General features: G+C 38.5%; 1 protein-coding gene and 2 non-coding genes across 3 annotated transcripts; 2 read left to right on the top strand and 1 right to left on the bottom strand.

Moving 5' to 3' along the window:
- Positions 1-73,773: 73,773 nt before the first annotated feature.
- On the bottom strand, positions 73,774-121,008 carry CGA (glycoprotein hormones, alpha polypeptide). The gene is made up of 4 exons (XM_066361334.1): positions 120,933-121,008; positions 77,657-77,763; positions 74,756-74,940; positions 73,774-74,105 (listed from the first exon to the last, which is right to left on the bottom strand). The coding sequence occupies exons 2-4, from the start codon at positions 77,754-77,756 to the stop codon at positions 74,028-74,030; spliced, it is 363 nt and encodes a 120-aa protein (XP_066217431.1). The 5' UTR covers positions 77,757-77,763; positions 120,933-121,008; the 3' UTR covers positions 73,774-74,027.
- TRNAD-AUC (transfer RNA aspartic acid (anticodon AUC)) lies at positions 91,723-91,798 on the top strand. Its single transcript has one exon. It is a non-coding gene; the product is annotated as a tRNA-Asp (tRNA).
- A 6,391-nt stretch (positions 121,009-127,399) lies between the features above and the next one.
- Positions 127,400-127,563, top strand: LOC136390007 (U1 spliceosomal RNA). Its single transcript, XR_010748538.1, has one exon. It is a non-coding gene; the product is annotated as a U1 spliceosomal RNA (small nuclear RNA).
- The last annotated feature ends 16,616 nt before the right edge of the window (positions 127,564-144,179 follow it).

Below are 144,179 nucleotides of genomic sequence, written 5' to 3'. Positions count from 1 at the left end.
CCCTGTTTGAGACGCCAGTACTGGACAAGTCGTACCGGAGGTGAGGACGACAGAGATGCAGAGACCTGACCCCAGAAACCAGGCTCAGTGACGCAAATCCACTTTATTCAGGAAGCAAACTAGCTTATATACACAGGTTCAGCCTATAGGATGTTACAGCATGTCCTTCATAGCCAATGGCTGAAAAGATCAGGGAGCTGTGTGGTTGGTGCTGAGTCACTTCCTTATAGCAGACGAGCTCCCTTCCTGGGTGTGCCTAGCAGGGTTCCAGGAGCTGGAGTATTCTCACAGCATTGCATCAGCCACAGCTGTTAGGAATGCGCTCTGTGTTCCACCCACAGCCAATAACAAAGAAGAACCTGTATATATTTCCTGTATAAATCAAACCAACCAAAAAGAAAATCTGGTGTTCAGTTTACTCATTTAACCAATAGTGCTAGCTGCTATTGATCCTTCTCACCCCTTTAAATTAAAACTTGAATGAAGTCATGGAACCTTCTGATGTGCTGTTTTTTTCTAGTGTAAACATTAGCAGATTAAAAGTAAACCCCAGAGGTAAAATTTCAATCACCTCTATTAACTAATAAATTAAGACTACTTGGTTTGTATACTTAGTAGGAGAATTCTTGGACATAAGTGATGCCCTTGTAGACATGGTAGATGCTTTGGTTTTAATTGGTAGCAATATATACCCCTATTAGCATTGCTGCCATTATCTACTTCAGATAACAATATGGCCTCCTCTACCTAATAAACTTCAGTTTACAAACTCTGATAATTATATACAAGGTAAGGTCCAGAGCGAGGTCTAACAATTGTGCTGGTTACCAGCACAAGGCATTTTAGTTTCAACTACCACATTGGTCTTAGTCTCCTAATGTAGATTTGCTGTGTTTGCTTAGTGTTTACGTTCTTCTACACACAACAAATTTTAACTGCATTATAGGCAGTATTTGCAAAAGAAGTGAGATCTTCAGAAAAGTTAGTGAAAAGAAGCATTGACCACAACAGAAATACAAGTAAAAGTAATTTTTAAAATTAGAAGTGCTCAGAAAATGACAACATTGTATATAACAATGTGATCACATTTTTTTAGTTTTCAAGGGCCACCACATGTTACATATAAAAAAGTACTCTGCCCAAATGATCAACTATAATCAGCAAGAAATAAGGAAATATGAATAAAGAGATGGAAAATGTCTGGTCATTATATCGTGTTTGGGAATATGTATGGGCATGTCTATTTATCCAATAGAAAACATTAATGGAATTTTGTAGTGGAGACAGGGAGGATAAATCCTAAAATAAATAAGAAAGACAGTACCTCTTAATTAAGAATTGTGCCACCCAAAATACCAAAATTTTGAGAAACCTGCTGAGAAACTCAGGAGTGTCAAGATCAACATGAGATGCTCAGAAACCTAATGTTAATTCAGGTGTCATCTAGGGACTACTTGAGAACTTAGGCCCTGGCCAGTTGGCTCAGTGGATAGAGTGTTGGCCTGTCCAGGTTCAATTCCCAGTCAGGACACACAAGAGAAGCGACCATCTGCTTCTCTTCCCTTCCCTCTCCCACTTCTCTTCCTCTTCTCCTCATGCATCCAGTGGCTCAATTGGTTCCAGGGTGGTCCCGGACACTTAGGATAGCTCGGTTGGTCCAAGCACATCAGCCTCAGGTACTAAAAATAGCTCAGCTAATTGAGCATTGGGTGGAGCATTGGTCAGGGTGCATATGGGAGTCTGTCTCACTATCTCCCCTCCTCTCACTAAAAGGAAAACAGAAAAAGTAGGGAGAGGAAGAGAGAACTTAAAATCAGAGCATCATGAAAGTGCTGTTTATGTTGTTTCAGGATAGTGGTCAGTAAGCTTACTGGAAGCTCTTAAAACCCAAAGTAAAGGGTGATACAGAGTGGCATTCAATTTCTATGATTTGTGTCTGTTGAATTTAATTGAAATGAGTATACTGATTACAGACTTCAAGAAATTTAGGAGCAACCTGACCTGTGGTGGCGCAGTGGATAAAGTGTCGACCTGGAAATGCTGAGGTCGCTGGTTCAAAACCCTGGGCTTGCCTGGTCAAGGCACATATGGGAGTTGATGCTTCCAGCTCCTCCCCCCTTCTCTCTCTCTCTGTCTCTCTCTCCTCTCTAAAAAAAAAAAGAAAAAGAAATTTAGGAGCAGAACTATGTGGTATGTAAGGTAGGTATCTTCTCATATGGAATTGGAGTTCTCAAATATTTAAAATCTTATAAGGCAACCCAAAGTCAGCAGAAGAAAGGTAATGGTAAAAATTAGAGCAGAAATAAATGAAATAGGAAACAAAGAACTATAGAAAAAACTAACACAACAAAGAGCTGGTTCTTTGAAAAGATCAATAAAATTGACAACTCACTGGCTACACTCACTAAGGAAAAAAGAGGGAAAACTGCTATAAACAAAATACCAAATAAAAGAGGAAAAATCACCACAGACATCATAAGTATACAAAGGATCATAGTAGAATATTATGAAAGATTATATGCCACCAAATTCAACAACCTAGAGGAAATGGATAAATTCCTAAAACTATACAATCTTCCTAGACCTGTGATGGCAAACCTTTTTATAAAAACTGCCTACTTTTGCAGTGCAGGTCAACCTGGTCCCTCCTGCCCACTAATGGGAATTCCAGCTTTCATGGTGGGCCAATCGTGGCGCCTTTTGGTTGCTCCACTACCACCCACCATGAAAGCTAGAATGCCCACTAGTGGGTGGAAGGGACTGGGTTGACCAGCACTGCAAAAGTGGGTGGTTTTTATAAAAAGGTTCACCATCACAGTCCTAGACTGTGTCACAAAGAAGTGGAAAGCCTAAATAGACTTATAAGCAGAGAGAAAATAAAAACAACTATCAAAAAAAAAAATCTCCCCAAAAACAAAATTCCAGACCAGATGGCTACACTAGTGAATTCTACCAAACATTTAAAAAAGGTTTGGTACTTATCTTTCTCAAAGGATAAGTCCTCCAAAAAATAAAAGAAGAAGCAGTACTTTCTAACACATTCTATGAGGCCAACAACCGGGCGAGGAGAACACACACACAGACATACAAACAAAAACTAGAGACCAATATCTCTACTAAATACAGATGCAAAAATCCTAAACAAAATATTAGCAAATCAAATACAACATCACATTAAAAAAATACATCATGATCAAGTGGGATTCATACCAGGAGCACAAGGATGGTTCAATATATAGAAATTGATTAATGTAATATAGCACATCAACAAAACAAAGAAAAAAACCATATCATCCTATCAATAGATGCAGAAAGAGCATTTGATAAGATACAACATATCTTTATGTTTAAAATACTCAATAAAACTTGAATAGAAACAAAGTATCTCAACATAATAAAGGCTATATAAGATGAACCATCCCCTAATATCATACTAAATGGTGAAAAAGTGAAGGATTTTCCTCTAAAATCAGAAACAACACAGGGCTACCCACTCTCTTCACTCTTATTCAAGTTTTAGCTGGAGTGATCAGATAAAAGAAAGAAATAAAAGACATCTATATTGGGAAAGAAGTAAAGGTATCACTTTTTGCAGGTGACATGATCCTGTATATAGTAAACCCCAGACTCCACCAAAAAACTATTAGAAACAATAAACCAATACAGTAAAGTCGCAGGATACAAAATCAATATACAAAAGTCTACTGCTTTTCTATATGCTTACAATGAAACTTTGGAAAATGAACTCAAAAAGACAATTACTTTTACAACTGCAAAAATAGATAAATAAATGAAATACCTAGAAATAAACTTAACAAAGGAGTGAAAGATCTATACACTGAAAATTACAAAACATTATTGAAAGAAATTAAAAAAGACACATTAAGATAAAAAAAATATTTCATGTCTATGGATTGGAAGAATCAACATCTTTAAAATGGCCATATTTTCCACAACAATATACAAATTTAATGCAATCCCCATCAAAATCCAAACATCATTTTTTAAAGAAATAGAACAAAAAATTACCAGGTTTGTATGGAACCATAAGAAATCTTATATAGCCAAAGCAATCTTAAGAAAAAAGAATAGAGCTGGAGGAATCACACTACCAAACTTCAAATTATACTATAGAGCCATAATAATCAAAACAGCATGGTATTGTCAGAAAAACAGACATACAGACCAATGACACAGAATTGAAAGTCCAAAAATAAAACCACACATCTATGAACAAATAATCTTGACAAAAGAACCAAAAACACACAATGGAGGGGGAAAAATCCTCTTCAATAAATGATGCTGGAAAAATTGAAAAGCCACATGCAAAAGAATAAAACTTGACTACAGTTTGTCCCTATGCACAAAAATTAATTCAAAATGAATCAAAGACCTAAATATAAGATGTGAAACAATAAATTACATAGAAGAAAACATAGGTACTAAGTTCATAGACCTCGCCCATAGAGAACAATTTATGAACTTGACCACAAAGGCAAGAGAAGTAAAGGCAAAAATAAATGAATCACACTATATCAAACTAAACAACTTCTGCACAAGAAAAGAAATTGGTAACAAAACAAATAGGCAGCCAACTAAATGGAAGATGATATTTGCAAACAACAGCTCTGATAAGGGATTAATATCCAAAATATATAAATAATTCACAAAGCTCACAACAAACAAGCAAACAATCCAATTAAAAATGGGGTGAGGACCTACACAGACACTTCTCCCAAGAGTACAAAGAAATGGCCAACTGATATATGAAAAATCTCATCTTCACTAGCTATTCAAGAACTGCAAATCAAAACTACAATGAGATATCACCTCACACCCATTAGGTTGGCTATTATCAACAAGACAAATAATAGTAAGTGTTGGAGAGGCTGTGGGGGAAAAGGAACTCTCATTCATTGCTGGTGAAATTGCAAATTAATACAACCATTATGGTAGAAAGTATAGCAGTTCCTGAAAAAATTAAGAATAGACCTACCTTATGACCCAGCAATCCCTCTACTGGATATCTACCCCCAAAACTCGAAAACATTGGTACATAAAGACATGTGCATGCCCATGTTCATTGCAGCATTATCATAGTGGCCAAGACGTGGAACAACCAAAGTGTCCTTTGATAGACAATTGGATAAAAAAAGTTGTAATAAATATATACATTGGAATACTACTCAGCTATAAGAAATAATGACATATTGCCATTTACAACAACATAGATGGACCTTGAGAACATTATACTGAGTGAAATAAGTAAATCAGATAAAGCTAAAAACAGTATGATTTCACACATAAGTGGGATATAATACTGAGACTTATGGACATTGGTAAGAATGCAGTGGTTACCAGGGGGAAGAGGATGTGGGTGAGGCAGACAGGGGAGGCAGTAGGGGAAAGGGTGTAAAGAGGGACAAATATATGGTGATGGAAAATGATGTGACTTTGGGTGATGGGTATACAACATAACAGTTCAAATGTTATAGAAATGTTTACCTAAAACCTATGTACTCTTATTTATCAATGTCACCCTGTTGAAGATAATTTTCTAAATAAAACTATTAAAAAATAAAACAAAATTTTGTAAATATAGAGGGGCATCATGGCAATGATGACACAAAAGAAACAGGAATGGGAGTAGAAAAATAGTATCAGCAGAGTTTTAGGTAGTGAGAAAACATTGATTGCCCACCTACTATGAATTTGAGTAGAAAATTTTTCATTGAAAAAGAAAAAGAGGTAAGAGAACAAGAATATGGAGAAAACAATAGAACAATAACAAGAAGAGAAGTTGGGAGATAATATTGGTGGTGATTTTGGATCTACAAACCCAAGGTGAGCATGTGCCATGAGTGTGGCATTATATCAGGCTTCTCCATATGGAAGAAATGGGAGGAGGGGGGGCAGATAATCCAGGTGAAAAACTAGGAGACCCAGATATTCAGAGAAAATTTATAGAAAGCTGATTATATTTATTTTCTGTTTAGATAAAACAGCATTTTAGAAGGAATTATAACTACTGTCTCTGCTTAAGTGGGTGAGGAGAAAGGAGGTGCAGGAGGGCATCTTGCACATGTGGGGAAATGAAGGTGACAGCAGAAACAGTGAGGAATAGAGCAGGGGTCCCCAAACTTTTTTCACAAGGGGCCAGTTCACTGTCCCTCAGACCATTGGAGGGCCAGACTATAAAAAAAACCTATGAACAAATCCCTATGCACACTGCACATATCTTATTTTAAAGTAAAAAAAAAAAAAACGGGAACAAATACAATATTTAAAATAAAGAACAAGTAAATTTAAATCAACAAACTGACCAGTATTCCATTGGGAACTATGCTCCTCTCGCTGACCACCAATGAAAGAGGTGCCCCTTCCGGAAGTGCTGCGGGGGCCGGATAAATGGCCTCAGGGGGCCGCATGCGGGCCATAGTTTGGGGACCCCTGGAATAGAGGAAAATGGACAGTTCTTCAAAGAAAATGTATGAACAACATGGACACAAGAAATAAGGTCATATGGACTTGTTTTTCCTCTTTGTATAGTATGAAACAGCCATACATCAAGGGATAATTTTTAAAAAGCTAATTTGAAGACATCCAAAGGAGTGTTTTTCAGAGTTCTCTAAGGAAAATTTAGACATACGCAGTTTAATATGAATAAGCAGACCAGTGACCCCAAGTGGTTCTGGTTCGTGGTTAAGCACTCAGTTTAACAAGGGATTGGTAAATGAATAAATCAATTACTCAGGTAAGTGATCAAGCCTGAGTTACAAGTTGGGTGAGGAGAAAAACTTGACAACATAAGAGAGTATTTATGTAAGAAAGGTGCTAATAAAATATGTATCCAGAGGTATGAAGCACTTATATGAAAAGCTGAGGCTGCAAGCTAACTATGAGCCATCCTTTCTTTCTGTACTTTGGGGGAGGAGCAGAGAAAAGGTGTTTTATAGAAAACACTAAGAACAAACATAATGCAAATGGAATCAATACATAAACCTTTGAGGCAGCATGCAGTTTTTTTTATAAATTTTTATTAATTTTAATGGGGTGACATCAATAAATCAGGGTACATATGTTCAAAGAAAACATGTCCAGGTTATCTTGTCATTCAATTATGTTGCATACCCATCACCCAAAATCAGATTGTCCTCCGTCACCTTCTATCTAGTTTTCTTTGTGCCCCTTCTCCTCCCCCTTCCCCTCTCCCTCCCTCTCCTCCTCCCCCTCCCAACCACCACACTCTTGTCCATGTCTCTTAGTCTCATTTTTAGCAGCATGCAGTTTTTAACCTGACTACTTCTTATTATCAGTTTCTCAGTAATGAGAAACTAAGGCCTGACTTTCTTTTCTAATCACACACATGTACAGAGAAACAAAAACAATGTATTCACCAACAGTAAGGAAAGAAGAGATGATATGAGCCCAGGAAAGCAAAGGAGGATATGAAGATATCAGCTTCATTGGTGATACTTAGGAGAAATCATAATCAGAGTTTCCAAAATATATCTGTACTGAAGAGATCGTGTCTTAAAATGGCTGCCTTCCCACAGACTCCTTCTAAATAGGTTACAGTGCAGCCCCTGCTGAGAAAAGCAGCTCTAGGTGGTTTTTTCCCTTTTAATTAAATTTATTGGGGCAACACTGGCTAATAAAATTATAACAAAATTATACAGATTTCAGGTGTACGGTTTTATAATACCTCATCCGTACACTGTATTGTGTGTTCACCACCCCCAGTCAAGTCTCCCTCCACCGTCATTCATGCCTCTGTGCCCTCCTCCACCTCCTCCTACCTGTTCTCCCCCCTCTAGGAGGTTCTTTAAGCATACTCTACCATGGAGCCCCATGTGACACCATGTCACACACACACACACTCCCTTCTCTCTGCAGCTGTATGGTTGGGGCAGTTGGACACATGGCCCAAGAAGAGTCAGATCTATAAACTGGTCAAGTGCCATGAGATGGTCTGGTTACAAAAGCTCCCCCCAAACAGAAGGTGATTAGTTACAATGATGACATTCTTACCACTCAAGAATTTGAACAAAAAATACATGAAAAGACATTTCACTGTCCATGGAAGCAGAAGTAGAAAAGTAAGCAAAGTAAGACTGAAACAAAAAGAGCAGCCCATTCGGGTCCATGGCAAAGCAGAAGAAAGAAGCTCAGGTCCTGCCGCTGAGAAACTAGCAATGTCACCTGTCCTCTGGAGCTGCCTCTTACAATCACACATGGCCTTCTGTGTGGGAGCATAGTTCCCAAAGGATGCTCCTGATCCTTGAGGTTAGGATAAGAATGTTCCAGAAACTCATTTCTCTGTTATTTCAACAGTTGCCACTCAGCCAGCCACCACCATTTGAAGTAATCTGCGCTCTTTCTTCCAAGCAAAGGAGCCCTGACACACAGAGCCCTCATGTCTGAGCGATGAGCTCTGCAATAGGCACACTGGCTCCGTTTGAACAGTAAGTGCAGTTGGGCCAGATTCAAGTGTTTTCATTTCCACTGACCTTTCTATGTGGAAATGTACATAGTTCCCATTAGTCCCTGATACCCTTTTGTTCCCTTCATGAAACTGAATTTCTCCATTTAGTTTTTACTCCATGGATTTCAATTCTATCTATTATAAGGTTTTTTGTTGTTGCTGCTGTTTTAGAGGTTGCTGTTATTTGTTTTTCTGAGAGTGGAAAGGAGGAGGAAAAGCATGGTGGGAGTGACGGGGCAGAGAGATCAAAGTACTGTCTCGTAGTTTGTTCAGGATGCTACAGTAAAATTACCATAGACTGATTGGCTTATAAGCAACAGAAGTTTATTTCTCACAGTTCTGGAGGCTAGAAATCTGGAATCAGGTGGCCAGCTTGGTCTGGTTCCACGGAGAGTCTTTTCTGATTTTCAGAGCACTGACTTCTCCTTGAATCCTCACAAGCAAGCAGGTTTTCTTGTGAATCTTAAAAGAGAACTAATCTCATTCATGAGAACTCCCACCTCATGACTTTATCTAATTGTAATTACCTCCCAAAGGCCACATCTACCAATACCATTGCATTGGGAGGAGATGGCTTTGATATATGATGTTGGGAAGATGCAACATTCAGTCCATGACAAACACTAACAAGCATCTCTAAATGGTTTGTGGACCAGGCTTTTCCAGTTCCACTTGCATCCTCTATGGGTATTTTGAGGGCTTTGAGGAACAGAGTCATGACATTAACAACCGCTAAGCACTCTGCCAAGCTTAGCTCAGTCACAACCATCCTGGGGGATAGAATTGCCTCCTTTAATCTTATAAAAAGTTATAGATCTAAATATACTCCAGAAAATGAGCATATTTCCAGTAAGATGAGCTTTTTCTCAATAAAAACAAACAAAAAAATTACTAAAATCCAGTGGGAAAGGGTGGTGGCTGGGGGGAATTTACAAAAAATTTTGAACATAAACTTCATTTAATGAACAAACATTTCTTAACATCAGTGTGTCAAGCTTTGCAACATATTGTGTTGTGAGAGAGACAGACCCAGCCCTTAAGAAAAATATGGTCTTTGAGAGAGAAAGCCAAGTAAACAAGTAAATGATTGCAGTAGAGTGTGATGCATTGCATAACAGATTTACATACAATGTGCTATGTAAGTACCAAAGAAGAAATACCAGCTCTGTGGGCAACAGGGAGAGGAGCCTTCACTGAAAATTTGAACTAGAACATGATATAAGAGTTCACTAGTCTGACAATTTATTCAGATAAACAACATGAACAAAGATCTAGAGATGCACAGATCCAAATGGTGTTCAGGGAATGAGAAGTCACCTGTAGTGGCCAGAATGTGGAGTAGGAAAGAGAATGGTGGGAGCAGAGACTGGCCAGGCAAGCATGTCCATGAAGGAGAACATGACCGGTTTGGAAAGCATCCTTGAGTGAAAAAGGATAGATGAAGGAAGACCAGGTAGACAGGGGTTGGAATAAGCCAGAAAGTGAGAAGGAGAGTCTGTACAAAAGAAGAAAAGGAAAGTAATTGGAAAGAGATGGTGGAGACATTTTAGATTTTAAAGATAACATTGCAGGGCAGACATATCAGTGGATTTAACTGGAATATGATATTTTTCAATTAAAAGAGAGCAAGATTTCAGACTGTCAGGGGAAACATGGAGTAATTTTAGCAGCAGATCATAAACTCATAATTTGAGAATATAGTAGACTAGAGTAAGAGTCACATTCTTTAACAAATAAACCAACGTATTTTCTATGTAGGAGACTGCCTACCCTGACTTAATCACAGTCAACTGGACAGATAAATCTCTCCTAGGAAATAACAATAGGATCAGAGGTGTTAATTTCATGCTTCATTTGTCTCCATTGTTAACAATATACTCTTTCATTGAGGCCTTCTAAACACATGAATTACATAACAACTCAATTAAGCAAACAACCCTTACTCCAGCAGATATTCATTCATTTATCATTCAACAAAGATTTACTAAGAACCTACTATCTGCCAGGAAGTATGCTAGGTTCTAGATATTCAACAGTGAACTCGTGTTGGTCAAATAACTTTTTAAATATGATATATGTTTGCTCACTTATAGTTTGCATTGGATGTGGGGGATAGGCTGTAAGCAGGCAGGGTGGTTATAGCCTAAGGCTTAGTTTTAAGACTAAGCTTTTCCCCACATGATTGCATGATGTAGGGTGATGCACTCTCATGAGGAATCCCATTATATCTCAGATAAGTGACTTTGTATCAGAGACTTCCTTGTTTGTATGTTGGATTAAAGGTTTTGATTTCTACACTATAAAGTGGGGCAAACCAGGAGCTTGCTCTCTCGGTTCCTGAGATTAGCATTAGAGGAGAGAGCAGAGAGGAAAGCAGAGAGAGGCCACGTGAAGGAGGCCAGAAGAAGCAGCCAAGATGTTGGAGTGTTGAAGGAGAAGCCAGTTTGTGCAGAGAGAAGGAGATGGGGAACAGAGGTGAATAAGTCTGGTGAGCTAGAAACCTTTGATTCTAGGAAACTTGTTTAAGTCAGTAGCTTTGTGAGCACTGAATAAGTGGGTTTTGGAGCCCAGTGTGCATTTTTACTTGCCTGCCAGGTGCAAGCTAGGATTAAAGATGATGGCCCATCAGTTCTTGGCTCCATTGTTTCATTACCGTTCGTCCAAATCTAATGCGAACCTGCATGGGCCAGGTGGCTGTGATAGTGGCCGTGGCTACTGGCTTTACAACTATAAAAGGTATATGTCTAATAAAAGAGAGTAAGTCTAATAAAAGAGATAATTTAAGTAGCATTTTCAGTACACTGTGGTAAAAGGCAGTAAAGGGTGGTATTTCTCATACTTTTTATTTGATAGGTCTGGGAGTAAAATCTGACATTGTGCATTTCTAACATATTCTTAGCTGATGTTGATGTTCCTGGCCTAGGGAACACACTCTGCATAACATAAGATCAAGTAACTCAGTCTAGGGAATAGTCATCCAAACTTATTTAAAGAGAAATTAGGACTTAATTCTGGTAGAAAAGAATACTGAACATTGAGTAAGACAAACTAGATTTAAATATCTATTCCAAAATTATTCAGGAAAGGTTGTTTAATCTCTTAGAGCCTCAGTTTCTCCAAATAGGGGTGAGAATATTTACTTCTCAGGTTGCTGATAGATAAAATGACTACTCAGCTGCCATCCCAAGAACAATGCAGGCCCAAAGGAGGAGGAAGGGCTTGAAACAGAACATTTCCATCCCCCACTGTGAGGTTGTAGTTAATTTGTTTGCTATTCTCTCTCTTAATGGTTTCCTGGCCTTTACTTTGAAATGTAGTCAAAAGTTTACCTTTGTAGGAATGCCAGGTAAAGCTTACATTGGAGAGGAACCTGACAATTATGGGAGTTTAAATCACAATAGTTGTTTGTGAAAGCTAGTAATAGGCCCAGAGGCTCCAAGACCTGGCTGTTTCTGGAAGATACCTGACTCCAACTGTCTCTAAGATTTACCAAGGACACCAGATAGGACCACGCTGATTAGGCCTGTGCTATATCAGAAAAGAACTTGCAAAGGAGGTGTTTCTGCAGCTAAAAAGCCCCACTTCCTACTTATAAAGTCAATGACCAAAGCCATAAACCAAGATATGCTAATCCACTCTTAACCCCTATATCTAACACTCTTCCTGGGGCTGACACCCTTTGTTGGTCTCAGCCTACTTGCATCCTGACATTTTTAAAATAAATTTTCCTTCTGGAACACACTAGCCTTGTGTTCTGGTTTGGCTCACAGTTTCTGCCTTTCAGTTGTGAGACTAAAATGACATAATATTCAAAAATATGATTTAGTGAATGGTAAAACGGGGGGTGAGGTGAGGAGAAGATTGGAGGAAATAGGAAATGAAATTTAAAAATCTCTAAAACTGCATAAGATAATGCAAGGCAATAAAGGTTCTATTTTGGTAAATGATACTAAGAAGTCAGACAATGTCCAGAAACTGTATGGAGCTTTTAATACAAGTTTGATTGAGTGAGCCCCCCAGTGGCTGGTAGATAGAAAATATCTAAATTCTCTTGTTTACAGAGGTGTTCCCAGAGGATGAATAAAGACTCATTGCCACATTATGATATATCTAGAAAAAGACTGTGGAGAGTATTTTTTTCATCTCTGTTGGTCAAATAAGTTTGTAAATATGATATATATGTTTGCTTGCTTATAGTTTGCATTGGGTGTGGGGTACAGGCTGTAAGCAGGCAGGGTCCTTATAGCCTAAGGCTTAGTTTTAAGACTAAGCTTTTCCAAACACCCTTGACTGTTGTATGATATGGGGTGATGCACTCTCATGAGGAATCCCATTATGCCTCAGATAAGTGACTTTGTGTCAGAGACTTCTGTTGGGCAGATAAAATGTATTATGCTCACTTTGTTAAAGAGGCCGTTGCCCAGGTGGTATTAATGTGTGTTGGGGTGGGCTAAAGGCAGGCAGAATCCTTGTAGCCTGGGGCTTGGTTTTGGGATTAAGCCTTTCCTACCCTTTTTGGTGTAAGGTGGTACAATCCTATCATGCCTCAGAGAAGTGACTTTGTATTAAGAGACTTCCCTATTATGTATATTGGATTAAGGGTTTGGATTTCTACACTATAAAATGGGAACGGAGCGGGAGTTTGGCTCTTGGTTCCTGAGGTTAGCATGAGAGAGTGGAGAGAGTAGAGCCAGCAGCTAAAGGAGGCCACGTGGAGGAGGCCAGGAGAAGCAGCCAAGATGGCGGAGTGCTGAGTGAGATGCCAGTTTGTGTAGAGTTTGTATCTGGGATAAGGAAGGAGATGGGGAACTGAGGAGAATAAGTCTGGTGAGCTAGAAACCTTTGATTCTAGGAAACTCGGATAAGTCAGTGGCTTTGTGAGCACTGAGTGTGACTGGGTTTTGGAGCCCAGTGTGTATTTTTACTTGCCCGCCGGGTGCAAGGTAGGATTAAAGGCTATGGCCCACCAGTTTTTGGCTCCGTTGTTTCTTTACCGACTGTCCGAATCCAATGCGAACCTGCATGGGCTGGGCTGCTGTGATAGTGGCCCTGGCCCTGATTACTGGCTTTACAGTGTCAGAGACTTCCATGTCTGTATATTGAATTAAAAGTTTTTATTTCTATACTACAAAATGGGGCAGAGGAGCCCATACTGGAGGAGAGCAGAGAAAGGCCACATGGAGGAGAGGAGAAGTATCAAATAGTGGAGTGCTGAAGGAGAAGCCAGTTTGTGCAGAGTTTGTGCAGAGAGAAGGAGATGGGAAACTGTTGGGCAGGTAAAATATATTATGCTCACTTTGTTAAAGATGGCACTGCCCACGTGGATGCCCATCACCCAGGTGATGGTATTGGTTGCCCTTCTTGCTTGGGATGGACATGATTATATTAATGTGTGTTGGAGGCGGGCTGTGGGCAGGCAGGATCCTTATAGCCTGGGGCTTGGTTTTGGGACTAAGCCTTTCCCACCCTTTTTGATGCGGGGTGGTGCACCCTCATGAGGAATCCCATTATGTCTCAGATAAGTGACTTTGTATCAGAGACTTCCTTGGTTGTATATTGAATTAAAGGTTTTGGCTCACCAGTTTTTGGCTCCATTGTTTCATTACTGTCTGTCCGAATCTAATGCAAACCTGCACAGGCCAGGGGGCTGTGATGGTGGCCGCGGCTACTGGCTTTACAGGAACAGAGGTGAATAAAGCTGGTGAGGTAGAAAACTTTGATTCTAGGAAACTTGGATAAGTCAGTGGCTTTGGAAGCCATAAATAGAAAGGAAGTGTTTTCCACTGTGTGTATTTCTTGCTCGCTGGGTGCAAGCTAGGATTAAAGGTAATGGCCCACCAGTTCTTGGCTCCATTGTTTCATTGCCGTCTGTCCGAATCTAATGCAAACCTGCATGGGCCAGGTGGCTGTGATGGTGGCTGTGCTTACTGGCCATACAATCTCCCAGTTAGTTTATGCCGAGAAAGAAGCCAGTTTAAACATGGGAATAAAACAATTTATTGGAGCATTTGCAAACAGATGGGCTGAGACTCTAGTGGCATCAGTTCCAAGTGTTTGGGGATTCAAGCCTTTATAAGGTTAGTAAACAAGGCTAGCCAAGTGGTTAGCTTTGTCCTGGAGCTAGAAGGTTAGACTTGATGGGGACCCCTGGGGTGAGTTAACCGTGACTGGGAGTCTGGAGTGGGTGATGATTGATCACTAAGCAACAGAATGTTTAGATATGTGATGAGAGGAGGGTTAGGGAGGGGAACTGCCCTAGAGCTAAATTACTTAAAGTTGTTCCTGGATAATTGAGGTTTTGATAAGAGGCCCTGGACTGGAACCTAACACTCCCACATTGTAAGAGATGAGAAAACTAAGACACTAAGAGGCTATGTATACATAATTAGAAAGTTAAATATCACACTATTTATTTTGAAATTTAACACCTTATATTTTTCCTAAGAATGTTAAAATACAACAATCTATTTTAACATAAGTAAAAGCTACTCCTTATTTTTAAAATATATAACTAAGGCAGGTATACAATTACTGAGCTCCAAAATTATCATTCAGTAATGTTACCCTGCTTCTTCAAACACATTTACATCATAAAACTATTTTATTTTAGTACAGATATTTTAGTTGAAATTCTTCTGCAATTACAACACCAATATTTCTATCTTGTTAAAACCTGTACTTGTGACTATTCCTTGATGCCCTCTACTGGCCATAATGTTATTATCCACTGTGCAATATAAATTATATCTATGTGGTCTACTCATTGTTGGGCAGATAAAATGTATTATGCTCACTTTGTTAAAGATTACGCTGCCCACGAGGAGGCCGTCGCCCAGGTGATATTAATGTGTGTTGGGGTGGGCTAAAGGCAGGCAGAATCCTTGTAGCCTGGGGCTTGATTTTGGGATTAAGCCTTTCCTACCCTTTTGGATGTGGGGTGGTACAATCCAATCATGCCTCAGAGAAGTGACTTTGTATTAGAGACTTCCCTATTTTGTATATTGGATTAAAGGTTGTGAAGCTACACTATAAAATAGGGGTAGAACGGGAGCTTGCCCTCTTGGTTCCTGAGATTTTCAGCAGAGGAGAGAGTAGAGCCAGCAGTGGGAGGAGGCCACGTGGAGGAGGCCAGGAAAAGCAGCCAAGATGGCGGAGTGCTGAGTGAGATGCCAGTTTGTGCAGTTTGTATCTGGGATAATGTAAAGCCAGTAGGCAGGGCCAGGGCCACTATCACAGCAGCCTTCTGGCCCATGCAGGTTCACATTGGATTCGGACAGTCGGTAAAGAAACCATGGAGCCAAAAACTGGTGGGCCATAGCCTTTAATCCTAGCTTGCACCCGGCAGGCAAGTAAAAAATACACACTGGGCTCCAAAACCCATTCACATTCAGTGCTCACAAAGCCACTGACTTATCCGAGTTTCCTAGAATCAAAGGTTTCTAGCTCACCAGCCTTATTCTCCTCAATTCCCCATTTCCTTCCTTATCCCAGATACAAACTCTGTACAAACTGGCATCTCACTCAGCTCTCCGCCATCTTGGCTGCTTTTCCTGGCCTCCTCCACGTGGCCTCCTCCCGCTGCTGGCTCTACTCTCTCCTCTGCTGAAAATCTCAGGAACCAAGAGGGCAAGCTCTCGTTTTGCCCCCATTTTATAGTATAGAAATCCAAACCCTTAATCCAATATACATAATAGGGAGGTCTCTAATACAAAGACACTTCTGAGGCATGATTGGATTGTACCGCCCCACATCAAAAAGGGTGGGAAAGGCTTAATCCCAAAACCAAACCCCAGGCTCCAACAATCCTGCCTGCCCCCAACACACATTAATATTACCTGGGCGACGGCCTCCTTGTGTCATCTTTAACAAAGTGAGCATAATACATTTTATCTGCCCAACAGATAAGTAAGGAGATGGGGAACTGAGGAGAATAAGGCTGGTGAGCTAGAAACCTTTGATTCTAGGAAACTCAGATAAGTCAGTAGCTTTGTGAGCACTGAATGTGAATGGGTTTTGGAGCCCAGTGTGTATTTTTACTTGCCCGCCGAGTGCAAGCTAGAATTAAAGACTATGGCCCATCAGCTTTTGGCTCCGTTGTTTCTTTGCCGACTGTCCGAATCCAATGCGAACCTGCATGGGCCAGGAGGCTGCTGTGATGGTGGCTCTGGCGTTGGCTTCTGGCTTTACACTCATCTACTTCATAATATGGCTGAACACTAGAAAGAGTGATTTGGGGATAAAACAATAAATAAAATGATAAAGAAATTTACAAAATTAAAGAATGCATTAAAAACATTTAAGGAATAAAATAAACCCAAAAAAATTATTACAGTGATAAATATTTGGAATGTCAAACAATTATGATATCAAATAGTTTAATATTTGATCTGAAAAATATAATAACTAGGCTGTGAATTTTGTTATTAACTTAAAATATTCTAACTGCACCAGATTCTATAAGAATGGCCTATTAAATAATATATTACTGAATTTGACACAGAAAAATAGAATTGTTAAAATTAAATTATCAAATTTGAGAGATGCTATGTTTAGAAGTATAAGCAATAAAAAAACATGAGTGAATTCACTAACCATTCAGATAGTCTTGGGACTAAAATAAACCTAACTAAAATGTATTCTTGGAGACCCAGAGAAATGGCAGCATGAGAGATACTTCTGATCTCTCTCCTTAAAATTTTAACAAATTGAATAATTATAACACGGCAAAGAAACCCTAGCTGGGCTCAAAGCCATGCTTAAAAGATCCATGCAATGAATGGACTGAAGATGAAATGGGCTGAGAAGGGGGCAAAAGATAAAATACATTCATGGTAGGCTTAGAAAGAAAAGAAAACAGAGGAATTATTTTTCTTCTCTCTCCTTGCTGGACTCAGGAAGAGAATTTTATTCTGATCCAGGAGAGGCAGATAGACTGGGAGACAGAGGGAAAGAGCTAAACTAAGGTGGGCACAATCAGACACAGGGTTACCAAGAACTACCCATGTCACTTGACTTGAGATCAACTTGTGAGGGCCCACACTCTGCCTACAGTGCTTGCTCCATCAGTGAGCACAGAGTCCAAAGTGTCTGGCTCTTGTGATGGGGTGTGAGCTCCATCAGTGTGTGCTGGGTGGTGCCCAGCTCTTGCAGGAAGGCACGAGCTCCATAGGTGGGTGCTTAACTCCAAATCAGCTGATGTAGCACTGCATACTTGCCACAGCTGGGCCAGTGTTCTACCAGCTGCCCACACTCTGTGCAGTATCGAGAAAACAAAAGTGCACATCCCCTGCCTCCCAGATTCCACCTCCCTCCCCAAGTGGTATAAAGAGAAATGGTGGCAAGCCCTCCATAGCTGACTCTCTGGGGCTACTTTCTCCCATAGGAGATGGAAGTGCTCCACAACTGAGCCCCCTAGTATGCTGAGAGGAGGGAAGGAATGAGGGAAGGCCTGAGACTGCCACTGCTAAAGCCTCAAAGTCAGTCACAAAGCAGCCCACACCATATGCCCCATCCACCAATGTGACTGTAGCCCTGCCTACATCACTAGACATTAGAAGTCTGCCCAAGAATTTCACAGAGCTAAAACTTATAGTATAGAAACAGCTAGTGGAAAAAACAATTGCTTTTTGTTAGGATTCTTAACAATACCACTGTCAAATGGAATCATGGAAAAAGGAATCATACATCATGGAAGCACAAGACAGAGACATAGTTCAGATAGATAATGAAAAATCTTCAGGAAAGAAAATCTCAATTACATGGAAACCTTGGAGTTAAATGACAAAGAATTCAAAATTGAAATTCTAAATAATCTCAATGAGATACAAGAAAACACGAATAGACAATTTAATGAGCTCAAAAATCAAATAAATGAACAAAAAGATACTTCACCAAGGAGGCTGAAACTTTAAATAAGAACCAAATAGAGATAAAGAACTCAATACATAAACTTAAAAATTAGGTAACAAGTTTGGCTAGTAGAACAGGCCAGATTAAAGAGAAAATCAGTGACATCAAAGACAGACAACTAGAGACACTACAGAGAGAAGAAGAGAAAAACTCATGAATTTAAAAAATGAGAGAGCTCTACAAAAACTCTCTGACTCCATCAGAAAGAGCAGTATAAAAATAATAGGTATATCAGAAGAAGAAGAGAGGGAAAAGGCAATGAAAAACCTATTTAAACAAATAATTGATGAGAACTTTCCAAGCCTGTGGGAAGAATTAGAACCTCGAATCTAAGAAGCAAACAGAACACCGAGTTACCTCAACCCAAACAGATCTACTCCAAGTCACATAAAAATGAAATTGTCACAAATCAATGACAAAGAAAGAATTCTCATGGCAGCTAGAATAATGAAGAATATAATATATAAGGGAAAACCCTTTAGGTTATCATCAGACTTCTCAGCAGAAACTCTACAAGCCAGAAGAGAGAATACCCAAACATTCAAAGTACTGAAAGAGAGTAGTTACCAATCAAGAATACTATATACATCAAAGTTATTCTTCAAACATGAAGAAAAAATAAAAACTTTTACAGAAATACAGAAGCTGAGGGAATTTATCATCAGAAAACCCCCACTGCAAGAAATACTCAAGGGGGTTATTCAACCAGATACAAAGAACAAGAAAAAACAAAACTGTAAGTAAAAACTCCAAAATCACAATAAAAAAGGATAATCTGTGACAACAATAACATAAAATGGGAGAGGATAAAGATTAGCAGTAGCAAAGGAGGACAGAGTGCAGAAGCAATCATGAGATAATAGACTCTTGTAAATGTGATAATTTTTTTTAATAACCTAAAGCTAACCACCCACAAAAATGCCACTATTGATACATGTAGCTTAAAAAGGAAGAAACAGGAGAAAGAAGTATAGAATACTCCAGACAAAAACAACTGACAGAAACACAGAAGAGAAGAACCAAACCACACAGACATCAGAAAATAGTACATAAAATGGCTATAAGAAACTCTCAGTTGTCAATAATTACCCTAACTGTCAATGGACTGAACTCACCAATAAAGAAACACAGAGTATCAGATTGAATCAAAAAGGAAAACTCAACTATATCCTGCCTTCAAGAGATACATCTAAGCTGCAAGGACAAAAGTAGGCTTAAAGTGAAAGGTTAGAAAAAGATTTTTCAAGCAAATAATATCCAGAGAAAAGCAGGTGTAGCCATACTCATATCTGACAATGCTGACATCAAGACAATAAAAGTAACCAGAGACAAATATGGTCATTTCATAATGACAAAGGGGATATTGTACCAAAAAGACATAACACTTCTTAATATATATGCACCAAATCAGGGAACACCAAAATATATAAGACATCTACTAACTGATCTAAAAATAGATACTGACAAAAATATATTTATACTTGGAGATCTCAATACACCATTGACTGCTCTAGCTAGATCATCCAAACAAAATTAATAAAAAAATATTGGCCTTAAATGACATACTAGACCAAATAGACATTTACAAAGCATTTTATCCCAGGACTTCAAACTACACATTTTTCTCCAGTGTAGATGGAACATTCTCAAGAATAGATCATATGTTGGGTCACAAAACTAACATCAACAAATTCAGGAAGATTGATTGATACCAAGTGTATTTTATATCCATAAGGCTTTAAAATTAGATTTCAACTGCAAAAAAGAAGAAAAGAAAACCATAAAAATGTGGAAATTAAACAACATACTTCTAAAAAATGACTGGGTTAAAGAAGAAATAAAAGCAGAGATCAATATATAAATACAGACTAACAAAAATGATAATATGACATATCAAAATTTCTGGGATGCAGCAAAAGCAGTAATAAGAGGAAAGTTTATATCATTACAGACTTATATCAAGAAACAAAAAAGATCCCCAATAAACAATTTAACATCACATATCAAGGAACTAGAAAAAGAAGAACAAAGGCCACCCAAAATCAGCAGAAGAAAGGAAATAGTAAAAATTAGAGCAGAAATAAATGAAACAGAGAACAGAAAAACTATAAAACTATTAATATAAAAAAGAGCTGGTTCTTTAAAAAGATCAATAAAATTGATAAACCACTGGCTACATTCACTAAGAAAAAAAAGAGAAAAAACTCATATAAACAAAATTTAAAATGAAAGTGGAGAAATTACCACAGATATCATAGACATACAAAAGATTATTATAGAATACTATGAAAAATTATATGGCAACAAATTCAACAATTTAGAAGAAATGTATAAATTTCTAGAACTATACAATCTTCCTAGACTGAGTCATACAGAAGGGGAAAACCTAAATAGACCCATAAGCAGGGAAGAAATAAAGACAACTATCAAAAACATCCCCCAAAAATAAAAGTTTAGAGCCAGATGGCTGCATTAGTGAATTTTACCAAACATTCATTGAAGAGTTGGTTCCTATTTTTCTCAAAGTCTTCCAAAAAATAGAATAAGAAGCAATACTTCCTAACACATTTTATGAGGACAACCTAACCCTCATACCAAAACCTGGCAAGGACAACACAAAAAAAGAAAACTACAGACCAATATCTCTAATGCAGTGGTTCTCAAACTTTTTGAAGTTGGGGTGTATTTAAAATTCTACAAATAATTGTAGGCATGCTATATACAAATTTCTAAGAAATATGTTATCATAATTAAGTTTAATATTAAAATATATATATAAAGTCCAACCATGCTTTTATGGTAATTAAACAATAAATATGACAAAATTTAAATTTATTCTGACATTAAAAAACATTTTTATGTTATATTCTTTGAGTTATGCTTTTTAGAATTCATAAAAAAGAGGGGTTAAAAAATTAAAAAGCTGACAAAAAAGATATTTTATATATATATATAGATACATTTTTAGTAAGATTTAGTAAATTCAGCAGGTCCCAGCACAAATGTGTTAAGTTTTTTCATTCTTGTGTTTATGAGAAACATGAGCCTGATGTGTCCTAGAGATTTCCTCAATGTTTGGGCAAAAATTTGAAAGGCAAACTCTCATTTCCTCATCAGTACATTGAAGAATTCCTCTCTTTTTACTCTTAATTGTATTGAGTGCAGAAAACTCCCACCAAACATATCATCTTAACTTGACACCAAACAAAAGATAGAAGAAACTTGCTGGGGAACATGTGGGGTAGTGTAAACAATCCAGCACCAAAGCTTAACAACCTATTGCAACCTAATCAGGCAAGTGAGGTGGAGCGTTGGCCAGACTGTCAGCTTACAGCCAATTCTCCACACCTCTGTCCCCAAAAATCTAAACTCCAAAAACCCTGTTGGATTTTTGGTTCCCAACAGACATATTTTCTGGAATAGCATAGGGTGCACCTGGAAATCTTCTAGGGCACACCAGTGCGCCCTGGTGTACACTTTGAGAACCACTGCTTTAATGAATACAGATGCAAAAAATCTCAACAAAATACTAGCAAATCAAATCCCTCTACTGGGTATATACCCCAAAAACTCAGAAACATTGATACGTAAAGACACATACAGCCCCATGTTCATTGCAGCATTGTTCACAGTGGCCAGGACATGGAAACAACCAAAAAGCCCGTCAATAGATGACTAGATTAAGAAGATGTGGCACATATACACTATGGAATACTACTCAGCCATAAGAAATGATGACATCGGATCATTTACAGCAAAATGGTGGGATCTTGATAACATTATATGAAGTGAAATAAGTAAATCAGAAAAAAACAGAAACTGCATTATTCCATACGTAGGTGGGACATAAAAGTGAAACTAAGATACATTAATAAGAGTGTGGTGGTTACAGTGGGAGTGGGGAGAGGGGAAGGGGAGGGGGAGGGGCACAAAGAGAACTAGATAGAAGGTGACAGAGGACAATCTGACTTTGGGTGATGGGTATGCAACATAAGTGAATGACAAGATAATCTGGAGTTGTTATCTTTGAATATATGTATCCTGATTTATTGATGTCGCCCCATTAAAAATAAAATTATTAAAAAAAATAAAAAAATAAAAATAAAAAAAATACTAGCAAATCAAATACAACACATTAAAAAATAATACATCACGATCAAGTGGGATTCATTCCAGCACCATAAACATTGTTCAACATACAAAAGTTGATTAATATTATACACCATATCAACAACAACAAAAAAAAATCATATGATTCTATCATCAGATGCAGAGAAGGCATTTGATAAGGTGTTGTATCTTATTGATACAACAGAATAGAAGGAAAGCATCTCAACATAATAAAGGCCATAAATAACAAACCATCAGCTAATATCATACTAAATGGTGAAAACTGAAAGGTTTTCCTCTAAAATTAGGAACAAAACAGGGTTGCCCACTCTCTCTATTCCTATTCAACATAATGCTGGAAGATTTAGCCAGAGCAATTAGACAAAAGAAATAAATAAAAGGCATTCAGATCAGAAAAGAAGAAGTAAAGGTTTTACTTTTTGCAGATGACAAGATCCTGTATATAGAAAACCCCAGAAACCCCACAGAAAGACTTACAGAAACAATAAATCAATACAGTAAGGTCACAACATACAAAATCAATATACAGAAATATATTGCTTTTATATATGCAAACAATGAAACTTCATAAAATGAACTAAAAAAAAATAATTCCTTTTACAGTTGCAACAAAAAAATAAAATAAAATACCTGAGGATAAACAAAACAAAGAATGTAAAGGATCTATACACTGAAAACTGCAAAGCATTGTTAAAGGAAATTGAAAAAGATACAATGAAATGGAAAAAATATTCCATGTTCATGGATTGAAAGAATCAACATAGTTAAAATAGCCATACTACCCAAAACAATATACAAATTTAATGCAATTGCCATCAAAATTCCAATATCATTTTTAAAAAAATAGAACAAAAAAATTACCAGGTTTGTATGGGAACCATAGAAAACCTTGAATAACCAAAGCACTGCTGAGAAAAAAGAACAAAGCCGAAGGTATCACACTACATGACTTCAAATTATACTAGAGCCACGACAATCAAAACAGCATGGTACTGACAGAAAAATAGACACACAGACTAATGGAACAGAATTGAGAGCCCAGAAATAAAACTACATATCATCTTCAACAAAAGAGTCTAAAATATACAATAGAGAAAAGAAAGCCTCTTCAATAAATGCTGCTAGGAAAGTTGGAAAGTCACATGCAAAAGAATAAACTTGAGTACAGTTTATTCCCCTGCACAAAAGTCAATTCAAAATGGATCAAAGACCTAATCATAAGATCTGAAACAATAAATTACATAGAAGAAAACATAAGCACTAAACTCATGGACCTTGCCCATAGAGAACAATTTATGAATTTGACCACAAAGGCAAGTTAAGTCAAGGCAAAAATAAATGAAAGGGACTATATCAAAATAAAAAGCTTCTGCACAGAAAAAGAAACTAAAAACAAAACAAATAGCCAACGAAATGGGAGATATTTGCAAACAACAGTTCTGATAAGAGGTTAATATCCAAAGAACTCATAAAGCTCAGCAATGAAAAAGCAAGCAAACCAATTAAAAAATGGGGAGAGGACATAAACAGATACATTGCTCAAGAAGACATACAAACAGCCCACAGATATATGAAAAGATGCTCATCTTCACTAGCTATTTGAGAAATGCAAATTAAAACTACAATGAGATACCAGCTCACACCTGTCAGACTAGCTATTATCAACAAGACAGGTAATAACAAGTGTTGGAGAGGCTGTGGAGTAAAGGGAACCTTCATTCACTGCTGGTGGGAATGCAAATTAGTACAATCATTATGGAAGAAAGCATGGTAGTTCTTTTAAAAATTGAGAAAAGAACTACCTTATGATCCAGCAATCCCTCTGCTGAGTATCTAACCCAAAAACTCAGAAACATTTGTACGTAAAGATACATGCACCCCCATGTTCATCACAGCATTATTCACAGTGGCCAAGACAAGGAAACAATCAAAGTGTCCTTCATTAGAGGACTGGATAAAGAAGATGTGGTACATATATACTATGGAATACTATTCAGCCATAAGAAATGATGACATCGGATCATTTACAACAACATGGACGGACCTTGAGAAGATTATACTGAATGAAATAAGTAAATAAGAAAAAGCTAAGAACTGTATGATTTCACACAAAGCTGAGACTCATGGACATAGATAAGAGTACAGTGGTAACCAAGGGGAGGGAGATGTAGAGGAAAGGGCTTGGGGGAAGTGTGTAAAGAAGGACAAATACAAGGTGATGGAAAATAATTTGGCTTTAGGTTATAGATATACAACACAATTCACTATTTAAATGATGGAGTGATGTTTGCCTGAAATCTCTATATTTATTGATCAATGTTACCCAGTTAAAATTAATTTTCTAAATTACAAAAAAGAATTTAGAACTCAAATTATTCCTTTTACCTTCAATAATCTTATTTCCTGAATTGTGAATAAATTTGGTGATAGTAACATACAGTAAAATCCTTTAAGAAAATGTATTCTTTGTCCCCATACAGTATTATACATACGAATATGCCCACAGGCACTCAGGTGCTCACACATGCACACCCTGCACAGTGTAAAATTATACTTTCAACCCAAAGAAAAATCACAACCCCTAAAATAAACCAAATTATGGTCAGTTAAAACCTCCACACTTAGGCCCTGGCCGGTTGGCTCAGCGGTAGAGCGTCGGCCTGGCGTGCGGGGGACCCGGGTTTGATTCCCGGCCAGGGCACATAGGAGAAGCGCCCATTTGCTTCTCCACCCCCCCCCTCCTTCCTCTCTGTCTCTCTCTTCCCCTCCGGCAGCCAAGGCTCCATTGGAGCAAAGATGGCCTGGGCGCTGGGGATGGCTCCTTGGCCTCTGCCCCAGGCGCTAAAGTGGCTCTGGTCAGGGCAGAGCGATGCCCCGGAGGGGCAGAGCATCGCCCCCTGGTGGGCAGAGCGTCACCCCTGGTGGGCGTGCCGGGTGGATCCCGGTTGGGCGCATGTGGGAGTCTGTCTGACTGTCTCTCCCTGTTTCCAGCTTCAGAAATTAGAAAAGAAAAAAGAAAAAGAAAAAAGAAAAAAAAAACCTCCACACTTAGTTGAGTACACCAAGATGCCCATCCAAGATCCTATCATTTCTTAGGTGCTACACACAATCAGGACACAGGACTCCAACACTCATGGGAACACCCACCTTGGTGCCCTCACAGTCTCAGCAAATTCAGCTATTGAAGACTGGTACATGTCCTACTTCCCCTTCAAACAGAAGTATCTACTTCCATTTCAGAAGTCTATTCTAATTGCCTTGAAGGTCCTCAAACTTTAATAGAGCCTCTCTTAGGCTGTGGTCTCCAGGTGCCAGTGTTGCTGGAAATTTCTTCATTGACCTCCGACCCACAAAGACAGACTACATGCCCAACCATTACAACTGTTCTTACTTCTTTTCTTGATACCACAGAAATTACAAAGTCTAAATATACAACTAATACTTTATAGCAAGGAGCACACCCAGTGCACAGATCTTGGTTTCTAATATTCTCTAATAAAGAGATTGCTGATTCTAGAGCTGGATCAGGGAACATATAAGATGAACCTAAAGCATGTTATAGTTCTACAAAACAAAGATGTTTTCAAAAAACACAGTGATGGGAGTATGTCAAAGGAATACAGAAGCCAACTGAGAGTTCTCAATAGCCAAAACTGGAAAATTTTTAGCAACAATACAAATAACATAGTATTAAATTATAGCCCAAAGTTTAAAATAAATATCCCTGAGTCCATAATGCTATAAATAATTGAATAAATAAGTAAATGAGGTAGAATAGAAAAACTGCCATACAGAATTTCGAAGTCTATGTGCATAGTGCCCAAAAAAAGATGGAGCATAACTCTCTATCACTTAAGTGTGAACAGGGTACAGTGACTTTTTTCCAAAAAGTACAGTGTGGAAAAGGGAACAAAGCAGTAACTGTACCAGTGGAGAAATCTGACAAACATTCTCCCAGCCAGGTAATCAAGGTTAACATCAACAGTGACAAGTCATAATGATAACATGTACCCTTAATATGATGTGATGAGAATAGCATTTTACCTCTGTGGTCTTTCTCCCAGAACCTATATCCCCAGTCTAATCAGGAGAGATCCAAATTTAGTAACATTCTACAAAATAGCTGAACAATATTCCTCAAACCTGTCAAAGTAAACAAAAACGAAGTCTGAGAGACTGTCACATTTATGAAGGGCCTAAGGAGACATGATAGATGAAATGTAACATGGTATTTGAATAGAATCCTGAGACAGGAAAAGAAAACATTAAGTTAAAAGTTAAGGAAATCTGTTTGCCCTGGCCGGTTGGCTCAGTGGTAGAGCGTCGGCCTGGCGTGCAGGAGTCCCAGGTTCGATTTCTGGCCAGGGCACACAGGAGAGGCGCCCATCTGCTTCTCCACCCCTCCCCCTCTCCTTCCTCTCTGTCTCTCTCTTCCCCTCCCGCAGCCAAGGCTCCATTGGAGCAAAGTTGGCCCAGGCGCTGAGGATGACTCTGTGGCTTCTGCCTCAGGCGCTAGAATGGCTCTGGTTGCAACAGAGCAATGCCCCAGATGGGCAGAGCATCGCCCCCTGGTGGGCATGCAGGATGGATCCTGGTCGGGCGCATGTGAGAGTGGAGTCTGTCTGACTGCTTCCCCATTTCCAACTTCAGAAAAATTTAAAAAAAAAAGAAGAAAAGTTAAGGAAATCTGAATAAAACATTGACTTTAGTTCATGTATTATTAGCATCATATGCATTATATATACATTAGTTGTGACAAATGTTTCATACTTCTATAAAATAGTAGTAGCAATAGAAGAAACAGGAAATAGTACATGAGAACTATCTGGACTGTCTTTGCAACTTTTCTGTGAATCTAAAACTATTTTAAAATATAATTTTGTTTAAAAGAATTTTGAAAACTCTACTACTGTTCTACTGTTACTTATAAAATTTTGCTGTATTTCATTCACTCACTTATGTAATTGTAAGCCCAATTAAGAATTTAATTATCTTAGATGTGACACTAAATAAGCCCAAAATCAAATGCTGTACCATTGATGTGGATGCTTTGCCAAGTTATACTTTCTTATAGGTTCCCTGTAGGTTGGCACTTGATGTACATATCTTATAAGAGGTCTCAGACTAGGTACCTAAGATAATGTATAATGTAGTAATTTTCTATGCTTTATTGTCCCCAGTATCATGTTTTGCAATACCTACAATTATAAAAACATACACTGTATTTTTCTGTTCTGCTTTTCTATCTTGATTTTAAGTTGTTGTAACTTATATTTAGATTTCATTTGAATTAATCTTATGTCATTTCCCTCCCCTTCTCAATTCCATTCATTCATCTTATAAAAGAATATTAAATAAGTGGAATATTTCTTAATCTCAGCTGAAACAAAGAGGTGTCTCATATTCCTACATTCTAAAGAAATGTGTCAAATATACACACAGGACTGGCTAAGCAGCATCCAAAAAAATAAAAACTACAATTCTTAGCACATTGTCAACCTCTAGTCTAGGATGTTGAAAAGAAAGCTAAGAGGTTACTTATTGGTGAGGTCTTTGAACAGAATTCTCAGTTATGCATTCCTACCCCAACCTCCATTAGAGGAATGTCAAAGGACAAAGCTTTCAGAGAACAAATGACTCAGAGAGAATGCTGGGGTTTGCTGGGAAGACCATGGGTGGACAATAAGGAAGGGCTCCCAGGGGAATGTTTACTTAGTCAGCCTGGTGCAGCCATGAGAAAGTTTAACCTCTGTCCTATGGGCTTGGAGAATACAGATTCTGAGGCCTGTTCTGATCTGGAAAATTTTAAGGTTAGAGGCTGGATGGAGTGGCTTTTGACTTTAGAGGCAGGAGAAAATGCAAGAAGGCTGCACTTGCACCCACAGTGGGACAAGGAGCAGCATGCCTCCAAAGGGCTAAAGTGGGCACAGCAGAGGATAGTCAGGCTTGAGGGACTTCTGAGGGACCCTGCCCCCAGAGGACTGCTGGAAAGTGAAAGGCAGAAACCGCAGGCCAACCAAAAACAGAAGGCTAGTGTGTTCAAAAGAAAAATTTATTTTAAAAAATACCTGGGTGCAGGCGGGCTAAGACCAGCAAAAGATGTCAGCCCTAAGAGAGCATTAGATATAGGGGCTAGGGACCGATTTATATCCTGGTTTATGGCCTTGGTGACTGACTTGATGAGTAGGAGGTGGGGAGTTCACCTGCAGAAACACTTCCTCTGCAAGTTTTTTTCTGATGTAGCACAGGCCTAATCAATGGGGTCCTATCTGGTGTCCTTGGTAAATCTTCAACAGCTGGGGTCAGGTATCTCCCAGAAACAGCCGGGTCCTGGCGCCCCTGGGAATTATCTGTAAAATTTCTCTTACAGACTCTCTGTTTTAGTGGGGGATGAGAATTTTCTGTTTTGAGCCCTTCTTCTTCCTTTGGGCCTGCATTGTTCTCAGGATGGTAGCTGAGTAGCCATTTTATCTATCAGAGAGATGAGGTAATACTCACAGAAATAGACTGCATAGCACAGCCATGAGCAGGCATTGGAGGGGTCAGCCCGGGAACACCAAGCCAACTTCAGGGAATGGGTAAAGGCTCTGGACAGGGAGGGGAAAGGGTGTCTGAAAAATCCATAAAATGCTCCATGTGAGGGAAAATAACAGCATTTGGGCCTAAACGACACAGAAAGCACCAATTCCAGGTTACAGTTGGACAAGGCAAGGCCAAATTGCTTCTATTCCGAATGACCAGAACTGATCTTGAAACTACAGTAATTATCCTACTAAAATACATTTTTAAAAAACTGTAAACAAGATGTCTTAATAGATTCTGCTTGAATTAACAGATTTTTTTCCATGACAAAGAGATTAAAAACAGGTAACATTCTAGAAGGAGTGGAGGCATTATTGTTGTTGTTGTTGTTATTATTATTATTATTATTATTATACATCCAGTGGCAAAAATAAAGTTTCTGGCAGACCAATTTTAACTTTAGAATCACACAAATGGATTTGTAAGGGAATGGAAAACCTAAAAGAATTCTAGGATACTTAGTTGAGAATATCACATTTCAAAATCATATTGATTCTGCCTGGAAACAAACTTTCATGCAAATACAAATTGTAACACAGCTTTGTTCAAGATAAAGAACTTGTTGGCATAGTATCAAATAATGCCCATCAGCCAAATGGAAATCTACTTGCTACACAAATGGATGTGTCAGTCCCTGCTACTGTCAAGAAATCAGCCACTCAGCAACTTCAATTAGAGCCCATGAATCAATACTGTTTCTAGAAGCATAACTGCTCCCATCAGCACAAAAGTGCAGATTTCCTCAGGGAGATTATCTCATGAATTTCTCACCCATGACCAAAATTTATAATAGTCTTTGCCAAGGTATTGTGAAGAAATTGTCCCCTGACACCTGAGAGCTGTATGCACATGACAAAATCAGAGATCTGGGACCTCAAGTTCTTTAAAGTAATTTGAATAGAAACCTAATAGCAACCTTAGATACTGCCCAGGCCTACAACTCAGTATGAATAACAAGGCAGATTAAGCAGCTGTACGCCATGGCCCACATGCCCTAATGTTCTTCATTTTGAGAGTCACTGCCTGTATTAATTTGTTAGAGGACAAGGCATAATAGTTCTCTCATCCAAGGGGGATATGTCCCAAGACCCCCAGTGGATGCCTGAGACCACAGATAACGCCAAGCCCTATATATAATATGCTTTTTCCTTATACATACATACCTGTGATAAAGTTTAAACTACTCTTGCACTTTGTGGCCATTATTAAGTAAAATAAGTGTTACTGGCCCTGGCCGGTTGGCTCAGCAGTAGAGTGTCGGCCTGGCGTGCGGGGGACCCAGGTTCGATTCCTGGCCAGGGCACATAGGAGAAGCGCCCATTTGCTTCTCCACCCCCGCCCCCTCCTTCCTCTCTGTCTCTCTCTTCCCCTCCCGCAGCCAAGGCTCCATTGGAGCAAAGATGGCCCGGGCACTGGGGATGGCTCCTTGGCCTCTGCCCCAGGCGCTAGAGTGGCTCTGGTCACGGCAGAGCGACGCCCCCTGGTGGGCGTGCCGGGTGGATCCCGGTTGGGCGCATGCGGGAGTCTGTCTGACTGTCTCTCCCCATTTCCAGCTTCAGAAAAATACAAAAAATAAATAAATAAATAAATAAATAAATAAATAAATAAATAAATAAATAAAATAAAATAAAATAAGTGTTACTTGAACACAAGCACAGCCAAACCGGGGCAGTCACCACTGAGAGTGAGTGGAACGAATCTTGAAATTCAGAGAACAACAACTCTATAAAAATGAAAAGGAAAATCAGCCTTTCTTCCAGGAGGTAGGAATTGAGGTGAAACTATAGGAGGTAGGAATTCTCAAAATGTAAGTGACTAAGAAACTGGGACCTTAAATCCTGGCTATTGGAGTCCTAAGCAAGGGAGGCATCTGTCATTTATAGATTCTGCTTTGTGAGAATTCTCTCCAATATGTGAGGTTCTAAGGCACCAAGGTCAGAAGGGGCAAGCCAGGGGTCAGACTGCCATGGGATGCCCGGGGACCACAAGAAGAGTGGTTTGATGGAAGTAGGGGGCTTTACTGGGGAGAAATGGGAGCCAGTCATGGGTACATAAACAGAGCTGGATTAAGGAGAGCCTGGACTATGCAAATGAGGATCTTGGGTGGGATTCTATATATAAGAAACTCAGAAATGTTTGAAAAAATGTTTTTTAAGATTAGAACACTGACTTCAGTTATTTTACTAAAGATAGGCAGTGAGTGCTTGAAGGGAGAGACTGCCAAGCTGCTTTTATGACCAGATAAAGGTAATTAGAAACCAATTTATTACTTACATAGCAATGGCAGAAGTTAAAATTTACTCTCTGTTTGTCCCCCAGTTCCTCTGCAACCTTGTTAATACTTGCAAGTGCCTCAGTAATTCCTTCTGCCTATGCGGTACAAGTGGAAGGTTCAGATTCTTCAGTCATACAGCACCAATTTCAAATTAGTGGAATCTGAATCAATAAAGCATTATTTATATTCGATAGTTATCTTAGATTTCTGAAGAGCTAGAGAACAGAATTAAATTCTGAGTTTCCATCTCAGTCAGTCTTAGCATTAATTGGGGTTCTGTTATTGCAAAAAGGGTAGTGTTTTAGCCCTGGCCAGACAGCTCAGTTGATTAGAGCATAGTCCCAAAGTACAGAGGTTGCTTGTTCAATCCCTGCTCAGGGCACATAGGAACAGATCAATATTCCTGTCCCTCTCTCACACATACACTAAAATGAATAAGTTTAAAAAAACTTTTTTTAAGAAAAGATAGTTTTATAGACTGAATCAGGCCCCGTTCCTTGCCCCCCAAATAAAATTATATGTTGATATCTTTACTCCAGTGTGACTATATTTGGAGACAGGGATGTTAGGAAAGTAATTAAGGTTAAATATGATCACAAGAATGAGTCTCTAATCTGATATGATTAGTGTCTTCTTAAGGAAAGGAAGAACTACCTAAGAGCTCCTTCAGTGCGAGTGCAGAGGAAAGGTCATTGAGGACACATTGAGAGGGGGCCATCTACACGCCAGGGAGAGAAATCTCAACAGATATAAATTTTCTAACATTTTGATCTTGGACTGCTGGCCTCCAGAACTGTGAGAAAATAAATTTCTGTTGTTTAAGCCACAATATTCTCCCCTTATCTGTAATTTCATTTTCCAAGGTTTTCGTTACTTTGGGTCAACTGCATTTTGATAATATAAAATTAAAAATCCCAGAAATAAAATATTTGTAAGATTAAAATTGTGCACTGTTCTGAGTAGTGTGATGAAATCTCATTCCTACTCTGTCCCACTGGAATGTGAATCATCCCTTTGTTCAGCTTATCCATCTTGTATCCTGCCTGTCCACTAGTCACTTAGTAGCCATCTGAGTTAACTAGCATGACTTTCTAGTTAGCAGGTCCTGAAATGAACCGTGAATTCCTTGAAGTCAGGCAACATTCACTTTTACTGTTTTTTAAACACCCATAGAGTTCAACAAAGTGTGGAAATATAATTTGATAAATATTTTTCTGTTCAAAGTGGCTTGAGTTCAAACCTTTTACTACTTCAAATCAATCTTCTCAACTAATGCTAATTATCGAGGCTAGGCTGTATTTTATTCATGCTTTACATCACAAACCAATTCTGGACCAACAGTGTGTGATAGCAAGAAGACACATGAAAATTGACAAATTCTTTGAAAGAGTTGGAAAGAATCACTGAGCAGCAGTCAAATAAAGAGTCACTTAGGAAAGTTTTACTGTAGAAAAGAAAGCTTTTACTTGAAATACTAAGTGGAGAAACAATTTAACTTGAGTTTATGCACATCAGTGCTAATTAGATGATAAGAACAAAATTAATCTCTTTACTTAAAATTTAAAAATTCAAAAGTTTTAAATTTTTCTGAAATACTAAAGCAAAGTTTTGGGTAGAGTGGGCTGAGGTAGGATGGAAGTAGGGTAATGATTAAATATTTTTTCAATTGAATCTTATCATCTAAAAGCAGTTTTTGCCTCTCTCCAAAAATGAGCTACAGATGTCACATTTTGGCCACAGATTAATATTAGGCAGTGATGAAAAACAATGGAGTAAAGAGAGTCTCTTTAATAAATGATGTTGGGAAAATTGGACAGGTACATGCAAAAAAGTGAAACTAGACTACCAACTTACACCATTCACAAAAATAAACTCAAAATGGATAAAAGACGTAAATGTAAGTCACAAAATCATAAAAATCTTGGAAGAAAACATCGGCAATAAACTCTTTGATATCTCTCATAACAATATTTTTGCTGATATATTTCCATGCATAACTGAAATTAAGGAAAAAATATACAAATATAACTATATCAAACTAAAAAGCTTTTGCACAGCAAAAGACACCATTAACAAAATAAAAAGGCAACCCACACAAGGGGAGAACATATTCACCAATATGTCTGATTAGAGGTTAATATCCAAAATTTATAAAGAACTTCTAAAACTCAACACCAGGAAGGTAAACAATCAATTAAAAAATGGACAAAGGCACTGAATAGACACTTCTCCAATGAGGACATATAGATGGCCAATAGGCATATAAAAAATTATCAATATCACTAATCATTAGAGAAATGCAAATTAAAACTACAGTAAGATACCACCTCACACATGTCAGAATGGCTCTCATTAACAAATCAACACACAAGTAAGTGCTGGTGAGGGTGTGGAGAAAAGGGAACCCTCCTGCACTGCTGGTGGGAATGAAGACTTGTGCAGCCACTGTGGAAAACAGTATGGCGTTGCCTCAAAAAATTAAAAATGAAACTGCCTTTTGACCCAGCTATCCCACTTTTAGGAATATATCCTAAGAACCACAAAACATTAATTCAAAAGAAGCTATGCACCTTCATGTTTATTGCAGCATTGTTTACAATAACCAAGATTTGGAAACAACCTAAGTGTCCATCAGTGGACAAGTGAATAAAAAAGCAGTGGTACATATATACACTGGAATACTACACAGCCATGAAAAAGGAGAAAAGCTTAGCTTTTGCAATGGCATAGATAGATCTGGAGATTAGTATGCTAAGTGAAATAAGCCAGGCAGAGAAAGATAGATATCATATGATATCACTTAAATGTGGAATCTAATGAACACGGTGAACTGAGGAACGGAATAGAGACAGAGGCAAGGTCACAAGGAGTGGAGGGACAGCTGTTAAAGGGAAGGGGGATGAGGGGACAGGATCAGAGAAGATGAAAGGATCAGCCAAATTACATATACATAACACATATATACAGATAACAGGACAGCAAATCCAGAGGGAAGGGGGAAAGAGAATTAGAGGGAGGGGGCAAAGGGGATGTAATGGGGGGCACATTGTTGGAGGGTGAGGGTGTTATATTCAGTGGGACACTTGAATCCATGTTAACACAATAAATTAAAATTTTTAATTAAAAAAGAAAGAAAAACATAAATATATATAATATACATTATATATATATATATATATATATATGATGCAGCTGTGCAGTAGCAGTAGGCAAGTCAATTAGATATGGAAAGTTTCTAACTGCAAGCCAGTCATTTGAGTTTTTTCAAACACTAGAAGCTTGATATAAAAAGAGTTGACATGCCCTGGCTGGATGGCTTGCTTGATTGGAACATCGTCCCAAAGCACAGAGGTTGCTGGTTCTGTTGCCAGTCAGGGCACACACAGGAGCAGATAGAGGTTCCTGTCTCTGTCTGTCTGTCTGTCTGTCTCTCTCTCTCTCTCTCTGTAAGACGAATAAAGTAAACATTAAAAAAAAATAAAGAGTTGACAGCCTCAAGTTGGACAGGCCTAAATCTTTATATTAAAACAATAACAATTTTTCTTGTGCACTGGATGAAGAATCTTTACTGAGAAAAGAATAGAGGAAATATTTAAGGGCATACACTTAATAAAGTGAAAAATGGGTTCCTTCCTCCCCATTGCATAATGATTAAATACCATTTAATTGCTCATTACATCCTGAGAGAGAACAGACTGAGATTAATTTTATGATTATTAGAAATTGATACTGATGCTTGCAAAAGGAAATTGTTGAAAATTATGTTGTGGCTTTTCTACACACCCTAACTTCCTGTTCCTTCAGTAGTGGCCTGGGTGCTATATGATCACAGCTTGAGTTTGCATTGTAAAATTAAGTAACCTAATGAACTTTTTTTATAAGAGAAAAGTTTTCAGAGCTAAGGAAAAGGGAAGGCCAGGTCTGTTCAACTTGGGATTTCTGTGGTTTCCTACTACATAAATGTGAACTCAATCTCTCCAGACACTTACCAAGTAATGAATAATAACAGAAAAACATCTCTGTTGGGTATGAATTTCTGGTAGATATGAATTTATTTCGAGAAATAAAACCTCTTCCAAATTTTTTATCACTGTTGATACTGTATTGTTTTCTTCATGCCTAATCTCACTTAACTTTCACAAACAACCCTGGTAGATAGATGAGAAAATTGAGATTAAGGAGCTAAGACAGCTTGTTCATCATCACACAGTTTATAAATAATTCAGACAGGATTTGGACCAAACAAGCATTTTGCCAATGACATGTTCTTAACCAGTACAAAAGAACTAACAATGGGGAAACTAGAAGACCATCTGTTTTGTGGCTTTAACTCACATTGAACTAGCGTGCTTGATCCATAAAAAAAGACTAAAAACAGTTGATCTGCACTACAAATAAACTCATTCACTATATTAGACCTAACGCCTAGTGATAGTTCCCTTAGGCAGCCTTAGTCACTAAGCTTCCACACACACCTAATCAATGGAACCATATGTCAGCTGGCTATATTGCATGTGAAAAGTAAAGTGCCCAGGAACAAACAGAAGAAATAATATGTTGTTTCTAGGAACAAGGAAGAGATTATTGATCATGGGACATGAGAATTCACTCAGGTGCTTTGCTGTAGTTGAGTGGGCGAGAGGAAGGAAAAAAACACAGCTCCTGTGAAGAGATGGATATTCTCCACACTTTGGACAAGCTAGATTTATGAGCATATATTTGTGCCATAGAGTTTGCCACCCAGCAACCACACAAAACCATCAACACTTGCCTAGTAACTGCTCATAATAACTTAATTCTTCTGTTTTCAAAGCAAATAACAAGAGGCGCAAACGGAAAACATAGGGAATTGACAGAAATTGAAGGAAGGTGGAATCTTTGCCAATGCTGGACTTAGCATTCTGGCAAAGCTTACTCTAATTAGACAAGATCCTGTCAATAGGGTATTTTCCAAGAGTATTTTGAATATCCTATTATTTTTAATAATTATAGATTATAAGTTAATTAAACAAATGCCGGGGTCCAGCCCCGGGGGGGATCCAGGGGTCCCACAGGAGGAGACGGCGTCGACGAAAATCGAGTGAGAGAGCCGAATTCTTTTCTTTCTCTTTATTCTCTAGTTAGCATTTACTGCCAGGCATCTCTGCCAATGGCTGGTCTAACTTTACTTTTTATGCACACACACTAAGTTACAATCACATGGTATTTTGAATACATCATTGTTTTAGTTTCACTATGGTTACATATTTCCAGATAACAGTTAATTCATATCTATAAGCTACAAGTCAGGTGGTAAGTTATTCAAAGTACAGTTATACAATAACTTGAATAGTAATAACAATATCGGTACAAACTTCTAAAAGATTAGTATTAATTAATAACTCTATTTTACTGTTGTAGTGAGTCAAGGGCGCAGAGAGAGATAGCAGACCAAATCATCAAGGACTAGCAAAGGACCACCGCTTGCTCAGGCAAATAGCCTTGAGTTCATGTAGTGTCCTAATTCTTTTTTCACAAGACTACAAAAGGCTTGCTATTTAAGAAACTAACATAGCATTAAGAGTAACTTTTACTTAAAGATACATAGAGTGCACCTGCAAGATAGCTTAGTAGCAACATAATATCAGAAGGCATTAATTGCTATTGCTGCTATGAATCCCACCACATTCCTCTCCTTATTCTTGGAAAATATAAAAATCTTATGAGAATGTTTTACTGAGAAAAGCCCAGCAACTGCCTTCAGTCACAAAACAAGTCTTTTAACAAAACATTCTTTACTAGCCAGCTGCACTCCTATCCAAGGCCACGCAACAGGCCACTCCACTACACTTTACCTAAGATTCTAATGTCTAGTTAAACTCTATTCATTTACTATATTCATACACTAGTTAAGTTCTAACTTTATTCTTTCTAACATGATTAATAAGAAGAAATTCTCCTACAAACTTAACCCTTTATGAGGGATATCATAGCCAGCCTCTTATGTTTATGAGCCCAGTTCAAGGGGCTTACAGGCTCTTCTGTGGAACTTACACCTTCTGTCTCATTTCCAAAGAAATTACTACAAATCTACAGGGAAAGCATGGTACTATTATCCCTGTGCTACAAATAATAGCATACACCCAGAAAAGGGGGGTTATAAGGCCAGATTAATTCAAAAAGGTCAAAGGGGGAAGTATCATTATGCCTTTCCTTTGCGGTGACTTTGTCACCCCGCAGCCATTGGTCTTCACTGCAGTGACTTTGTCAATCAGCAGTTTTTGATCTTCTTCTGCTGTGACCTTGTCAGCCAGCAGTTGTTGGTCTTCTCCTGCTGTGACCTTGTCAGCCAGCAGTTGTGGGTCTTCTCCTGCTGTGACCTTGTCAGCCAGCAGTCGTCGATTGGCTCCCAACAAACAAATAAATTTAAATCTGTGGAATTCCATACAAGGTCTTCATGACAATACCCTACCAGTGGTCGGCAAACTCATTAGTCAACAGAGCCAAATATCAACAGTACAACGATTGAAATTTCTTTTGAGAGCCAAATTTTTAAACTTAAAATATATAGGTAGGTACCACACGTGGTATTTTGTGGAAGAGCCACATTCAAGGGGCCAAAGAACTGCATGTGGCTCACAAGCCGCAGTTTGCCAACCAGGGCTAGCCCATCCACTCCCCCCAACATCCTTCACTAGCTCCTCTTCTTCACTTACCTTCCTTCTCTCTCCCTGTTTTTTTGGCTTCCACTGTCATGTCTATGGAGTTCACCCTGAATCTGTATCACCAAACTCAAATTTCCCTCTTAAAACTCTGGACAGTTTTTTCCTATCATTGTTTTTGACATCTTAATTTATTGATATATTTATCCACTTATTTTCCAAGTCATAAAATGGCCTAGACTAGTCTTGTTGCTGTCCTTTAAAAATGCCAGGCACATTTCCACCTCTAGGCCTTTGCATCTGTCATTTCCTCTGCCTGGAACACTATTTCCTTTTATATGCATGTCTCATGTCCTTGACTCCTTCGCATCTTTCTCTAATGTCAATGAGATCCTCCTGACCATGGTCTCTGAAACTGCAACACTCACTGTATTCCCTATTTCCTTTCCCTGCCCTACACTTCTCCATCACACTTACCACTTGTAAAATATATGTTTTACTTAGTTATTTTATTTATTGTCTATCTCTCCATGCAAGCTCCTGAGGAAATGATATTTGTCTGTTTTGTTCAACTCTACACTCCTGGCACCTAAAATAAAATCGGTACAAAATAGCCATCCAATTATTACCTTTTGAATGGAATAAAGGAAGGAGTGAATGAATTATTGCCCCTCTGGCACCTCATATAAAACTTTCTATCTTCCACAAATCTGTTCTTCCTCCTTCCCATACTTGCTAGCATGTGCTTCCTCCCACTCATTCAGACCAAAAATTTCCATTTCTTTGGCCCTGGCCAGTTGGTAGAGCATCAGCCTGGCGTGCAGGAGTTCTGGGTTTGATTCCCGGCCAGGGCACACAGGAGACATGCCCATCTGCCTCTCCACCCCTCCCCCTCTCCTCCCTCTCTGTCTCTCTCTTCCCCTCCCACAGCCAAGGCTCCACTAGAGCAAAGTTGGCCCGAGCGCTGAGGACAGCTCCATGGCCTCTGCCTCAGGTGCTAGAATGGCTCTGGTTGCAACAGAGCAATGGCCCAGATGGGCAGAGCATCTCCCCCTGGTGGGCATGCCGGGTGGATCCCAGTCCGGCGCATGCGGGAGTCTGTCTGACTGCCTCCCCGTTTCCAACTTCAGAAAAATACAAAAAAAAAATTCCATTTCTTCCAACAAACCTTCTTTTTTTCCCTTTGTCAACTGTCAAATTATTTTAAGTCAATTCAAAATCCCACTTACCCACCTCTTCCTACCTATTCCACTTCGATTTTCCCAAGCCTGGCCCAGGGTCTCATCGCCTCCCATAGTTGTCACAGAGACTGCTGTGTAACTTTAAGCCTTACTTGCCTCCACCTTCAGTCTCATCTCTATTCTTCAATTCATTCCAAAGACTGACCTAGACTCAGGTTCCTAAAATATATGAGTCAAATAATATTATACCCCTGTTTTACATCCTGAGCACAGAATTCAAGGCTGTCCATGACCTGATCTCAAACAACCCTGCAGTTGTTGCCTGTCCACATGCTCTGTATCTAGACACATTGGACCACTCCCCATGTCCCAAAGCCATGGAGTTCTAACTATGATTCCAAGCTCTGTTTGTGTTGTTCCCTGAGCACACAGGCCAGTTCAGCTGTCACTGCTTCTGAAAGTGTTCCGGTTCTCTCACTCTCCTTCATCTCCCCCCCCCCACCCCACTTTGTTAATACTTCTATTTTAGAATTTATCCATTTAATTTAAATGTTAGGTGTTTGCCTCTCACCACAAACCAGAATCTCCTTAAGAATTGGCTGTGGGCATAATTTATTTTTATAGACAATAGGTGCTAAGGAAATAGGTATGGTTACTGAATGAAATGTGAGTACATACTGAAAGTCCCATGTAGAATGAACAGATAGAATTCTCAAACAGGATTCAGAAAAGAGACACTGGTTTAATTACGGCACAATTTGAGCTAATTTCTACTCATCATTCAGATCAGATTATAAAATCACTTTTTAAAAGGCCTACTGTTGGTTCAATGGATAGAGCAGGGGTAGTCAACCTTTCTATACCTACCACCCACTTTTGTATCTCTGTTAGTAGTAAAATTTTCTAACTGCCCACTGGTCCCACAGTCATGGTGATTTATAAAGTAGGGAAGTAACTTTACTTTATAAAATTTATAAAGCAGAGTTACAGCAAGTTAAAGCATATAATAATAATTACTTACCAAGTACTTTATGTCAGATTTTTGCTAAGTTTGGCAGAATAAATCTTTAAAAACAACTTACAATAGTTAAATCTATCTTTTTATTTATACCTTGATTGCTCTGCTACCGCCCACCATGAAAGCTGGAATGCCTACTAGTGGGCGGTAGGGACCAGGTTGACTACCACTGGGATAGAGCGATAGCCCAGCCTGCAGACATCACGGGTTCGATCCCCAGTCAGGGCACACATGAGAAGCAACCATCTGTTTCTCTTTCCCTCGCTTTCCCACTTCTCTCACTTCTGTCTCTGTCTTTTCCTCTTTTGCAGCCAGTGGCTCAGGTAGTTCCAGCATCAGCCTGGGTCACTGAGGATACTTTGGTTGATTCGAGTCTTGGCCCCAGATGAGAGTTGCCAGGTGGATCCCAGTCGGGGCACATGTGGGAGTCTTCCCTCCTCTCACTTAAAAAAAAAAAGGCCTACTGCATGTCCCCAGCAAATCAGCATAGCCTATACAGGGGGTCCTTGGCTTAAGACAGTCTCAACATATGACATTTTAAGTTTATGATGCTTCACTCCTATAAAAAAATTAAGACTGAACGAACTTAAATGGTGTGTGGAAAAAACTGTGTCCCCAGTTTGTGTATAACTTCTATGGTTTTGAGGAGTCAGTGGAGGCTGTAACAGAGAAGGTTGGTGTCATGAGTAAACAGCTTAATTTAGATTTGGAGGCTGAGGATGTCACAGAGCTACTGGCATCACATGGAGAGGAGCTGTCTACTGAGGACCTCATTCAGCTGGAGAAGCAGCTGATTGAAGAGGAAGAGATAGAAACCCCAGAACCCAAGAGATTTACTACCAAGGGTTTGGCAGAAGATTTTTCTATAATAGAGGATGGGTTGGCAAGTTTTCAGGCTGAGGACCCCAGGGATGACAAATTCAGTAATGTCTACAGAGCTATTATGGATGCCTTGCAATGCTATAGGCATATTTTGGAAGAGAAGAAGTCATCAACCTTCTAGACTAGCCTGAAATAACTCTTTAAGAAGTTAGAGAGGCCTGCAACAAATCCTGTACCCTCTACATCAGCTGCTTTTCAAGGTGAAACACCTGTATGTAGTACAGGTAGAATCATCTCCAGCGTCTCCTGCATGTTCCTTAGGCAATCCTGATTCACCTGACCCAGTGTCTCCAGCACCTTCTGCAGGTTCTCCTGCGTCTCCAGCTTCCTCCTCCCAATAGATCTCTTTCTCCCACCTCGCAATGCCCCTTCCAGTGTGCAAGCCAACCACAGGAATAAAGGGGAGGAAGTTTTTTTACTCAATTTTTTGCCATTTTTTCTGTTACTACAGTTCAGTGTACAGCACAGTATATTTATGTCCTTTTCCTTTCTCTGTGGCTTAGTTGTGTTTTTATGTTCTAGATTATGATTTTACAACTGTGTTAGGATAGGTAAGTGACTTAGGCTAAGCTATGTTTCAACTTACACCAAAATTTGGGTTACGTCACTGTCGTAGGAACAGAACTGTGTCTTAACTCGAGGACCCGCTGTACTTTATTCACAGTATTGTTCTGGATTACATAAAACAGATGAGTTCCCCCAGTCCCACACCCAGTATCACACCTACCCACTCCCAGTTCTGGGCTGGGTGACTACCAAGCTATGAAATAAAATTGTTACTCATATAAGTAAATCAAAATGAAGAAGCAGAAAATTAGTGGCAGGAGAGAAAAGGATGTGGGAGGGACAATTTTATATTGTCCAGCTTATTTTGTTTTATCACATTTGATTTGATTTGATTTCGCCCTTACAAATAAATACACAGCTGTGACTGCATCAACATACTTTAATTTTACCTTAATGTTTTTCTTCTTTGCTTAGATCCTGTCCCTCATCTACTCCCCTTTTTGCCTTTGGCATCCCACGTTAATAATTTAGCTCACTGTAATTGTCTTCTCTCATATAAGCATATGAGAAACCTATCAATCACATACACACATAGGAGTTTGTAATAGATTGTTTTATAAAAACTGGATTACTTTATACACTCCTTGGCATCTTGCTTTTTTTTACTCAAGTTACCTCATGAAAATCCCTTCAAATCAACTGAAATAGGTAGATATAATACATTCTTCATAATAGCTGCATAAAATTCCACAATCTGGCTATTGCATGATGGGTATGCACTATGATTCTAGATTTTCTCTGCTAATAAACCATGTAACAATAAACATGATTGCACACATATTTTACATAGTGGTGTTTTTATTCATAAGGCATAAACACTATGGAGTGAAATTTCTGGGTTTGAGTGTATGTATTTATATGTATTGTGCTTATAATATTTATCATTTTATATTTGTAATTTTAATATTGTTGCCAGAAGTTACATTACCAAAAGGTTACAACAATGCATATTTTTACCTTCAGTGAATGATAGAACCCTTTGCCATGTGTCTCTACAAGCAATAGGTATTAGTGGGCTTTTTGATTTTCATCTGTCTGAGTAATAAAATGTCATCTTAATGTGTTAACTTTTTTTTTAGGTGAGAGGAAGGGAGATAGTGAAACTCCCGCATGCACCCTGACCAGGATCCACCTGGCCACCACATCTGGGACCAATGCTCCAACCAACCAAGCTATTTTTAGGATAACCAACAAGCTATGCTCAGCACCTGAGGCCAGTGCTTGAACCAATTGGGCCACTGGCTGCGGGAGGAGAAGTGGGAGTGAAGGGGGAGGAGGAGGGGAAGAGAAGCAGATGGCCACTTCTCCTGTGTGTCCTGACAGAGAATCGAAACTGAGATGTGCAGTGTTCATTTTAATTTGCATCTTTGGCTCACTAGTGAGTTTGAGAATCTTCTCATGTTCGCTACCCATTTGAATTTTCTCATCTGTGAATTGTTTCTTCATGCTTTTAATTATATCTCTATTGTGGTCTTTTGGCAACTTTTTTTAATTTATAAGATTATAAATATTAAAGTATTATAAATATTAACCATCTGTCTGCTCTCTGTATTCCAAATATTTTTGAAGGCTTTCATCCACATTTTAACTTAGTTTATAATATCTTTGCCATATTTATATATTCAAATATTCTATCTTTAACAGTTTCTAGCTTTCCAATCATGGGGAAGATGTCTCCAACCCCTAGATTTTTCAGTCACCTAAATTTTCTTGCAAGATATTAATATTTTTACATTAAATTTTTAATCCATTTGAAATTTTTTGTTTTGATTTACAATGAAGTTAAAAGTGGAAGTGCAATATTATTTTTCATATTAATAGCCAGTTGTATCAGCACCATTTATTAAATAATTCATCTTTTCTCACTGAATTGATATAACTACCAGCACAGAGAACTGAGAAAAAGTAGTTGGTGAGATAGGAGAAAAACCAGAAGAATGTCATATATTGGAAGCCAAATGAAGAAGTGGTTCTAAAAAGAGGAATGATCAACTATTAAATGCTACTGATAAAATAAAGACTTAGAATTGCCCAGTGAATATTCACTATAGACATCACTGGAGACCTCAAGAAAAGCCTTGGTCATGTGAATGCTGTTGAGGGAAGGCTAAAAAATACAAATACTGCAGACTTGTGCATAGCATCTGAAATAGTAAGTGATAAATTCATTTAAATTAAAGTTATATTTATACTTGGATTGTTAACTATGAGTATATCAGTTTTTAATTATCAATTAGCAAGATATTTTTAAAAAGGCATTTTCATCTTATATTGAACAGTTACTGGTTCTTGGTAGATGTTTGTTGAATAAGTAGGTCTGAATTTCACATCTTAACACTTCCTGGCAAGAGCTATCCTTATTGAATCAACATACTAACAATATGACAGGAGTCAAGAACACCAATGGACCCTTAAACTAACAAATTATTTTTTACAATGGTACTTACAAGATTTCAGTTGATGACTACGCTAAATGATGAAGTAGGATAATACTAATTCTAGTCCAGAACCCTAACTCCCACTTAAATAATGTTTGCAAGTTCCTGGTTGGGGCGGGGATAATATATGTCATTTATGACAGATGGCACTACTGTAAAACATTTGAATAAAAGAACTAGCTGTTCTTTAAAACTCAGTTTTCATAACTGATTTATATGTTTTAAAAAAGAGTAGCAGAAGGAATAACTTAGGGAAATGATGTACTCCAAATATACCAGGTTTTGCTAGAAAGTGTCTTCATGTAAGAATTGCATGCTAGATGGAAATCAAATATGAAAGAAAAAAATGCAGAAGAAAACATTGTCAGAGATAATGTTCATAGTTCCCCTCCAGTGAATTCTGTGAACAGAGAAACAATTGTGGATTCCCTTGGAGTATTTTATGCCTTAACATTTATAAAGGGTGTATATTCCTTTTTCAAAAAGTAGAATTAAATTAGATTCCTCAATGCTTCACCAGTCTTGCTTCATGTACAGTTCTTTGATTACACATTTAAACACCTCTAAATTTCAATGGGTAAATGTTCTCACCCATTTAGACAAAGCATGTCAGAATGAAATTTCACATGCAATACATTAGCTAGAAACTCATATAGAGTATGTGTGAATTCTATGACTAAGGTGAGAATACAATCAAGGTGATATAGCTTAATCCTTAAGAAAATTAAGAAATGTGATAAATGAGGATGAAACGAAGCTATCATTTATTATTATTTGTTTGAATAGGCTCTCTATTCCCTTCTCTCTCTGTTCTTCTACTCATAATACCATTATTCTTGTATTGCTCTTTCTGATTGAGTCATACAATTCTTATAGAGCTCTCTCATTTTTTTTTTATTTTGTGGTCTCTCTCCTCTTCTCTCTGTAGCCTCTCTCATTGACTGTCTTTGATGTCACTGATTCTTTCCTGTATCTGGCTTGTTTTATTAGCTGAACTTGCAATCTCAGTCTTCAATTCACATGTTGCATTTTTTATCTCTGTTTTTAAAGTCTCAGTCTTTTTGGTGAGGTATTCATCTTGTTCATTAATTTGTTTCCTGAGCTCATTAAGTTGCCTATTGGTGTCTTCTCACATCTCATTGAGTTTTTCAGAACTTCAATTTTAAATTCTCTATCATTAAACTCCAAAGCCTCCATGTGATTGAGATATTTTGGGTGATTTTTCATTTTCCTTCTGAAATATATCTCTATATTGTGTAGCCATGGTATTTGATTTCTCCTTCCTTGATGGCATTTGTGAGTGGTATTATTAAGAACCCTAACAATAGAACAACTACAAAAATTGAAAAAAAAATTTTAATATCATAAATATAAAAAACAATTAAAATTATGACAAATAAAGAAGAAAAACCACAGGAAAAAATTATCAAAAGCAAACAAAAAATAAAAAACAAAACACCCACAAAAATAATAAAAATATAAAAAATTTTAAAAATGAAATTCAAAAATGAAAAAGAGAAGGAATAAGAGGTAAAAAGGAATAAAGGGGAGAAAAAAGGAAAAATAAATTTCAGTTTTGAGAAGTTTATTCCAGTAGGTGTCACTATTACAGTTTTTACTTCTGTGAGGTTCCTGGGCTGTCTACTGACTTGTTGCTGTTGCAATGATGTAAGCGGGGCCACAGTCACATTTGTGGGTGGGGTGTGTTGTGAGGGCTTTACGGTTTCAGCTTTATAGCTTCAGCTTTCCTGCTTTATGGCTCTAACAATGGCATTTTCAGGCTTCTGGGTGCTCCTTCCTACATCTCAACAGATCTGGGAAGCGTACTTAGAGCACCTCTGTTCTTCAAGGGAGGGAACAGCTCTAGAGACCTCTGTGTAGTTTGTCTCTGCCCCTCTCTGTACTACAAGGTGAGGGAGGCAGAATCTGGTGCGCTGAGTGGCCATACTTCAGTTTTCTGTCTCTACCATGTCCGGGCTGCAGGAAGACCCCGAGAACACTGGCTGTGACCCCACATTCTGACGACTTTGGTTTATCTCACCCTCGGCCCCTCTGTCTCACCGCTCCTCCCAGCAGAAGGAGACCCACTTCCCAAGTTTCCCTCTTTGCACTCCTCAGACAAAATCCAGAAAGCCTGAGCTTCCCTTCTTCCCAAAGTTCAGTGAGAAAAAAAAAAAAATCCCAGTCACTGCAGGTTTGTCTCCTCTCCTCTCCAAAGCATGCCATGATTGCATTTTATCTTCCACCTTCCCTTTCATCCTGTCCCACCTTTAGTCCATTTGGTGTACGAATCTTTAAGGCATGCCTATGGGTCCAACTGGGGTTCTGTCTGCATTATAATTGTTCAATTTGTTGAAACTTCAAGAGGAGAGATCAAGAGTATCTCACACCACCATTACTCTGACATTATCTCCAACAACTTTCAAATACAGTCGTCCCTCGCCATATTGCAGTTCACTTTTTGCAGTCTCGCTGTATTGTGGATTTTTAAATTGTATATGTCGCAAGATTTTGCTGTATATAGGTATATTTATATATTTATTATTTTAATTATTTTTGCAGTAAAATAAGCATTTTCTAGCCTAAAAGTTGAAAACTATATAAAAACTATATAAAGATATTAATTAAAACATATCAAAAATATTAAATCAAGATAAAACACATAGTGTACAGCAGATGAGTAGACAAAGATTCGCATGTATGGATACTGCACCACCTAATGAAGCACCTGATGAAGTGGTGCCTTCAGAAGAGCTGTAATGCTCTTCTTGGCTGTGCAGTACATTCATCTCATGATTATCACTTTCATCATCATCAGTACTCTCACAGCTAATTCATCATCATCATCATCATTCAAGTTGTAGTACAGGGGTCCCCAAACTTTTTACACAGGGGGCCAGTTCACTGTCCCTCAGACCATTGGAGAGCCGGACTATAAAAAAAACTATGAACAAATTCCTATGCACACTGCACATATCTTATTTTAAAGTAAAAAAACCAAAACGGGAACAAATACAATATTTAAAATAAAGAACAAGTAAATTTAAATCAACAAACTGACCAGTATTTCAATGGGAACTATGCTCCTCTCACTGACCACCAATGAAAGAGGTGCCCCTTCCAGAAGTGCGGCAGGGGCCGGATAAATGGCCTCAGGGGGCCGCATGTGGCCCGCGGGCTGTAGTTTGGGGACCCCTGTTGTAGTATATTCACTGGTAAGTACTCATATAGACTTTTATATGTTGTTAGAATTATGTAGGGGGTTTTTTGGTGTTTTTTTTTTGTATTTTTCTGAAGCTGGAAACGGGGAGGCAGTCAGACAGACTCCCGCATGTGCCCGACCAGGATCCACCCGGCACGCCCACCAGGGGGTGATGCTCTGCCCATCCGGAGCGTCGCTCTGTCGCGACCAGAGCCACTCTAGCGCCTGGGGCAGAGGCCAAGGAGCCATCCCCAGCGCCGCGGCCATCTTTGCTCCAATGGAGCCTCGGCTGCAGGAGGGGAAGAGAGAGACAGAGAGGAAGGAGAGGGGGAAGGGTGGAGAAGTAGATGGGCGCTTCTCCTGTGTGTCCTGGCCGGGAATCGAACCTGGTACTTCTGCACGCCAGGCCGACGCTCTACCACTGAGCCAACTGGCCAGGGCCAGAATTATGTAGGTTTAAAAGTGTAGCAAGTGTTTAAGAGCATAGGAAGTGTTTATAAGAGTGCGGGAAGGGTTTATAAAACCTGAAAATATATATAAATAATAAAATAAATATAAGGTCGCTACTTGACGGATTTTTGCAGATCGCAGGGGGTTCTGAAACCTAACCCCCGTGATAGACAAGGGACCACTGTATACAATAGAGTATTATTAACTATAGTCATTATACTATATATTACAGCCCTAGGAGTTATTTACTCTATAATTGGAGGTTTACCCCTTTTGGCCACCTTCACCCAAGTCACCCACCTCTAGCAACTACCAATCTGCTCTTTGTGTATCTATGAATTTTTCTTAATATCTCACATATAAATGAGATCATACCTTATTTGTCTTTCTCTGTCTGACTTTTTTTGTTTTTTTATTTGTTTGTTTTGTGACAGACAGAGAGAGAGAGACAGATAGGACAGACAGACAGGAAGGGAGACAGATGAGAAGCATCAATTCTTTGTTGTGGCACTTTAGTTGTTCATTGATTGCTTTCTCATATGTGCCTTGGTGGGGAGCAGGTGGCTACAGCAGAGCGAATGACCCCTTGCTCAAGCCAGCGACCTTGTGCTCAAGCTATCAACCATGGGGTCATATCTATGATCCCACACTCAAGCTAGCAACACCATGCTCAAGCTGGCAACCCATGCTCAAGCCAGATGAGCCCACGCTCATGCCAGTGACCTTGGGGTTTCAAACCTGGGTCCTCTGCATCCCACTCTGATGCTCTATCCACTGTGCTACCACCTGGTCAAGCTCTGTCTGACTTATTTTACTTACCATAATGCCCTCAAGTTATATTCATATTGTTGCAAAGGGCAGGATTTTCTTCCTCTTATAGCTGAATAATATATCATTGTATCTACTATATACCACATTTTCTTTATTCATTCATCCTTTGGCAGACACTAAGGTTTCCCTGTCTTGGCTATTCTATTATAAATGATGTTACAGTGGATATGCAGGTGCAAATATCTTTTTTGAGTTAGTGTTTTTATTTCCTTTGGATAAATACCCAGAAGTAGAATTACTAGATAACATGGTAGATCTACTTTTAATTTGCTGAGGAATCTTTACGCTGTTTTTTATTGCGGCTGCACCAATTCACGTTCCCACCAACAGTGCAAAGTATACTACTGACATGTTATTCTACTCAGTTTTTAGCTAATAGATCAGACAAGTATTGTTTTAAAATATGTTTCTCAAACAACTAATAATAATAATGATAAATTTAATATACACATGTACTTATTCTGAAAGTTTGGAAAGTTTACATATGTCAGTATGAAAATGTCAATAGTTAATTTTATTCTTTTCCTTTCTATTTAACTTTATTTCTATTTTTTTCTAATGAAGATGAATTACTTGTATAATATTTAAGGGTTAAGTTTGTAGAAATGTTCATGCATAGAACAGAAATGGTTGCTAGCCAAATTTTGCCTGCATCAACTGAAAAATTAATTTAAAAGTGTTCCCATCCAGTATTCCCATGTTACACATGAAAAGACTAAAGTAATGCTGACCTGTGTGGTAGTGCAGTGGATAAAGTGTCGACTTTGAATACTGGGTTCGAAACCCTGGGTTTATCTGGCCAAGGCACATATAAGAAGCAACTACTACAGTTAATACTTCCCGCTCCTTTCTCCCCCTTTCTCTCTCTCTCTCTCTCTCTCTCTCTCTCTCTCCCTCTCTCCTCGCTAAATTCAATAAATAAAAAATGTTTTAAAAAAGACTGCGGTAGAGTGCAGTTATGTTTATTTAGCTAGTTATAATCAGAGTGCATAGATCATGCCACTAATGGTTCTCAAACTTGACTGATGGAAAGGATAATAAAAATACTTGACTGGACTCTATCCCAGATTAAGTGAATTAGAATCAGAACTTCTGTGAACCAGAAGGTCCAGGTTCTCCACACTGCCTCTAAAGAACCTAAGAAAAATAAAGAGGAATGAGGGGACCATTGCATTAAAAACAAAATCAACAGAAACTTAAATACCTATATATAAACTAGAAAGCCCGGCGGTCATACGAAATGACCGCTGTTCTAGATATTATAAATTGTAATGAAAATGATTTGTGCAAAGGTGTCTGCTAATTCAAACTGAATTACCCAGGGCAGGCGGCAAGGACGCCCCTTTGCTTAGTGCCCCATGGGGTTTCCCCCTTCTACTTGCTTAATTGCTTAAAGTAGAGTGCAATGAAGGAAACCACTGGCGGTACATTTCTTAAGAGCCACAGCTAGCTCAATAAATAAAGGTGATTTAAATAATAAAATATTAATTCACATGTCAAAGATCTCTTTGTACACAACATTTCAATTAGTGGAACTACAATGTTTTTGTACTTGCAACATTGAGAAAATCCTTTCTTGCCACAGTCAAATCGATTAGTTTCTAACTTGAAGTTTAAGGACTGACAGTGTCCACATTTAATATTCATGTCACCAGAGGAATGCTCAAAAATTAAAGTTTCTCCGTTTGAAACTGTTTTAATCCTTTTTGCGTTTCAGTCAGCATTACTCTGTCGTTTTTTTGCATTTCTCTCCTGCCTTTGTTCAAGGGACTCATTTTGTCAAGACAGGCTTTTTTGTCTTTCATCTGAGGCAAGCCTTGTTTCTCTATGCTCATCAGTCTCATGTTGCCGAGAAATACGCATTTGCTCTGCGACTGAAGCAAGCCTTGTCTTTCTCTGCTCAGTGGTTTCTTTTTGTCGAGAAAGCTGTTTTTGTGCAGCTTTAGCTCCTTTTCTCTCCTCTTCAGTGCTGTATTTTCTAGGAGGCATTCTTAAAAGAAATTACGTTAAGACGTAGTTTTTATGTAAAACAGATGATTGCCAATGCAAACAAATGTTCACCTTCCCCCTGACACGCTCAATTTGCGTTCAGCCTTAAATTGTTTCAAAAGCAGATGATTGCCAATGCAAACAAATGTTCACCTTCCCCCTGACCCGCTCAATTTGTGTTCAGCCGTGGCAAATTCACCCCATTGGCTAGTACAGTTACGCAAGCAACCAATAAGCTATCGAAGACAAACAGACACTTAAGCCGTATATAATAAAGATTTCCCTTTCTTAAACATATACTTTTTGTATATGTGTGATCCAGATCATTTCAAAATACATCTTGGCAATAGAGATACTCTATCTATCTTTTACACTAGGGTACAATTGCTCCTTCTTTGCATTCTTTATATAAATTCACATTTCAGATTCTGCAAAGTATAATAAGAATAACTAAAATGTATTGAAGATTTACTAGGTATTACATACTGGTCTACATATTTTACTCAGTTAGTCATCTCATTCCTATGAGGTAAGTATTACTGTTATTTCTGTTTTACAATAAAACAGTGGATCTTAGAAAAGTTAGATAACTTTGCCTATAGTTAGCAAGCAGTTTAAGTGGGCAAACCTGGAGTTGAACTCAACCAAGCTCCAGAGTCTGTGCCCTCAAGCTCCACATCTCTGAGTAAATAAAGTGTTTAAAACTTAGTCAAGTCCAAAGAGTTAACTTGGATGCTGATTTCTACAGAATGAATCAATAGCTGGGCTTCAGAGGAAGAGGGAAAAACAGAAGACATAGGAAAGACAACTGTGCAAGTAGTACCTGAAGAAGAAACTAAGTTGTTTAAGTGGTTCCCCGAGGTAAAGTGTCTAAGCTTTAAGGTGTGGTTATCAAGTCATCTTTTAACTGCCCAACTGACTTCTTACTTTCTTCATGTCTGTGCTCAGAAAAGCTGAGGTTACCTGAGAGCATCCGCTGTATAGGAGGAGTGTCATCGTATGTTGACTGTTACTTAATACTACATGTATTTAAAATAAAAGGGGAATTGTTCCTGGGTTCCACTGTCTATCAATAAACAAACAAGAATAACAGACCTACATTCTGTAACTATCTTAGTCTTAGTTTCCTCTTCAGCGAAATCAGGTCTTTTTTCTCCAGAGGGATTTAGAGAGATCTTTAATGCAATATAAAACACCTGCTACAGAATATTCAATATGTTTCTTTATCTTTCAACACTATTATTATGACTATAAGAGCAATTATAATTATTGTTAACATGGTATCTAGCATTTATGGATAACTTTTAATTTCTATTCCTTCAAACTCAAGGTACAAGAATAACCCTTTTGAAACTTTAGTACATGGGACTTAATAGAGTCAAAGTTGAACAAGGGCATTTCAAACCCTCCCCATTCCCTATGCCTGCCCTGGGCTCACTCCTTGTAAGTTAAACTCATATTGTCCAAAATGTCAGCTCCCCTAGAAGTCCTTGTAGTTTGAAAATAATTTACCTAAAGGCAAAAAAAAATTTACACAGCCCAATAGCCCCTATGATATCATTAAATTAGAACAAATTATAATGAATTTCTTGACTTATTTATTCACTTATATGTTGAATATTTATTCATCATCTAGTATGTGTCAGGAAGTGAGCTAGTTGTTTGATACATAATTATGAATAAAACAAAGTTCCTATTCATAAAAAAAGTTTAATCTAAATGAAGATGCACATCACTTTAATACAATACAGTTATTACAATAGAATAATAGAGAAAGAAAAAGAATGATATAACACCACAGAGGAAGGGCACAATGCCCAATGTAAGAAACTCAGGAGAGGCTTTCCAGAGAAACTGGAATCCATGCCAGGGCCTGAAGGATAAGCAAGAGTTAGCAAGAGAAGTGGAAGCAAAAGTGAGAATATTCAAATATTCTAAGCAGCAAGAATAGTCTGTACAAAGGTCCAGAAGCAAATGACAGCAGAAGCCAGCTTTAGAGCATGTGATCTGTCCACAGGACCCCATGCTCAGAAGCCACCTACACTTGTTTAATATTCTGTACTCACTACCTTCAAATTCTTAAATTTTTTTTCTTTCAACGTGTCTTTTGTTAAAGTGCAATAGGTGCTTACTTCGGCAGCACATATACTAAAATTGGAACAACACAAAAAAGACTAGCATGGCCCCAGGGCTAATTGATTTAATAGGACAATTGAGAGCCTGCCTGAGCAGCAGGGATGCTCACACACAAGTGTCCACCACCCCTTGCTGCTCCATTTGCCTATACTGCTTGTCTGACAGCACAAAGTTCCCGCGGATCCACAGTATGTGGAAGTTTAGTGAGACTAAACACAAATACAAAATAAATGTTACATCTTTAATAGAGTGAGCGGGCTCTGACAGCCTCATGAGGCTACATTTCCTGTTATAATCAGAACTTGCTTCCACAACGGAAAGGAGGCAACGGTGTTCTGAGAAACATCAGTGACCAAGAACCCCTATGATATCTGCTTACTGTTGCTTCTCTGTTTTAGTCAACCACTCAAGCAAAAAATGGTCACTTAGGAAGAAAACAAACCTAAGTATCTCATGGTTCTTTTCATTTCAGTCCCTCCTTTCTTACTCATCAGTAAATGAAGATAGGAAGTAGAAGTATTGGTAGAATTGTGTTTCCAAAAGTGAAAGAAAAACCGTTTAGTTTGTTTTTTGTGAAATGTTTCCACTGTACTAAAGGGAAGCAAACATATGTGCCTGAGTGAAGCACAAAATACAAATTGTGTGATTTCAGTGATCCAACGTACAAGATAAATGCTCTTACACTTGAAAACCGGCATTGCACAACACAAAATGAGTGATAAAATTCATGACAGTCAAATTTAAAAAAAAATATTTTTTCACTTAGAATGACACTAAGTAGCAAATTAAAAAATCACTAAAACAACTGAAATGAGAGGCTGAGGAAGCAAGAAAAAGGCTTTATATTTTTTTTTCCCTGATTTTAAAAATAGGGGCCACAAATTTTCATTTTGTGCTGGGCCCTGCAGATTATGTAGCTTGCTCTGTGATGGCATAAAAAGTTCAGAACTAGAGGAACATTGAAGGTATTGTAAGTGTGGAAGCCGGGAAGGAGGAGGGAGAGACTTGAGTTAGAACAAACCACCTGACTAGCCGTTTGCAGGGGGAGCTAAAAGGCATTCTGTATCAGAGAAAACATCAGTTTTCAGAATCAAATACAGATGCCCTCTGAACAATGCAGGAATTAAAAGCACTGACCTTTGTGTAGTGGGCAGCTGAAAAAAATAATTGAAAATTTATGTATAACTTTTGATTCTCCAAAACCTTACCTACAGTTATCCCTCGGCACCAGCCACCACCCCGCATCCCCAGTGGACACCAAAATCTGCAGTTGCTCGACTCTCTTATATAAAATGGCATAGAATAATGCATATGGTCAGCCCTCTGCATTCACATATTCCCAACTGCGGATGTGAAATCTGGCAAGATAGGAGGGTCAACTGTATATTTTATTGAGAGATAAAGTCTGCTTGTAAGTGGACTCACATTGTTCAAACCCCTGTCGAGGGTAACTGCAAATGGCAATAAGGACCATCTCAGCCTCTTTTCTTTACCAGTGGCACCAGTGCCTGGGATAGTATGATTTTGACTAGTGGTTGGGGCAGGGCAGTTTTAGATGCTTCAGCTGTTTCCCTCTGCCCTTTCCTATATGGGACCCAGACTTAAATGAGGTCCAAGCAGGGGAGGTGGGGAAGATTGGATAAGAACAGTATCAGACAGTAGTGTAATTCTGAGAAATCTCAGCCAGGCTAATGGTAAGGCCCTGACCTAAAATTCTGTCTCAGGATTTAAAATCAATCCTCTGCCCTACAGTTCTGGTACCTACACTGCACTCAGTCATTGGCTGGGAGCAACTCAGGATGGAGGATGGGGATGTGGCTTGGTGTGAACCCACCCTAGATCCAAAAGGTGCCTCAGCAGGGGCTGTCAGTCAGCTGCCCTCCTCCTGGCAGGTTCTCTTGAAGGACATCTGAAGTAGAGGGCCTTCACCACTACCACAGAGAAGAAACAGGGTAGAAAGATATATACAAGGATATTTGTAAGACAGTGTTTATATGTTTATAATAACCCCAAGCTAGAAATAACTCAGGTGTCCATCAGCAGAAGCATGAATGAATAAACAGTGGAACGGGCTACAGTGAAAAGCTTTTCAGCAATAAATGCGCTACAACTACAGTTCATCGACATGGATGAAATTCACAATGTTGAACCAAAAAAAGAAAGTCAGAGAAGAATAATGAAATACAATGTTTCTGTATATCAAGTTCAAGGATATGCAAAATTAAATTAGTTATTCTTTTTGTTTTTTAGAGTGAGAGAGACATACAGACAGACAGATGGACAGATAGGAACAGACAGACAGGAAGGGAAAGAGATAAGCATCAACTCATAGTTGCGGCACCTCAGTTACTCATTGATTGCTTTTTCACACATGCCTTGACCAGGGACTCCAGTCGACCCAGTGACCCTTTGCTCAAGCCAGTGACTTTGGGCCCAAGCCAGCAACCTTAGGCTTCAAACCTGCAACCTTTGGGCTCAAGCCAGTGACCATGAGATCATGTCTATGATCCTGTATAGCTCAAGCCAATGACCCCAAGCTCAAGTTGGTGAACCTGTACTCATGCCAGTGACCTTGGGGTCTCACACCTGGATCCTTAAAAAAAAAAAAACCCCATTAACACAAGTGTAAGGATAAAAATTACCTCTGAGAGAAGAGAGGGGAATCTTGGTAGGCTTCTAAGGGACTGATAACTCTATTTCTTTACCGGATAGATAGGTTCAGGCATGGGAGTTCATTTTAATATTGTTCATTGGATTACACAATATGTTTCATAGACTTTTTCTCTGTACTTGATGTATACTGCTCACAAAAATTAGAGGATATTTTATTGCTTCATATTCATTTTAATATATCCCCTATGTTTTTTGAACAGTGTGTATTTTGCAATGAAAAATTTTAATATGACCATGTCACTAAACACGTGAAAGACATTTACTTTTTTAAAATAATCCTTTCAGCAAGCCAGATAGAGAGAAAAAAAAACTTCTACATCCCAGTGAAAGCTATTAAACAGAAACATGCATTAAAGCAGCACAAGTAAGGAGAGAAAATTAAAAGCATCCCCGTTAGAGTCAGGAGAGGTGCAAGGATGCCCTGTCATTGTTAGTTAGTCTCCATCCATACGAGAGCCTTATATTTTTAAAATAAAGTTGAAGACATTTAACTCACTAATGAATAGTTGGTACTTACTCTATTTGTTATTCTGACAATGTCTTGACTGACATTCTCATCACAATGTGACTTTATCATACTCCCAGGAACAATTATGAACATGCAGTTCCAACTTATTTTCATAATGAATTAATTGCAACAATAATATTACTTGTTTTAAACTGAACTCTTCTGGACTTTTAATTCTATTTCTCTGCTTCTTGTCCATGATTACCTTTCAGAGACCCATGCCTTCAGGAGATGATCAATGAGGCAGTTTGGAACAGTAAAAAGTGTGTAACCTTGAAGTCAGTCAGGTATAATCTCCAAATCCAGCTCAATCACTTCCAAGTTGGATATGACCTGGGGTATACCACTTAAGGTCTCCATTCTTCCGTTTGATGTCTTTTAAAATGAGGTGAATAATGCCTGCTTTGCATAGATGCCATGAACTTTCAGGATAATACATACCAAGGGCCTACCTCAAGGCCTAGATATAAAAGATGATCCAATGATGTAGTTGTGATTATTTTCTTAATTTTAGGATAACCAGCCAAACTGCCAATTCAGGGTCTTGGACAGGAGTTGGTATGCTGCCACTGCCCTTATACCTCTGTCCTATTTACCATATTTATTGATGGCTTGAGATGTGGATGCAATTTCTAGATGATACAAAACAGGACTAGATGACTAAAACATTTTAGTGATCTCCAAGAACACTGGAACCAAAACCAACAAGGTGAAACTTGATGAGTAAAAAGAAGGCCCCCCGGTTTGATCTTTGATATTTGCACTTGACACTGGACAAGTCTAAAAGACAGGCCCACGTGGCTCTAAGTTTGATATGAGCTAACAGTTTGTAAGAACGCGATAACAGATGCAGATTTCGGTTATTTGACAAGATAGGCAGCGTCCGAAGAAAGCAGCAGAGAAGACTGACGTGGCAGCCCCAGCTGCAGGAGGCTGAGAAGGCGGCTCTTTCCTCGTTAGAGTCCCATTACCCTTCCCAGAGACCCTCACAAAAGGGTGCTCATAACATGCAGACTCGGATCCCACTGATCTCGGTCCGATTTATAAAATACTAAAATGTCTATTCCAAAAACATCCCCAGGGGATGGGAACCACAAACCAACACAAAACTTGGTTTTGTTTTTTGTTTTTGTTTTAATTTTAACACATGGCAGCAACAGTATAACAAAATGGTACAAAATAACCAAAGGAACAAAAGCAGGAAAAAAGAGAAGGTCAGGATTACAGTCATGGTTATTGTAATAACTTGGTCATATTCCTGCTTTTGAAGCACTAATTTCTCTAATTCATTTAAAAGAAAATCAATCAATTGCTTCTGATATTCTCTTCCATCTCCAAAATTATTTTTAAGTTTTTAACTACACATTGCCACTGGGTGGCGCTAAAAGTCCACAAAAGTATCTTGGAACTACTACAGAAAGCAAGTAAATTAAAGCAGGCAGCCGCAGACTGGTTTTCTCTCTCTCACACACACACACACACACACACACACACACACACACAAAACATTTAAAATATTTTCTCTCTTGCAGTGATGTATAAAGAAGCACAAACATGGAAAGAAAGGACGTGGCCATCTTTAAAAAGCATCTCTGCAACTGAAATAAAAAAGAACCCAGCCAGCTAGGAAAGAGATTACTGAAGTAGTTTCAGAGATCAATAATGTGCAATCTCCTTTAGCTGAGGGTGTAATTGGCAGCTTACAATAATGACAGAATCAAAATTATTGCCCAGAGGTTTGTTGGGTTTTTTAAATCAGCTTTTTTCAGTTGCATAAAGGCTCTTCTCTCTTCTGCAGCTATATTTTGCATGTGTACACTGTGCAGATGTGAGAATCATATGAATATACGTTAAACACATTTCTTCAAAGAAACCAGAGGCTGCCCTTGAGGTCCAGACGGCCTGTCTGGCTCCAGAACTATCCCCTTGGGAAAATCAAATACCAAATGCCACTCAGACAACCAATTATTGCACCGTTTTAGATAAGGCAACTGCACTTTCCCCCTTTGTTAAACTCCTAAAAGGCTGCAAAACAGAGGAGGGAGGAATAATGAGCTTTTCATTATCTATAGAGCATGTACTGAAAGGTCCTTTGACAAAGAGAAGATGGAAATCTTTGTGTCTCGACTGGCCTTTGCATTTTCTTTTGTCACTCTGCTAACATTTTCCAATTTTCAGTGCCCTTTTATTGTGCTGCTTTACCTAATACATGTTTAAGAAGATATAGTTAGGTAATAGCAAAATAGCTGGTGGTGCTAGGTCATTAAAAAAATAGCTAACACTTAAAATAATGAGCTTTTATTACCTGCCAGGTGCTGAGCAGTTTACCTCCTCATTCCCTTTAATATTTACAACAGTCCCATGAGGAAGGAATTATTATCAACTCCACTTTGCAAGTATAGAAATGAAGCCTGAGCAGCGTTAATTAACTTGTGCAAAGATACACAGCTAGAAAAAGGCAGTACCTGGTTCAGATGCCCTTCTGCACCAAAATGCATGCTCTTCCTTTTCTATAAGCAGATTTCACTGAGATTTCAGGATGTCCTAGTTAAAGAACACAGCCTCAGGGAAGGTGTCCTGGTTAGGAGCCACCTTGCTGGCCCCGTCCCATCTGCCCCTAGATCCCACAGAGCCAGTGGGGTCTGAGGATGAAGGAAGACCACATCCTGGCTTCCCAAAGGGATGTTTCACCCCAATAATCTCAGCATCCCCTCTGCATCCAATAAAGAGGCTCATCAGACAGTCAGTCTTGATCCTACTGACCTCAATTTCCAGCCCATCGCAGTCGCTGGAGAGCACCCCAAAAATAACTGTAAGAGCTTGGGCATGTTGCTGAGACTCATTTATGATTTTAGATCTTTGAAACAACAATAACAATACCTATCTCAGGTTGAGAATTAAGTGAGTTACTGTATATAATGCTTCTAATGCCTGGAACACTGTAGGGACTATAAATGTTGACTATTATCATTATCATTGAGCCAGCAATTCCAAATTTGCACCCCCTTTTCTAATCACAGCCTCTTTGTCTATCCCCTCTCTCTACACATAACTACTGGTCTACAATGAAAGCATCTTCACTTTCAGGTCCTAGCCTCTCTAAATAATCTTGCAGCTGGCTGACAGACTAGCGTCACTAAAATGCCACCCAATTTATGACACTTTCCATATTACAAAAAAAATAATAATAACTCCCCACTAACTAGAAACTAAAGTTCTACATTTTTAGTCCAAAATCCAATGCTTTTCCACCATCTGCTCTCAACCAATCTTTCCAAGCGTTTCTCCCTCACTCTTGCTTTATTCCAGGCATGTCTCATGACCACACTATGCCTTTGCACACACCCTTCCACATGTCTTTATGCCCACCCCCAACAGTCAAAAGGTGACATCACATAAGACATATGTTAGATTCTACTTTCTCCCATCCTGAAGTAATTTTTTTAAAGTAGGAATTCCCATAGGTCTTTTATTGAAGGGAGAGGAGTTGCCACTTGTGCACTTCTCTACACTACACTTATTCACTGGTTTTATTGTTATTTTACTCTTATTTTATGGCAAATTATAAACAGGTTGATAGCAGGGACTGTTGAAATCATACACATTGATTTCTGTAGATAAAAGTCCTGAGCAGGTGTACAAGAAGCACTGCAGGAACTTTTCCCCGGAACAAAGCTGGACAGAACTCCTCCTCCAGGCTAACAGGAACCTGTCGCTTTGGTCCTGAGAGCATGAAAACTCAAGTAGAAGCTTCTAAGAAGGTGTGTGTGAAGTACTCAGTCCTTCTGGATTTCCTGAGGTAGTAAAGTACAGTCAGCACCAAGCAGCAAACAGATAAACTTTTCTAGCAGGCTCTAGCTAATGAAACACACCTGCAAATTCTAAGGTTGTAATGGAGACTGCCAGTACCAAGGAATATTAGAAAAGATCAAGAAGGGACATACATTATTTTTTAATGGTCTTAACCATTCAAGAATGAGGAGCTAATCTCTTAAGTGTCAAGGTACTCTGGCCAAAAAGTTTGTAAAATAAAATGTGTGCCTGCTTTAATTTGCATACCCACCCCCCCACCCCCCCACCCCCCGCACACACACACACAAGAGGTTTGTCTTTGATCTTCCAAATACTCATTGCTCTGAAGCAAACATAGCAAGGGAGCCCACGTTCCAGGATGTTTATGATACCTCGTAGTGTCCGCATTAGTCAGGTCTGGGTAGGCAAGGCTACCATGATCAATCCAAAAATCTCAGAGGTTCAACAGAAAAAGGTTAATTTTTCATTTGTGCCACATGTCCCTTTCAGGCGGGAGCCTTACTACACATAGTCACTCATGGACCTCAGCTCACAGAGGCTCTGCCATCTGGAACATCACCCTGGAACAGTCCCTACTGGAGGCAAAGAGAATTCACACCAGCCCAGAAATGACAAGTCACTTTCACTCACAGCTCATTGGCCAGGAGTAGTCACATGGCTCTACCTATCTGTGAGGGGGGACTGGACATGGACCTCCTGGTGAACATTCCTGTGTTTCTCCTCTTTTGGCTATCAGGGTCTGTTGCTTCTGGAAAAGGTATAGGAAACTCAATAATAAGTCATAAAGGAGCAAATAGAGAATCCAAACAGATGACTTCATATGTTTCATTACTGGATCAGGAAATTAAATTTCTTCTGATCCCCATTAATGTCTGTCTCTTTGAGTTAAAATAATCCTCCAGGCTTTCTTTGATATTTTGATCAATAGAATGATTACTTAATATGACTAAGTGAAACATTTTCTCTGTACCTTTTCAATAGAAAATGGTCAGACAATAAACACTTGAATGTGTTGGGTCAAGAGTAAAGTTAAAAATGACATTTTCATTTGTTCTGTGACTTTATGAAGTTATTATTTGTGGTGGTGGTGATTTTTTATTACCTGTGTCCTAAAAGAAAAAAATGCATTAATAAGAAGCCCCAAACCATCTTTCTTTGCATAAAAACGTGAAGTGACGTAATAAATGAATCTATCAGGCAATTTCTCTAATTTGAGTGAAGCCAAAACTCCAGGGACTAAAGGCAATAATTATTGCTGCTTTCTCTTGCTGATGCTCAAGATATTTATCCAAGAGAGTTAAAGAAGAAGAAATGCAAAATACAAGAAAGGATTTTCAAGCAGTGCTTTGAAATTAAGAATGTTTTAAATTTTCAGTCTGGTAGTCATCAGTCCAGTAATCGTAATATTGGTTTTGTTGTTATCTGCAAACAGTGGTTTGGGATACAATGCTGCTTGAGGCCCGATCCAAAGGTAATTTTGCCCTGTTTTAACATTCCAAAGTTTTGAATGCAAAGCAGTTCCTCCAGGACAGCAATTCAGACTCTGTTTTATAGCGGCTTCATATATATTATTTTTTTTACAACAGAAAGAGGCCCAGATGTCAGAGAGACAAAAACAATAGAATTTTGCAAATAAACATGTCAGTAATAAACAGGAAAAAAAAACTCAATACAGTAGAATCAAGAATGCAGAAATCAGACGATAAGGGGGATTTTTGTTAACTTTTTAGTTTGAAATAATTTTAGACTTGCAGAGAAGTAGCAAAAATAGAACAGATAGTACCCACATACCCCTCACTCAGCTCCCCCTAATGTCAACGTCTTGCAAAAGCATAGCACAATCATCAAAACCAAGATTTTAAACTAAAGTACAGATTTTATTTGGATTGCACCGGTTTTTCCAAATCTTCTGTTCTTTTTCTGTTCTGGGATCCAAGCCAGGAATCCCACTATGCATTTGGTTGTGCCTCTTCAGTTTCCTCCCATCTGTGACAACTCCTCACCTTTCCTTGTGTTTCATGGCATGTGTTTAAAGAGTGCCGTCCAGTTATTCTGTCCCTCGGTTTGGGTTCATCTGATGTATTCTCACACTTAGACTGAGGTCATGCATGGTGGGTCCTTCTCAGCATATCACATTGGAGGGTTTGTGATGTTGATAACACCTGTTTACTTCATCACTTGGCTAAGGCCCTGCCCGCCAGCTTTCTCTACTATAAAGTTACACGTTTTCCCTTTGTGATAAATATCTTGGAGGAGTTGCTTTTTGACTCTGCAGCTATCCTGTTTCTCCTCAAATTTGGGCCCACTTTTAACTGTAGCATCCAACAGTGGACCTGCCGACAACAATTATTACTCTGGTGGTGAGTTTCCTCCTTCCACATTTATTAATTGGAATTTTTCTGTAAGAAAGGGCTGTCTCTTCTCCTCATTTACATATGTAGTTAAGCGTTTATATCTATGGATTCATGGATATTTATCTTATGCGTAATAATCCCTATTATTGTTATTTATTTTGTTGCTCAAATTGGTTCAGCTTTGACCTACCAAGAGATTTCTTTCAGTTTGGTTCCTGTACTTTTCAACATGCCTCTTCGGGGTTGAGTTTCTAATTTAAAGACTTGATTGCAGCTTTTAAAATAAAACCAGCCTGGTGGAAAGATTACACTGCAATGCCCTACTCTAATAAAACTGTTCACCCATTTTCTTCTCAAACCTTGAGACAGACTGATTAGGAGCCTCAGGTCACATCAAAGGCTGCTGTAAAGTGAACAGTATTATTCTAAATTATCGACAGCGCTGCCATTGTACACGTGAGTATGCGGGCAGATGAGAGAGCAAGCCAAAGGGCCTGGGGCTCCAGTGGGTCTGTCTGGGCGAGTTTCAGAGATTTTAGTATTCCTGGTATGGGGTGGCCCTCACTTTTAAGAAAGTCTCCCTCGTCCCCAACTTTTACCACAAGTTGCTGCTTCCCGTTTTGTGTTAAAATTGATCATGCTAAAAGGTAAAGCATATTATTTCTATTTTCAAATACAATCTAAGATTTACTGAAGTTCTGATATCTGGAATAAAAGAGCCTAAAAACTTAACAGGTTGATGCAGCCAGCTGATGCCCATAGGAAAGCTGTGGAAGCAATAACTCGGTTTCTTCAAAGTACATTATAGTGGGGGAAATTTGTACATGCTGAAATCCTACTTAAGTGGGGTAGAATTCTTAGAAAGAGAAGTTGGTGGTCTACGGCCATACCACCCTGAACGCGCCTGATCTCGTCTGATCTCGGAAGCTAAGCAGGGTCGGGCCTGGTTAGTACTTGGATGGGAGAAGTTGGTGGAGTAACCAGTAAAGGAACTTCCCAACTTCCCTCTCTCAACCACACCCAGCCTTCTTTTTGTCCTCTTCCCTCCATATTTTTGAGAGAGTAGGGAGGGCTAATTAGGGCAGCAAAGGTTCCAGCTGAAACCCCCACGTGTAAATCACTAGCAAATAGTGCACAGACAGTTTTTTGAAGGTCAGGAGTTACTGGGCTTGCTTCAATTTTCCTCTACAGTAAACAAGGCCCAGAATTCTCTGAAACCTTAATAGCAAATCACTTTTATCATCCTATCCAAATTCAGCTCTCAAGTTCAAGTAAAAGGACACATGAGCAAATGAGCCCATAGATATGAAAATACAGTGTGTCTGTAAAGTCATGGCGCACTTTTGACCAGTCACAGGAAAGCAACAAAAGACAATAGAAATGTGAAATCTGCACCAAATAAAAGGAAAACCCTCCCAGTTTCTGTAGGATGATGTGGCAGCATGTGCACATGCGCAGATGATGACATAGCACCGTGTATACAGCGGAGCAGCCCATGGCCAGTCGAGCAGCCCAGTCAAGATGTGGACGGTACAGAGGAAAGTCCAGTGTGTTCTGTGGCCCACTAAATTCGAATCCGTGACCAAAGTGCAACGTGAATATTGGCGTGTTTATAAGGAAGTGCCACCACATAGGAATAACATTACTGGGTGGGATAAGCAGTTGAAGGAAACCGGCAGTTTGGTGGAGAAACCCCGTTCTGGTAGGCCATCAGTCAGTGATGAGTCTGTAGAAGCTATACGGGATAGCTACCTAAGGAGCCCTAAAAAAATCTGTGCATGAGCCCACATCGAACTGCACTGAATAGGCATGAAACTGGGAGAGTTTTCCTTTTATTTGGAGCGTATTTCACATTTCTATCATCTTTTGTTGCTTTCCTGTGACCTGTCAAAAGTGCACCATGACTTTACGGACACACTGTATATACACGTATACATTGTGGCCCTTTTTCCAACCACAAAAGAGAAAATGACTTGGCAGAATCAACTATAGAAAGCATTTATAAATATTTATAAATAGTTGTATGTTCACTATGTAAAACAATAAAGATAGCAAACCAAATGAAGGTAATGTTAATGGTATTTTTACACATCTTAAACTAGTAATAACAGGTTACTATATAGTTAATTCTATTTTCCATCCTTGGCTTGCTAACATTTTTTAGGACCTCACCTTCCTGGATGTTCAGTAATGGCTTTCATATATGCGGTGTTTTATTATAGGTGGCAAACAAAAAGTCTTTTGTTTTTTTTAATCAAGACCTCTAGCCCAATGTTTCACAACCTTTCATTTTATGGCACACAAGAAAAAAGTGGGGTGCCCTGCAGGTATTTGGGGATGTCCTTATAAGGCTTGATTAAAAAAAAGAATAGTTATGAGAAAAATATAAAGAATCAGATTTATGTAAAACTTTCAAATTAAAATATTTTCTAATATTATATAATGAGAAATTTGAGCAGTTTTTCAGGTTTTATGCTGGAGATGGCAACATGAAATTCATCTTTAACACTTTTTAATGGCAGCCTCTTCAAATTCTTTTTTTTTTTTAATTTATTTTTTACAGAGACAGAGAGTGAGTCAGAGAGAGGGATAGACAGGGACAGACAGACAGGAACGGAGAGATGGGAAGCATCAATCATTAGTTTTTCATTGCGCGTTGCAACACCTTAGCTGTTCTTTGACTGCCCTCTCATATGTGCCTTGACCACGGGCCTTCAGCAGACCGACTAACCCCTTGCTGGAGCCAGCGACCTTGGGTCCAAGCTGGTGGGATTTTGTTCAAACCAGATGAGCCCGCGCTCAAGCTGGCGACCTCGGGGTCTCGAACCTGGGTCCTCCGCATCCCAGTCCGATGCTCTATCCACTGCGCCACCGCCTGGTCAGACATTTTTTTTTCATTTTTTATTTATTCATTTTAGAGAGGAGAGGGAGAGACAGAGAGAGAGAGGGAGAGACAGAGAGAGAGAAGGGGGGGAGGAGCTGGAAGCATCAACTCCCATATGTGCCTTGACCAGGCAAGCCCAGGGTTTCGAACCGGCGACCTCAGCATTTCCAGGTCGACGCTTTATCCACTGCGCCACCACAGGTCAGGCCTTCAAATTCTTGATACTCACTACCAGCAAAAATAAAAACAAAAAACACCTGTATGTTGTATTAAATATTCTTAAAACAAGTATTTCACAATCATTCAAACTTTATAATATTTTAAATAATATTTAAATAAGCTAATGGCTTTTCCCTTTACTTCATTGATAAATGTCATGTTGAAATTCATATAATAATGTGAATGGATTCTGAGTTTTAACTTTAGCTTATCAAATATTTCTAAGTGATTTGAAGATGTAATTTGCTGACTGCCAATGCATTAGAGCTGTCACCCTGCAGCTAGTCAGATGGTACTAAAAGGGCACATCAGAGGCAAATGAATAGAATCCTATCAATCTGAAGAAAAATGTTCTCAGTTAGGTAGACCCATCTGCCAGCCATCCTTGAAAAAGTACACTGGCTTTCCTACCTCAGCCACTAACCCAGGGGTCCCCAAACTACAGCTCGCGGGCCGCATGCAGCCCCCTGAGGCTATTTATCCAGACCCTGCCGCACTTCCGGAAGGGGCACCTCTTTCATTGGTGGTCAGTGAGAGGATGCATCCTGTGCTCCTGAAGTACGGTATGTAGCAGCGCCACAAAGCGCGAGGGCGCTCACATACAGTACTACTTCCAGTGACGCCGGACGCATGCGTCATGGCTCCGGAAGCACCGTCATATCACTTGTTATGGCTAGCAGTGATAAATATGGAACCGGACATTGACCATCTCATTATCCAAAAGCAGGCCCATAGTTCCCATTGAAATACTGGTCAGTTTGTTGATTTAAATTTACTTGTTCTTTATTTTAAATATTGTATTTGTTCCCATTTTGGTTGTTGTTGTTTTGGTTTTTTTTTTTGGTTTTTTTTTACAGAGACAGAGAGTGAGTCAGAGAGAGGGATAGACAGGGACAGACAGACAGGAACGGAGAGAGATGAGAAGCATCAATCATTAGTTTTTCATTGCGCATTGCAACACCTTAGTTGTTCATTGATTGCTTTCTCATACGTGCCTTGACCACGGGCCTTCAGCAGACCGAGTAACCCCTTGCTGGAGCCAGCGACCTTGGGTTCAAGCTGGTGGGCTTTTGCTCAAACCAGATGAGCCCATACTCAAGCTGGCAACCTCGGGGTCTCGAACCTGGGTCTTCTGCATCCCAGTCCGACGCTCTATCCACTGCACCACCGCCTGGTCAGGCCCATTTTGATTTTTTACTTTAAAATAAGATATGTGCAGTGTGCATAGGGATTTGTTCATAGTTTTTTTTACAGTCCGGCCCTCCAACAGTCTGAGGGACAGTGAACTGGCTCCCTGTGTAAAAGGTTTGGGGAACACTGCACTAACCCCTCTGCAAGTTCCTTCTGCCACTGTCCACTATGGGCAGCAGTGCCTCTGTGGCTGACTGATGCATTCAGGAGAGCCTCTCTCTGGCCATGCTCAAGGTTCACAGCCCTATGGTGAGCACTGACAGGTGTCTTCAACCTCAGGTACCGCAGGGTGTGCCTCAGAGCCCATTCTGCCTGTGCAAATAGTGGCTACATTCCTGATACTCTGATTCTCTTCCAGGTCAGAGAGTGGTACCGGAGACACACAGTCACTAGAATAACCATAATTTAGATAGCTAATAAAATTTTTCTCTAATACCCTAAGTTAAAGGTTTAGTTCCTCCCACCATGGCTTCAACCCATGTATCTGTTAGCAGCCCCATAGACACACACTCATGCCACTTCCTTCATCTTCTCAAAGCTGCAGTGCATTTCTAGATCAAACTTAGGTTTTCTTTCTTTCTCTTCCTTTATCCCTCTGAAGCCTTCTTGGGCAAACTTCTGCTTTGCTTCCCAGCGCCCCTCCATTCCCCAGGCCTGTCCCTAATACTGGCTTTTTCTAATTCTCCCCAACATAACAAGCAATTGAGAAAAGAGTGTGTTGGAGGAAATTTGCACATGATGAAATTCTACTCACTGTCAACTTAGTTGAGAGTCAATTACTGTTCACAGACAATTTATAATTGAGTAGCTATAATTCAAACACACTTTCTGATCAAGAGCATTTGGAGAAAATTTATGTAGTTTTAGGGGCTTTCCACTCTCCTAGCTTACTTTCTGCAAATATTCCATTAATGGAAATGGCTTTAAAATGACAGAATGTCTTTGTGGGAAACATTCTTACAAACTTTCAGTTATATGCCAAGCTTTTGGCTGAACACCCTTTCCCAAAACCTGAAAGTTAGTGAGCCCTGGAAGTCAGATTCAATGGGAAAGTACTTTTTTAGTGCCTGTATTTTCAGAAGCAGAATTCATTTTTAAAAGCCAATGGTTATTTTCTTTCTATGTCTCCCTGTTTGAAGTTTGATGCAATAATTAACTTCTCTCTTTTTCCAAGGAAACACGGACCCAGCTTCATTCAGTCTTTGTGAAAACAGTATTTAATATTTACAATTCCATATGCTATGCAGTTTTGAATAGGAGGATATGAAAATCCTACACATCCTACACAGTTCTCAAACAGAGAAATCTTTTTTGTGTTTCCTCTAATTAAGTTCAAAATGAAAGTGTCTGAAGGTGATGAGCAAGTCAAGAGGAACGGTGAAGGTAACGCGGAGTCCACGCTGCCAGCTGAACATCAGTGGACAAGTCACAGGTTAGACTTCATTTATATTAATATGATGGCTTCTCAACTGGGACAAATCTCCAAGAGAGCTCTCCTATTCAGTATCCAGGGAGAAATACTATATGTTATTTACCTTGAGAAGAAACTGGAATCTGAAAGAAACAGCACCAAACTGGGGAAAGAGGAGACCTAGGATTTTACATGGTCTCAGTTCCTTTACAACCAAAACATTTTGTTCTTTCATTTTTCAGTTGGGAAATGGAGGTGGTGCCACCTTCTCTGACTTGTAGTCCACAAGGGGCTGATTGAAACTCATGATACACAAGACACAGAAAGTTCTGAGAAAGTAGAAGTGCTATACACTATACTCATGTCAGGTAGTTTGGCATTGATTTTTTTTTTTTTTTTTTTTTTTTTTTTTTTTTTTTTTGCAAATAGCAGACCTCTCTGGATGTCTTGAGGTTTGTGGTCCTAACCAACTTTTTCATGTCAGCTTCATGATTTTTTACATGTCGATTTTTTGGTTTTACCTTCCTGTTGGACCAGATTGTGGGCAGCTTTTCTAGTTTCTCCATAGATGGCAAAAGCAACACAAAATTATTTAGAATATTTTCTACAAAAGCCCCACCCCCAAGTAGTATAAGAATAATTAAAACATCAGTCTTTGAAATTTTCAGTGTCAACTAAGATTCTCGCCAATTTAAGACATGGCCTCTCCAAAATGCAACAGGTGGTCATGTTAGGATGATGAGAAATGGGCATTGCTGTCATGTGAGATTGCATAGTACTTGTATTGCACAAAAGTGCCCAGCCACAGGGTAAGGACTGACTGATACCCACTTTTCTGTGCCATTTAATTACGAAGCACTTATTCTAAGTGCCCTGCCTTTTCAGTGAGGGCATCTTTTTCCATTTGTTCAAAAGTTCCATATAAACTAGAGGTCCTGACTATGGGTGATTACTTGGATTCTGACAGTAGTGAGTGAGGGAAGTGGAAATGAGGAGAGTCATGGCTTTTTCTTTCTGCCTCAGTTCAGCCAACTTGGAAGCTACAGACTCCTCCAGCAGCCCTTCTAACCTCTCCGTCTTCCCTCTTGCACATTTTCTTTCCCCTATTCTTATACCCTCTTCATTCTTCTTTCTCTTGCCTTTCCTCTATCTCTTTCATCTTTTTCTGCCCATTCCTCTCACTCCCAGGAGACAGGTTGATGCCTAGGAGCCATTCCTGTTATATTGCCCTCCTCCTTGAGCCCTGTTCATTGGTGACATCCTGTAATCACTTAGGAGTTTCTTCTCCTGGTCAGTTCCGGACACAACTACAAAATAGCACAAGTCTTGCTTCTGTTCTATCCTTTTATCATTCTGCCAGACATCCTCTCTCTCTGGTAACCAGGATCCAGGACCCTCCAAACAGACAGACCTGGTAGTCTGTTATCTCACCTTGTGGTTAATGTCCAGATGTGTTGTTATTTAAAAAGAAGGTGTCGGAAATACCATGTTTTAACCATAAGTAAGGAATGTCAAACAGAAGAATTTTAGGCAGCTCTCTGGCTTAGTGAATGATAAACTGTATTTTGAAAAAAGCACCCCTCAAATGTGTGCTTACTCTACCTCTATTACTTACTTCTTTTAGGCATTTTTAACAAATAGGCTTAAAGCAAAATTTCCAGCCACTATACCAGCCTCTCTTCCTCTTCATTGCTTATATATCTGAGACTATAAACTTTTCTCTAGAGAAGGCTTTTATCAGAACTTTTTCTTTCCTTTATTTTATTTTTTAATTTTTTTGAAAGAGAGAGGGACAGACAGACTGGAAGGGAGAGAGATGAGAAGCATCAACTCATAGTTGCAGCACCTTAAGTGTTCATTAATTGTTTCTCATACGTGCCTTGACTGGGCAGCTCCAGCCGAGCCAGTGACCTCTTGCTCAAGCCAGCGACCCTGAGCTCAAGCTAGTGAGCCTGTGCTCGAGCCAGTGACTTTGGGGTTTTGAGCCTGGGTCCTCAGCATCCTAGCCCAATGTTCTTCCCACTGTGCCACCTCCTAGTAAGGCCAGAGTATTGCAATTGACTATGCCAAAAGACATAGCACTCAGCCCTGGCTGATTGGCTCAGCAGTAGAGCGTCGGCCTGGTGTGCGGGGGACCCAGGTTCGATTCCTGGCCAGGGCACATAGGAGAAGCACCCATTTGCTTCTCCACCCCCCCCCTTCCTCTCTGTCTCTCTCTTCCCCTCCCGCAGCCGAGGCTCCATTGGAGCAAAGATGGCCCGGGTGCTGGGGATGGCTCCTTGGCCTCTGCCCCAGGCGCTAGAGTGGCTCTGGTCATGGCAGAGCAATGCCCCGGAGGGGCAGAGCGTCGCCCCCTGGTGGGCGTGCCGGGTGGATCCCGGTCAGGCGCATGCGGGAGTCTGTCTGACTGTCTCTCCCCGTTTCCAGCTTTAGAAAAATACAAAAAAAAAAAAAAAAGACATAGCACCCATTCTCCCAGCCAAGCAGCTCCAGAATCTGTCCCTGGTGGTCCAACATCATCTCTTCCTTATGCCCTCACACACTCCTGAGCAATTCTAAGCAGTCCTGTGGTTTCAATACTACCTACCACTGGTGCTCCTCAAGCCTATCCCTCTAGTTGGGAGTCATTTCCTGAGCTCTGTATCACTGAACATGCTGCGTGTCAGACAGTCTCACCTGTTCCTTAGAGCTTCAATTCTGCAGGTCCCCAACTGAATTTGTTATCTCCTTCTGCTGCCATGCCAAATTTTCCATTTCCCAGTGATTGGCACAGTCATCCACCAGCCACCCAAAAACCATGAACCACACCCATAATCATCTCTTTACTTCCTCCTAATTCCCTCCCCCCAAATCCATCCCTTCCTCTGACCTTCACTCTCACTACCAGAGTCCATCACCATCTCTTGCCAAGAAAATTGCAAAGGCCTCAACTCGTGATCTTGTGTCTAGTCTCTCACCTTCTCAAATCACCTTCTACTTGCTGCCACAATAATATCTCTAAAGTGCAAAGCTAAGCATACTATTTCTTTAATAGAACTCAAATTCTTCCACTTAAGTACTTCCAATGTAAAAAGAGTGAACAAGTTCCAGGAGGTCTGGGAGGGTCAGAAGAGCAAATTCAGAAGGCCTCATTTGCAATGTGACGTTTCTCTTTAAGTTATAATTTTTTATCACATTTTTTGCAAATTTGTATTCTATTTTATAATATCTATATCAGCTTTTGTTTTGAAATTAAAATTACATTCCCTCAAAACTTCAAGCAAAATAGATTCTGTAAGAAGGTGCATGTTTATCTTATGGCCTTCAGGAACCTTCAGGCACTCTAGTTTGAGAAGCGAGGGTCCTAACTTACAGACACAGACTTATAGGATTGCAGGAGGTAAGGGGGGCAGGGAGGAAAAGGAGGGGAGAGGGACATTAGATGGTGATGGAGGGAGACTTAACTTGGGGTGATGAACACACAATGCCATATACAGATGATATACTATAGAATTGTATCCCTGAAACCAGTAAAATTTTACTAAACAATGTCACCCCAATAAATTCAATAAAAAATTAAAAGTAAATAAAAAATAAAAAGAAGCTAGGGTCCTAGATAAAATGCACATTTTTATTTTTTGCATTTTATAGAAGGACCATCTTGACAGGTGTTCATTTGCCTCTGAAGCTCCAACCTTCCAATCAGCTACCTGCAGTCTAGTCACACTAGACTTCTTACAATTCTATGACTATCATACTGGTTCTCATCTCAGAACATTCACCTGTACTGTTTTTTCAAACTAGAATAAACTTCTCCTTATCTATGTACTCCTCTTCTAGACCCAACTCAAGTATCACCAGCCCAATGAAGCTCTGTGAAGAACCAAACCAGATCGAGTTAACCATTTACACCACCAAATTTCACACCTCTTACATAGCAGATAGCTCAGATTATAATTCCTTGTTTATGTCTCTCTTCCCCACTAGTCTGTGAATTGCTTCAGGGAAGGGTCTGTGTGTCTTGTTCATCTTGGCCTTCCCAGGATCAGCACCATGCCTGGCACACAATCAGATGGGAGGTAAATATGCCCAAGACATTTCACCCTTTTGTTCACCAGGGTTGATTTGGCTGATCTGAATGACCATGAGGATGTCCTCTTCCTCTTTCATTACTCCTTCTATCCCCTCTGTCAAATAGGATGATCCCAGATAGACAAGAGCACTCCAGTCAAAATTGTGTCAGATTTCCTTTCCCACTTAATCATCCAAACAAGCTCTCAAGACCTGACACATAGTAAATTCTCAATGAATATTTGTTAAATATTTGAATGAACCAATGATCAGCAACACTATTCTTTCTAATTAAGCTGCATTATATTTTCTCAGTCTTACCTTCCAGAGGATCTTGGTTTTTCTGAATGAATCCTCATGATCTAATAATCTGCCAGCACTTACTAGACATCAAATAAATGAATAATAAACAAATGAATTAACAGGTGAAGTAATATGTTCATGTGGATTTCAGTGTTTCTTAAAAAGTATATGCACTCATTTTATTATTTTACCCTGACTCCTGGTGTGTTTATCAACCCTGAGGAAGAGTCTTTTCACTCAGAAATAGGATCTTGACACTTTGGTAATACTGATTTTTTTTTTTTTTTAAAACCATACCTGTGACTAGTGTGATTCTTTCTCCCTAATTTCGGGGTTCTTTAGAAGTAGAACTTTTGGGTGTCTTTTATCTTTAACATAGCCAATATAACTGAATGAGCAAAAAACCATGGTCCTCAAAGTAAGGACAATCTGTTTTTAAGTACAAATGCTCAATAAATGTGACTTTCAAGCATGGCAGCTCTAAAGCATTTGGATAGAACTAAGTGAAAGTGTTTGCTTGGTACTTTATCTAACCCACAGTGAACACTCAGCAAACACTTTGTTCATCGTGTATTCATTCCCGTTTGGAACTGAACATGGGATGAAAGAGCTGATACCTCTGGAATCTCGGAGCAGTGCCTACTTTCAGTTGAGGACCCTGATAGCCTTTCCTGAGCCACCCCATTCAGTTATCACCTGGCTGCCAGGGACTCATAAGATGTACTATTTTTATTGTTGTCATTAGACATAAGCCAAGTATAAAGAAACTTCAAGCTAGAAAGGATTTGTCTTTCCTAAACCTAGGGCAAAGTTCTCTATTTCATTTTTTCTGATTGAAAACTTCTACCAGAAAGTTGGTACATCCCCAAATATGCATAATTATTTATTTATAAATTGTATATATGCATTGCCATACTCATGTATCTGTGCTTTTACAAAACTTATCAACCATTTAAAGGAATAACCTAAAAATGAATTAAAATACAAATTATATGTTCTTTCCTCACCCCAATGGAATGCCTTATTACTAGTACACTGACTGAGGGATTCACAGCTTGCTCTGCAGAACGAAAGTACCACTACTAAACCTGACTTGCCGTTTTTGTAGGCACAAAGAACTAACTGGAAGTTAGAACGGTGGACTTGAGTCTTTGACATGTCTGAACTGGCTTTGTATTTGCTGAGCTGTTGGATATGCATTGATCTGTGGATGGCATGCTTGGGGTGAAGATATTGAAGATATTTAAAATAAAGGTGTGAAGAGTTGGGTTGACCACAAGGCCTGGAGCAAGAGTTTTAGGCAAAAGCGTTTATGACAGCAGCCATGCAGCTGACGGACTGGGTGAGAGGCAGCTGGATGGATGGATGTTCATGGGATAGATGATCAGACAATTTTGAATTTTAATAAATTTTTATAAACAAAAAAAAATTACAAATTATATATTCTTTCCTCACCTCAATGGAATGTCTTATTACTAGTCCACTGGCTGAGGGATTCACAGCTTGCTCTAGAAGACTCAGTGGGAACAAGTTTCTCTAGGGTCAGGTCACTCAGTGCATGTGGCTCCAGCTCATGCCTTTCAATTAATTCTATCCAAATCAACAAGCTTTAAACTTTGAAGAAACAAATTATAATTCAGAGATACAGTGGATATTTAAAAGACTTTATTTCCAGCAAAACCAGCTTTTTTATAGTCATGCTAAATGCTGCATTTCATTCCAAATGAAAAGAACTCACGATAAGGACAGAGGAAAGCAATAAAGCTGCAGGATAGCCTTGAAGCATGTCAAAAGTGGTATGGTAAGGAAAAGGAGAGTTTTATCTCACAAAGCCATAAACACTGAGCAAATTAACTTTCCATTCCAGAAAATCAGCAGTCATCAACACAGCACTTTGAAAATATTTAAGATTTGTGATAATAACAGGTACTGCAGTGGCATTCTGTGTGGTTCTCCACTCTGACATTTCCCATTACTGTAGCCTAAGGGGGAAGAAAAAAGATAGGTAATTAAATATAGATAGATGATAGATAGATAGATAGATAGATAGATAGATAGATAATCAATAGAAGATAGGTAGATGATAGGAAAATTAAAAGCCATTAAATAAAATTATCTGTAGCCAGCTGAGTTAAATAGTTGTTATATTTGTATTTTCTCCCTTTCTGATATTTTCATTCTAAAAAATGAGGTGTGCATTGTGTAAGCTTGCTGTATGTACTCTTACCCAATCTGCCCCTCATCACTTCTGTCCCATTTTTTTTTTTACTTTATGTTTATTTTATTGATTTTTATAGAGAGGAAAGGAGAGAGACAGGAACACCTATCTGTTCTTGTATGTGCCCTGACCAGGGATCAAACTGGCAACCTCTGCACTTTGGGACAATGCTCTATAACCAGCCAAGCTATCTGACCAGGGCTGCTCCTATTAGCTTCTTTCTAAATTAGACCAGCTGGTACCCAAAAGATTGCTGACTCTTTATTAAAAGAGGATAAATGCAACCTCTCCCTATATAAATGCCCAACAAGGATGGGTCATTAGATGCCTTTGACATTAAACCTCATGGGTGTACTCTGGGGACATTTCTCTAGCTGGACCTTAGAAGGTTTCTGGAGCCCTTTAAGCTCTCACCTTGGTAAATGCTTTGGCCACACAGCATGTGGCTTCTGAGGTGATGTTCTTTGGGACCAACATTGTCTTCTTGGACCTTGCTGGAGTGGGATACGCTCTGGAGAAGCAGCAGCCCATGCATTGATAAATTGGGGCGCCCAGCTTGGAGAAGTATTTATTTTCCTTTAGCTTGCATTCTGGGCAAACTATCACAAAAAGAAAAAGGCAAATAAGAAAATAACCCAAGCATGATTCAAAAAATTTTTTTCTTACTGTGGGATAGTAGATATTCTTTTTTTCCATTGGAAATAATATAAACAAAAACTTTTGACTCTATGTTAATCATAATACATTATTTACTTACATTAATTAGAGTTATTTTATGGGAAAACAATTTTTACAGAATGCATGGAAAATATGAACTGTATTTTCTTTCTTTCCAAGTAATACCTCAATATCCCAAAACTAACAGTATGCACATAGGAAAAACTTGAAAAATGAAAACACCATGTTCATCTGAAAGGAGAATTTTGCCCAAAGGCAAAATATTTTCCTCTTTAAAACTTGACATTGCTTCTTTCTCATAAAAATCCAAATACTGGGAGATAAAAATATGTCAGACTTAAGAGAGATTAGTAAGAATAGAGTCTGACAGTCTCTTTAACAGATGATGTTGGGAAAATTGGACAGGTATTTGCAAAAAAATGAAACTGGATCACCAACTTAACACCATTCACAAAAGTAAACACAAAATGGATAAAAGACTTAAATGTAAGTCATGAAACCATAAACATCTTGGAAGAAAAGATAGGCAGTAATCTCTCTGATATCTCTCATAGCAATATTTCTGCTGATTTAAAATCTCCATTGGCAAGTAAAATAAAGGACAGTCTGAACAAATGGGATTATATGAAACTAAAAAGCTTTTGCGCAGCAAAAGACACCATTAAGAAAATAAAAAGACAACCCACACAATGGGAGAATATATTCTCCAATACATCTGACAAGGGATTAATAACCAAAATTTATAAAGCAATTGTAAAACTCAACACCAGGAAGATATACAATCCAATCAAAAAATGGGCAAAAGAAATGAATAGACACTTCTCCAAAGAGGACATACAGATGGCCAATAGACAGATGAAAAAATGCTCAACATCACTAATCATTAGAGAAATGCAAATTAAAACCACAATAAGATAACACCTCACACCTGTCAGAATGGCACTTATCAACAAAACAACCCATAATAAGTGCTGGAGAGGGTGTGGAGAAAAGTGAACCCTCCTGCACTGCTGGTGGGAATGCAGACTGTTGCAGCCACTGTGGAAAACAGTATGGAGATTCCTCAAAAAATTAAAAATGGAATTGCCCTTTGACCCAGCTATCCCACTTTTAGGAATATATCCTATGAATACCAAATCACTGATTCAAAAGAAGAAACGCACCCCCATGTTTACTGCAGCATTGTTTACAATAGCCAAGATCTGGAAACAGTCCAAGTGTCCGTCAGTGGATGAGTGGATTAAAAAGCAATGGTACATATACACAATGGAATACTACGTGGCCATGAGGAAGAAGGAAATCTTACTTTTCGCAACAACATGGATGAACCTGGAAACTATCATACTAAGTGAAATAAACCAGGCAAAGAAAGAAAAATATCATGACCTCACTCATTTGAGGAATCCAATGAACAATGTTAACTGAGCAACGGAACAGAGGCAGAGGCAGGATCAAAGGGACCAGAGGGAAAGCGGTCAGAGAGAAAGTAGAAGAGAAGATGGGATTAGAGAAGGGAAAGAGATTAATGAAATTATATACATACATAACACAGCATTATAGAGAACAGGACAGCAAATCCTCAAGGGAAGGGGGCAAGGCATTGAGGGGAGGATATATTCAGTGGGACACTTGAATCTATGTAAACACAAATTAAAATCATAAAAAAAAGAATAGAATCTGAAATTAGAGGAGGCATCTGCAAGTAGGATCTGGGATTAAAATATTAACTCTTGTCTAGAGAAAAACCAAAACCAACAGTAACTCACAATTTCAAAGCAGATGGAATTATATCAGCTACTCTATGGAATTTTTCAAATAATACAGCAAAACAAATTTCCTGCATAAAAATTATTTTTCTCACTTATTAACTGATATGAAAATTCATCTACAAAGGCAATGTTAAAATTTTTAAACTTCCAGAAGAAATGTTTAAAAAGAAGAAAAATTGAGCTAAACTAAATAAGGAATACTTTCTGCTTGTAAAACTCAGATAAAGAATAATCAGGAATCTATTTCAGAGAAAATGTGCAAGCTTCTACTTTTTTTATTTTATTTTTTTTAGAAAATTAAATTTAACAGAGTGATATTGATCAACAAAAGTACATAAATTTCAGGTAAAAACCTATACATCATTTGAACAGTTGTTTATGTCGTATACCCATCACTCAAAGTCAAATCATCCTCTGTCATGTCATATTTGTCCCTCTTCACACCATTCCCCTCTCCCGCCCCCCCCCCCACAACCCTCTTTTCCTGGTAACCACTGCTCTCTTATCTATGTCCATGAGTCTCAGTTTTGCATCCCACCTATGCGTGAAATCATATTGTTTCTAGCTTTTTCTGATTTACTTATTTCACTCAGTATAATGTTCTCAAGGTCCATCTATTGAATGATATTATGTCATTTCTTATGGCTGAGTAGTATTCCATTGTATAGTTAAATATATATGTATTTTCATTGTACATTTTTGAAACTTAATTTTATGTCATCATCTACAAGTGCCTAGATATGTATCCAGCAGCAAGGATTTACCACATTTGAAAAGAAGGTAGATGTACAAGTAATGGAGTTTTCTAGATGTACATCTAGAAAAGTGTGTTCTTCTTATTACTGCAAAACCAAGTTGGATTACACACCCTGCATTGTAAACTCTCCATCAGGAAAGGAATGGAGAATATGCAGAAACACAGACAATATGGCCAGAAGGACAGCTGCATGTTTTTTGTGGTAATCCATTGCTCTTCTGCAAAACAAAATGGGGGAAAAAAAGTTACTCTATTATTTACTTACCCATCATAACAACAACACTAGTAGTTTTAACATTACTATTAATAATAGTCCTCAGTGTCTTGTTCCCTCTGCTTACAGCTCCCGGCATACTCTAAAGCCATGTATAGAACAACAATTTGTCTTTAGGAAAGAGGTAGGATATTAAATCTTCTCATTTCTGACATCAACCAGTAGAATCAGGCTTAATGATAACAATAAATTTTCTTTTTTAACATATCACCCTACTAAGAAGTCTCACTGTCATTATTTGTATAGTTAGTGTTGGGGAGAGAATTGAGGGGGGTAGCACGAGGAAGCCTTGTGGTGATGAAATAGTTTTGTATCTTGATGAATTAGTTGTCACACTAACGTACACATGGATAAAATTGCATATAACAAAAAAAATAAATAACAAAAAAAATTGCATATAACACACACACACATGCACACACACGCACACATGAAGTGACTGAAATCTGAATAAGCTCTGTGCATTGTACCAAGTCATTTTCCTGGTTTTCTCATTGTACTATATAGCTATGCAAGGTGTTGTCATTGAGGGAACTGGCTAAAGGATACAAAGGACTTACATGTGCATTTTTTTTGCAACTTCCTCTAAATTATACTTATTCAAAATAAAACTTCTTTAAAAAAGACACTTTAGAATGAAATATAAAATTGCAGGTGAGTCAAAAGTTGTGGTTATTTTTCATATACTGACATACTAAGACCATGGTTTTGCTAGATGTTCATATCAACCCTATATCTCATAAGAATGATTAGTCAAACAATAGAATTAACAGTTTATAATACAAAAAAGTGGACTGTATAAGTATAGGTAAAGCTAAAACATATGTATGTCATTATTTCTACCTAATGTATACTTATATGCAAGTAATTAGTGGTTTTATTTTCATCCATAATGAACAGTGAATCTATATTATTCTAAGTCAGTGGTTGTCAAAGTGTGATTTGGGAGTCCTAAACACTTTCCATGGGTCTGAGAGGTTAAAATTATTTTCATAATAATACTAAGATGCTATTTGCCTTTTTCACTCTCATCCTTTCATGAGTGTTCAAAGAAATGTTCTAGAGGCTACATAACGTGATATTACGACAGACTAAATAAAGAAACACATGAGAATGCTGCTATATTCTATTAGGTTAGTCTTTTTAAAATTTTGCAAAAAGGTAAAAAAATGCACTCTTCTCACTAATTTTATTTTTGTTTTGGAAACTGTCATCTATGTTAATATGTGATGGATTTAATGTTCTTATTTTTTCTTCTTTTTATTTGTGACAGAGACAGAGAGAGGGGCAGATAGGAACAGACAGACAGGAAGGGAGAAAGATGAGAAGCATCAATTCTTTGTTGCAGCATCTTAGTTGTTCATTGATTTTTTTCTCATATGTGCCTTTAACAGGGGGCTATAGCAGAGTAAGTAACCCCCTTGCTCAAGCCCGTGACCTTGGACTCAAACCTGTGACCTTGGGCTTCAAGCCAGCAACCATGGGTCGTGTCTATTATCCCATACTCAAGTCAGCTACTCTGCGCTCAAGCCTGATGAGCTCATTCTCAAGCCTGCAACATCAGGGCTTCAAACCTGGGTCCTTTGCCTCCCAGTCCGACACTGTATCCACTGCGCCACTCCCTGATCAGGCTGTTCTTATGTTTTATTTTTATTTTTATTGATTTTTTATTGATTTTAATTTATTGTGTTTACACAGATTCTAGTGTTGCCCCGAATGCATCCCTCTTCCCCCATATTCTCCTCAACATCTCCCTTGCCCCCCTCCCCATAGCACCCTCCCCATTTCCCTTCAGGTTTATCCCATCCTATCATCCCCTCTCCCTCTGTCCTCTTTTCCTCTGGTCCCTTTGATCTCTCCTCTGTCTCAATTCCATTTCTCAGTTCACATTGTTCATTGGATTCCTCAAATGAGTGAGGTCATATGATATTTTTCTTATTCTGCCTGGCTTATTTCACTTAACATAATATATAGTTTCCAGGTCCATCAAGTTGTAGCAAAAGGTAAGATTTCCTTCTTTTTCATGGCCCCATAGTATTCCATTGTATATATGTACATAGCTTTTTGTTTGTTTGTTTGTTTTGTATTTTTTTCTGAAGCTGGAAACGGGGAGAGACAGTCAGACAGACTCCCGCATGCGCCCAACCGGGATCCACCCGGCACGCCCACCAGGGGCGATGCTCTGCCCCTCCGGGGAGTTGCTCTGTCGCGACCAGAGCCACTCTAGCACCTGGGGCAGAGGCCAAGGAGCCATCCCCAGCACCCGGGCCATCTTTGCTCCAATGGAGCCTTGGCTGCGGGAGGGGAAGAGAGAGACAGAGAGGAAGGAGGGGGGGGTGGAGAAGCAAATGGGCACTTCTCCTATGTGCCCTGGCCGGGAATCGAACCCGGGTCCCCCACACGCCAGGCCAACGCTCTACCACTGAGCCAACCGGCCAGGGCCTGTACATAGCTTTTTAATCCACTCGTCCACTGATGGACACTTGGGCTGCTTCCAGATCTTCACTATTGGGTACTATGCTGCCATAAACATGGGGGTGCATTTCTCCTTTTGAAACAGTGCTATTGTGTTCTTGGGGTATATTCCTAAAGTGGGATAGCTGGGTAAAAGGGCAGTTCCATTTTTAATTTTTAGAGGAATCTCCATACTGTTTTCCACAGTGGCTGCACCAGTCTGCATTCCCACCAGCAGGCAGGAGGGTTCCCTTTTCTCCACATCCTTGCCAGCACCTATAGTGTGTTCTGTTGATAAGCGCCATTCTGACTGGTGTGAGGTGATATCTCATTGTGCTTTTAATTTGCAGTTCTCTAATGATTAGTGATGTTGAGCATTTTTTCATCTGTCTATTGGCCATCTGTATGTCCTCTTTGGAGAAGTGTCTATTCATTTCTTTTGCCCATTTTTTGATTGGATTGTATATCTTCCTGGTGTTGAGTTTTACAAGTTCTTTATAAATTTTGGTTATTAGTCCCTTATCAGATATATTGTTGAATATGTTCTCCCATTGTGCAGTTTCTCTTTTTATTCTCTTATTGTCTTTGGCTGTGCAAAAGCTTTTTAGTTTGATATAGTCCCATTTATTTATCCTGTCTTTTATTTCCCTTGCCTGTGGAGACAAATCAGCAAATATATTGCAGCGAGAGATGTCGGAGAGCTTATTGCTTATGTTTTCTTCTAAGAAATTTATGGTTTCATGGCTTACACTTAAGTCGTTTATCCATTTTGAGTTTATATTTGTGAATGGTGTAGGTTGGTGGTCTAGTTTCATTTTTTTGCAGGTAGCTGTCCAATTTTCCCAACATCATTTGCTAAAGAGGCTATCTTTACTCCATTGTATGCTCTTACCTCCTTTGTCAAATATCAGTTGGCCATAAAGGTGGGGGTTTACTTCTGGGTTCTCTGTTCTGTTCCACTGATCTATATGCCTGTTCTTATGCCAATACTAAGCTGTTTTGAGTACTATGGCACTGTAGTATAACTTGATATCAGGAAGTGTGATACCTCCCACTTTATTCTTCCTTTTCAAGATTGCTGAGGCTATTTGTGTTCTTTTTTGGTTCCATATAAATTTTTGGAATATGCGTTCTATATCTTTGAAGTATGTCATTGATATTTTAATTGGTATTGCATTGAATTTATAAAATGCTTTGGGTAATATAGACATTTTAATGATGTTTATTATTCTTAACCATGAGCATGGTATATGCTTCTACTTGTTTGTATCTTTATTGATTTCTTTTATCAATGTCTTATAATGCTCCGAGTACAAGTCTTTAATCTCCCTGGTTAAATTTACTCCTAGGTACTTTATTTTTTTGGTTGCAGTAGTGAAGGGGATTGTTTCCTTAATTTCTCTTTCTGACAGTTCATTGTTGGTGTATAAAAATGCCTCTAATTTCTGAGTATTAATTTTATATCCTGCCACCTTGCTGAATTTATTTATCAGGTCCAGTAGTTTTTTGACTGAGACTTTAGGGTTTCTACCAGGGGTCTCAAACTCGGGCCCGCGGGCTGCATGTGGCCCGCCCACCAATTTTGTGCAGCCCGCAGACTGGCCCGCAGACTAATCCACGAAGTTTGATTAGTCTGCGGGCCGCACAAACTTGGTGGGCGGGCCGCATGCGGCCAGCGGGCCGCGAGTTTGAGACCTCTCCTATAGACAATATCATATCATCTGCAAATAATGATAGTTTTACTTCTTTTTTTTTCCAATTTGGAAGCCTTTTATCTCTTCTTCTTGTCTGATTGCTGTGGCTAGGACTTCCAGAACTATGTTGAATAAGAGTGGTGAACGGAGGCATCCCTGCCTTGTTCCAAATCTTAAAGGGATTGCTTTTAAGTTTTGCCCATTGAGTATGATGTTGGCTGTGGGTTTGTCATAGATGGACTTTATCATGTTGAGGTATGTTCCCTGTATTCCCACTTTGCTGAGAGTTTTGATCATGAATGGGTGCTGGATTTTATCAAATGCTTTTTCTGCATCTATTGAAATTATCGTGTGGCTTTTCTCCTTCTTTTTGTTTATGTGATGAATCACATTGATTGATTTGTGAATATTGTTCCAGCCTTGTCTCCCCAGAATAAATCCCATTTGGTCATGATGTATAATTTTTTTCATATATTGCTGCATTCAGTTTGCTAATATTTCATTGAGGATTTTAGGATCTAAATTCATCAGGGATATTGGCCTATAATTTTCTTTCTTTGTGTTGTCTTTGCCCGGTTTTGGAATCAGAATTATGCTCGCCTCATAAAAGGAGCTTGGAAGTCTTCCTTCCTTTTGAAGTTTTTGAAATAGCTTGAGAAGGATAAGAGTTAGTTCTTTGAATATTTGGTAGAATTCAGGCCCAGGACTTCTGTTTCTTGGAAGTTTTTTGATAACTGTTTCGATCTCATTTGTTGTAACTGGTCTGTTTACGTTTTCTGATTCTTCCAGATTGATTTTTGGAAGATTATGTGTTTCAAGGAATTTGTCCATTTCATCTAGGTTGTCTAATTTTTTGGCATACAGTTCTTTAGACTATTTTCTTACAATATTTTGTATTTCTGTTGTGTCAGTTGTTATTTCTCCACTCTCATTTCTAATTTTATTTATTTGAGTACTCTCTCTTATTTTCTTGGTGAGTCTGTTTAAAGGTTCATCGATCTTGTTTTCCTTTTCAAAGAACCAGCTCCTGGTTTCAATGTAAACAATGTATTGTTTCTTTAGCCTCTATGTCATTTATTTCCACTCTAATCTTTATTATTTCCTTCCTTCTACTAACTCTGGACTTTACTTGCTGTTCTTTTTCTAGTTCTTTTTGATGCAGGATTAAGTTCTTTATTTGAGCTTTTTCTAGCTTCTTAAGGTATGCCTGTAATGCTATGAAGTTCCCTCTCAGTACTGCTTTTGCTGTGTCCCATAAATTTTGAGTTGTGTTATGCTCATTATTATTTGTTTCTAGGAATTTTTTTATTTCTTCTTCGATTTCATTTTTAACCCATTCGTTATTTAATAACATGCTATTTAGTTTCCAAGTGTTTGAGTATTTTTCAGTTTTTCTGCTGTGGTTGATTTCTAGTTTCATGCCATTGTGATCAGAGAAAATGCTTGATATGATTTCAATCCTCTTAAATTTGTTGAGACCGCTTTTGTGCCCTAACGTGTGGTCTATCCTAGAGAATGTACCATGAGCACTTGAAAAGAATATATATTCTGCTGCTTTAGGGTGAAAGGTTCTGAAGATATATATTAAATCTAGTTGATCTAGTGTGTCCTTTAAATCTGCTGTTTCTTTGTTAATTTTCTTTCTTGAGGATCTATCTAGTGATGTTAGTGGGATATTGAAATCCCCTAGTATTATGGTATTGCTCTTGATCTTGCCCTTTTTATCAATCAAAGTCTGCTTTATATATTTAGGTACTCATATATTAGGTGTGTAGATATTTATAATGGTTATATCTTCCTGTTGGATTGCTCCCTTTATGGTTATGTAGTGACCTTCTTTATCTCTTACTATAGCCTTTGTTTAAAGTCCATTTTGTCTGATATAAGTATTGCTACCACATCTTTTTATTTTCATTTCCATTTGCATGAAATATTTTTTTTCCATCCTTTTACCTTCAGTCTATGTGCATCTTTTGTTTTAAGTGTGTCTCCTGTAGACAGCATATGTATGGGTCCTGTTTTCTTATCTACGCAGCTACCCTATGTCATTTGATTGGATCATTTAGTCCATTTACATTTGAGGTTATTATTGATATGTAGTTATTTATTGCCATTGTATTCTTTAAAGCTGTATTCCTCTTTTGCTATATTCTTTTCCCTTTTTGATCTGTTTACAACAGGCTCGTTAACATTTCTTGCAGCATTAGTTTGGTTGTAATGAATTTCTTGAGGTAATTTTTTTTTCTGAGAAGCTTTTAATTTCTCCTTCAATTTTAAATGATAGCCTTGCTGGATAAAGAAGTCTTGGTTGTAGGTTCTTGTTCTGCATTACTTTGAATATTTCTTGCCATTCCCTTCTGGCCTCAAGTGTTTCTGTTGAGAAGTTCAATGTCATCCTTATAGGGGCTCCTTTGTAGGTGATAGCCTTCTTTTTTCTAGCAGCTTTTAATATTTTCTCTTTATCACTTAGCTTTGGTATTTTAATTATGATGTGTCTTGGTATAGATTTCTTTGGGTTTCTCATTAATGGAATTCTCTGTGCTTCTTGAACTTGTGTGACTTTTTCCTGCATCAATTTAGGGAAGTTTTCAGCTATGATTTTACTGAACAAAGTCTCTATCCCTTGTTCCTTCTCTTCTTCTTCAGGAACCCCTATGATGCGGATGTTATTTCTCTTCATGTTGTCACAGAGCTCTCTTAGAGTTTCCTCAGACTTTTTGAGTCTCTATTCTCTTTGCTGCTCTGCTTCCGTGCCTTCATTTATCTTGTCCTCTATTTCACTGATTCGATCCTCAGCTTCATCCATCCTGCTTTTAATTCCTTCCATTGTGGACTTCATTTCTGATATTGTATTTGTCATTTCTGATTGATTCTTTTTTATTATTTCAATGTCCTTTTTTAGACTTGCTATCTCCTTATTTAGGTGTTCATTATGTCCATCTATTGTTCTAAGATCTTTTAGCATCCTAACAATCATTATTTTAAACTCTGCATCCAGTAATTTGGTTGTATTTACTCATTCAAGTCCTTTTCTGGGGATTTCTCGATTCATTTGTGTTGCATTTCTCTGCCTCCCATATTGTCTGTGTATAAGAAGGATGTGGCCACTGAAGTCCAATGGGTGTGACCTCTCCTCTGCATTACCTAGGTGTGGTCTATCTGCAGGCCTGCCACCACCTCTGCCACTGCCTGGGGCATTCGGGTATGGGCATTGCTGGGGCTGGCCCATTGTGGCTGTTGCTGAGGTTTCCACCTCTCCTCCATGGGAGGGGCTGTGTTCACATGCCTTGGTCTATAAGCCTCAGCCAGCCTCAGCCTTCACCCCACTCCAGCAGGTGGGGCTCCGCACCACGCCTAGGGCTGCAAGCCTTGGCACCAAGGCAGGGCTGTGCACCTATGCTCAGCCATTACCAGGTGTCTCCGCCTATTCCCAGGCTTTCACTTCACCCCTGCAGGTGTAGCTGTGTTTGCGTGTCTGGCCACAAGCCCCAGCTCCACGAGCCAGGCGGGGCTGCGTGCCTGTGCTCAGCCTCCAGTCTCTGTAGTTCTTAGGCTTTCGCCTTTCCCCTGCAGGCAGGATTGCATGCGGGATTGCAGGCGGGACCACTCTTGCTCTCCTGGGCCTGCAGCCAGACCAGATTGCTTGCATGTGTCCCCTCTGCCCCTACTGAGTGAAACTGAGCTCACACCTGGCCTCAGTCGTGGCTGGCCCAGCTTCTGGCCCCACCAACAGGACGCACTTCCACATCCTGCTACTGCCTGCCCTTCGGCGATCCCTCAGCAGTGTGGGTGGGGGCGCTGCAGCTCAGATCTAAGCACTCAATACTGTATTCCTGAAGGCTCCCTCCTTCTAAGCGACTCTGTTCTGAGTGCCACTGGAGAGTTTCTTTGGCTGTTGACCTGCTTCCCTTTGCTGGTATCGCTGGGAAATATTCACTTTAGATTTGGCGGGTAACTCAGCCCAGGGGTTAGGGTGGCTGTCCCTCAAAGTGTTTCTCCCTGTGCCTCCTAGATTACACTCTCTTCCTGCTACTCAGGTTCTCTCATCTCTCCTCATCCCCAGGAACCCCAGGTGAGTGGTTGTGAAAGAGGTTTTCTGCACAGTCCCTTTAAGAAGAATCCTGGGTCTGAGAAATCTGTCTCTTTCTCACAACCAGTTTCCTGACTTGTTTCACATCTAAATATTGTCCATACACTTTTTCTAGGCTCTGGAGCTGCAGGCTGGGGCTTTGTTCCTGGGGCCCAGGATGCCCCCTCTCCGATAAACTCACTTCTCACCATGGGAGTCTCTCAGGTCTGCCATTTGCTCCTGGGAGCTGGCATTATGGAACTCTCCGCATTTCCGCTTTTCCTACCAATCTCAGTGTGCCTTCTTCAGTGTTCCTTGGTTAAAGAATCCTTTTAGTTTAGTCCAAAGTTGGTTTTTCCAGATGATGGTTCTTAAAATTAAGTTGTAATTCACTTTGGTCCTGGGAGGTGGTAGTTGGTACATCCACCTACTCCATTGCCATCTTGCCGAGAGAGCTGTTCTTATTTTTTAAAGAATAAATATTTTGAAATATTTTCTGACAATTCTTAAATCAGTAAATATTAATGTACACAACTTGATGGGAAAAAAAAGTTCTTTGGCCTTTCAATAATTTTTAAAAGCATAAACAGTTTGTAAGACCAAAAAATTTTGAGAACCACTGCTTAAGTGACATACAAAGCTACAAGGAAAATTTCAGAATTGAAAGTGGTTTCCTTTTTAAACTAGCATCATTTTTACTTTGATGTTTCAGCTCATATATTATGAAAATTCAGCATTATGCAGTGAACATACATCAGAATTAATTCAAAGAGAAACGTTTATAACAAGATTGCAGAATGTGAGAGCATGAAGTCAATCCACATTTTAGAATTTGCTTTATGATAAAGAGAAAAGAAGATTAAAAAAACAGAACCGAAGTCCCCATTGCTGAATCTTTTAAAAACAGAAACAGCTTTGTCCTTGTTTAAAAAAACAATAGTTTGGCCTGACCTGTGGTGGCACAGTAGATAAAGCGTCACCCTGGAACACTGAGGTTGCCAGCTAGAAACCCTGGGCTTGCCTGGTCAAGGCACATGTGGGAATTGATGCTTCCTGCTTTTCTCCCTTCTCTATCTCTCCCCCCCTTTAAACATGAATAAGTAAAATGTAAAAAAAAAAATATTAAAAATTAGGGTAACCAAGCAGAAAGGGATTAACTCTCAAATTCTAGGTGTTTGGAAACATTTTAATAAATATTTCTATCACGCTAATCACCGTTAGGTCTTTTTGTTTTGTAATTTGGAAGAAAAATATTATAAACTAGGGCGGAAAATATAATGATGTTCAAACTAAGATTTATGTTATTTTGCAAAAATGCTCGATCTCAGTCAGACTTGCTTATCTCAGCCTCTTGGTATTCAAAGTTGATACCTCACAGACATGACAGACTATACATTCAACCCCACAGTCCATTTCTAACATCCACTCAACATGTTCTTAGCTCCTGCCACCTACCCCATCAGAATAAGGGGAGTGTGTTTTCTCAACTTGGCCTGTAGGGCCTTTCTCCCCCTTCTCAGCCTGTCTTCCTCAGAGCTCTCTAAGGAGCAGCCTATGTTTATATATAACATACTATACACAAATGGGGTACAAACATAGACACATCACTTTTTGATGTGGGAGTGGCAAGGTCATCCTGCAGAAGGAATGTAGGCTGAAAGATATTATTGTGGCCATCTTTGAAAAGTACACCTATCATAGCTGTTAAAACTTAGGGCAATGAATGAAAAGAGGGCTTCTCTTTGCAGCTTCTCTGCTCTGTTTTAACACAGAAAAAAAATCCTTGTAAGGTGCCAGGATTGAGAAACCTATAATCCTGGCCTATCTACCCCATTATTGAAAGAACTCAAAGGAAATTATATGTATTTTTAATATTAAATCGACAGATAGATATATGCATGTGTATGTATATATGTGTGGATATGTATATGTGTAAATGCATACACACATATATGTACTTATGCATATATATAAGATTGTTTCCAGAAGACTACAAACTTGTGGACAGTGTGACATCTTGCCCTTCACCTGCAAAAATGCTGCCATTGCTCTCCACTGCCAGAGTGAGGTGTGTTTTTTTTTCTAACGGTGTGATAGATGAGGTGACTCATTCATACTCTCCACACCAGGAAGCCCAGCTGACTCATAGCACATTTTTGAGATGACTGGGTAGGATAAAAGGCATAATTCTTTGTTGATAAAACAGATTAAATCTAACTGTCTTCTAGATGGTTAACCAAAGACTTCATCTCATTAGCTCATCTAACCCAACTAACTACCAAAGACAGGAAAAGTAGGCTGCCTTCAGAGAATGGTAATTAATGAAAGAGAACCTTGAAAGTACAGCTTTTAATCCCTAACTGGCATGACCTAGGTATTCAATAATTTGTTAAACAGAGAATAGGCCTGTGAATTTTAGCATCTAGCCTGGTCCAGAGAACATAGAAATCATTCAGCCTTGATAAAAAATTTGAAGATGGGATGTCACAAGGTAAAGTAGAATGTTTGTAATCCTTAATTTCACCACTTTCCAGCAAGTAGGCCCACTCAGCAGTCTCACTCCTACCTCCTACCAAATGATTAAAGGTACATGAGTTTAAAGAGTTTGGGGTCAGTGGTCAGAAAATGCAGCCCAGAGTGGCCATGGCTACTGGTTTTCTTTCATTGTGTGCTCTAGTTGCAGTAAGTAGGTTTTTACCTTGTTCTTCTGACATGTTCTGAACCCCAGTCTAGCAGTGAGTGCCTCCATAACCCCATTCTCCAGCCCCCAGTCTCAATAATCCTCCAGGTTCCCAGTTTTTACAAGCAGACATCCAAACATTGCTCCCAGGCACTAACATGACCTTGAGACCAATTAACACATTCACTGATAGCTTTCTCCAAAAGTAGTGACAAGGAACATCTGAGAGATTGAGGAGATGGAAGAGGAGAGCCTTGTTAAACTCCCACAATCCATCTCAAATACCTTCATCCTTTGATATAGATAATTAGTGTTCTCTTATCCAAAGTGGGTAATTTGACAGGAGTTCAATGTTGTTAAGGGCCAAGTGTAAGGTCCAAATTGAACACCTGAAAGATTTAAAGACTTTGAATAAGTACCTGCTATATGTCAGGCACTGTACCAAGTATAGGTAACACAAATATGAAAAGATTTCCTACTATCTGACCCAGATACAGAGGCAAATAACTATGAGTTAAAGTGTTAAATGCTATGATAAAAGCATTTGTAGACATTGAGACTCTTGGTAGTCTATGTGCACATGAACATGGACACATGAAAAACTAATGGAATAAAGAACATATACTTGATGGGTGAAAAGGTGAAGGGATTAAGCCAAAAAAAAACCCCAAACCCCCAAGCTCATATAGACAGACAACAGTGCAGTGATTACCAGAGGGTAAGGGGGTGAGAGAGGTAGTAGAAGAAGGTAAAGGGGAGGATAAATGATAACAGAAGGAGACTTGACTTGGGGTGGTGAACACACAGTACAATATACAGATGATGTGTTATAGAATAGTACACCTAAAACCTATATAATTTTATTAACAAATGTCACCCCAATAAATTGAATTTAAAAAAACATAACAGTAGTAAATATATTTTTATTGTTTTGACATTTGTGCAGGAGCTTATTCTATTCAGTAGTACTCATAATTTCCCCAGAAAGTAAAGGTAGCAAATAGTTTGTCCCCAAAGTGCCACAGTATCGAGAGGAAAAGAAGGCCAAGTGACATCACACAGTTCAGCAGCAGTATTTGGAAAGGGATTTCTGTTTACCAATCACTTAATATTGTTTTGTACCTTCACAAAATTTTCAAAGAGAGCCAACCTGTTTTTCAGATAAAATAGAAAAGAAGTGAAAAAGGAGTCCCCATGACAAGGAAATAGACAGCACAGCTAATACAGCTGTGCATTTGAAAACAGGGGTTTCCATAAAGAAGAACAGAACAAAAGATGTCCTTAAAATATTTATTCTTAAAAATAAATAAAAAGAGCCAGCAGTATCTAGAAGAAAACTGGAAGGCTCATAGAAACAATATTTTATGACCATTTTTACAATAATCACATTTGAAAAGTTTCTTACTTAACTAAATTTAAGGAGCTTATAATAAGATGTACACTCTCTTCCTCAATTGTTATTTAAAGGCACTTTACAAAGTTAACATAATTATGTACTTATGGTTTTCCATTAGCTTTCTAGTTTTCCTAGCACATCAACATTTTTAAAAATTGTCTACACACTAAATCAATAAGAAATTTTGATAAGACAAATTCTATGCAAAATAAAATATTTTAAATGAGAAATCAAATGTATATTGTTTCAAAATTCCCAATTTTTAAAACTAACATTATTCCAGTAATAAATGCTTATCAGGAATAAAAACATTGGGTACTGTTAACTTAGCATCCAAAAATAAAACATCCAAAGGCCAGCAAATTTTTTTTTAATTTTTATTTTTTATACTTTGTTATACTAATATAAAACTCCTTGTAAGTTGTAAAATTTGTGCATCATTTTTTTCTGTATTTATTTGAGCTATTTTCATGCAATCTTTTGACACACCAAATATCTTTCTTACTTTAAAGCATAAAAACATATTTCATTTTCTTTGAAGTCTCAACAATAGGATAGACAAACTGGTACTATGGATTTCTCAGTCCTGGGATATTACTTGATAAGGATTTTTTTGTGTGATAAAAACAGAGCAGAGGAGCTGTATAGAGAAGCCTCTGTTGTTCATTGACCCAAAGTGTTAAATGCTATGGCAGGTTGTAGTCTCCAAAGACAGCCACAAAAATATCTCTCAGCCTACATTTCCTCTGCAGTATGACCCTGCCACTCCCACATTAATAAGTGGTGTGTCTATAGTTGCACCTCCACTTGATCTAGGTGGGCCCAATTACTTACTACTTAGGCTAATAGAATGTGGCAGGAGCAACACTGGCCCAGTTGTGAATGTACCCCTGCACTGACCTGGAAGTTCCTGCTTCCCAGTCTCTTAGAAGCCAGTTACCACATAAGGAATGCTACTACCAAAGGATAAGAAGGCCAAGCCACATGGAGAGGCTCTGAAGAATGAGATGCCACATGAAAAGCGAGAAATAGTCCAAGAAGTAATGAGTGATAAAGTCATCCAGTTGAGCCTTAAGGTGAATCCAGCTCCAGCCACTATCTTATCACAAATACATGAGAAACCCGTGTTAAGAACTGCCCAGGTGAGCCTAGTCCAACAAAAATCTTAAGAGATAGTAACTTGTTTTACCCACTAAGTTTTGGAGTAGTATGTCACACAGCAATAGATAATAGGAACAACTGCTCTCTATTTTAACAAAAATTTCTCCTCCAGACTCTGAGATATGGAATCCCAATCTTGCTTATCTACTTTCTCCTGACACTTTTCCTCTGTAGGATGTTGTTTATATAATACACATTCAATTAATCTATTAGAGGAAATGTAACAAAGTATGAAAAAAAGATTAGACTTAGCATTTTACACAGTATTTGCAATACTGGATTTGGTAATAATAGTAACATACCTTAAAAATTGGTCTAAGAAATATCAATAACTTCAGATATGCAGATGACACTATCTTATTGGTGGAAATTTTAAATGACTTCAATGAAAGTAAAAGAAAAAAGTGCCAAAAAAGGACTGCATGTGAACATCAAGAAGATAAAAATCGGCCCTGGCCGGTTGGCTCAGCGGTAGAGCGTCGGCCTATCGTGCGGAGGACCCGGGTTCGATTCCCGGCCAGGGCACACAGGAGAAGCGCCCATTTGCTTCTCCACCCCTCCGCCGCGCCTTCCTCTCTGTCTCTCTCTTCCCCTCCAGCAACCAAGGCTCCTTTGGAGCAAAGATGGCCCGGGCGCTGGGGATGGCTCTGTGGCCTCTGCCTCAGGCGCTAGAGTGGCTCTGGTCGCAACATGGCGACGCCCAGGATGGGCAGAGCATCGCCCCCTGGTGGGCAGAGCGTCGCCCCTGGTGGGCGTGCCGGGTGGATCCCGGTCGGTCGGGCGCATGCGGGAGTCTGTCTGACTGTCTCTCCCTGTTTCCAGCTTCAGAAAAATGCAAAAAAAAAAAAAAAAAAAAAAAAAAAGAAGAAGATAAAAATCATGACCACAAAAGAAATACACAACTTTAACATTCACAATGAAGACATTGAAATTATTAAAGATTTTGTTTGCCTTGGTTCAGTCAATTCAAACAGGAACTGCAGCCAAGAAATCAGGAGAAGGCTGAGTTTCAGAAAGGCAGCAATGAAAGAATTAAGAAAAATTCCCAAAAGCAAAGATGTGTCATTAAACACCAAAGCTAATATCATCCACACGTTCATATTCTCAATTACTATGTACAGAAGTGAAAGTTGGACAGTGAAGAAAGCTGATAGGATAAAAGTTACGCATTTAAAATATTGTGAGCCCTGGTTGGCTCCATGGTAGGTCATCAATCTGGCATGTGGAAGTCCTGGGTTTGATTCCCAGTCAAAACACACAAAAGAAGTGACCATCCGGTTCTCTACCCTTCTCCTCCCCCTTCTCTCTCTCTCTCTCTCTCTCTCTCTCTCTCACTTTCTCTTCTTGTCCCACAGCCATGGCTTGATTGAGTCGAGTGTGTTGGCCCCCAGACACTGAGGATGACTCCCTGGAGCCTCTGCCTCAGATTCTAAAAACAGCTTAGTTGAGAGCTTGGGTCCCAGATGGGCAGAGCATCGGCCCTAGACGGGGGTTGCAGGGTGGATCCCAGTTAGGGCTCATACAGGAGTCAATCTCCCTTCTTCTCACTTAAAATAAATAAACAAACAAACAAACAAATAAAATATTGGTTGGAGGAGAGCTCTACAGATACCCTGGACTGCCAGAAAAACAAATGAGTGTATCTCAGAGCAAATTAAGCCTACAATGTTGCTGGAGGCAAAAATGACAAAACTGATGATTCAGGTACATCATGACAAGGCAGGGTTCTTGGCAAAGGACAGCAATGCTGGAAAAAACAAAAAGCAGGAGGAAGACCATGTATGAGATAGATTGACTCCATAAAGAAGCCATGGGCATGGGTCTACAGGAGCTGAGCAGGGCTGTTGAGGACAGGACATTGTGGGCATCACTCATTTATAGGGTCACCAGGTATCAGAGTTGATTCAATGGAACATAACACATACATAACATACTTTAAAAATAATACCTACCATTAAGTGAGCATTGTTTGTGTTACATATTCTTTTAAGTACCTTGAACACACAAATATATTAAAATTCATGACAACCCTATGAGATATTATTCTCATTTTGGCAGATAAAGAAATTCTAGAGGTAGAGTAAACTATACAGAGTCACAAAATGCATCACTGGCAGAGCCAAGATTTTAGAATGTTTCTTCACAATTCTAAACTCTAAGATCTGAAGCACACTTCACTATAGTGCCCTCAAATCTTTATATTTTATAATGAACTTCTTAAATAATCTTTTCAAATGGTATATCTCTACCTAAAATGTTTACATCCTTTTTAGAGTAACATTGAACAAGTCAGCTTAAATATAATTTGCTCATATGTTTTATTTTACTATTTATCTGACTTCAGTTTCTTCAGAACAGCCTTAGAAAGCTATTTCATTTGGATAAAAAGGCACTTTATAACTGATCAAATTATACTAGTGTCTGATTTGTAGGAAGTGGGGGAAAGGGGAGAAGAACTGTCCTTCACATACATTCCCTTGTTTGATTCTCCTTGCCCTTCTTTGAGGAAAGCATTATTATGGCATCTGTTTCATAAGGAAACCACACTTTAGAAAAGTAGAAGGATTTGCCAAAGTCATCTGGAAAGTGATCTATTCTTAAAATGATGCCCTTTCACCTGTTCTTCCTCTATAGCCTCAAAGAACAGTTAATTCATTTCCATCTTCAGGACATTGTTTAACACAGGGGTCATGCTGTTACTACTGTCTTTTCTAATTCAATTCCTAATATTGACCTTGATTTTATTCCTCCCCCCCATCTCTCTTTAGCCCCCTTCACTCAACCCAGTGTATTAAGGAAGGATGCTAGAGCATTTCTATATCATCTCTGAGTCTGATGAACCAAGGATTACTGGATTACTTTGTGCAATATTACAATGGGTAATGTTGATATGTTACACACCAAAACCAGAATTTGCAAGGATCCTAAGTTAATAGCAAATTACCTTGGGATTCACAATCTATAATATAAAAATAGGAGTCTAGCCTCACCTGTGGTGGCGCAGTGGCTAAAGCATCAACCTGGAAATGCTGAGGTCGCCAGTTTGAAACCCTGGGCTTACCTGGTCAAGGCACATATGGGAGTGATGCTTCCAGCTCCTCCCCCCATCTCTCTCTCCTCTCTCTCTGTCTCTCTCTCCCCCTCTCTCTCTTCTCTAAAAATGAATAAATAAAAAAAAATTTAAAAAAATAATAATAATAATAAAAATGGGAGTCTAGTGCTATGAGTCATGTTGTTTTCAATAGCACTATTAATTGATTCTTGTATATTTTCTCTTTGTGAAAGCAGATTATCTACATCTACTTTTGAACGAGATGCACTTGACCTTCTAGTTTTACTGTTTCTATTTCCCAGCTCTCACTTTGAGTTTTCATGTAAATTTGAGTCCCACATTACAAATGAATATACAGTGAAACTGAGAATCTGTTCTGGAACATAATCAATTGCTTTACTAACATTGTTCACTTGCTACTCTTTTTAGCAGGAAATTGTTAGAAATATGACTCAAATTTCAACAACTCTATTACTGAAAAAAAAATCTTAAAACCAGAGTTAAAGTTGAAATGAAAACAAATAAACTTTTCATAAATGGTGTTTTCTCTTTTTAAAATAATTCAAGACTATGGCAAAATATTAGAAGCAATTTGGGTGACAAATATTTTGAATACAGGCAGTCCCCAGGTTTCAAACAAGATAGGTTCTGTAGACTTGAAAATGTTTAAGTATTTGTATACACAAAAAGGCAAAAATAAATACTATTTTAAAACAAACATCTGCTTAAGTTCCATTTAATAGGTAAATGTACCTGTTCCAACTTACATACAAATTCAACTTAAGAACAAACCTACAGAATCTATCTCGTTCATAACCCAGAGATTGTCTGTAATTGAATTGGTGTTAAGTCAAGTATATATTTAAAAGACATCTTCAGAAACTTAAAAACTGTCCTTTATTCCAATGTAAAATATCTTACTTTTAAATGGGGAAAGGATAGTGGGATTTAGGAAACCAAATTTCTTGTGACGATGAAATGGAGATTCTGTATTCCAAAGCAAAGGGACCAACATAGTGTTGACCCATACATAATTCTCCCATGTGCTCAAACCCTATTCCCCAACACTAATGGGGGTGGGGGGAGGTGGAAAAGCATTTTTCTAGTTCCAATTTCCCAACCAGCTGCCGTTTCAACTAACATTGATGCAAATATAACTAAGATTATCAAAAGTTTCCAGAAACTCTCTGTGGAACAATTAGACTTGGGCAAATGATTTAGAACAGCAAGGTCAACAGTAATAGTTGGAGAACTACTATTGGCTCTTATTTTTTATATCATTTTATGAGACAATGGAAACAATGTTGTTCAAGAGATTTCAATGTTACTATTCAAGTCTAGACAAGAACATCTATTCAAAAGATATAAGGAGCTATGATCATTCAGCTGAACAGGTGAGCTGCTCTATCAGTAGGCAGCTTAATCAGTCATGCATCATTTAAAAACTGATGATAAAACAATATCAGCAACTTACATAATATCTACTCACCCTCTGCCTGACCCTTGGAAGTTCCTCAAACAAATGCCTTTCAAATGACATTCAACATTTCTTAAGGAAAAAAATTTAGTACTGATACGCAATCATGCATCTCAGCAGGAGACATTTGGTTTCTGGCTTTTGTTAGATAACATCTTAGGCTGTGATCACAGACCACAGTATTACAGCCTTCCTCCCAATTCAGTCAAGAGTGCTGAAAAGAGAATGTGGAAACGCCTGTCCCTCCAACTACTAAGGTTTATGCACAGCTCCCCTACATTCTCAAATATTTCTACTCCTCATTCAATTCCAGTCCCCCAAATTGTTCCATTTTTATATTACCTTCCTCTGGACTTTTTGCAGGATGTGTTCAGGGCAGTTGATTGTGGATCTGAGAGGGATTTTAGCTTCGTTTTGTGATTTCTCAGTAACTGCAGTTAAATAAAGCCCTCACCTGCTTTTATACCAGCAGAGTAATAAAAACTGTGTGTTCCCACCTGAATCTAAGCCCAGGGATCAACAGTAAATTCCACCTAATGATTGAATGGTACTTCATTTAATTACAATGACATCAATTTGATCTTATCTTGTTTCAACCCTTACATCATTTTTTTAGTTTTGAGCCATTTTCAGGCAGTAATGACTGCAAGGTCAGTCTATGAAACAAGAGCACGCTGTCATTTTCTACATAATTTTATCAAGACTTACACACAACATCCTGAAAGTTGACACTTTCCTATAAACAAGACCCTACCAGTATGACATTTAATTAGCTAAGTACCTGATGTTTACTTAAAACAGGAGAAGAGCTGTAAATTTCAGATCACAGATATAGAGCATTGCCAGGCATACAACACTATACCAGGAGGAAACAGAAAAATAAAACACACTCCTGTTTAGACTTTTCTAAAATTAGATGTACATCTGGATTTAATAAGGATGCATGGAGAAGGAATGAGGCAGCTGTGAGAAAGGCCGATTGGGTCTCAACATTGTGCCTCCTCCTCCCTCTCATTTCACCTTTGTAAAGCTCATTTTCTTCCTAAGCAGAACATACGTGTTGTGGCTTACCAGCTGTGGTACATTTAACTCCAAGATTCCCAATATAATGTCTCTCTCCAACCTACCCATATGGCTATGCTGTTTTATCCACACTGAGATTATGATCCTAAATAGGTGCCTGTCTCCACCTACTCTTCTCAGGATTATTTCTGTAGGGATTGGTTTAGTTTAGAGATACATATGACCAGCAACTTCCCCAAGGGAGAGTTTAGAAGATTCTTGTAATAGAAAAATCAACTCTTGTCTAACACAAAGAAACTGACTAAAGAAAACAAAGTTGTTTGGGGATTTATAATTTGTGAGAAACTGATTTGTTTCTGTTCTTATACCTTTTTCATATTTTCATTATCTCCTTCAGATGATTTCTCCCCATATCTACACTATCCATTTACCTTTTGCACTATTGATGTCACTATTATTTATGAAATTCTATTGTTTAAATTTCAAAGGATTGGCAGTGCATTTTCAAAGTAGAAGGCTTCTTTTGGAAATCAGTGACTTTCATGGTCTTAGGGAAGGACACCTTTTAAGTCTTATGCAAAAATTCCTTTTCCTTCCCTCCTTTCCATTGAGGCATTTTACTCTTCTTTATTCTATTTTCTCCTTCTATTTGTCCTTCTTTCAGTCCTTTTTTTCTTTCTTATCTGGACAATTAAGAAAATATGTTCCTTGTGTGCTCTTATTAAATAATTTTTATTTGGTTTATGATTTAGTAATGAGTTTTACTTTTATTTTATATGTTTTTATATAAAAATTAGGAATATTAGAGAATTCATATATTTTATAGCATTTTTAATGTTTACAGTGCTTTTATATTTTTAAAAACATGGGGTAGCAAAATAATAAATTATACTAAAGAATGGTCAAAACAGTCCCTCCCAAACATGACCTTTCCCCTCCTCAGACCCCTGATTTTCCTACTTCAAGAGTGATGTGTCCAGTTCCTCCACATAGCCTAGGTATACATGAGTAAGTTATACATAACTCCACATCTCCATCCATATTCTCCTGAAATGATGAACAGAATACAAAAGTAGAAGAAACTGCATTTATGTTCATAATTTAGAGAATTTTCTTTTTGTTAATATAGTATAAATTGTACTTCTTTATGCTCTCTAAAATGGCATATATTATTTTTAATTATAATTGGGGAAACTATTTTTTAGTTAATTGCAGATACATAATTTTTAATTATAATTGGGTAAAGTATTATCAAAAATGTTTTTAAGTTTCAATATGTAATATGTATTTTTGACAGTTTTATTTCATTCCTAACAGCTCTATATTTCTCTTATCTTCAATAATTGGTGAGTTATGGCTAAAAGACCCAAACCACTCCTCATTCATTTATAGTTATCCCCCAGATGCTAAGATTTGGAGTGCTGATTACCAAGAAAGTAGACTGGCTGAAGACACTGAGATGATATGTCAAATAGCCACCTTTACTAAGCAAAGTTCCAAAAGTGTTTTGCAACAGACAGCATGTCAGGAACATCTTTGCATAGCAGTATGACAAAGTGAAGTACATATAGGCTGTGCCAACTGCATGAATTTTTCCTAATAAAGTCTTTTTTAAATTTTTTTTTCTTTGCAGGGAGGCAGAGAGACAGACTCCTACATGCATCCCAACTGGGATCTACCCAGCAAGCCCTCCATGGGCTTATGTTCTACCCATCTGCGGCCATTGCTCTGTTGCTAAGCAACTGAGCTATTTTAGCAGCTGAGGTGAGGCCATGGAGCCATCCTCAGCACGCAGGACCAACTTACTTCAGCTGAGCCATAGCTGTGGGAGAGGAAGAGAGAGAAGGGAGAGGGGGAGGGGTAGAGAGCAGATGATTGTGTCTCCGGTGTACCCTGACGAAGAATCAAACCCAGGACATCCACATGCCCAGCTGATGCTCTACATCTGAGCCAGTCAGCCAGCACTTCCTAATGAAGTTTTGTTATTTACACACTGAATTTTAAGAAATAACCACCTTTGCAAATGTTTCACATATTTTACTTGATTTGTTTTATTAAACATAATTTGATCTTTCTAATAGCAAAGTATGATATCACAAACATTATGCTGTAATCAGAACAGCTGAGGTATATAAAATGTTTCCTTTTTCAAGGAGCTTTTTCTTCAGTAATTTCAATGATATATTACATGACTTTAGATTTTCAAGCAAAACAAGAGTATATACTATGAAAAATTAGTCTTTCTCCTACCTCAAAATCTTTATTCCCATTCCCAAAGGAACCCATTTTTTTACTATTTCTTAATGTTTCCAGAAGTTTCCTACATATATACATACATTTTCTGGGGGTTTGCTGTATAGAAATAGAAGAAATATACACATTATTGTCCTGTCTTCTTTCTTCTATTTAACTCTAACAAAGTATATTGGTGGCTTTTCCATATCCAAATATGCAGATCTAATAACCAGACCTTATAAATAGTACAAAGTATTATGGATTATTAATTATTTAACCAGCCTCTATTAATTATCATTTGTAGCCTTTCCAGTTTTTTTTTTTTTTTACTATTACAAAAAAATACTATAATTATCATCTCCCTGTTCTGATTATATGTACAATTATAGTTCTAGAATACATTTTTAGGAGTGGAATTGCTGGATCAAAAAATGTATTTTGGCCCTGGCCGGTTGGCTCAGTGGTGGAGTGTCGGCCTGGCTTGCAGAAGTCCCGGGTTCGATTCCGGCCAGGGCACACAGGAGAAGCGCTCATCTGCTTCTCCACCCCTCCCCCTCTCCTTCCTCTCTGTCTCTCTCTTCCCCTCCCGCAGCCAAGGCTCCATTGGAGCAAGGATGGCCCGGGCGCTGGGGATGGCTCCGTGGCCTTTGCCTCAGGCGCTAGAATGGCTCTGGTCGCCACAGAGTGACGCCCCATATGGGCAGAGCATCGCCCCCCTGGTGGGTGTGCAGGGTGGACCCAGTAGGGCATATGCGGGAGTCTGTCTGACTGCCTGCCGTTTCCAGCTTCAGAAAGATTAAAAAAAAAAAATGTATTTTAATCTTGTTTAGAGGCTGCTCAAGGACTCTTCTCCACCATTCTACCCTTCTTCAATGCTGATATCATGAAATATGTTAATTTTTGTGAAATAAATGAAAAATAATACCTTATTTCCATTTACATAATTTTGAGCAGGGTTGAATATCATTTCATAAATTATAGGCCATTTAGGGGTAATTTTTCTGTGAATTGCCTGTTTAAAAATTGTTTTCTTGTTGTTAATTTTATCTTTAATTTTAAGCTTGATTTTTTTACTCTTTTATATCTTTATCATACAATAGTTTTCATAGTCAAATATGTCTATCTTTAGCTTTTAAACTTGTTGGTTTTATGCAATGCCAAGACACTAAAAAAACCAGATAGCTCAGTTGGTTGGACTGTTGTCCCAATATGCCAACGTTGCTGGTTTGATCCCTGGTCAGGGAACATAAAAGAATCAATCAATGAATGCATAAATAAGTGAAACAAAAAATCAATGTCTGTCTCTCTCTCTCTCCCTCTCTCTCACCTTACTCTCTATAATCAATCAATAAATTAAAAAAAAGAAGTATCTGTATTTTATTCCAGAATATATACAGCTTTGTTAATTTTTAGTTTAGATCTTTAATTCATGTGTAATTTATTTGAGGGTGGGAAGTGAAGTAGAAATCCAGCTCCTTTTAAAATCAAAATGGCAAGCCAGTTATAACACCGTGTGAGAATAGTGAATTCTTTGTTTTTGACTAATTTGAAATGCTACTAAATACCTAAATATTTGGGGGTCTAGTTTTGGGTTCTCTATTATGAGTTATATTAATAAAAATGTTCAATAAATGATAAATATTTTACATTAGTTAAGATCAGTATTAATTGTTTAGTGCCTGTCTACCAAGTGTATCAACCTAAGTGCATTACTGAAGAAAAATTAGACATACATTATATCCTTAAGTTGCTAACAATCTGGTTATAAATGAGAAGTATTGGGCCTTTCCTTCGACATTATCTTTGACTTGTCATGTGGCTAAGACAGAACCTGATCTCTTCCACTCAACTCTTTAATGCTGTATAGCTGTTTCTTGCAGCATATCCCATGTTTCATCTAAATCAGAATTACCAGGCTGTTTAGAACACAGAATTCCTGGGTCCCTTCTGGGACCTACTGGATCAAAATCTCTGTCAATCCAGCTGAGAAATCTGCATTTTATATACTAAAGCTTGAGAATCATGGCTCTAAAGCATTATTTAGTAAGTCAGAAATGTTGTTAAGAGGCAATATGTTTTGTTTTCATCTTTTTCTGCCCCTCTAGTACAACTAGATTGAAACTGGCAAAGTAATTTGTTCAGCTATGTGAACCTCCACTCCACACAAACAGCTGAAATTTCCAGAAATGGGAATCTACAATAAAGATAGCCCGAAGCACCCAACAACTACCAGTGGTCACAGACACAAAAACAAGCAGCAGACAGTTTCTTGGTTAAGATAAGGTTTGCAATCAGCAGCAACAGATAAGGTGACTGACAGTCTGAAAGAACATCCTGAGATGTGATGTCTAATACATGCAGCAGCAACAAAATCTCCCCAGGATTGATGGACAGGAAGCAAATCAAGTTGACACATGCAAATCAACCAACAATATTCACTAGTATTTCAGTCAAAGCAGTATGGCCTAATCAATAATGCAAACATCCTGTATCTCAGACCAACAACCTCTGTCACATAAGCCCTCAGAGAGAGAAAGAAACTGCCAGTGCAATTATGCATAATCTTCCCCTAGTGTGAAATGTCAATAGAGTAGGCAAATAATGCTGGGAAGAAAGGGAGAAAAATCTCAGTTGAAAATAATTTGTTTAACATTTTCCCATTTCTTTTTGCTTTGCACACATTTCCTCCCACTTCCATTTCAGAAAGCTTTCAGTAATGGGCTATCAATGAAAGGCTTCAGGGGAGAAATGGGCTTTGTGGAAGAACGAAAAAAGAAGCAATTGTATTGATAGAATGGCTCAGTTATATTCATAATGTGGTATGGCAGGAGGATAAGGAAGCCCAAAAGACCTTCCTACCCTAATATTGCAAGGAAAGTCTTAGAAGACATTAGATATCATTTTGATTTGCCTAAAATATCTCTATCCTAAAGGGCATGGCTATTTTGCCATGAGAAGTAAGGATGCTACATTCAGAAGACTGTAGTTTTCCTCTCATTTGTATCAATGGCCACATGTCCCTTTATAAAGAGACAGTAAAGAACCTGGATGGAGGAAATCAGACCCACTTTTATTAAGTAAAGGAGCTTTCCTTTGGATGATGTTTTCGGTATAAGTCACAGGAATCCCATGATTCATACAAGGAGGAGGATCCAGTAGTGCCAGTTGTCTAGCCTAAAATCTTGGCTGCTATTCAATGAAAAATATGTTTAATGAGAAGAGGAAGATGTCATCAGAAACATTTTCCTGATACCTTCTCCCCACATATCCAACTACCCCTACTTGTCAAGCTCTAGCTGAATTAGAAGGTAGAAAGATTCTGTTTAAACTCAGCCTCTAAATGCTGCCCAAGCTTCATCTAGGCTGACCAAGTTCCAGTCATTGTTTAGACAATGGAATACTCTGCAGCTCACAAACGTGTCTCCACATTTCTCCAGAGTGTTTGAGACAATATGAATCAGCCATAACCCACTAAGACTTCTCCACACCCATACATTTCCCATACTCACATCTCCAGAATAAATGTACTCTCTGAGAGGGGGTGCTAATCAGAACAGGGAGTAAAGGTTTCCCTCACTTCACTTACCTCTATGCCTGATCAGATTCCACGAGAGCTGCTTTAATTTGGGTCACTCTATGAAACATTTAAGCTGAGTTCCAGGGGGAAAAAAAAAGAAGAAAAGGAAGAGGAAGAGTGGGATATAAAGAATTTGCATATACTTGAAAATTGCCAAAGGAATAGAATACCATAAATTTAGCATAAGAATTGTTGATAAAGAGGTAAAACCAGTGTAAAAACTGACTTCTAAAGTTTAGAGAATTGAGATAGCACAATCATTATTTGAGTATGTGGCCCTTTCTCCCTATGCCCTTTAAAATTAATTTTGTTCTTTAAAATTAATTTTGTTTTGAAAATTATTTATATTCTTTGAGCTAGAGACATTCTGGATTTGGTCCCAGAAATAGGGTAGGAAGCTCTGGCCTCAAGCACAAAGTACACAAAACTCATCCTCTCTCATAGCATCATGTCAATCTATTGCAGACCAGACAGCTCCCTTGAGCTTCATGCCAGTGTCTTAGTTTAGTGTGCTAACTAGATACTGCTGTGTAACCAATTACCCCAAACTTAGCAGCTTAAACAACAAGCACTATCTCACATAGTTTCTGAGGGTCAGAAATCTAGAAGCATCTTAGTTCAGTGGTTCTGAATCAAGATCTCATGAGATTGCAGCCAGGCTATCATCAGATGAATCTGCCATCATCTTAAGGCTCAACTAAAACAGAGAATTCACTTCTGAACTCATTCATGTGGCTGCTGGAAAACCTCAGTTCCTCACTGGTTGTTGGGCAGTGACAAGTTGGTTACCACGTGGGCCTCTCCATAGGACAACTGTCTTCCCTCAGAGAGAGAGGGAAGGCATCCAACACAGCCATTGCTGGTGAAGACACAGAGTAACTGGAACTCCCATACATTATTGGTGGGAATATAAATAATATTGTTATTTGAGTAAACTGTTTGGCAATGTCTTATAAAATTAAATATATATTTATATTATGATCCAGAAATCTCTTTCCTAGCTATTTATCAAAAAAAAAAAAATTTATTATTCAGTGAGAGGGAGGCAGAGACAGACTCACGCATCCCCCCCATGAGGATCCACCTGGCAAGCCCACAAGGGGGAGATGCTCTGCCTTTCTGGGGTGTTGCTCCATTGCTCAGCAACCAAGTTCTTCTTAGTGCCTTAGGGCATGGAGCCATCCTCAGCACCTGAGGCCAACGCACTCCAATCAAGCCATAGCTGCAGAAGGGGGAGAGAGAGAGAGAGAGTGAGAGAGAAGCTAGAAGGGGAGGGGTGGAGAAGCAGATAGGCACTTCTCCTGTGTGCCTTGACTAGGAATCAAACCAGGATATCCACATGCTGGGCCAACACTCTACCATTGAGCCTATCGGCCAGTGCCAACCCAAGATAAATTAAAACATATGACTATGCAAAGACCTGTATATGAAATTTTATACTAGCTTCAAGCATAATAGCCAAAAACTAAAAATAGTTTATTCTACAGTCTTCAACTTAAGAATGTATATATTGTTAAAGAGAAAACTATAGGCCCAATATGGTGTCACCTGTGCTAAAGCCCATAATACCAAACCTAAATGGAGCACCTGACCTAACTGCTGTTTCATCCTCTCCAAAAACATAATCTTAATTAAACAGTCTGTAATACTCTGGTCAACACCAATGAGGTAATCTGTCACATGGGCCCTCTCTATCTCGCTGTCCCCAATAGAAAAAAGAGGAAATTTGTAAAATAAAAATCCTTGCTGTTCTCTTCCCTCCAAAAGATGTCCTCGTCTAAAAATAATCCTTTCTTTTCTTTTGCTATAGCTCCTCTACCCTACCCTTCCTCCTATAAAAAATCTGTACATCCCCTCAGCACTCCCTTCTAGTTGTTAAATGGGTTACTGCACAATTTATGAATTGCTCAATAAAGCTAACTAAGTCTTCAAATTTATTCAGTTGAATATTGTTCCTTAACAATACAAAGTATAGCACATCCATACAAAGGCATGCTATTCAGCAATAAAAAGAAACAAACTACTGATACATGCAAAACCATGAATGAATCTCAAAATCATTACACTAAGAAATCAGACAGAAAATATTATACTCAGTATGATTCCACTTATATGATATTAAGGAAAAGGAAAAACTATCAGGACAGAGATCATATTAGTAGTGTTTTAGGAATGGGGTGATGGGCTTGACTCAAAATCACACAAAAGAAATTTTCATATCTTTCTATATATACATGATTGTATGTTTTTTGTTGATACTTAAACCATAACTATAGAAAAGATGAATTTTACTGTATGTAGATTATACATCACTAAACCTGACTTTAAAAAATAATAAAATAAAGGTGGGAAAAGCATTCCAATCAGAGATAAAAGGAATAAAAAGGCATGGAAATATGATAATATGGTGCGTGCAAGAAAGGGATGGCAACAGTTCAGTGTTACAAGGACAGAACAAAGAAAGAAATGGTGAGCAACGGAACCCTGAGCCTTTCGCATGCATCTCTCACCTCAAGCTCAATATATCCAACACTAAAGGCTGCATCTCTGTCTCCTGGAAAGATACCATTTTGCCTGTTGATGATGTTTCTTTTTTTTTTTTTAAGATATTTACAAACCTTTTTTTAATTTTTTTATTTATTCATTTTTATTATTAGAGAGAGAGAAGAGAGAGAGAGAGAGAGAGAGAGAGAGAGGAAAGAGATAGGAAGAACAGAGGAGGAGCAGGAAGCATCAACTCCCATATGTGTCTTGACCAGGCAAGCCTGGGGTTTCGAACTGGTGACCTCAGGGTTCCAGGTCGACGCTTCATCCACTGTGCCACCACAGGTCAGGTGGTGTCATTTTCTTAGTCACTGAAACTATAAAGCTAGAGTCATTCTTGACTCTCCCCTTAACTGTCCTACCAACTCCATGCAACTTTCTTGAAATAGCATAGTTTTGTGGTTTTCGTGGTGGCAGCAATGGAACAATGGTAGCAACAGTTTTTCATTTCTCTCACATACCATTCTTTCTTATCCCACAGCTCTTTTATTCAGTAGTTCAGGCTTTCATTTCTTCTCACCAGGATTGGCATGCCAGCCCTCCAACTGGTCTTAATGCATCTGGTCACTCTCCCTTCTTGCCAGATGAGTCTTCTGAAAATACCAACTTCATCTCACCACTTCCTAATCAAAAATTGATTCAAGGTCCTTGTCACTGGAAAGACTCTTTCCACCTGATCCTAATCTACTTTTTAAGTTCATTCCTTAATATGCCCAGGACAACAACCTGCTTCAGAGCCAGCCAGCTTGAGTACTTCATTTTCACCTGTGTGCATTTTCCTCAAAACAGATCTTACAGATCTGTCTGAGGTGCACTCCCCTTTCCTCTCCACATATTTAAGTGCTCATCTTCCACCATGGCTCAGTCCTACCTCCCCATTCTCTCCTCTGGCTCTCAGTAAGATTTTTTAAGTTACACTTTGTTCCTTCTCTGAACTCTGCAGGACTTATTGTTTCACCCCTTTGGCATTTTAGTGGTTATATTAATAATGGTAGTTTGTAATTCTACAGCCCTTTAAGATTTCAAAGAACTTTCCTATTCATCATTTGGCTTGCAGTCTTTTCAACAAACCTATGAGACTATTCCTACTTCAAAGATAAAATGGCTGAGGCTATATAATGCACGGTGACTTGCTTAAGGTCACACAGTAGAAGTAGAAGATTTTTGATCTATGCATTTTTTTAAATAAACAAAGACAGAGCCAGAATATTGGTTTGCATTTAAGAGGAAGAGGTAGGACTATTTTTAATGGAGAAAAAAATATGGTGGGGTTTTTTTGTATTTTTCTTAAGCTGGAAACAGGGAGAGACAATCAGACAGACTCCCGCATGCGCCCGACCAGGATCCACCTTGCAGGCACGCCCACCAGGGGCGACGCTCTGCTGCGGGAGGGGAAGAGAGAGATAGAGAGGAAGGAGCGGGAGGTGGAGAAGCAAATGGGCACCTCTCCTATGTGCCCTGGCCGGGAATCGAACCCGGATCCCCCGCACACCAGGCCAACGCTCTACCGCTGAGCCAACTGGCCAGGGCCGAAAATATGATATTTAAAGTCGGTAAAAGACTATGTAGTCAGGATTGAACCACAATGACATTCGTACAAATCACACTGTTTGTTTGGCTTTTGTGAGTCTGGTGAGCTACTGTAAAGGTCAGAATTTAATTTAAACAGTTTAACAGATAAACTTTTTAAAAACTTAAAACTGGAAAACTGTACCTTTAGCAAGCACTTATTTCTGCTTTTGTGAATGTTGGAGCTGACTGTGTGGGAGAGTTAACTGCTGCATAAAATGTGGAATTAAAATTAAAAAGCTCTGATGTATATTTTTAAAGAACAGAAAGAATTAAAATTAAATGTAACTCAAAATTCAGTTAGTAGAGTTGGCATTTAAATTGGCTTATTTAATTAGCAAAATTTCTATGTGATTAAAGTAGTCACTTGAACCTGACTTTCAAAGTAAAGCATTTCAATATGCTTCTGTTCTTAGAAGATCTACATCACTTTATCTTTGTGTTCCCCTCTGAAATCGATTCATTCTGCAGTTTGAGTAAAGGAATTCCTGAACTGAAGCTTTAGAAAGGACATTATCAGAATGAAAGCAGAAAGTGAATCTTATTTGACAATTAAATACACTAGGTCTTGAAATGTTATAGATTTTCAGTACAGAAAGGAGTATAGGGAGAAATCTTTTGTCTCTGAGTGGGTGACTACCTCTTAGGATGAATCAGAGAATTCTGAGGTTGTGCTCCTAACCTAAAACATTTTTTAAACAAAGGACACCTTTTCCAAAACTTCTTATACAACCACAGGAAGGACTTTGAGAAAGAGTATCTAGCTCAAAACCATGACCACCAAATAAGAATCCAAACAGTTTTTAAGACTCCCAATAGCAGAGATTGGCTAGAGATTCACCAAGTACATTTCCTCTTCTTGTGTGCCAGATATTTCTCAACTACCTTGCACTTAGAAATGGAACCACATGATCAATTATTGTGAATGAAATGTGAGAAAGGATCTCTCGATGATCAATCTAGGCAGTTAAGAGGGATGTACCTTCCTCATGTGCTCTTTTTCCCGAGTGCTAGCTACCTTGATGATGCCAGAATACCTTTGAGATAACATGCAGAAGTTGGCATAGCCACAGCATGGATGGAATCTGATCACACTGGGGTACAAAATTTTTGTTGCATCCACAAAAATACTTGTTCTTACCTAATTCGAGTGTGCTGATCTCAAATCTGACATTAGTTTTTCTATGTAAGCTACAGTTTTTTTGCAATTCAAGATTTTAGTTTTTCATCTTATTGTAAAATTTTCAACATTTAGTTTAACAATGAAGTAGAATGTCTTCTTGGGCAACATCTTTGTGAAAATATAATAATTTATATAATGCAGTAAATACACTAATACACTAAAAGATATGATTGCATCAGAATTTGTCTACAATTTCAAAATAGAACATATTAAAACACTTATTTTAATCATAAAATTTGCACAAAAATTATTTAAATTCTATATATTTAGGCAAAAATTTGCATTTGTAGCTCTTGTGTTTGTGTACTTGTTGAGGACAATCTTATTTGATGCTCCAGCAATAGTCTGCTCATCACTAACAGCTTCAAGATTTTTGGGAAACTTATCAAGGTGACTGTTCAGGAAGTGAATCTTTTTTTTTTTTTTTTTTTTTTCAGTTAGGAAGATATATTTTAATATATGTAGCTTGTTCTTTTTTCTTTTTTTTTATAAATTTTTATTAATGTTAATGGGATAACATTAATAAATCAGGGTACATATATTCAAAGAAAACATGTCTAGGTTATCTTGTCATTAAATTATGTTGCATACTCCTCGCCCATAGTCAGATTGTCCTCCGTCACCCTCTATCTAGTTCTCTGTGCCCCTCCCACTCCCCCTAACTCTCTTCCTCCCACCCTCCTATGTCCTCCCTCCCCCCACCCCTGGTAACCACCACACTCTTGTCCATGTCTCTTAGTCTCGTTTTTATGTTCGACCAATGTATGGAATCATGTAGTTCTTGTTTTTTTCTGATTTACTTATTTCACTCCGTATAATGTTATCAAGATCCCACCATTTTGCTGTAAATGATCTGAAGTCATCATTTCTTATGGCTGAGTAGTATTCCATAGTGTATATGTGCCACATCTTCTTTATCCAGTCTTCTATTGAAGGGCTTTTTGGTTGTTTCCATGTCTTGGCCACTGTGAACAGTGCTGCAATGAACATGGGGCTACATGTGTCTTTACGTATCAATGTTTCTGAGGTTTTGGGGTATATACCCAGTAGAGGGATTGCTGGGTCATAAGGTAGTTCTATTTGAAGTTTTTTGAGGAACCACCATACTTTCTTACATAATGGTTGTACTACTTTACATTCCCACCAACAGTGGATGAGAGTTCCCTTTTCTCTGCAGCCTCTCCAACATTTGCTATTACCCGTCTTGTTGATAATAGCTAATCTAACAGGGGTGAGGTGGTATCTCATTGTAGTTTTGATTTGCATTTCTCTAATAACTAATGAAGCTGAGCATCTTTTCATATATCTGTTGGCCATTTGTATTTCTTCCTGGGAGAAGTGTCTGTTCATGTCCTCTTCCCATTTTTTTATTGGATTGTTTGTTTGTTGTTGAGTTTTATGAGTTCTTTGTAAATTTTGGATATTAGGCCCTTATCTGAGCTGTTGTTTGAAAATATCATTTCCCATTTAGTTGGCTGTCTGTTTATTTTGATATCAGTTTCTCTTGCTGAGCAAAAACTTTTTATTCTGATGTAGTCCCATTCATTTATCTTTGCCTTCACTTCTCTTGCCATTGGAGTCAAGTTCATAAAATGTTCTTTAAAACCCAGGTCCATGAGTTCAGTACCTATGTCTTCTTCTATGTACTTTATTGTTTCAGGTCTTATATTTAGGTCTTTGATCCATTTTGAATTAATTTTAGTACACGGGGACAGGCTGTAGTCGAGTTTCATTCTTTTGCATGTGGCTTTCCAGTTTTCCCAACACCATTTGTTGAAGAGGCTTTCTTTTCTCCATTGTGTGTTGTTGGCCCCTTTATCAAAGATTATTTGACCATATATATGTGGTTTTATTTCTGGGCTTTCTATTCTGTTCCATTGGTCTGAGTGTCTATTTTTCTGCCAATACCATGCTGTTTTGATTATCGTGGCTCTATAATATAGTTTAAAGTCAGGTATTGTAATGCCCCCAGCTTCATTCTTTTTCCTTAGGATTGCTTTGGCTATTCGGGTTTTTTATAGTTCCATATAAATCTGATGATTTTTTGTTCCATTTCTTTTAAAAATGTCATAGGAATTTTGATGGGAATTGCATTAAATTTATATATTGGTTTGGGTAATATGGCCATTTTAATTATATTTATTCTTCCTATCCAAGAACAAGGAATATTTTTCCATCTCATTGTGTCTTTTTCTATTTCTCTTAATAATGCCTTGTAGTTTTCATTATATAGGTCCTTTACATTCTTTGTTATGTTTATTCCTAGGTATTTTATTTTCTTTCTTGCAATCGTGAAGGGGATTATTTTTTTTAGTTTGTTCTCAAATGATTCATTGTTGGCATATAGAAAGGCTATGGACTTTTGTATGTTAATTTTGTATCCTGCGACCTTACTGTATTGGTTTATTGTTTCTAATAATCTTTTTGTGGAGTCCTTCGGGTTTTCGATGTATAGGATCATATCATCAGCAAAAAGTGATACCTTTACTTCTTCTTTTCCGATATGGATGCCTTTTATTTCTTTGTCTTGTCTGATTGCTCTGGCCAGAACTTCTAGCACCACATTAAATAAGAGTGGAGAGAGTGGACAACCCTGTCTTGTTCCTGATTTAAGGTGGAAAGTCCTCAGTTTTATGTCATTTAATATGATGTTGGCTGATGGTTTATCATATATGGCCTTTATCATGTTGAGATATTTTCCTTCTATACCCATTTTGTTGAGAGTCTTAAACATAAAATTGTGTTGTATTTTATCGAATGCCTTTTCTGCATCTATTGATAAGATCATGTGGTTTTTGTTCTTTGTTTTGTTGATATGGTGTATTATGTTAACCGTTTTACGTATGTTGAACCATCCTTGAGATTCTGGGATGAATCCCACTTGATCATGATGTATTATTTTTTTAATATGTTGTTGTATTCGGTTTGCCAGTATTTTGTTTAGTATTTTAGCATCTGTATTCATTAGAGATATTGGTCTGTAGTATTCTTTCTTTGTGCCATCCTTGCCAGGTTTTGGTATGAGGGTTATGTTGGCCTCATAAAATGTGTTTAGAAGTATTGCTTCTTCTTCAATTTTTTGGAAGACTTTGAGTAGAATAGGAACCAAGTCTTCTTTGAATGTTTGATAGAATTCACTAGTATAACCGTCTGGGCCTGGACTTTTATTTTTGGGGAGGTTTTTAATAGTTTTTTCTATTTCCTCCCTGCTGATTGGTCTGTTTAGGCTTTCTGCTTCTTCATGACTCAGTCTAGGAAGGTTGTATTGTTCTAGGAATTTATCCATTTCTTCTAGATTGTTGTATTTGGTGGCATATAGTTTTTCATAGTATTCTACAATAATTCTTTGTATATCTATGATGTCTGTGGTGATCTCTCCTCTTTCATTTTGGATTTTATTTATTTGAGTCCTGTGCCTTTTTTCCTTGGTGAGTCTTGCCAAGGGTTTGTCAATTTTGTTGATCTTTTCAAAGAACCAGCTCCTTGTTTTATTGATTTTTTCTATAGTTTTTCTGTTCTCTATTTCATTTATTTCTGCTCTGATTTTTATTATCTCCTTTCTTCGGCTGGTTTTGGGTTGTCCTTGTTCTTTTTTTTCTAGTTCCTTAAGGTGTGAAGTTAAGTGGTTTACTTGGGCTCTCTCTTGTTTGCTCATATAGGCCTGAAGTGATATGAACTTTCCTCTTATTACTGCTTTTGCTGCATCCCAGAGATTCTGATATGTCGTATTTTCATTTTCATTTGTCTGTATATATCTTTTGATCTCTGCGCTTATTTCTTCTTTGACCCATTCATTTTTTAGAAGTATGTGGTTTAGTTTCCACATTTTTGTGGGTTTTTCCCCCTCTTTTTTGCAGTTGAATTCTAGTTTCAAGGCTTTATGATCAGAGAATATGCTTGGTACAATTTCAATTTTTCTAAATTTGCTGATATTGTCTTTGTGGCCCAACATATGGTCAATTCTTGAGAATGTTCCATGTACACTAGAGAAAAATGTATACTCTGTCGCTTTGGGATGAAGTGTCCTGTAGATGTCTATCATATCCAGGTGTTCTAGTATTTCGTTTAAGGCCACTATATCTTTATTGATTCTCTGTTTGGATAACCGATCTAGAGCCGTCAGCGGTGTATTGAGGTCTCCAAGTATGATTGTATTTTTGTTAGTTTTTGTTTTAAGGTCAATAAGTAGCTGTCTTATATATTTTGGTGCTCCTTGGTTTGGTGCATATATATTAAGGATTGTTATGTCTTCTTGATTCAATTCCCCTTAATCATTATGAAATGACCATTTTTGTCTCTGAGTACTTTTTCTGTCTTGTAGTCAGCATTATCAGATATGAGTATTGCTACACCTGCTTTTTTTGGGGTGTTATTTGCTTGGAGTATTGTTTTCCAGCCTTTCACTTTGAATTTGTTTTTATCCTTGTTGCTTAGATGTGTTTCTTATAGGCAGCATATAGTTGGATTTTCTTTTTTAATCCATTCTGCTACTCTGTGTCTTTTTATTGGTAAGTTTAATCCATTTACATTTAGTGTAATTATTGACACTTGTGGGTTCCCTATTGCCATTTTATAAATTGCTTTCTGTTAGTTTTTTATCTTGTTTGATTCTTCTCTTTTGTTTTTCTATCATTTGTTTTTGTTTGTTTGTATTCCATTCTTCTTTCCTCTGTTGCTACCTTTTTTAAGTCAAGTGTTTTTGTGGTGGTTTTTTCAAGGGTGGTTACCATTAAGTAATGAAAAGGGTACCTACCATATTCATTGTAGTACCCTATCTTATGAGTATTTCTGCACTTCATTGTCCTTTGCTACTGTTAATCTCCATCCTCTCCCCCCTTTTTTTTCTTTTGTTGTCACAGTTTAAGTTTGGTTTTATTGTGTTCTTGATGGAGCTGTTACTTGTGGTTTTGTTTTGTTTTGTTCTTTGAATCTGGTTGGAAAACCCCCTTTAGTATTTCCTGGAGTGAGGGCTTTCTGCTGATAAATTCTCTCATCTTTTCTGTATTTGTGAATGTTTTTATATCTCCTTCGTACTTGAAGGATAGCTTTGATGGGTATAGTATTCTTGGCTGAAAGTTCCTTTCTTTCAGGGCTTTAAATATTGGGGTCCACTCTCTTCTAGCTTGTAGAGTTTCTGCTGAGAAATCTGATGATAATCTAATAGGCCTTCCTTTATATGTTGTACTCTTCTTTTCCCTGGCTGCCTTGAGAATTTTTTCTTTGTCATTGGTTTGTGTCATCTTTATTATGATGTGCCTTGGAGTGGGTTTGTTGGGGTTAAGAAAACTTGGTGTTCTGTTTGCTTCTTGAATTTGAGGCTTTAGTTCTTTCCACAGGCTTGGGAAGTTCTCGTCTATTATTTGTTTGAGTATATTCTCCATTCCATTTTCTTTCTCTTCTCCCTCTGATATACCTATTATTCTTATGTTATTCTTTCTGATGGAGTCAGACAATTCCTGTAGGGCTTTCTCGTTTTTTATTATTTTTGAGTCTCTTTCTTCTTCTCTCTGTTGTGCCTCAAGTTGCTTGTCTTCTATTTCACTAATCCTATCTTCTATCTGGGCTGTTCTGTTAGCTAAGCTTGTTACCTCGTTTTTCAGCTCGTGAATTGAGTTTTTCATTTCTGTTTGATTTGTTTTTATAGTTTCAATTTCCTTGGTAATATATTCTTTGTGTTCATTGAGTTGTTTTCTGATCTCCCTAAATTGCCTTTCTGTGTTTTCTTGTATATCTCTGAGTATTTTTAAGATTTCTATTTTAAATTCTCTGTCATTTAGCTCCAAGGCTTCCAATTTGTTAAATCTTTTCTCCATAGATTTTTCCACATCTATTTGTGTTACCTCTCTATCTTTTGTATCCATAATATTCGATTTCCTCTTTCTTATTGGCATCTGAGGGTGGTCTTGTTGATAGCACTAATTAGAATTAATAAAGAGTAAAAAGTAAAAAAAAAAAAAAAAAAAGGTAAAACACCCCACAAAAAAAAAACAGTAATAATTTATTATTTCCCCCTTTTTTCTTTCTTCTCTTCCCCTCCTCTCCCCTCCTCAGGGAAATATCGTGATGACCTGTGAATTATATTATGCTAAATGGAACAAAAACTGCCTATAACGGAGGGCCTGATTTGGGGTGAAGAGTTCAAGGGGCAAAAAAAGGGAGTAGGGACCTACTAAATGCAAAAAAAAAAAAAAGGAGAAAATCTTAGACAAGCATAAGATGATTTGCTTGTAAGTGATGGTCGACTAAGAGATACAATGAGAGGGATAAGAGGGAACCAGAAAAAAGGAGAAAAAAAAGAATAATAAAGAATAAAAAAAAATAAAAATAAAATGTAAAAATCTGTTGTAATAAGTGGAGTGAAGACTAAATACAATGGAGACCTTGGGTTGGGAGGAATGCTAGTGAGTTAAAAAGCAATGTAAAAAGTACCCAAAATGCCACAAAAATAAACAAACAAACAAAAAAACAAAAACAAAAGCGAAAAAAAAAAAAAACAACTTGAGTCCCAAATTAAATAATGTGTTCGTGATTGAGGATTTAATGGGAGGAAATGTAAAAGGAGAAAAGAAGAAATGAATAGAAGGGAAAAAATAAGAAAAAGAGAAAAATGAAGGAAGAAAAAAAGGAAGAGAAAAAAACAAAATAAAGCAAAACAAAAAAAACAAAAGGGGAGAGAGTGAGAGTTAAGTGTTTTGGAGTGTAACCTTAAAGGGGAGTGAGGATGAAGAAAAGAAATAAAATGTAACACTCATGGGTAGTGTAGTTCAAGAAAAGGGAAGCATAAGATGGGCAGAGAATAAACGGACCGAGGTGGAGGAAATAGAAATAATAATAATAAAGGCAATAAGATAGAAGAAACAAACAACAACAATGAAAAATTAGTGGAACAAATTATAAAGTCTGTGGATTTTTCTTGATTTTGAGAGGTTAACTTCTTTTTTTTTCTTTTCTCTCCCTCTTCCTGGTCGGTGACTCTGTACCCCAGGCTCTGCCCCTGTGTCACACTTAGGTAGGGATTTGCAGTTGATGGGATTCTATGGCAATGTCACATAATTGGCTTTAGTCTTGCTGGTAGTCAAGGCTTGTTGGCGTTTGCAGGGTCCAACAATGAGGGAGTTTGCTTTCCTGGAATCTCTCTCCTAGTCTCCCCTTCCTGAATTAGCAGCCTGGTGATCCAGCTATAAGGCTGCTACTGCTTCTGCCTGGGGAGTAAGAGGCTCAAAGAGCTAGGAAATCCCCACTCTATCCCCACTCAGCGCAAGGCTTTGGGAAAGGCTCTGGCAGTCAGGCGGGGCTGGGAGTCAATTGTTGTCAAGGTTTCTGTTCAGCGCCTAGCATTCAGTTGGACCACTCAACCCAGGCTTTCCACACTTTGTAGCCTGTTTTGGCTGGGAAGAAGAGGCACTAGTCGCTGCTTGCGACTAGTGTATTATAGATCTTATTATCTGCCAAGTCCCTCTTGTTAGCGTTTATTCCTGAATATGGAGGCTCTGTCAATCAGAAGTTTCCCCTGCCCCCTTAGCGAGAGGCACTAAAAAATATCACGCCTCTTGTCTTGGATCGCTGAACTGAGAGAGATCTTATCAATTAGAGCCCCGTGGGTGCGCAGATTTCGTGGGTTAAGCTAATTTCAGTGATTGGATCTGCAGCTGTGCTCCAGAAAGTATTTCAGGCTGCCCGCAGGCCCCTCCCCCAATGCTTGATTGTTAGCTTGAATGGCTGGGTGAGGTGCCCCGCCCACGCAGAGAATCTCCCAAGTAGGAAGACAGCCCTGGCGCCTCTCCGCCTCTCCTGCTCGCCCCGCCGCTGGCGGCTGGGGTGCCCCAGGCGCAAGGGATAATGGGGCACCCTGGGTGTGCAGGCCAGTGGGGCCCTCTGGGCTCGTGGGACGCCCAGGGCACGCGCGCGAATGGGGTGCTCCGGCACCGGCCGCTGGGGACACTGGTGGTGCTCGCTCTGCGACCGGACTGCGGCACCGGGCGCGCGCCGGCGGCTGCTCACCGCTCCCGAGTGTGGGCCAACTCACCACAGGCGCACTCCCTCCGTGGCTTGAATGAACGTCCCTGCGGTAGTTAGCTTCCTCCACACCCTCGTCTCTCAGATTCAAGTGATAACAGTCCTTTCGCTTTCAGTTTGTGTGGAACTCCGGAATGCTCCGAGGATAAATTTTTCTGTTTCTAGTTGATAAATTTGTTGAGATTTTGGAGAGATCTGTCGGACGCGCTGCTCACGGCGCCATTTCTGTGACGTCACTCCTCAGGAAGTGAATCTTAACACTCATGTCACATCCAATGTTGCGGAAAGCCAACAGCATCTTTTGAACCAGAAGTTCATAGTTTTCTGCTTTTTTTGTTGCCAATGAAGTTCTTTGTAACTGCCACAAAAGACTGCCATACTGCTTTCTCCTCCTTATTTGTCTTCCTGGCAAATTCTTCATCATGTATGAGGGTTCACATTTGAGGTCCATCGAATACACCTGCTTTTATCTTCTCAAAAGACAAGGCAGGATGCCTGACCAGGCAGTGGCGTAGTGGATAGAGCGTCAAACTGGGATGCAGAGGACCCAGGTTCGAGACCCCGAGGTCGCCAGCTTGAGCGTGGGCTCATCTGGTTTGAGTAAAGCTCACCAGCTTGAATCCAAGGTCGCTGGCTCCAGCAAGGGGCTACTCAGTCTGCTGAAGGCCCGCGGTCAAGGCACATATGAGAAAGCAATCAATGAACAACTAAGGTGTTGCAACGCCCAATGAAAAACTAATGATTGATGCTTCTCATCTCTCTCCGTTCCTGTCTGTCTGTCCCTGTCTATCCCTCTCTCTGACTCACTCTCTGGCTCTGTAAAAAATAAATAAATAAATAAAAAATAAAATAAAATAAAAAATAAAAAATTTATAAAAGACAAGGCAGGAAAAGCAGAAATAATATGTCGAAAGCATTCACTTTCTCTATTCAAAGCCTGAACAAGCTGCTTCATTAAGCCAAGTTTGATGTGAAGTGGGGGGAAAATGATCCTGTCTCGATTAACTACAGGTTCATTTACAATATCTTGCATCCCTAATTCCAGAGCTTCACGTTTCGGCCACTCCTTCTGTGTCCAGTGTTTCTCCCGAGCTCAGCTGTCTCACAAACACAGAAAGCAAGGATACTTGCGAAACCTCTCTGTTGGCCTAGCAGGAAATTTACCATTTTAAGATCTACACAAACAATCCATTTATGCTCCTCATACTTCAGAAGGCCGAGGACAATTTTTATGTCATTATAATCTTCTCACAGATGAGTTGAATAACCAATTGGAACTGCTGCATAAGCATTACCATTCTGTAGGAGAACACATTTCAGACTCTGTTTAGAGCTGTCAAGAAATAGCTGCCATTCTGTTGGACTGTAAGTGGTAACACCTAGCTGGTTGAGAAGACTACTGATATCATGACAGTAAACAAAGTGTTTGTCTTTGGAAAAAAAGTCCACAAAAATTTGTTCACACTTCCTGAAATGGGATACTTTAGCTAACCAGTGAAGTACATTCTTTCCTTGAAGCCTGGAGCCTAATAACTCAGCTGCTCTCTTTGATAGGCCAAAATCTCTTACTAAGTCATTCAATTTGGGTTGGCTGAATTGTTGAGGGGTTAATGACTGCTTGGCATCAGAAGAAGACCCTTCAGATTCTACAACCATTTCCTCATGCATCTTATCAAAATACACATGATCACCATGTTCACTTTCTTCATCCTTAGAAGAAATAAAACCATTGAAAACTGGAACCAGGAGTGTCTCAGAGTGTGGGATAGGTCGTATTGCTGAAGGAATATTAGGATATGCGATCATATGCCGTATTTTCTTGCCGATTTTCTTTGTACAGAACAGACAGAAATAACAGTTACTGCTGTGGTCCTTAGGTTCATGCCAAACCATGAGAATACCAAAAGGCATTCCTTTGCGTTTTCCTTTTGTCCAGTCACGAAGCATTTCCTCACAATTATGACACACAATATGAGGAGTCCGATTCTTGTCTTGATCGCCAAGCAGGAACTTGAAAATAGGCAATATATGCTTGTGTCACAAATGATGAAATATTGTGCCTTTGATGTTGAAGTGTATAACAGCCACATATATAACAGAAGGTGTCAGGACTATTCTTACATTTACGCCTACTCGAAGAAGCCATGATTTGATCTTAAAACAAAATAAGAGGGTGTTTTTATCAGATAATAATTTTTTACATTTAAAAACAACTACAATTATGTAAAAGTGATGTTTGTAAAACATTAATTGCCTTGTGGTTATGTTCAATCCAAGAGTCATTGCCCTTTAACTCCAATTTAAAAACCAATGCATGCCATTAACTGTAACAAAAAAATTAAACTTGCATAAAAACTAGAGCATGCACCAAAAAACGGATTTCAGATTTGGAATCAGTGATGCAGAAATATATAGAAACAGTTCTAAAACCTCATACAACAGAAAAATTAAAAAAAAAATTGTTCCCCTGTGTCATTAAAGGACTTTATACAGAAGACCCTTCCACACTGACTGCATGGATCATCAAGGTAAATAAGAAATAAGTTGTTATTATGATAAGGCACTGTGTTTAGGGGATTATTAGACCATTGGGTGTTGGCCTACCTGCTAAATACATTGCACCCAAAAAAAACTTTTGTGACTATAAGCCAACTTGTAATATCTAAATAATTTTTTTGTTCAAGTTGCCTTTTGTTCTAGTTGCCTGTGCTAGAAGCCAGCATGTCTTTTCTTTAACTTTCCTGAATGTGGCAAAAATCCATAACTCCTATTGCTAGAAAAATAAACAAATGCACATATGCACAAAATTTTGCCTAAAATTTCCAGATGTTTTCAGAACTCTAAGAGGCTCATCAATAGACCCTAGGCTAAGATCCCTGCTATTAGTAATAGTGTGTTAAGAATATAGAGGAGTCCTAGGTTTTAAGTGCATATTATTTCCAAGCTTTTCAATTTTACTCATCATCCCCTTCATATGCAGTTACCCAGTCACACTTATGTCTTTGATCTTTAAATTTTAAAAATGCAGAGAAATCTAGTTCTTCAACATTGATTTTTTCTCTCCCAAAGCAAAGATGTCAGTGTAATAGTTGCCAAACATCAATTCTGTGACCATGTCTTTCGATTTCTGTATCGATTGTGAGTAATCCCTGCGTCAGAACCATCAGTGGTGTAATGGTCAATATTCTATGCCAGACACTGTTCAATTGCCTTTGGAAATAGAATCTTTACTCCCTAGCAGGACCCTTGAGACCTTTTCAATTTTGCCCTTGTCAAGCTCCTTAACCTCATTTCTCATCACTCCCTTACACAAACTTTTTGTTCTTATAATATTAAACTGTTGATGGTGCACTGAATCTATTCTGTTCTTTCATGCCTCTGTGACTTTGCCTGAAATGTCCTTTCCCCTGACTGTCCAAAAATTCTAATTATCCTCTTAAGATTCACCCCAAACATTATCTTTTCAGTAATCATCCCTGACCTGCACACTCCTGAGTAAACTCTCCCTAGCAGTACTCCCATCATATTGTCAATGCCCCTGCAATAGTACTCATCACACAGTGAGAATTCTACTGCTCTACCTTCCATTAATCTCTTAGCTTTTGGGGGGTAAATACTGTCTTTTACTGCATATTCTTTTCAGGTACCTGACACACATTGAAGTATGCTATGTTCTCAAGGAACTCACTTTCAGGGCAGGTAGTTAAGGATACATGAAGAAAACAAGCAAATGTAACATACCATGTTTTAAAGACACCAGCAGAAGTATGCTCAAAATAGTATGGGAATACACAGGATGGAACAATTACTTCTGGAAGAGTGGAGGTGGTAGAGAAGAAGAAAGTGGGTGAAGGAGACATCCAGGGAAGGTTGCACTGGAGAAGAGACTTTTGAGTTGGGTCTTAAGAATTGAGTCAGAGCTTGCCAGAGAGGAGAGAGAAGGATTTGTGCAGGGATCCCTTACGGGGAAGAGCTCTGCTTCTTTATTACATAATCTGACAGGCAGAAACTTCAGATTTTTTCTAGGCTTTCCTGGCTAAGACACCTGCCCTCAGTCACTTCACTCCTTTGTCAGCTCCACTCTCCCCAGGGCTTGATCCTGAGTACCTTCCTGGTGCATCTGAATCACTGACCACCCTGGCACACGAATGGGGTGCACAAGGTCTGCCTTGTCTATCAACTTGTCAGGCATGGGCAAATTTGATTTCCATGACATTGTGTTGGAGTAACTGGAGTGAATTGTCTCACCTGTGGCAAGAACTTAACTGAATTATTTGTCACTGTTAGAAAGCCATCTAAAATTGGTTTAGCAAAAGGGGGCAAGATTGGGAGACTATGGTGACTCATGCTATATAAATACACCTGGGCCTCAGCACCTCCATTTTCCATTTTGGTCCTTCTTCCAGAGCTTTCCATTCTTTTTTATTTTTTTGTAAATAAATTTTTATTAATTTTAATGGGGTGACATCAATAAATCAAGGTACATATGTATATATTCAAAGAAAACATGTCCAGGTTATCTTGTCATTCAATTATGTTGCATACCCATCACCCAAAGTCAGATTGTCCTTCGTCACCTTCTATCTAGTTTACTTTGTGCCCCTTCCCCTCCCCTCCCCCTCTCCCTCCTCCTCCCCCCCCTCCCCCCGTAACCACCACACTCTTGTCCATGTCTCTTAGTCTCGTTTTTATGTCCCACCAATGTATGGAATCATGCAGTTCTTGTTTTTTTTCTGATTTACTTATTTCACTCCATATAATGTTATCAAGATCCCACCATTTTGTTGTAAATGATCCAATGTCATAATTTCTTATGTCTGAGTAGTATACCATAGTGTATATGTGCCACATCTTCTTTATCCAGTCTTCTATTTTTTTTACAATGATTAAAGCCTTTATGCAAACTCTTGGCCAATACAGCAAAAATATTCTTTTTTATACATATACATGCCTCTCCTTTTATATATATATATACACACTCACTTTTTTTTCCCGAAGTTAGAAGCAGGAGGCAGTCAGACTCCCACATGCGCCTGACCGGGATCCCCTTGGCATGCACACCAGGGGGTGATGCTCTGCCCATCCAGGGTGACACTCCCTGCAGCTGGAGCCATTCTAGTGCCTGAGGCAGAGGCCAGGGAGCCGTCCTCCGTGCCTGGGCCAACTTTGCTCCAATGGAGCCTTGGCTGCTGGAGGGGAAGAGAGAGATAGAGAGGAAGGAGAGAGGGTAGGATGGTGAAGCAGATGGGTGCTTCTCCTGTGTGCCCTGGCCAGGAATTGAACCCAGGACTTCCACACGCTGGGCCGATGCTCTACCACTGAGCCAACTGACCAGGGACTATACCTGCTTCTCTTTTATACCGCTTCTCCCATACCTCAAGAAATATGACTGCTGATGGATTCTAAGCTTCTTATGTCAGAGCTTCTATCACTGTGGGGGATTTTTTCATGTGCCCAAGCAAAAAAAAAAAAAGGAAAAAAACAGGACTCTGGCCTGACCTCAGTCAGATTGCACCCCTGGATCAATTGTTGCAGGCTGAATAATGCCCCTCCCACAAAGATATCTGCATCCTAACCTCAGAACCTGTGAATACATTACCTTACATGGTAAAAGGAACTTTGCATGTGTGACTAAATTAAGTCTCTTCATATAAAGAGAGATTACCATATGTCCCCATGTATAAGATGCACCCTTTTCTGAAAAATGTGGCGTCTAAAAACTGGGTGCTTCTTATACAGGTGGTTGTAGATTTTTTTTTACTTGCATTTCATGCTTATTCACACTTGATTTTGCACTCACTGTTGTTGATTTTTTTACTTGCATTTCCTGCTTTTTCAGACTTGTTGTCTTTGCATTCATTGTTTCACACTTGTTACTGGTATATATCACGGTAGTTTGCATTTTGCCATGTTCTGCCTAGAAATGGCTCAGAAAAGATTTTCGTACAATGCTGAATTTAAGTTAAAAGTGATCCAGTTTGCAAAAGTGAATGGAAATCATGCTGCTGAACATAAGTTTGGATTTCCTCCAACTGAGAAATCAATCTGAGACTGGCTATGGGAAGAAGAAACCCTACTGCAAACACCACAGCAGAAGAAGGCCATGAGAGGCAAATCAGAAAAATGGCCTGATTTAGAGAGGGAATTGAAGAGCAAAGGGCAATTGGAATTCCTATTCCACAAAGATGTTTCACCATGAGGCAAGAAGAATTGCTGATGAAAAAGAAGTTACTGATTTCAAAGGAGGAGACAATTGGTGCTTCAGATTCATGAAACAGAACAGACTAAGCATGTGTGCACGCACCAGACTTTCCCAAAAGATGCTTGAAAGCTATGAGCAGAAGGTCCTTGCATTTCATTGTTTTGTCATTCAATGTCAAAAGACACATCAGTTTGAGTTGGGACAGATTGCAAATATGGATGAAGCCCTCCTTCAATTTGTTTTCAAACACAAAACAATGCCAAAATAAGACATTCCTCGAGGAGTGATTGTCCATGTTCAGGACAAGAGTTGGATGGATCAGGATGGGAGGAAGATCTGGTTTGAGAAAGTTTGGAGAAGAAAACCAGGTGGGCTCTTACACAAACCTATTGGTGCTTGATCAGTTCAGGGCTCACATAACAAAAAATACAAAGAAGATTGTTGCAGAGCAAAAAACAAAGCTTGCCGTCATACCTGGAAGCTTGACATCCCAACTCCAACCACTTGATGTCAGCATTAACAAACCCTTCAAAGCTGCCATGAGAGACAAATGGAACCAATGCATGAAGTCTTTTCGGGACAATCTGACACCAGAAAAAAAGAATGAAGAAACCAACTCTAGGAGAAATTTGTACCTAGGTGAAAAGATCCTGGGATAATCTCAAGATTGAGATTGTTGTCAAATCATTTAAGAAGTGTGGCATTTCAAATGCCATAGATGGAACTGAGGACAAGATAATAATATGAAGACCATGATTCATCATCAGACACAGATAAGGACAAGCTAAGGGATGGTAGTTTTGACAGTGATGAGGCGTTGTATGAATTTTATGATGAATAAAGCTTGAGTTCAGTAACTTTATGTAATACATTTTTTTCCCCAAATTTCAGACCCCAAAATGAAGGTGTGTCTTATGTACATGGGGAAATACGATATACTGGATTATATGGGTGGGTACAATATAAACATAAGGGTTTTTATGGGAGAGAGTCAAGAAGATTAAAGAAAGAGAGATAAATGTAAGGATAGAAACAGAGAGGTTAGAGAGGAGATAAAATGCTATGCTGCTGGCTTTGAAGGTGAAGGAAGAGGCCATAAATCAAGAAATGTAAGCAGCATCTAGAAACTAGAAAAGGCAAGGAAATACATTTTCCCCTAGAGCCTCTGGGAAGAATTAAAGCCTGCTTTCAATAAATTTTATCCTAGTGAAACTGATTTCAGACTTCAGAACTATATGATAATAAATTTGTGTTGTTTTCAGCCAGTAAGTTTGTAGCCCTGTTATAGCAGCAATAGGAAGCTAACACACCAATCAAATATAACCAGGGAACCAGCTAAAATTTATCCAGCTTCAGTCAGATTCTGCCTTAGATTGATTTCCTATGACCAATACCACCCAGAGACAGTGTCTATGTTCTAAGCTAATTAGAGAATCAACAGTTGTGGAGTTACTTTTATTTAAGTTAGTAAACTCCATTGAGTATTCTCAAAATCTAAGATTTCTTTACTGTTATAAGACCAGATGTTAAAGATAAGGAGTCTAATACATTGACTTTATGGATAACTTTAGTATATATATCCAAAAACTAACTGAATTTTATAACATATTATATAATAATAAACCATTATAAGATGTAATTTTCTATTCAATTACTTTCATTGGCTGTCTCTCATATATCAGACACTGTTCACCCCACATTGGTGATAAGTAAACAGAAATGTATGTATACTCCCTTCACAGTGCTTACGGTTGAGTGCGACACATACATTTTTTAAAAAGCCCAAAGAAATACATAATTATAATTGCAATAATGTTCTGATGGAAAAGAGGAAACAAAATATGAAACAAAATTTAGCTGAGAAACAGGTCGAGAATATCTAGAGTTTTTATCTTCAGTATGCAAGGGGAATAAAATGATCAGAAATAAAGATGAATTAGCCATACTTACCTCTTTTTTCCTTAGGTAATTTAACATTTATATTTCCCTAATAAAGGTCCAATCTAAATTTTGAATATGTAGCTTCTCATTATGTTCTTCTATCTTTTATTTATTCTAAGCAGCCCAGGAAAGATTGGTTGTGGCTTCCTATGGAGCCCTATCTTAAAGCTTTCTGATGATCCAGACTTTAAGATAGGAACATATTTATCATAAAGGAAAAAGCCTCCCTAAATGCATTTAAGAACAAAATCCAGGTCTTCTAAAAAGTAGTAAATAAGATTACCCCAGAAAAAGCTTTGGCTGATCTTAGATATAGCTACAGAAAATATTTTTGTTTGTTTCCTCTGTGCTTTCTTGCAAACGGAATATTTAGCCTAAGATAAAGTAATGTCCCCACCTTTTTTCCATTCTTTTACATAGTTTACCCAGAAGCCATTCATGCTTGGGACAGAATAATAAAAAATAAGGCTCTGGAAAGGGTAAAGGCATCAGGAATCTTCCAGATTTTATGGGTGGCTTCTTGCTATATAATGACTTCTAAAATTCAGCCCTGCAGCTTCAAAGGAGAGGCTACTCCTCTCACCTCTTTCTTATCAATGGATTGCTGATCACAGACATGCTGCTCTCTCAGCAAACTGACAACACTCCCTGCAGGCTGTTTGATAAAGATTGCAGGGGCCCTGGCCTGTCAGCTCAGCGGTAGAGCATCAGCCCAGTGTGTGGATATCCTGGGTTGGGTTCCCAGTCAGGGCACACAGCAGAGGCACCCATCTGCTTCTCTACCCTTCCCCTTCTCCTTCCTCTCTATCTCTCTCTTCCCCTCCCACAGGCAAGACTCCATTGGAGCAAGGTTTGCCTGGGCGCTGATGATGGCTCCTTGGCCTGAGCCTCAGGCAGTAGAATGGCTCCAGCCCTAGCAGAGCAAGGCCCCTGTCTGGCAGAGCATCGCCCCATGGTGGGCATGCGGTGGATCTTGGTCAGGTGCATGCAAGAGTCTGTCTGACTGTCTACCAGCTTCTAACTTCAGACAAATACAAAAAAATTTTAAATTTAAAAAAAAAGATTGCAGAAGTCCCAAAAGACACAATTAATAATAAGACATCTGAAACAAATTAGAAGATGCTATTGGCTTCTTATTTCTACCAATGGTTTAATATCCTTAATGTTCTTTTTAAAAAAGGGAAAATCTCTCTCTCTCTCTCTCTCTCTCTCTCTCTCTCTCTTTCTCTTTGTCTCTCTCCTCTCATACACACACACACACACACACACACACACACACACACACACACAAAGCCATATCTTGGATTACAACAGATTTGAATTTATCTATCAGAGCGAATCTTATAAAGCCAGGTTATTCAAGGTATGAATTTGTGATTTAGGTTGTGAAATCTCATATCTTCGTTGATGAAATTATTACCATTATCATTAGAGTTATAAGTGATTTCTCTGAGGGCCAGAATCCAGACTAAGCAATGATATATATGATGGTACTATAATTATTTCTCAGAACAACCCCAAAAGATAGGAACTTTTATCTCTATTTTAAAATTAGTGAAAAGACATTTAGAAAACTAAGAAGCAATATAGCCAACATTTAATCCCAAACCCTAACTTTCCACATCCCAAGATGATCTCTGACTGCATGTCAGTATTGTTTTCATCTGTTGTATATTGACTTTAAAAGTTCAACTTAAATGAATAAAAAAAGTACATGGGATCATTAAGCCTTAAATACTATTTTGAATGCATGCTAATTTGTTTACTTTCATTAACTTTATACATATAAACCTGTCAGTTTAGATCCCAATCATAAGAATATTTTAATTTTATTTTTCAAAGGAAAAAAAAATTTAAGCAAGAGAGGGCAGGGGACAGACAGGGACAGACAGGCTAGAAGGGAGAGAAATCAGAAGCATCAATTCTTCATGTGGCACCTTAGTTGTTCATTGTGCCTTGACAGAGGGGCTCCAGCTGAGCTAGTGGCCCCTTGCTTAAGCCGGCAACCTTGGGCTTCAAGCCAATGACCTTTGGGCTCAAGCCAGTGACATGGGGTCATGTCTGTGATCCCATGCTCAAGCTAGCAACCTCGCACTCAAGCTGGCAACCTCAGGGTTTGGAACCTGGGTCCTCTGAATCCCATACCGACACTCTATCCACTGTGCCACCACATAGTCAGGCCAAAGGACAATTCTTTAACCTACAAATTTACTGCATCTGCCATCCAATAGGTATGTCAGTTCTATGTTTTTTAAACTAATGCTGGCTTTCTCAAATCAATACTTATCATAAAAAGCAAGGATTCTTTAGAGAAAGCCATTTCCCTGTTAAAATTATTAAACTCGCCTATTAGCTTGTGGAGAAATCTATCACAAAAATATGTTAGTTGAGATATACGAGGTTAAACTATGGTAACATTAATCCTGAATCTTAGTGGCTTAACATAATGAGAATTTATATCTTGCTCATACCATATGTCCATCACAGGTCATCAAGAGGCTTTGCTCCACTAAGGAAACCAGGTTGACCAACGTGTAGATGCTCCATATAGAATACATAGCTTCTGCAATTAGAAAAAAAAGAGGGACTACCAAGCTTTTTACCATCTCAGTCTGAAGATCACCTTTAGTCCCATTTCATTGTTCAAAACTAATCACATTGGCTTACAAACTACAAAGAGGATTAAAAATGTAAAAGATTGAATGGAATATTTGGTATTACTATCTCTGCCACAAATAATAATCATACTTTTGTCTTCCATTTATCTTTCTTGTCCTTTGAAAACAAAATAAATTGTCAAACTGCTTATACTCAAATAAAAAAATTTTAACTTTGTCTTCTTATGCCCATTTAAAATCTCCCTTAGAACTAGCTCAAGAATTAATCTGAAAAAAAAGGTGGTTTCTTGACAGGAAAGCTAAGAATTTCCATTGAGGCAAAAATAAGAATCTGCAATGCCCCCTTCCCCTCTCATATTTTTATCCTTGTGATTTGATGCCACTTTTCCTTGATCTGAGTGCATTACCCCACTATAAAGACAAGAAATATAGCCTGACTAGGTGGTGGCTTGTCAGTCTGAGATGCTGAGGACCCAGGTTTGAAACCCCGAGGTCTTGGGCTTGAGTGCTGGCTCACCAGTTTGAGTGCAGGGTCACCTGCTTGAGTATGGGATCATAGACATGACCCCATGGCCACTGGCTTGGGCCCAAAGGTCACTGGCTTGAGCCCAAGGTCACACTGGCTTGAGAAAGGGGGTCACTGACTCAGCTGGAGCACCCCAGTCAAGACATGTATGAAAAAGTAATCAATACTTACCTGGCAGGGGAGATACCATGATCATGAAGGTTGTTTTCCGAGGGCGAGGCTTATCTATTGCACTCCAGATGTACTGATCCCTGCGATTTCCCCGAATATGGGAAACTTGACTGCATAATTTGTGGTAGTGGGGGACTGCATTCACGCTCTCTCCTGACATGTTGAAAAAAAGAGAGAAAGAAAGAAAAAGCAATCAATGAACAGCTAAAGTGCTGCAACTATGAGCCAATGCATCTTATCTCTCTCCCTTCCTGTCTGTCTGTCTGTCTCTCTTTCTCTCACTTAAAAAAAAGACAAGAAATATAAGCACTCTCTTATATAGAGATGGCATGTCAATTCAAACACTCCAAGATTTTCTTTAACAGAGAATCATCTTCTTATCACATTACTTCCCCCAAAAGACTAGATACCAAGTACTCTAGAATTAGTCATTATTTTCTTTCAATATTACCCAACATTAAATGAGTTCATAATTTAAAACTCCATATATCTATTTAATAATATTTTACAATCAGTTTAACTTAATATGTTCACCAGAAAATTATATTTCTTCAAGGTATAACCTCTGGGTCCTTTACTGAACTACTTTTATGGTTAAAGAAAATACTTAATTATGGCTGCTCTAAAGTTTTTCCAGGGTAAATTAATTGTGTACATAATCAGGATGAAGAACTTTGACCTTCTGAAAGCTCATTTGCCTGTTTCAGAAATCAACAAACAGTTATTACTTTTTGAGAAGAATCTGTGCCCTGCCTACAGATGCTACCACAGCCATCTCTGTGCAGAGGTGAGGTAGCTGCCTTATTAGACCCCTAATTTGACATCCCAGATAATTTACTGTTAAAAGCTAAGCTAAGGCCTGTGGCACTACATATTGAATAATTGCTGCTTTCCAGACACATATTAGAATAACCTCACACCTACCCTTGGTCCATTCCTATCAAAACTCCCAGAAAGAGCCCTGGCCGGTTGGCTCAGCGGTAGAGCGTCGGCCTAGCGTGCGGAGGACCCGGGTTCGATTCCCGGCCAGGGCACACAGGAGAAGCGCCCATTTGCTTCTCCACCCCTCCGCCGCACTTTCCTCTCTGTCTCTCTCTTCCCCTCCCGCAGCCAAGGCTCCATTGGAGCAAAGATGGCCCGGGCGCTGGGGATGGCTCTGTGGCCTCTGCCTCAGGCGCTAGAGTGGCTCTGGTCGCAATATGGCGACGCCCAGGATGGGCAGAGCATCGCCCCCTGGTGGGCAGAGCGTCGCCCCATGGTGGGCGTGCCGGGTGGATCCCGGTCGGGCGCATGCGGGAGTCTGTCTGACTGTCTCTCCCCGTTTCCAGCTTCAGAAAAATGAAAAAAAAAAAAAAAAAAAAAAAAAAAAAAAAAAAAAAACCTCCCAGAAAGAAAAACACTTATGAATGATTGCCTATAAAATAATACAGATTATCCCTTCTTTTACCACTCAAAGTGTGATGCATAGACCAGAAATACTGGCATCATCCAAGAGCTTCTTAATTTGCAGAAACTAAAGCCCTAACTAAGACCTAGTAAATCAAAATCTTCATTTTAACAAGATTATGTACAATAAAGTTTAAGAAGTACTACTCTAAACCCCATTCCTAGTCTTAGAAGATAAGGAAGCAGAAAATACTCAATCAGAGCAGCAAAAAGAAAAAAGAATTTTTAAAAATGAGGGGAGTTTAAGGGACCTCTGGGACAGCATTAACCATAATAACATCTGCATCATAGGAGTACCAGAAGGAGAAGAGAATGAGCAGGGATTAAGAACCTATTTGAAGAAATAATAATTGCAAATTTCCCAAACCTAGTGCAGGAAAAAAAACAACACAAATCCTGGAAGAACAGAGAGTTCCAAACAAAATGAACTCAAAAAAGTCCACACCAAGACACATCATAATTTAAATACGAAAGGTTAAAGATAAAGAATGAATCTCAGAAGAAGCAAGAGAAAGACAGCTATCTACAAGGGAGTTCCCATAAGACTTCCAGCTGATTTTTTGCAGAAACTTTGCAAGCCAGAAGAGATTGGCATGAAACATTCAAAGTGATGAAAAGCAAGGATGCACAACCATGATTACTCTACCCAGTAAAGCTATCACTTAGAATTGAAGGACAGATAAAGAGCTTTCCAGAATAGGAAAAGCTAACAAAGTTTATCATCACCAAACTAGTATTACAAAAAAATTTTAAAGAGTCTTCTTTAAAAAGGAAAGAAAAATATTTTAAAAATATGAATAATAAAATGGCAATAAATACATGTCAATTAATAATCACTCTAAATGCAAATGGATTGAATGATCCAATCAAAAAACATGGGCTGGCTGAACAGATAAGAAAGAGGACCCTTGCATATGCTGTCTATAAGAGACTCCCTCAAATAAGAAAGAAAACACATACAAAGTAAAGAAGTGGGAAAAAATATTCATAAAAATAGAAATAAACAAAACAAAAAAGCTGGGGTAGCAATACTTATACCAGGCAAAATAGTCTTTTAAACAAAGGTTATAATAAGAAACAAAGAAAGACCCAGCAATTCTACTTCTGGGCATTTATCTAAAGAAATCCAAAACAATAAATCAAAAATACATATGCATTTGTATGTTCATTTCATCATTACTTACAATATCCAAGAGATGGGAGTAACTTAAGTGTCAATCAACAATGGATAAAGAAGTAGTGCATATATAAAATGGAATATGACTCAGTCATAAAAAAAGAATGAAATCTTGCCATCTGCAACAACATGGTTGGATCTAGAGGACATTGTGCTGAGTAAAATAAGTCAGAGAAGACAAATGCCATACAATTTCACTTATATGTGGAATCTAAAAAAAACAAAAATGAACAAGTAAAATAGAAATATACTCATAGACACAGAGAACATTTTCACAGTTGTCAGATGGGAAGGGCATTGGGGAAATGGGTGAAGGGGAGAGGGGATCGAGAAGTACGAATTAGTAGTTACAGAATAGTCACGGGGATGTAAAGTACAGAATAGGAACATAGTCAGTAATATTGTAAAACTACGTAAGGGTGTCAGAGGGATACTCAATTTATCAGGGTGATCAATTAATAAGTTATATAAGTGTCTAATTACTGGATAGTATACCTGAAACTAATATAATATTATATTATATGTCAACTGTAATTGCAAAATCAGAAATTATTTAAAAAGTAAATAGCATAAAAGATAAAATATTATATTCACTAAGGTGAATTGACATTAACAGTTTTTCAATTTTCCCAACTCATTTTGTATGTATTGAGTTGCCTCTAAGTGAATGAGTAAAAGTAAATAACGCTTATTTGAAAACTCTTAGCAAAGCCTCTTTGGGAGATTTCCTCCCAAATGAAAAACTAATGGCCCTGGCCAGTTGGCTCAGCAGTAGAGCATCAGCCTGGCGTGCAGGAGTCCCGGGTTCAATTCCTGGCCAGGGCACACAGGAGAGGCGCCCATTTGCTTCTCCACCCCTCCCCCTCTCCTTCCTCTCTGTCTTTCTCTTCCCCTCCCGCAGCGAGGCTCCATTGGAGCAAAGATGGCCCGGGCACTGGGGATGGCTCTGTGGCCTCTGCCTCAGGCGCTAGAATGTCTCTGGATGCAACAGAGCGACGCCCCAGAGGGGCAAAGCATCGCCCCCTGGTGGGCATGCCGGGTGGATCCCAGTCGGGCGCATGCGGGAGTCTGTCTGACTGCCTCCCTGTTTCCAGCTTCGGAAAAATGAAAAAGAAAAAAAAAAAGAAAATCTAATGACTGAGTAACAAATACTATGCAAGTTAGGTGGTTTCTAATTCTGTGTTTTCAACAAAATTGAAGAAGCACATTATTGAGTTGTCAGTTGCAATACTTTTAGCAAGTAACTTGAAAAAGTTTTTAAAATTGAGCATTATAGAGCCTGACAAGTGGTGGCTCAGTGAATAGAGCATCAACCTGGGATGCTCTATTCCCAGGTTCAAAACCCCAGGTCACTGGCTTGAGTGCAGGCTTACCAGTGGGGTCATCAGTTTGAGCATGGGACCATCGGCATGATCCCATGGTCACTGGCTTGAACCAAGTAAAATAGAAATATAGAAACCTGAAGTAACTGGCTTGAGCCATGGTTGCTGGCATGAGCAAGGGGCCACTGGCTTGGCTGGAGCCCCTCAGAAAAGGTATGTATGAGAAGCAATCAATAACCAACTAAAATAACACAACTAAGAATTGATGCTTTTCTTCTCTCTCTCCCTTCCTGTCTGTCTCTCTCACTTTCACTAAAAAAAAAAAAAAAAAAAAAAGAAAAAAAAAATTTTAAGTAATATTGCTACAATAAAACTTCTTCCATTCTTTTTACTTTTGGGAATAAATATTTCTCAGATCATTACAATAAAAATATATAATAGAATTAAGACTGAAAATCTCAACTTCTTTCAGTCATAAGCAATGATAAGTAATAGCTACCCATAGATACATGTAAAAGGTGAGAGTCACCATATTATAGGATTGCCATGAAAAGTAAACAAACATAAAATGGACTAAGACAATAAGTGGCACAAAATGAGTGGCAATACACATCAGCTATTATTATTACATAAAAAATTTATGACAGAGACCTTAACCTAGACCTGAATCGAGAGGGCCTAGAAAAGGGACTCTAGTGCAACTGGCTTCTCTAGAGATACTACACATACTAAAAATTATTTTTTGTGGCCTGCTTCTTTACTCAAAGAAGTAAAATGGTTAAAACCATTCTGTTCTTTGCCTTAGTCTCTTCATGTATAAAGTGTGAACTTTGCCCTGGTTGGATAGCTTGGTTGGTTAGAGCATTGTCCCAAAGCACAGAGGTTGTCAGTTTGATTCCCAGTCAGGGCACATATAGGAACTGATTGATGTTCCAGTCTTTCTCTCTCACTCTCCCTTCCTCTCTCCCTAAAATCAATAAAATAAACATTTTAATAAATAAGTCTGACCAGATAGTTCGGTTGGTTGGTGCGTCATCCTGAAATGCAGAGGTTGCTGATTCGATTTCAGTCAGGGCACATACAGGAACAGTTAGAAGTTCCTGTCTTTCTCTCAAAAACAAACAACCAAACAAACAAATAAAACTAAAAATAAAAATAAATAAATAAAATGTGAACTTTTACTGTTGCCTCCAGAATCCCTCCCTAGGCCTGAAGGGGTCCATGATTCTCTTGACCCTTTAGTTGTTCTAAGGAATATAGCAGGTTGGTTCCAATATTCAGACTTTTTTTTCACCTTTGTTTCTGTGGCTTAAGATTTTTAAAATCCTGTTCTGTTAATCTGCCATCAATTCTTTTGACATTTTCCTCTTTTATGTTTCCAATTCTCTCTTTCCTTAATTGCACCAAAATAATTATTCACCTATTTTGGAAATAAAATTTTTATACTTACTAAAATGCATACAGCCATATAATTAAATATACTAAAATTTCATATAAAAAGAACTTGCACTTAAAGAAGGATTGCTAGTTTTACAAGCTTTTAAGTATAATTTCTAGTCACTACTTTTTTTATTTTTTATTTTTATTTTAAGTGAGAGTAGGGGAGATACAGAGAAAGGCTTCTGCATGCACCTTGACTGGGATCCACCTGGCAACTCCCATCTGGGGCCAATGCTCTGCCCATCTGAGGCTGCTGGCAACTGAGCTATTTTTAGTGCCTGAGGGGGAGGCTCAACAGAGCCATCCTCAGCACTTGAGGCCAATGTGCTTGAATCAATTCCCCTTCCCCATAGTTGTGGGAGAGGAAGAGAGAGAGCAATGGGGGAAGGGGAGGGAGGGGAGAAGCAGATGGTCGCCTCTCCTGTGTGCCCTGACCAGGAATCAAACCCAGGACATCCACATGCTGGGCAATGCTCTACCACTGAGCCAACTGGCCAGGGTCTCTAGTCACTACTTTTATGCAGACAGCCCCAGATTCTGTTTCTGTAACACAAACACAATAATTTACAGAATAATGTGACTTTCTCCAAAAGGCGAAGCTGATAATTTGTATTCTGGCTTATGAAAAGCTAAATAACTCAAGCAGTTTCTCTCCTGCACTGTCCTCACACTTAGTTCAGTCCTTTAACCAATCTGGAATTAGTTTCCTCATTCAGTCTAATCCTTCTAATCCTGAAGGTTCTTGAGACCATACTTTCCATTCAAGAAGAAATTTCTACAGAGTTTAGCATTTACTGTCGTAGGTGGTTCAAATCATGAGCAGTAGGTTGTTTTTTTAGGTTTATACTTGTTCAACTAGACATACCTATTAAGCAAAAAATCCTGAGCTCTTTCTATGTAATAATATAATTAGGCACAGAGGATTATTTTTCCATAAGACTCTCAGAGAAAGTTTGTGATCTTTACAAATTGTAAAAATATGGCCCTGACAGAGGAAGACGTGAGACTTACTAATCCCTGAGATAATAACATTAGGGGTTTCTCTATCATTTGTGCATAGTTCTGTTCTCTGAGAAATACTCTGTTAAGTAACAATTAGTGTCTCTTCGCTACTGGCATTTTATGACTAGACCCAGCTTCAGCCCTGACATAATGATTTATAAGTGCTAAGAAGCAGTAGTTTGTGTTCGTCATAATGCATTCCTGTAGACTAAAAGTCAATAACCACTTGACATTCAGAAAACATCCTCACGCTAGCAAGTCCAATGCTGCTTAGTTTGCTCAGGCTGCCATGACAAAATACTAGAGACACGGGGGCTTAAACCACAGAAATCAATTTTCTCACAGTTCTGGAGGCTGGAAATTTGAGACCGATCAGGGTGCCAGCATGGTCAGGTTCTGGTGAGGATCCTTCTTCTGCCTTGAGGTGGCTGTCCTCTGGTTGAGTCCTCACATAGAGGAGAGAAAGGGCAAGCTCTGGTATCTCTTTCTCTTTTTTAATAATAAAAAATTATTGATTTTAGAGAGAAAGAAAGAGAAAGAGAAACAGGGACATTGGCTTTTTCTTATACATGCCCTGCCCAGGGATTGAACTGGCAACTTCTGTGCTTTGGAGCGACACTCCAGCCAGCTAAGCTATCTGGCCAGGGAAGTATCTCTTCTTAAATTGGCGGTAAACCCATCATGGGGGCTCCACCCTAATGAGCTCATTTCCCAAGGGCCCCATCTCTAAATACCATGACATTAAGGGTTAGGGCTTAAACATATTAATTTGGGAAGGGAACACAATTTAGTCCATAGCACCTTTATAATACCTTTTCCAAATATGTAATGAAATAGTTCTGCAGAGACTACGCTTTGTGGGAAAAGCACCTGGAGGAAGTGATGTAGCAATACAGGTACAGATGCAAGAGTTTTATCATGAACTACAAACACACACACAGGCACACACAGACACATACAGTATCACAACATGACCTCTTAGAAATTCCCTCAAATCGCAGTGCCTGGACTTTTAACATAAGCAATGCACTTTCCAGTTGGTGGATCCTATGAAGGAAATTTATATTGCAGAATAATTTTGGCTGTTTTGTTGTTGTTGTTTACAATTCGACCTGAAGACCAGCCAGAGAAACAAAAATAAGGAGCAGTAGTTCTCCCTGTGTGCCTGTTGAAGTGAAGTCACCTCATGTATCTGTATCCGTGACTGAGTCTTCACAAAGGGGGAAAGGAGCTGTTTGTCATTTATTGTTAGTTCTTAATTCTTTTCAGTTTCTATATAGCCATGCTTCAGTGATCATGTTTTACTTAGAGGAATCCCAGGAATAAAATATTACCCTTTTGAAGACCTATTCCTTCCTAGTCTGGTTTTGTGTTTTTGGTTTATTTTATTTTTACTAATAACTAGTATGTCTCCACCTCCCACCCAGATCTATCTCCTCCATGAATCTGAATATTCCTTTCTCTGGCTCTTCAAACATGCATTGCATGGACTGTACTTTTTAACTTTCTCAAGAATTCTCAAAGGAGGTCACACACAGCATTAAATTAATATTTTATTGATTAATTTTATTGACATGTTTTATAAATAGCTCTAGTCCATTAATTATGTATCTGTTATGTACAGTTTTTAAAAAGAGAAAGTAGCAGAAAAGAGAGCAAGTTGTGTGCAATTGGACTTCTTGGAAGCTTCTTTATCATTCATGCCACCCAAAGCGTATCATCGGATCCATACCCCCACCTGGCATAACACAGAACACCAGCCACTCACACTCTTGGATGCCCAAATTTATCTAGAGAGTCTGTCACCTTCTCCCTCTGCCAATCCAGGGCTTTGATTGGAGAGGTGCAGACCTTCTTTTAAGGGGCCACTCACTAATATCTAATTAACTCTTATTTCCTTTCCAATATTCTCTTTCTCTCCCATTGCAGGATTAAGTTTTTTTTTTTTAATTTTTGTGTTTGCTTTTAAATTTGCTTTCGGGTAGGAACAAAGGGAGATAGGGGCAAAGTGGAACTGACTTATCTAGTATTCTTTCTAATTTTCCTGCCTTATTCTTGGTCCTAAAGATTTGAACTTAAAAAGCAAGTAAACAAAGAAACAAACACAGGAAGTTGCTGCCCTGGTTCTCCGCTTCTATTTACCTTGAAGCAGTGGTGTCCTAACCTCCAGTAGCTCTACTGGGGAAGAAATAGGGGAGCAAAAATAGTTGGGGGGCCACAATCATTCATATTTTGAAACATCATCCAGTTGCAGACTATGGCAATTAGGTTCAATATTAAAGGTAACCTAATAATTATTAGAACACTTATTGAAGTAATACTTTTAAGAAACAGGATTTAGTAATAGATTTAAACAAGAATTTTTAAGTGAATCATAAAATTAAGTTTGTCTTAGAGTCCTTTTGTTTTTCCCAATTCTTAGCTCAAGCAACAATTTACTCTACGAACAACTTTTTTTCCTATGAAAAATTTCCTTGTAATTTTTTATCTGTAAAATGAAGTTTTCATCATTTGATTGCTTGAAAAGCAGTAGTTTACTTCCAGCAAAAGTGACATCTTGCCCTAATCAAGTAATAGAATAAGTGTGTAAAGAGCTCTTATCTTGGTGTTAATAAAAACAACTTAGAATATACATTCCTAATAAAGAATGTATTTGCAAGTCATTGATCTCAGGGGAGTTATACAGGAGGAAGGTCATAATTTTTTGCTAAATTTTCTATCACCATAATATTATGAATTAATTGTATGTAATGCAGATATTTGTATGAGTGCAAATTATTGATATATGAAGAGCTGTGAGAAGATATATAGCTGTGAAGATAGTTATAAAGCTTTTTTATTAAGAAATGTTTAACATTACATTCTTCTCTCAATGTTTTTACATTCTTATTATTTCTAGCCAACTACGTCACAAAAGAAATTTATTACATTCATTGTATTCCCGTTAATCATTTTTAAAAATAAATATTATATTGCTTTTTATTTTATCATTTACAGCTATTGTTTTTCCACTAGCAATGATTTTTACCATAAGGCTGAAATCAATAGACATTTAACAAGTCATGTGCACAGGTTTATCATCAATCAAAAACTCCAAGGACCCTAAACAGCACTTATTAAAATTGAGTTTGAATTCATCTTTGCTATTATATTTTATGCAAAAACCTCTTAAAGGCTTTGGTTTGTTTTACTAAGAAAATAAAGCAATTCTCAATACTAATTGACAAGAGGTTTAAAAATATATAATTCAAAAAAATACTGCACATAGCTGGAATGTGAAAATGTGGAACATTTTTGGCCACACTTGCTCTGCCTCTGGCAATATAAGACAATAAGATAATTTGAGACTGCTATGATTTTGTATAATTTTAACCTTCACTTAAAAAAAAAGGATTGGAGATAGAATGTTTGCTTTCCAGGAAGGCAAAATCAAACTAATATCTTCAGGAAAAGCTACCTGAAAAGTGAAATTACCTTTTGTTTTCTGATTATAGTACCTGGCTCCAAGTCAAGGAACTAAAATGAGACAAGCTAAAAACTTAAATATCAAATTATAAAGAGATGGTATACCTACATTAGAATATAACCCTAATTTAAAAAGACAGGAAGAGAAAACACAGTTAAAAATTAGGAAAGTTGAAAATATACCGCTATATCAAAAGAATCTAGCCAGCAATTAGAGGCCCTGGTAATGAAAACGGACAACTCTAGGTATAGAGTATACAGAGATGATGAAATGAGCTGCTATGCCAGGACCTCACACTTTTCATACATCAGTTTCTTTATCTAATCTCTCTTGAGGTCCTGGCTGGTTGCTCAGTGAATAGAGAGTCGGCCTAGCATGTGAATGTCTGGGGTTTGATTCCCGCTCAGGGAACACATAAGTAACTATCTGCTTCTCTCCCTCCTTCTCCCCCTTCTCTCTCTCTTCTCTCGCAGCCAGTGGGTTGATTGGTTCTAGCATTGGTCCCAGGTGCTGAGGATAACTCAGTTGATTTGAACATTGGCCTCAGACAAGGCTTGCTGGGTGGATCCCAGTCTCTCTATCTCCCCTCCTCTGATTAAAAAAAAAATAGTAAAGTAAAAACAATACCCCTTGATATGGTTACCTAGTCTTTTATCACAGCCCATCATAGTCCACCCTGCACTACTTCCTTGGGTTCTGGAAGCCACCTGCATGTTTTTGCCACCTGCCAGGACAAATATGATGGTTGAATGTTTACCAAAAAATAATTCTCACTTTTACGGACATGACACAGCAGCAACAGTGCTAGAAACACTCTCCTTAGACTTGAAGAAACTTGCAGCAATTATTTTGCACAATTACCTTAAATTGTACTTAGTAAAATGGCGATGCTGCATGTATATGCATGTATTTAAGGTTCTAGAGGAAACTTCTCAGGGAATGATTTGACAGTAAAGGAGAAGAAAGGAAGGGATTCAACACTTTTTCAGAATAAAGTAACAACTGGAAATAAATCTCTGCAAGAAATTGGGAGTTTTATAATACCAACCATAACAACTTTGGGTTCATAAACCTTTCAGTAGTCATTCTGACCGCTCCATAAAAGCTCTCAGAGAGGTATTCCTCCCCCTTCTCTTGTCTTTTGGTTTATAAATTAGAATCAGAGGTATTTTATTGAAAAGGACCAACAAACCTAAAGGGCTGTAACCAAACCCATTTAAAATTTGTGGTTTATGAAAAGTCAGGGCCTCTAGTCTGGGCCAGAAACTTTTTGACTTTTCTACAGCTAATGTTATTTTTTCTGAATGTGATACAATTTGAATATACAATAATCTATAAAATATTAGAAGTAAAATGAGGGTGAATGAGAGTGACATGCATCAATCCAAGCTTTAGTTACTATTTCTTCAGAATAGGATGATTTTTCAGAATCTTAATTGCTTGAAACTGAAAACAGCTTTCATGAATAAAAATAAGATAGAGTCTTACCAGATCAATACCTTGTTTTCCAGGGGCCAGGTTCTCATTCTATGTAACTATAGAAATTAGACTGCATAGGACAGCAACCTTCCCCAGAGAGGGAGTGGTTACAGGTGAATTTTCTGATACTGCTAGTAAAATTGAAATTCTAAACCCAGCTATGTTGAATGAAATCAGCACACTCTAATGGGCACACACATCATTTTAACAAGTTTTATGTTGGTAAAGGGGAACAAAGCACAAATCATATGTTTGAAAGGCTTCCTTGGGTTCTAAATATATGCTACTAAACAAATATAGAAACATTCTCTGAATCAAGAATTTCTTGTCAATTTAATGTAACATCCTTTAACTATCTCCAGTACTAAACACATTAACAATTTATTTTGATAAATTATTATCTGAGCCAAATTACTGGGTTTTTTAAAATGTCTACCTTAAATATATCTATTGGAAGTTTTAAGTTGTTGTTCCCAATGATACTAAAATTAACCAGTTTACAGACTATCTTCCTTTTTTTATATATAACATTTGCATTTGCATAAGGTTCTTATGACTGCTGTTATAAATTACCACAACACAAATTTGTTAACTGACAGTTCTGGAGATCTGAAATTCTAAATGGGTCCTCCTGTGCTAAAATCAAGGTTGGGCGGGGCTGCCTTCCTTTAGGAGTGCTAGGAGAGAATCTGTTTTCTTGCCTTTTCCAGTTTCTAGAGGCTGCTGCATTCCTTGGCTGCCAGCCGCCTTTCACCTGCAAAGCCAGCAATGGCTGTTCAAACCCTTCTCACATCAGATCATTTTGACCTCTTCTGCATCAATGTGGAAGCACATTTAAAGGCCACTTGTGACTATACTGAGCCTATTTTGAGAGTGGTCACCTTATCATAAAGTCAGATTAACAACTGTAATTCTATCTGCAACCCTAATTCTCCCTTGTCAGGTAACCTAATACATTCCCAGTTCTGGAATTAGGATGTAGATATCTACTGAGGGATAAGGGACATACTATCCTGACTACCATAGCACTCTAGTATTTACTGTGATTTATCAATATCATATCCTTACAGATTCAGTTTTGTACTAAAATATATTTACACTTTAGAAGATCTCTGTAGGTCATAATCTTTCATGAGTTGTCCCCCAAAAAAGATATGCTGAAGCCCTAACCCTGGTACCTGTGAGTGCGACCTTATTTGGAAATAGGGTCTTTGCATATGTCATTGAGTTAAAATATAGTTTTTAGGGAAGGCCTTAATCCAATATGACTAGTGTCCTTAAAAGAAGAGGAAAACATCATGTGACACATAGACAGATAGACAAAATACCACATAGACACACAGGGAGAAGTGATAACAGAGGTAGAGATTACAGTGGTGCAGCTGCCAACCAAAGAATGTCAAAGACTGACACTCAACCACCACCAGAAGCTAGGAAGACACAAGAAAGGATTCTCCCCCTACAAATTTCAGATTAAATGTGGCCCTGCCAACATCTTGATTTTGTACCTCTAGCCTCCAGAACAATGCTTTTCTGTTGTTTGGAGTCATACAGTCTGTGCTATTTTTCTTACAGCAGCCTTTAGAAACTAACATATACTCTCTATTCTTCTTACCACACTCATTGATCCTGTATGGATACCTTCTACTGTATCAGCAAATTTCTCCTAAAGGGCCCCAAAGCACACAAAGTTTTACATAAAAAGGAGTTAACCCAGTGAGTTGAGATGACATCCTGCATTTCTTCAAAGTTCCCTTGTTTAGATACGTTCAAGTATTTCCTTCACTTTTTGGCAAAATTTTCCATTGCATTGTGAGGTCTTATAACTTCCAATCAAGCTTATATCATTTTCTGCAAAGTAAATTATAAGTTTGACTGCACTTTTATTGTCAGTATCATGTTTAGCAACTTCTCAGTTGAAAAGTTCAGATCTTTCTACAAATATTTTTTGAAGGCACAGTTGCAAGAAAAATGAGAAAATATAAAGATGATAAAAACACTACTGATACTCTAATGATCTTATTTTCTGATACCTCAAATATCTCTGGAGCATCTTACTCTGAATGGGCTTTCTCTAAAAACTGCCCGGCACACACAGGGTGGGCCCCAGCAGCCAGCTTGGTCTCAGATGATCTGCCTTGCTGGTATAACTGACTAGATTGGAATGTACACCAACATGATTCTCTTTCCCAGAGATTTGAATTGGGATACAGGGTCATTTGACTGAATGGAAATAAAAGATATAAATCTGACAGGTGTGTTGCTGCTTGATGTAAGAATCAGGGAAAGCCAACGTGTTGGGTCACAAAATGAAGCTGATATAGAGAAAGAAGTGGAACCCATGTGGCCCAGAGTGACTGAGCAAGTGCCTTCCGTGGTTCCTTACAGCTTTCTAGATCCTGGAGAGCCCACACACATAAGTTAAAATTTTCTCTCCATTTTTTTTAACTTACTGTGAAAGGAGTATAGGTCAGTTGCAACTAACTAGTTGTTGACTAAGGTGGAAAATTTAATAAATAGCAGTAAGTCAAACTTGAAAATAAACAACATCTGAGATAAACAAACTGTATACAGTGAACAATTCAGTAGGCATGACTGAAAAAAATGTCTGTGAAGGTCAGAAAGCAGAACTTAATGCTAGAAAGGTACATTATAGCCACATCATTTATTGGGCATTGTGGCACCACAGACAGCTTTGAGCAGTAAATTGCTATATGATAATAACTGTTAACATTTATTGAGTGCCGACTAAGTATCAGGGATACGCATTTTATGTGCATATTTTTATTCAATCTCAACAGTTATAGTGCGGGAATTCTTATTATCCACTATCCAGGGAAGAAAATAGGAAGTGAAAAATAAAGTGGCTTAACCAAACCCCCACACTTAGCTCATCCCAGACTTGGGGGTTCAACTCTTCTAGATTGAGTTGCCTTAAAGTCAGAGTTGTCTTTCAGAAGGAAAGCTCTATCTAGACACTCTTAGCACAAAATAGAAGAGGCAGAAGGTAAAGAGACAAGTTAAGAAACCTTTCCTTAAGAGAGATTTATGAGAACCACTGGGGGATGACATTGAGAAAAGAGAAGAGAAGTGATACAAAGACTTCTTTGGTAAGTCTGCATAGCTGATATAGCCTTATTATATCACTGGAGGCAAAAAACAAAGGAAAGGGAAAGCAAAGAGTCAAAGCTGAACTCAAGATTGCAACCTAAAACTTGTAAGGACAGTCATGCCCTGTACAGAAATAGGAAAGCAAGAGACGGCTTAGCCTGGCTGAGAGCAGGGGTGGGAGGGAAACTTGATCCATTTATTTGGGATTGAGAAGCCCGCAAGAAACTAGTGGAGCTGTCCAGCAGGTGAATGTGTGAAGCTGAGGCTTGGGGAAAAGTTCAATTTGAAGATATTGATTTAGGAGTCATGTTCATAAAAATGAAAATTAAAGTCATAAAAATGGATGAGATTGCCAAAGTAGAGGATAGAATGAGAAGGTTGATGGCAGAAACTTAGAAAAATATTTAGCAGCCTGAAGGAGTTTCTAGTGAGATCAAAAATCGAATGTAATAGAACCACATTATATCACCAGAAACAAAAAACAAAGAAAATAATTAATCAATAAATATCCTGAGCAACTAAGACAGAAGTTCAAGTCTTAAGAATCTTAGAAAAAAAGAGAAAAATCTCATGGACATGGACATCAGTGTGGTGTTTGCGGGGGGGGGGGGGGGGTAAGGGAGTGGGAGGTGGAAGAGGGTATAGAGGGGAATGAACAGTGATGGGTGGAGACTTGACTTCAGTGGTGAACACACAATACAGTGTGCAGGTGATGTGCTGTAGAACTGTGCACCTGAAACCTGTATAATTGTGTCAAGCAGAGTCACCCCAATAAATTCAATAAAAAGGATAAAAAGAACCTTAGAAGATATGCCTCACAGATCTTGATAACATTATACGAAGTGAAATAAGTAAATCAGAAAAAAACAGGAACTGCATTATTCCATACGTAGGTGGGATATAAAAGCGAGACTAAGAGACATTGATAAGAGTGTGGTGGTTACGGGGGGGGGGGGGAGGAGAGGGAGAGGGAAAGGGGGAGGGGGAGGGGCACAAAGAAAACTAGATAGAAGGTGACAGAGGACAATCTGACTTTGGGTGATGGTTAAGCAACATAATTGTTTGACAAGATAACCTGGACATGTTTTATTTGAACATTTGTACCCTGATTTATTGATGTCACCCTAGTAAAATTAATAAAAAAAAGAAGATATGCCCTACAAATAGAAACTTGACAGTGTAAAGATATCAAAAGGAAGCTCTTTTCCAAAACAATTATACAGAAAATGGCTTTATGAGAGCAAAAGTGAAAGTGAAGGTCTTGGGCTTAATTCATAAAGGTCTTCACTGCAGATTTTCTGGGCATCCTATGCTAAACACTGCAAGGCACATGTATTAATCTGCAGTCCTCTTTATCTGAATGAGTTACTTTACTTTCATTATGTTTTGGGGCCAAAGTATTAGGAGTAACTGAAAACTCTTGGTGCAAAAAACTTATACAGGGAAGTAATGATAATCAATTACCTTTTTAAAAGTAATCTTTTGCTTCCCATATAAATAAAGTATATGAAAGATGCAAAATATGCCAAAAGATTGAATTTTTCATAAAACTAATTTTCATAGTTACAGACTTATGGACTCAAACAAGTATGTGCAGAGCAGTTTTTAATAATTCTCTGAGGAGCAACACATACTGATCATTTGGAAGTTAAAAATTAATGTTTTAACTTTAATCTTGAAAGTTCATTTGAAGCATATTTGGTTCGTTTTTAAGTCCTGGTCTTCTGCATTTGACAGGAAACCCAAGCAGAAAAAAAACAGAAATTTCTCATGGTTTCTTCTTTCAGCTTTACTCCCCTGCTGTGTTGTGCCAGTCAGCGCTTGCTGAGAAATGAGTCTTGCTTTCTAAATGATGCACCAAAGCTGCACACAGTTGAGTGTTTACAAGTGTTCTGTTACCTTCTACACTGGAAATAGGGCAGAGCACCAAAGAAGAAAATCCTACAGTGGAACGGAAATAAGAACAAGACTGGGATAACCTGAAGTAAAGGTAAAGGAAGCAGCCTCCTTGCTTCACTGAATATTTCATGCCTACAATAAGTAACTCTTCTAGGAATCACATCATTTACCTTTTGTTACTAATTCAAAGGGAGAATAATATACCAAAAACCTATTCTATGGTATTAAATAAGAAATAAATAAGAAATAAACATTAACTCATTTCAATAATCCCCTATTGACTTAATAGAATAAATTATCATCCCCTTAAGGCTGTATTTTAACATCTTAGTTAACAAACAATTTAAAGCATAATATATCATGACATTTTATATTAATGCTGTATAGAGTTAAGATTAATGCCTGTATATACAGAAGAAAATTTCCTAAG

This window comes from Saccopteryx leptura, chromosome 1 (assembly GCF_036850995.1).
Source record: "Saccopteryx leptura isolate mSacLep1 chromosome 1, mSacLep1_pri_phased_curated, whole genome shotgun sequence".
In the NCBI taxonomy this organism is placed as follows: Eukaryota; Metazoa; Chordata; class Mammalia; order Chiroptera; family Emballonuridae; genus Saccopteryx; species Saccopteryx leptura.
This window is presented reverse-complemented; position numbering and strand designations above follow the sequence as displayed.

Bases quoted from the DNA above. Each gene is read 5' to 3' on its own strand.
- CGA (XM_066361334.1), bottom strand. From the start codon at position 77,756: ATGGATTACCACAAAAAACATGCAGCTGTCCTTCTGGCCATATTGTCT. The intron at 74,941-77,656 runs GTGTGTAATCCA...TTTTTGTGATAG, and splicing joins TGGAGAGTTTACAATGCAGG to TTTGCCCAGAATGCAAGCTA. The intron at 74,106-74,755 runs GTGAGAGCTTAA...CTTCCCCCTTAG, and splicing joins TGGCCAAAGCATTTACCAAG to GCTACAGTAATGGGAAATGT.